The sequence below is a fragment of the Melanerpes formicivorus genome, unplaced genomic scaffold, assembly GCF_026170545.1.
Source record: "Melanerpes formicivorus ecotype bairdi unplaced genomic scaffold, bMelFor1.0.p_v2 SCAF_132, whole genome shotgun sequence".
Taxonomy (NCBI): Eukaryota; Metazoa; Chordata; class Aves; order Piciformes; family Picidae; genus Melanerpes; species Melanerpes formicivorus.
The window spans coordinates 985,554-1,100,942 of NW_027142484.1; the positions used below are offsets into that span (position 1 = coordinate 985,554).

The 115,389-nt window shown below is 48.6% G+C and overlaps 3 protein-coding genes across 6 annotated transcripts; 1 reads left to right on the plus strand and 2 right to left on the minus strand.

Annotated features, from left to right (window-relative positions):
• The first annotated feature begins 1,193 nt into the window (after nt 1-1,193).
• On the plus strand, nt 1,194-74,896 carry LIN7A (lin-7 homolog A, crumbs cell polarity complex component). Of its 4 annotated transcripts, none has more exons than XM_068168100.1 (7): nt 1,201-1,557; nt 31,123-31,241; nt 54,417-54,488; nt 59,052-59,261; nt 69,461-69,669; nt 72,384-72,407; nt 72,546-74,896. In XM_068168100.1, the coding sequence occupies exons 1-7, from the start codon at nt 1,278-1,280 to the stop codon at nt 72,586-72,588; spliced, it is 957 nt and encodes a 318-aa protein (XP_068024201.1). In that variant the 5' UTR covers nt 1,201-1,277; the 3' UTR covers nt 72,589-74,896. The 4 variants fall into 4 exon arrangements, with proteins under 4 accessions (XP_068024202.1, XP_068024201.1, XP_068024204.1 ...); XM_068168103.1 differs by having other exon boundaries at nt 1,203-1,557; nt 69,461-69,673; XM_068168101.1 differs by lacking the exon at nt 72,384-72,407 and having other exon boundaries at nt 1,194-1,557.
• Nucleotides 74,897-100,215: 25,319 nt separating this feature from the next.
• Nucleotides 100,216-102,033, minus strand: MYF5 (myogenic factor 5). Its single transcript, XM_068168120.1, has 3 exons — nt 101,415-102,033; nt 100,840-100,915; nt 100,216-100,686 (listed from the first exon to the last, which is right to left on the minus strand). The coding sequence occupies exons 1-3, from the start codon at nt 101,919-101,921 to the stop codon at nt 100,493-100,495; spliced, it is 777 nt and encodes a 258-aa protein (XP_068024221.1). The 5' UTR covers nt 101,922-102,033; the 3' UTR covers nt 100,216-100,492.
• A 5,922-nt stretch (nt 102,034-107,955) lies between these two features.
• On the minus strand, nt 107,956-109,844 carry MYF6 (myogenic factor 6). The gene is made up of 3 exons (XM_068168107.1): nt 109,239-109,844; nt 108,926-109,016; nt 107,956-108,708 (listed from the first exon to the last, which is right to left on the minus strand). The coding sequence occupies exons 1-3, from the start codon at nt 109,755-109,757 to the stop codon at nt 108,590-108,592; spliced, it is 729 nt and encodes a 242-aa protein (XP_068024208.1). The 5' UTR covers nt 109,758-109,844; the 3' UTR covers nt 107,956-108,589.
• Between the last annotated feature and the right edge of the window lie 5,545 nt (nt 109,845-115,389).

The following is a 115,389-nucleotide window of genomic DNA, read 5'->3' on the forward strand; positions in this document are numbered from 1 at the left end:
AACTGTTTGCCAGGAACTGATTCCTCAGCTTTGGTACTTCAGCCAATTGAAACATTTTCTTGTCAAGATATCCACACGGGCTAGTGTTTATTGCTTATTAATTAAAGGCATCTGTGCTGAATTCAGTTTGTCAGAAGAAGTGGGTTGTTCATCTCTCTTAGCTAAACTTCTCTATCATTTTAAAACAATTTTTAATCTGCTCTGAAAACGTCTAAAGGGGAAATTTCCACAGCTTTCCTAACGATCTATGCTGGTGCTTAAACACTGTTGCAGTTGAAAGCTTTTATTGACGTGCAGCCTTGGAGCTGCTGCACTTTTCAAGCCTGTGGTTTGCCGAATCCCAGTGGGTGAGAAGAGAGCTACCTTCCCCTCAGGAATGTTGCTCCTTCGGCAAACACAAGACTGCAGGTACAGCACATGGCAACAGTTAAAAGGGATGCTGCTCTTCACGGAATCTTTCCTCTGCACAGTGGTCCACCACAAGGAAGGCAGCATAAACTCATGCGGGACTCTGCCACACTGTCACCCTTTTCGCAGAGAGCAGCTTTTCCTCTGACTGCGTGTGAACGACAACCCGAGGGCTGCTGGCAAACCTCCCAGAGCCCCAGTGTGGAAGTACACCTCCACGGATGGGCTTCTGCGAAGTCCCCCAAGCTTGCGTAAGCTCCAGCTGATCTGCTACAGGCGGCCATCGCACCTCCGTGACCAACCTCTTGCTCTTCAGATACGAGTGCTCCCCGTGTGGAGACACGCTGGGTGTGCTTTAGAAGAAGACGTGGGGTTTGCTCAAGATGCTTGGGTTTCTTGCGGTGCTGGTCAGACGGACATCGAGGCCGAAAGTTCGGTATGTCCCGAAGGGTCGCTGTGGGGCCAAGTCCCAGCACCGGAACCAGGTATCTCCTCTCCTGGCTTCGGACGCGGGTTCCCATCTCCCGCGGCCAGTCTTCGGAGCACTGCCTCGCCCAGACGCACCGTCCCCTCCCGCCGCCGACCAGGCCCCCGGCTACACGACGAGAACGCGGGACCCGCCCCACCGCCCCCGGCCCCGGCGAGGCAGGGCTGCCAGATCCGACCTCCGCCCGTCTCGCCCGCTTCGCGGCGCTGCGGAGCTCCTCTCGTTCTCTGCGGCATCCCCGGGGCGGCGGAGCCGGCGGCGGTCCGCCCCCCACCCCCGCGCGCAGCTCGGCTGCACCGGCCCCGCAGGCCCCGGGAGTCCGTCTCGAGAGCGCGCAGTGAGGCCAAGGCCGTACGGCAGACCCTGCTCCGCCGCCGCAGCCATGCCGGCAGCCCGCGCCGGGCCGCGCCGGGCCGCCCTGCGCCCGCAACATCGCGGCGCCCCGTCTGTGCTGAGCCGCCCTGCGCTGGGCACCTTCTCCGCCCCGCTCGCCTCCTCCTCCCACGGAGCCACCCTCCTCCTCCGCCCCCTCTCCTTGCCAGCCTCCTCCCCGCCCTTCCCCGCACTCCACGCCGGTGCCGGAGCCGCGCGTCACTCGGGCTCTAGCCCCGCCGCAGACATGGCGACACTGACAGCGGTCCAGCCGCTCACGCTGGACAGAGGTAAGCGCCGCTTCCGCGGCTCCCCGCCGCCCCCGCTGCCCCGCACCCTGCCCGAGGGGCGGCCGCGGCGCAGAGCTGGGTCTTCCCCTGCAGGACCAGCGCGACAGACGGCGGGCACTGCCGCGCCGCCTCTCTCGGCCCCGCGGTGCGTGGGGCCGGCGGCGCCGGCTGTGGCGGAGAGCCGTGAGGAGGCGCTTCCCTGGCGGGGCTCAGGTGGGCGGCAGGAGAAAGGCCGAAACGGAGGGGATAAAACTTTGTCCCGGCAGGGAGGCGGGGGTAGGGCTGGCATCCCACCGGCGGTGCCGCAGGCGCGGGATGCGGCTCCGCGAGCAGCGCACCCCTCGGCGCCGTTCCACCGGGGACGCTCCGCCGCCTCCGCCCTTCGGAGCGCTCTCTCGGGCGCACGCCCCCGTGGCTCCGCTTCTAGGGCCCCGGCGCCGCCACCCCCGCAGGTGGCGCTTCGTGGAGGGGGCGCTCCGTGGAGGGGGCACTCCGCGGCAGGCAGCGGCTCCGGCCGGCCCCTCCTGGCAGCGAGTTGTGGGCTCTCACCTGCCGTGGAGGCGGTCGCTTGCTGGCAAAATGTGTCGGTTTAGGGGTCTGACAGAGCTGGGCGGTGTGCAGGAGAGGTATCGGTGACCGCAGTTCTCTGTTCGCGGGCGCTGATAGTGTTACCCTGCGAACCAGCGCGTCTGCGTATTCCTGTAGGCAGCTACGCGGCGGCCCGGGTAGGGAGGGCGGCTGGGGTTGGCTAGCTGTGAGACTGTGTCTGTGACCTTACCGAGGTAACGTAATAGGGTGCTGAAATGTTAAAGTTATGTTAAAATTCAACTTTTGCCTCCAGGTTGTAAAAGTGGCCTGCTCCTTCGCAGCGCATTTGTCCCAGTAATAATGCTCAGCAGAGACGCTATTAGATTCCTAGGGGTTACAGGGGAGAGTAACTTGCCATTCGGATTTGTTTTGCTTCTTTGGCTCCATCAGTTTGAGAGATCCAATGGCTCCCAATACAGCATCCAGCATTGTCGAGGTGTCTTTTTTCCTAACTTGCATCCAGAGGCTCTGTGAAGCTTCTGACACCTACACATGATTGAAAGCACGATTGAAGCTGGTGCCTTGGGTTTTTAAACGTTGGGGTTTCTTTTTTTTTTTTTTTCCTAGAGGGTTAAGATGGAGCCTTTGAAGCAAGATAGAGAGCTTCTTGCTGTAAACCCTGTGCAAAAGAAACCTGATGAACTTGGTTTCAAAATGAGAAACCAGAGGTAGGCAGCTTTTCTGGAGCCCAACAGAGAGCAAAACAGCCCATGAAGTACTCTGAATACAGTTTGCTGGATGGCTTAAATTCCAGCATTAGTAGGAAAGGAGAATCTAAAGTTATTTTTACTGAAATAACAAAGTGCCAGCGTGCACTTTAAATTAAACTGCTCAGAAATCCACTGTGTAATCTACAGTTTCACCCTAATACTGTTTTCAGTAAGCAGGGCAAATCTATTTCCTGGCAAAGAGTTGAACAGATGGCAATCCATTAGCAAACCTGGCTTTAGAAAGGCAAGTATTACTATTTCAGAATTACACATTCCTTTTCATTACTAAAACTGTGCTTAAAAAAAGAAAAAGGAAAATAAAAAAAAAAAATTCCACAATCCACAAAAATGCAAATTGGTCCCAATTTAAATGTAAGCATCTGTGGTCTGTGTCCTGGAGATGCCTAACCATTCGGCTGCGGTGCCCACGTTACAGTCTCCCTGGTTGTCAGCCAGGGCTGATAATAGTGCAAGCGAGAGAAAACATCGCAGAATGGTAGGATATGATGTGCAAAAAGGAAAAATACAGGCAAGAACTGGATTTGCATAAAGCACCTGGCCTGCAGAAGCCCGTTTCATCAGGCGAATACACTTTGTCACATACAACGTGTTGCTGCCGCATCAGCCGAAGAGGGTGGGCTGAAGCAACCCCAGGATCAGCTAAAGGAAGCACAATGCTTCCAGATATTTCCTCTCCAGTCTGCCTTTCGCAGCCACGGAAGAGGTGCTGCGTGGTGAAGTTTCTCAGATTTGTGTTGCCTTTATTAAAGCAGACGCAGCTATGTTTACTGTCACCGTGCTTTGCATGGCTCTGCTGTGATCTCAGCACAGCCCTGGAAAGTCTCATACACTCATTTCCACTTGGCCATGTCCCACAGAGAGCTCAGCACAGTAAGGAAACAGTGCTTCAGGAGAGATGACATTAATAATCTTGCATTGCTGGGGAAATTGCTGCTTGATCTCTGGTCAGGAAATGTTCTGTGTTTCCCCTTGCTAAGGGTTTGCTGAAACTATAAAGCATCAGTAATACATCAGAAATCTGAATTACACTCTGATGTGGTCTCCTTCTGGACAGAACATCTACTGGACAGAGCTGTATTCTAGTACAAAGATGAGAGCTTTCTTAAAGCCTGACATAAATGGGATTCAAAACTTGTGTGGTGAAATGAATTGCCATTTAAAGGTGAAGGGCATGTTGTGTGTGAATGATTGAAAGCCAATTACATTCTGGAAGATTACTTCAGTCCAAAGCACAGGAATTAATTTCCTTAATTCCTGTCATCATGTGCCTTTCTACCTGCACAAATGTGTGCAGGTTCCATTAGGGCTCTTTAATATGTGAAGCAAGTTCACAAAATAATGGAAATTTTAATCACTTACAGTTTAATCTCCAAGGCTTTTGTCTGACCTTTGTGTGGTGCTCTGCTGGGAGGAGGGGGAGGGATCAGCAATTCTTTGAGGGAAGAAATTCAAAGTAGTGGATACTACTTTGGAAAGGTGGTCCCAGCACCTGGGAGCATGGGGAAAGGGAAGAGCCTGTCTGCCAGGGGTCTTGTGATGGCCAAGTCAGTCTTCTGTGTAAAAAAGTGCACCCTTCTTAGCTTTGTTGCAAATGCGTTACATCAAAAATCAATACCACTCCATCAGTTATCTCCAGTGTCCATCAGAGCCAACCCTGGGATCTTTTGGGGCCAATTCAAAGCTTAAACCCTGAATGTATTTGGAACTGTACCTTTGTGCAGGTTGAGACAGAAAGTTACGATGTGGGCTTTCATAAAATGACAAGCAAAAAAAAGCTTGGTTGGTTGGTTGGTTTTTGTAATGAGGATTATATTTGTGTTATTTATTTTGGTTTGCTTTATGTTCAAGGCTAAGGATTTTTCAGTACATTGTCAGCTTAGTTCACCTCCATTAAAAAAACCCAAAGCAGTCACTCCAAACTGAAAGGGAAATGTTTAAAAACACCTCTACAATTTTTTTTGTTTCACTTGTTCCACAGATATGTCTTTGGTGACAGAGAGCTCTGGTTGCAGTTAGTTGGCGTTTTCCAACAGTATTTCTTTGTATTGGTGTGCCACTCATCATGTCTTACATCTTATCCTTTTCTGTATGGGATAGGCAGTTCTGCCTCAGCTTCCCCTATCATCCGCAGTTGCTGATTGTTAGGGCTGGAAGGGACCTCAAGGATCATCCAATTCCAACTCCCCTGTCATGGGCAGGGATACCTTGCACTAGACCAGGTTGCCCAGAGCCACATCCAGCCACAGAATCCAGCCAAAGACCTCTAAGATCATCCAGTCCAGCCATCAGCCTAACACCACCGTGGCCATTAAACCACATCCCAAAGTGCCATGTCCACATGTTTCTTGGACACCTTCAAGAACAGTGACTCCCCCACCTCCCTGGACAGCCTGTTCCAATGCCTGACCACTCTTTCCTTGAATACATTTTTCCTAATATCCAATCTGAGCCTTCCCTGGCACAGTTCCAGGCTTTCTCCTCTCATCCTAACCCCTAATACTGGAGAAAAGAAACAGCCCCTGCCTCACCTCAACCTCCTTTCAGGTACTTCAGAGAGCAGTGAGGTGTCTCCTCAGCATCCTCCTCTCCAGACTGAACAATCCCAGCTCCCTCAGACACTCCTCATGAGACTTGTTCTCTAGACCCTTCCCCAGCTTTGTTGCCCTTCTTTGGACATGCTCCAGCACCTCAATGTCTTTCTTGGAGTGGGAGGCCCAAAACTGAACACAGCATTCAACGTGTGCCCTCACCAGTGCCAAGTACAGGGGCACGATCACTTCCCTGCCTTGCTTTTCTCAAAGCCTTAGTGCAGTTAACCCCATCACTTTCTGCAATGCTAATTTTCACTGCTCAGCAGCCCAGTTTCTTCCTCTAATTCCCATGACTGTCAGCGCCTCACAAGCTCCATACTGTCTCACATGCTGCATACACCTCCAGCGGCAGTGTCCTCCTCCTTTCCACATGCAGAGCCATCTCCCACAGCCAGCTTAGCCTCCTCACGGTTCTCTGAGTATATCCTGTGGGCTGCTGTGTGCCACAGGTACACATGGCGAGCTGCTTGTGGCTGGGATCACTTAAAGGGTGTGTTAGCACAGTCTGATGGAAGCATTTTCTGCAAGTACCATTAAGCTTCCCAAAATACGTTGGGAGAGAGGCATTTCTGTGCTTCCCTTGGCACTCATTTTAGGAGGGGTCATATGGAGGGCTGCAAATGGAAGCAGGCATCTTTCTAGCTGTGCATAATAGATGTACTTCTCTGTCTGAACATTTTCTTATTTTGCTAAACCTCTGGCAGATTTTTCATAAAGCTTGCCTGACTTGGAATTTTCCTTCTGCTCATCCTTCCAAGGTGAAATCTGCTTTGAAAGAAAACCCATCAGGTGATTTACCTGGCTTGCTTCAAAATCTCAGTGCCATTTCCTTTCAGCACAGGACCCTTGAAAAGGGCTCCTCTCAAAAGTTTTTGGTTTGGAAGATGCTATGCAATTAGCCTGTGCAGAGTCTGTCTTGTGATTAAGAACAAGAGAATATCTCTTCAGGGGGAGGCTGGGGGGTGTTTCAACTGTCTTCTGTTAATAATCTATGTCCCATTATGTTTGTCCTGATATAGTTGCTATTCATGTCACTGATGGTTTCACATCTTCATGTGACTGAGGATAAAAGAAGAAATTTGAATAGACTGAATATACAGTGCTGATGTTTTAATCCCTGTGAAGCTTCATAACAAGGTCATAGCTATTGGCTATTGACAACCAAATTGCTCCTGCTTTCAAATATATCCTTGGAAACTGGAAAGACTTCTTACTGTTTGGCTGTAATGCACAACTGAGTTCTGTTATTTTTTTTTTCCTGTGACTTCAAGCAAATATTTTTCCAGTGTTGGGGGTGCCCCAAAACTTCCTGAAAACCCTTTATATGTTCAGTGACGATAAATAAGGAGATGAATGGGCTTGGAATTGCCTTCAGCTTTTAGATGTGGTAAACAAACTCAGTCAGATGTAGCACCACATGGTGCCTGACCATTGCCTCACATTGGTACTTGCTAGAGTATTCCTCCTTCCTTCCTCCTTTCCTCCTCTTGTCAGTTTTCTTCTCATTTTATCCTCTTAGCCTACATAAATGGGGATTTTTCCCCCCCTCCCCATCTCTGCTCGTATGTATGTGTATAATAGAAACTGTATCAAACAGAATTTGTGGTAGGCTGTGCATATATTGGTATAATGTATATTATATTTGGGAAAAAAATATATAAAATACACTCATTGGGAAGGAAAATAGGATTCATGAAGTGTGAAATACAGCCCTTGACAGAGGAGTAGCACAAGGCCAGATCTCTGTTGCAGAGGGTGAAGCCCTGTGGAGCAGTGCTAAGTGATGTGTTGCTCCCTGCCTGGCTCCTTGTCTGTCACAGGGATGTCTTCTCTTGCTCTTCAGAGGTTGTGGAGTCTCCTTCTCTGAAGACTTTCATGACCCATTCCTGTGTGACCAGCACTAGATTCTGTGGTCCTGCTCTGGCAGGGGGGTTGGAAAGTGTCCAGAGAAGGGCCACGAGGATAAGCAGAGGGCTGGAGCTGCTCTGCTATGGAGACAGATTGAGAGAGTTGGGGCTGTTCAGTCTGGAGAAGAGAAGGCTCCCAGGAGACCTAATTGTGGGGGCTACAAGAAAGCTGGGGAGGGACTTTTGAGAGCGTCAGGGAGTGATAGGACTGGGGGGAATGGAACAAAACTGGAAGTGGGGAGATTCAGATTGGATGTTAGGAAGAAGTTGTTCCCCATGAGGGTGGTGAGAGACTGGCACAGGTTTCCCAGGGAGGTGGTGGAAGCCTCCATCCCTGGAGATTGTGAAGACCAGGCTGGGTATGGTTCTGTGCAACCTGCTGTAGTGTGAGGTGTCCCTGCCCATGGCAGGGAGGTTGGAACTGGATGATCCTCGAGGTCCCTTCCACCCCTGACAACTCTGTGATTCTATGATTCTGTCTCTACACAAACATGTGGAAACAGCTTTTTCAAAGCTCCTTTGGCATCTATTAACATTAAGTCACCCTTGTGGAGTGCAGAAACATGTAACTGGTAATATAATAAGGAGGATCTCTGCAGGAGCTTGATGGGTGGCCAGGAAATGTTTGAGAGGCACCTTTGAACGAGCAGCCAGGCTCCTGTCTAACCAATGGCTATGCAGGGACCTTGTCAGCCTCGTCAGGCTGGAAACGTTCTTTAGAGGTGGCAGCAGTGAAGTAAGCATTTCAGCCTGTCTGAATTTATTCTGTGCAAAGTAAGCTAATCTTACTTGTATGTGTTCTACTTCTGATGTCTCAAAGGGGACCTGCATGTGCCAGCTGTGTGAAGTGGATGGAAGCTTTTGACCAGCCCCTGCACAGGGCTGGATTCTCTGTTTGCCACAAGTGGCAAGAGTGTCAATGATTAGAAAGCACAGGGGGGGCTGGTTTTCTGTGTAGTAGAGAGATGCTCTCTTATCTGCAGATGATGCTGAAGAAGAAGGATTTGTTTTATAAATAACATCTCTGTGCTGGATCCTACAAACTTTCACTTTCACACTGCTGTCCAAGAGACAGAAAAGATTTGACCTCTTACTGTAATTTTAAGTACAATCTGCTTAATTGCAGCCTGTCTCTTGGACCCCTCCAATGATGTTAGCAGGCAGAAGCCTTTTTTAAAAAAAAAAAAAAAACCACCCTTTTTTAAAAAAAGAAAAGAAAGATGACAAATGATTGAAGTCATCAGCTTTGCACAAAGAATGATTTGTCCTTGCAGTTGGCTGTTCCTGGACAGGCTACGTGCCCACCTCTCAGCATAGACGACACTCATGCAAATGCAAAGAAAGATTAATACAAGCTTTTGGCTGACCTTAGTTATTCAGATATAAAGTCCTGTTCCTGTAGGCAATGCAATGGAATTTGAAATATGAATGCTGTAAAACCTCTGGTTTTGGTTGCTCAGTAGAAGCACAAATAGTGAGCACAAGTTGAGGATTTAAGGCAAAAGAGCAGAGAATTTCACAGAACCACAGAATGCCAGGGGCTGGAAGGGACCTTGAAAGCTCATCCAGTCCAACCCCCCTGCCAGAGCAGGATCACCTATAGCAGATCACACAGGTACACATCCAGGTGAGTTTTGAAAATCTCTGGAGAGGGAGATTTCACAACCTCCCTGGGCAGCCTCTTCCAGGGCTTTGTCACCCTCACAGGGAAAAAAAATTCTTCATATTTACGTGAAACTACCTCAGTTTCCACCACTGCCCCTTGTGCTGTCATTGGCCATCACCAAGCAGAGCCTGGCTCCAGCCTCTGAGCACTCACCCTGCACATCTTTTATCAACATGAAGGAGGTCACCTCTCAGGCTCCTCTTATCTAAGCTACAGAGCCCTCAGCTCTTCTCCTAAGGAAGATGTTCCATTCCCTTAATCTTCCTCATGGCTCTGTGCTGGACTCTTTCAAGCAGCTCACTGAGGTCCTTCTTGAACTGAGGGGCCCAGAACTGGACACAATGCTCCAGATGCAGCCTCACCAGTGCAGAGTGGAGGGGTAGGAAAACCTCACACCCCTTTTGATCGACCCCAGAATGGCATTGGCCTTCCCGGCCACAAGAGCACATTGCTGGCTCATGGTCATCCTTCCATCCACCAGGACCCTCACGTCCTTTTCCCCTTCATTGCTCTCCATCAGGTCATTCCCCAGCCTCTACTGCTCCATGAGTTTGTTCTTTCCCAGGTGCCAGACTCTCCTCTCGCCCTTGTTGAATTTCATTCCATTTCTCCCTGCCCAGCTCTCAGCCTGTCTCAGTCTGGCTGAATGGCAGCACAACCCTCCTGTGTCCACTCCACCCAGTTTGTGTCCTCAGCAAACTTGCAGGTCCATCCCCAGCCTATACCGGTGCATGGAGTTGTTCCTTCCCAGGTTCAGGACTCTACTCTTGCCCTTGCTGAACTTCATCAAATTTCTCCCTGCCCAGCTCTCCAGCAGATAGTGTTTTGAGAAGTACATAACTGTAAAATTATAAGCCTGTCTTTCATCACATGCAGTTAATTTGTTTGAGATTTTAAAACCCCAAACTGTTGTGCAGTAAACTGCACATGTCTGGATAAATCCAGGCATTTCCAAAGTTAAGCTCAATCCTCTTAATCTTCTTGAGAGATATTTGCTGGAGAGTCAGTCTCTGAGAGAGAAACATTCAACTGTCAACTCTCTATGCAGATGAGAGGATTTGATTCAGAAGTACTCATTTATATACTAACAAAGTTTTCCTGGATATTTAAACCACAGACTTGGACCTTGGATACATGAAGTACTGAGGGAGATATAAGTACCTATTTGAGAAATTGTTTTACCAGAGTCCAACCTCCCACATTTCTCCAATGCCACTCATCTAAGTTACATAAAAATGCATGCAAGCTCTCATAAGGTGCTACCTTACTGATAAACATAAGAAAAGGAGAGCAAAATATCTTGCTTGGTTAGAGAATTGTCTCAAGAAGCAATCAGAAGAGGATTGTTCTTTATTACTTAAAAAAATGGAGCAGTGAAGTATCCATGAATACAGAGAGTATTCAATCCTTGATGTAAATTGTGTTTTAAAGAATCACAGAATAGTCTGGGCTGGAAGGGACCTCCAAAGCTTATCCAGTCTGACCTCCCTGCAGTCAGCAGGGACATCCCCAACTAGATCAGGCTGCCCAGGGCCTCGTCCAGCCTCATCCTGAATATCTTCAGGGAAGGAGACTCAAAACACCTCCCTGGGCAACCTGTTCCAGTGTTCCACCACCCTGATAGTAAAGAACTTGTTCCTAACATCCAATCTAAATCTGCTCTTAGAATCATAGAGTCAGTAAGGTTGGAAAGGACCTCATAGATCCAACCTATCTCATCCTGTCCCTGCAGGCCTTTACAAACAGTCTCTCTGCATCCTTCCTGTAGCCCCCTTCAGGTGCTGGCAGGCTGCTCTTAGGTCTCCCCAGAGCCTCCTCTTCTGCAGGCTGAACACCCCCAGCTCCCTCAGCCTTAGCTAATTTTGTAAGAGCATTGCCCCAAAATAGGCTCCCAATTTATTTCTACTGAAACAAAATTGCATTTTTACTGGTTCTTTTCAAGAAAAGCCTGTGGTCTAATCACTAATCCTTCACATCCAGTAACTCTTTAATTTTCTCTTTTCAAAAGAGTAAATCTCCTGGACGTCAAAGTGTCAACGCCTCTACAATCAGTTAGGCATTGGGGGATGATGTACATGAAGTAGATTAGGTGGATGGAGCATGGCCATCACAAGCAGTTTTTAGCCCACAGAGATTTATGTCTCTTCACTTTTCAATAGATTTGGCAGCAGTGTTTTTGTCAAGTGGTCAGGAGAGAAAGGATCAGAGAGCTGCTCTTTGTTATACAGAGCGAGGCCAGAGAAACTTGCAGGGGGAAGGATGAAGCAGTCTTTGAAAAAAGAGGTGGTTGTATGAGTTTCTCTGTGGCTTCATAGTGCTGTAACCCAATAGTAACAGCTCTGGAGAGTTTCTAATAATCTATACAGCACCTTTTGCATCCTAAACAGCTTAATCATGTCAAAGTATGCCAAGTGTGCCCTTCCTATCTTATCATAGAATCAATAAGGTTGGAAGAGACCTCAAACATCATCAAGTCCAACTTGTCACCCAGCACCTCATGACTACTAAACCATGGCACCGAGTGCCACGTCCAGTCCCCTCTTGAACACCTCCAGGGATGGTGACTCCACCACCTCCCTGGGCAGCACATTCCAATGGTTAATAACTCTCTCTGTGAACTTCCTCCTCACCTCGAGCCTAAACTTCCCCTTAGGTAGATACCTTGGGAAATCAGACTGCAACTGGTGTGAGGTGAGCCCAGTTCTGTTCCTGTCCACAACATCGTTCAACATAGGGCACCAAGCAGCAGCACTGCAAACATGTCACCTAGCTCTCTGTTTCTCATAGAGGTTTTCTGTTTCAAAAGTTTTGGTTCTTCACATGCAGCAGCGATTGAATGTAGTCATAGCTTTCTGCTGGGGTCATATCCTTGGCACATCAAAAGAAGTGTGGCCAGCAGGGTGAGGGAGGTGATTCTCCCCCTCTACTCCATCCTGCTGAGGCCCCACTGGGAGCACTGTGCCCAGTTCTGGAGCCCCTGTTATGAGAAGGATCTGGAGGTGCTGGAAGGTGTCCAGAGAAGGGCCACAAGGATGAGCAGAGGGCTGGAGCTGCTCTGCTACGGACACAGACTGAGAGAGTTGGGGCTGTCAGTCTGGAGAAGAGATGGCTCCCAGGAGACCTTCCAGTGTCTGAAGGGGGCTACAAGAAAACTGGGGAGGGACTTTTGAGGGTGTCAGGGAGTGATAGGACTGGGGGGAATAGAACAAAACTAGAAATGGGTAGGTTGAGTTTGGATATTAGGAAGAAGTTCTTCCCCATGGGGGTGGTGAGAGACTGGCACAGGTTGCCCAGGGAGGTGATAGAAGCTCCGTCCCTGGAGATTTTGAAGGCCAAGCTGGATGTGGCTCTGAGCAACCTGATTTAGTGTGCAGTGCCCCTGCCCATGGCAGGGTGGTTGGAACTGGATGCTCCTTGACTTCCTTTCCAGCTCTGAACAATTCTATGAGTCTGTATATGTTTCAAAGTTGAAAGGTGACAGTGGTCAGTCGTTACCATCTACCAGCAGCATATCTGTCCTGCCTAGTTTTGCAGAGATTTTATTTATATTGCTTTCTTCTTGCTGTTGTAGCTTTTCAGGCTCACCCTTTGGAAGAGCAGGGTCTTTTTCATTTCCTGAGAAATTACTCGTATGTAGCCAGCTACCAGGGGGATTCAATTTGGAAAGAGGTATCCTTAAATCCATTAAAATTGAAGAGAGAATATTATGTCTCCACTTACTCCTCTGAACCTACAGATTAAGTCCTGTACATAACTGCTATGCTGCATCCATTGTATTGCATAAATGCCATCTTTTCACTGGTGTCTCACCAGAGTCTCAAACCACCTAGGAAAACAGAAGATAAAAACATGATGCTAGACTTCAAGCGACAGTTTGTATTGTCACTGTGTACAATTGCCACTAGCCTGCAGCCATCTTTCTCATCTTTCTGGTAATAACAGAAAAAGATTTAAAATGAGGATTAGCTGTAGGGAAAAGAACTAAGGGGAGGCAGCAGGAGCTTCTAGTAATGACATGTGAGCAGAGGAAGAGAGTCACTGCCTTGGCTCCAACACGGTGCCTGTTGTGAAGGAGAATTAGCATCCCTACGTTAACCTTACCTCCCTTTGTGAGACACCTGTTGGGGCCTTTTTTACCCCCCTCCCCTTCTTCCTGTCTTCTTCCCTGCCAACGAAAATCTCTCTGATGCAAGGGTGAAAAAACATGCTGGAAGTATCAGAGTGGAAAAAAAAGGATGAGGTTGCCCATATGGCCAGTGCTGCTGTTTTGTAATGTGAACGTAGGACACATCGATACTTGCTTTTGCTTAGGCAGGGGAGCGAGAAAATAGATTGCAGCTAGGAGAAAAGTGTATTGTTCTTCACCCTGTTTTTCTTTGTTCAGGCAGGCTCAGTGCTTGTAATTATTTCTGGTGTGTGTTGCTTTTCTTTGCTTCTCCAGCTCAGTGGAGGTTTTTTCTTCCTCCACTTACTTTAGTGTTTGTATGCTTGTGGTTTAAAACGCAAAAGCGAGGACTCTGTTGACTGGGGTCCTTAGGGTACTTTAATGTGCCAGCCTATCTTTGTTTTAATCAAGGATCAGAACCTCCAAAGTGCTTTAGTTCACAGTTTCAGCCAAGTGTCCTGGGTGCTTTGAAAGCAGCTTCACTCCAGCATGGTGAGCAGTGTCAGCTGAGGAGAAGTGATCCTACAGGAGCAAGCGATGTGATTGGGGTACAGATGAGGCTGGTAGAGAGGTTAGCAAGGCTAATATAATATATATATATATAAATAAATACATATAAAAATACCTATGGCTACAGGAGGCAGTAGACATCTTCCTTGCTTTCACATAGTTAAGCTTGTGGGAAATTCACTAAGGCAGGAACTGTTCACGATACTGAATTTCACAGGGGGGTTACAGCTTTTCTTCAAAGGATATTCTTGCCGTGTTACAGTTTTAGGAAGTCAGGGAGTCCACTGTACTACATGCTCTGTGTAGGGAAATAACTGCTTTAAGCACCTGAGGTCTCAGTTCTTTAAATTGCTTATAGGAAGACAGAATATTACAGGATCAAAGGATCACAGTACATTAGAGGTTGGAAGGGACCTCCAGAGATCATCCAGTCCAACCCCCCTGCCAGAGCAGGGTCACCCAGGGTACTCCACACAGAAATGCACCCAGGTGGGTTTGGAATGTGTCCAGAGAAGGAGACTCCACAACCTCTCTGGGCAGCCTGCTCCAGGGCTCTGTCACCCTCACTCTAAAGAAGTTTCTTCTCATGTTGAGCTGAAGCCTTCTCTGTTCAATTTTGTCTCCATTGTTCCTTGGCTTATTGCTGTGCACCACCCAAAAGAGCTTGGCCCCCTCCCCTTGACACCCACCCCTCGGCTATTGATAGACATTGATCAGATCCCCTCTCATCCGTCTCTTCCCCAGACTAAACAAACTCTAGAACTACAGAATATTCTGCCTCCTGCTTCTCTCATCTGTTAGTCATTGAGTGGCTAGCTATAAATCATTGCTATGGTCACAAAGAGGAGGTGATGATTAAACAATATAAAGTCAAAACTATATACAGAGGGGTGGGGGGAAAGGGAATTTTGCATTCCCTTTTGTCTACAGCTAATGCAGGGGGGAAATGATGGCATTGTGGTTTAAGCGGTGTGTTAGAAAATACCATAGCTTTCAATGCTCTGCTAGTCTCTTTAAGCCTTATTTTTTAACCTTTTCTCTTAAAGGATCATTTGGTAACTTGTTTTCACACTGATACTATGTTTAATGCCTTGTGTGTAGGTGCTGTCAAAAGGTTGATGTATCTGTAATTCCTTGATTTCTCACAGATGGCAAAAATATTCTGCTGAAATGTGCGTGTTTATGAACCTACTCATCCTGAGTGGGTTAGAAATGGCAGCAAACCTAATAGTTGGGAAGCACAGAAATTGTGTCAGTGTTTAAAGATCATTAGGCTTTCAATGAAATTTTAAATGCCCACCATTGAAATTCTGAATTGCATTGTTACTCCTTGGGATTCAGCTTAGGCCTGATCTTATTGAAACAATCCTGAATTGCCTCTTAATTCAGTCTTTAGTGGTGTGTGATTTATTATTATTCATTTAAAGGCTAACAGTCAAAATGCAACAATGCCAAGCCACTTGCTCTTAAGTATCCAACAGGATGGCATTTAACAAGTCCAAGCTGGGTGCTATGCTTTGGCCACAACAACCCCATGCTGCGCTACAGGCTGGGTGCAGAGTGGCTGGAGAGCAGCCAGGCAAAAAGTGACCTGGGGGTACTGGTTGACAGCAGCTGAACATGAGCCAGCAGTGTGCCCAGGTGGCCAAGAAGGCCAGTAGCACCCTGGCCTGCATCAGGAATAGTGTGGCCAGCAGGAGCAGGGAAATTATTCTGCCCCTGGACTCAGCACTGGTTAGGCCACACCTTGAGTCCTGTGTCCAGTTCTGGGCTCCTCAGTTTAGGAAGGATGTTGAGATATTTGAACATGTCCAGAGAAGGGCAACAAAGCTGGAGAGGGGTCTGGAGCACAGCCCTGTGAGGAGAGGCTGAGGGAGCTGGGGTTGTTTATCCTGGAGAAGAGGAGGCTCAGGGGAGACCTTATTGCTGTCTACAGCTACCTTAAGGGGGGTTGTAGCCAGGAGGGAGTTGGTTTCTTCTCCCAGGCAACCAGCACCAGAACAAGAGGACACAATTTCAAGCTGCACCAGGGGAGGTTTAGACTGGAGGTGAGAAGAAAGTTCTTCCCAGGAAGAGTAATTGTCCATTGGAATGTGCTGCCCAGGGAGGTGGTGGAGCCCCCATATCTGGAGGCGTTCAAAAAAGGATTGGATGTGGCACTTGGAGCCATGGTTTAGTTGTCATGAGGTGTTGGGTGATAGGTAATAGGTTGGACTTGATGATCTCTGAGGTCTTTTCCAGCATGGATGATTCTATGATTCTATTTGATAGCTTTGAGAACTCTATAGATCAATCTCATCCACAAAGAGATAAGAGCAAACTAAATCTGCAAATTGCTGACCAAGAGTGTGACTTCCATCGGTGATGTGAAAGCTTCAAGGAAAATATTGGGGTCTGGCTCTGTCTATGTACAGTAATGAATATGCTAAGAAGATTGACAAAGAGATAATCCAGTTCTTGTAGTTGTCCCATCATAGTCAGTTAAGGCTATGAAAATTCCTAGCTGAGGAGAAGGAAAGAAGTCACTATTGATTAAAATTTAGGAGAGTGGGAAGAGGAGAGGGAATATTGCTCAAGACTTTGTAGACATGTGAGGTTCAGTGAACAGAGTGAAGTGTGTTTTTTCATTTAAGGGAACTTTTTGGACCTGAGCTGAAGAAGCTAAGCAGAGTATTCAGGTGCGCCTGAAATGGCAGTATTTCAGTATTTCAGGCAAAATGCCTGAAACAGGAGAAGTGTCTGATATTGCTGAAGGGAGTCCTGAAAGGCTTTTGTGGTGCTCAGGATGCTGTATGGAGGGGTCTCCGCACAGTTTGCTTATGGTGTTTGGATCCCAGGTAGCACTGCTTTCCCTGCAAATAAACATCTGTGTTCTTTCTGAAAGCTGCTTTGCAAAATGTCTCAGACCTTTGCTGTCATGTTCAAGTATTCCTGCCAAAGCTGCTGGTATACAGCTGTGGTGTGTAAGGCTGCCTTGGGGTGTGCCACGGCTTGGTCACAGCCTCCATGGCTGAGAAATGGAGCGAAGTGGAGACCTTGGATGCCTGTGGTGTGCCTGAAAAGCTGCACCCGGACAGAACCTGGTGCATCTCAAACATACAGAAACATACAGACCAAAACGTGGTTGGATGAGCAGCCAAAGAAAATGAACCTACCCCAGGCACTGGGGGAATGTATGTAGAAATCCATGGGGATATGCCATGAATGTCACCGGGGGCAGTGTAAAAAAAACCCACCTAGAATAGAAAAAACTAGAATAGTGATCTCCCATCAGGCAGAATGAGACAGAAAGAGATATGCTCAATCATGTTTCACAGTTGATTTCTCTCATCCATTAAGGAAAATAAAATAATCCATACTGTTATCAGTTAAAGCTCTTATAAAAAGCTTTAACTAAGAGCTGCCTTGCCCTGCCTGCTAATGATGCTGTTCTTGTCAGATGTAACTGTTCTGAAGTGTGGTGTCTCTTGGATCACATGAAGATCAGTTTGCATGAGTCATACACTGGAGATCTGGACAGTAAGAGTGGGTTTCATCACGCTGATGTAGATGTCTAATATGTAGGATGCAGGCATTTACATCTAAGCTAATTATTGAGTCTCTCTTCACAGTCAACAAAGGGAACAGGCACTCCCAGAGTATGATTCATCTCATGTAAAATAGGTCAGATGGATTTTAGCCTCAAAGTGTCTGTTATTCCTCAATGACTGCAGCAGCAGTCTTGGGTGAGTCTCTGAGCTGTTGATGTCTGTATCAGAAGTGTGACAGCTTGAAACCTTCACCATAAGATGAATCATGAGAGCTCTCTATGGTTGCCCTTTGTTGTATTTATTTGTGCATTCATAGTGACATTTAACTACAGGAGTGTAAAGTGACACTGCATCAAGTCTATAACTGCTGCCTGTCTCATCTAAACTAGATGGTAGTATTATTCTTGCTATAATTAATTCAAAGAGGCCTCACTGATAGAGAGTGTGAAGGGTTGAGTGATATTGCTAACAGCTTAACTCATTGCTCCCTGCACATCCAGCCTGATTTACCATGGTGCAGTACCCCTCTAGGCTTACTGATGAGCATGACATTCTGGGCAAGACAAACATACCAATTCAAATGAGCAAAAAATGGCTGCACTTTGCCTTTCTGTCCAGACTAAATCCATGTATTACATCAATGCATAGAGCTTTTGTATTCTCAGAGAGAGCTGTGCTGATAGGAAGGAGCCAAAGAGGAGAATGGAGGCATTTTGGCAGCAGGGTAAGAAATCTCTGTTGTACAAAGCAGTGACTGACAGCAGAACTCCAATAATACAGAATATTTTCAAACTACACACAATGAAAACTTGCCAAAGCTGCTGTTTTAACCAGGAAGTCACGTAAATAATTTGATACAAAGGCTACCAACTAGGAGATACGAATTAACTTTGCTCATCACAGTCTCAAGCTGTGCCAGGGGAAGTTTAGGCTGGAGGTGAGGAGAAAGTTCTTCCCAAAAAGAGTAATTGGCCATTGGAATGTGCTGCCCAGGGAGGTGGTGGAGTCCTCATCCCTGGAGGTGTTCAAAAAAGGCTTGGATGTGGCACTTGGAGCTATGGTTTAGTTGTCAGGAGGTGTTAGGTATTAGGTAATAGATGGGACTTGATGATCACAGTATCACTAGGGTTGGAAGAGACCTCAAAGATCATTGAGTCCAACCTGTCACCACAGACCTCATGACTAGACCATGGCACCAAGTGCCACATCCAGTCCCCTCTTGAACACCTCCAGGGATGGTGACTCCACCGCCTCCCTGGGCAGCACATTCCAATGACGAATGACTCTCTCGGTGGAGAACTTTCTTCTCCCCTTGAGCATAAACTTCCCCTGGTGCAGTTTGAGACTGTGTCCCCTCTGAGGTCTGAGGTCTTTTCCAACCTAGTTGATTCTGAGATTCTGCGATCAGCAGGGGACTCTGATTGGCCAACCATTGATTCCCTGCTGCTGTTCGATAGTGTGTGAAGGAGGCTGCTAAAGCTAATAAAGAATCCCACGAAGGCTTTGGGAGGTAGGATAAAAAGTTGGCAGAATAACATTACGAATTCTGAAATGCCTTCCTGAGCTTAAGGGAATAACTATGAGGACTTGTTATGTTATGCAAATTCTTCACCTTCAGCCTGATTAAAGGTCTTCAAGCATGACAGAACCAAACTTGAAAATCAGGAGGATTATTATTCTGTAATGCCATGGTGAAGCTAGAGAGTATTTTGGAGACTTACTGAGTATCCTTGCTGTCAATTTGTAGTGATGTTCCACCTCTTTGAGGTTCCAAAGGGTGGTGTTTATGCAGCAAATTTATTTTCCCTGGTAAGTAGCATACTAATGCAGTGAAGATATCCAGAATTCATAGAGTCCCTGAATCATGGAATGGTCTGGGCCAGAAGGGACCTCCAAAGCTCATCCAGTCTGACCTCCCTGCAGTCAGCAGGGACATCCCCAACTGGATCAGGCTGCCCAGGGCCACCTCCAGCCTCACCTTGAAGGAGCCTCAACCACCTCCCTGGGAAACCTGTGCCAGTGTTCCAACACCCTCATAGGAAAGAACTTGTTCTTAACATCCAATCCAAATCTGCTCTGTTCTAGTTTGAAGCCAGTGCCTCTTGTCCTGTCCCTGCAGGCCTTTGCAAACAGTCTCTCTGCAGCCTTCCTGTAGCCCCCTTCAGGTACTGGCAGGCTGCTCTTAGGTCTCCCCAGAGCCTCCTCTTCTCCAGGCTGAACACCCCCAGCTCCCTCAGCCTGTCCTTGTAGCAGAGCTGCTCCAACTCCCTAATCATTTGCATGGCCTTCCTCTGGACCCTCTCCATCAGCTCCATGTCCTTCCTGTGTTGAGGGCTCCAGACCTGCACACAGCACTCCAGGTGAGGTCTCAGCAGAGCAGAGCAAAGTGGCAGAATCACCTCTCTGGCTCTGCTGGCAGTGCTGCTTTGGATGCCGCCCAGGCTGTGATTTGCCTTCTGTGCTGCAAGCTCACACTGCCTGCTCCTGTCCAGCTAATCCTTCTCCTCAGGGCTGCTTTCTCTCCCCTCCTCCCCCAGTCTGTATTGACAGTGAGGATTGTTCCAGCCCAGGTACAGAACCCTGCCCTTGCTCTTGTTGACCCTCATGAGGTTCCCCTGGGCACCACCTCTCTCTCCAGCTTGTCCAGGTCCCTCTGGATGCCATCCTGTCCCTGTGGTGTATTGACAGCACCACTCAGCTTGGTGCCATCTGCACACTGCTGGTTGTGCCTTGATAGAATCAATAAGTTGAAGTAGAATCATAGAATCAATAAGGTTGGAAAAGACCTCAAGGATCATCAAGTCCAACCTGATCTCACTTTCTGTGTCATTGATAAAAATACTAAAGAACACAGGTCCCAGTACTGACCCCTGAGGGACATCACTGCCACTGAGATCAAGGGAATGAGGCATTAAAAGACGTCAAGAAGATGAAAGCCTCATTAATGATCATCATATTTTGGATTTGGGCATAGCTCAACAGCACAATTCTAGAGAAGTTTTCAGAGTAAAGGAATGCTACGTTTCCAAACTGGTGTTACACAGTGTCACTCTTGAAGGTCTCAGGGCAAAAACCCCACAGGACACAATTTGAATTACTCCCCTCCTTCTCTCCCCATAAGGGAGAAGATAGGCAGAGGTGGTAAGGGGTAAACAAAAGTGCTTGCACAAAATTGGAAGTTGAGAAAATAATCTTTAAAATAATCATAGCATCACAGAATTCTCAGGGTTGGAAAGGACCTCAGGGATCATCCAGTTCCAACCCCCCTGCCATGGGCAGGGACACTTTGCCCTACAGCAGGTTGCTCACAGCCACATCCAGCCTGGCCTGAAAAGCCTCCAGGGATGAGGCTTCCACCACCTCCCTGGGCAACCTGTGCCAGTCTCTCACCACCCTCATGGGGAGCAACTTCTTCGTAACATCCAATCTGAATCTACCTGTTTCAAGTTTTGTTCCATTCCCCCTAGTCCTATCACTCCCTGACACCCTCAAAAGTCCCTTCCCAGCTTTCTTGTAGCCCCCTTCACAATCAGGTCTCCTGGGAGCCTTCTCCTCTCCAGACTGCACAACCCCAACTTGCTCAGTCTGTCTCCATTGCAGAGCAGCTCCAGCCCTCTGCTCATCCTTGTGGCCCTTCTCTGGACACCTTCCAGCACCTCCAGGTCCTTTTTGTACTAGGGGCTCCAGAAAGAAATACAGAAAGAATACTTGAATTTAAGATGATGGTTTTTTTCCTCTTGTTCTGAGAGTCATGCTTTCCTGTGGATGAGTGCACTTGATAAAATGTGTGCCACCCACCCGCAGTCCCCTGCCTTTGCTGTGTGTCACTGATAACGTGACCCATCACACTGAAACAGCATTATTGCCTGAAAGGCTGTAGGCAAGAATGATGATGAGAAGACAAAAAGACAAGTGAATGTGGAACAGAATGGGAGAGAAGGGAATTGTGCATAGGCATGAGGAAACCAGAAAAAAGAAGACATGGTTACAGCTGGATGTAATAAGGGGGGAAATAAGTGCATATTGCTTTTAAAGTGTGTGTATCGTAGGATAACAGAGGAATAATTCTCCCCAGGTATGTAACATACTCAATATTCCCACCAGTTTCTGTGAGGTATGGATATGGAAGATGAGGGCATATTTCACTGGCTCCAGCAGGACTTTAATGTCAGTGTAATAGAGTTCCTATATTGCAACCAGCACCAGAACAAGAGGGCACAGTCTAAAGCTGTGCAGGGCAAGTTTAGGCTTGATCTTAGAAGGAAGTTCTTCCCAGAAAGAGAGACTGGCCATTTGAATGGGCTGCCCAGGGAGGTGGTAGGGTCAATGTCCCTGGAGGTGTTTAAGAGGAGTCTGGATGAGGCACTTAGAGCCATGGTCTAGTTGATTAGTTAGGGTTGGGTGATTGGTTGGACTCAATGATAGTGCCACGAGGAGGAGCAGAGGGCTGAAGACACTCTCCTACGAGGACAGAGTGAAGAAGTTGGGGCTGTTGAAGCTAGAGAAGAGAAGGCTCCCAGAAGACCTTCTTGTGGTCTTCCAGTATCTGAAGGAGACTACAGGAAAGCTGGGGAGGGAATTGTTAGAGTGTCAGGGAGTGATAGGACTGGGGGGGATGGAAAAAAAAATTGAAATGGGTAGATTGAGATTGGATGTTAGGAAGAAGTTCTTCCCCATTAGGGTGGTGAGAGACTGGAAGAGGTTGCCCAGGGAGGTGGTGAAAGCCTCATCCCTGGAGGCTTTTCAGGCCAGGCTGGATGTGGCTGTGAGCAACCTGCTGTAGTGTGAGGTGTCCCTGGCCATGGCAGGGGGGGTTGGAACTGGATGATGCTTGAGGTCCTTTCCAACCCTGACAATTCTGTGATTCTGTGATTTTGGAGGTCTCTTCCAACCTGGTTGATTCTGTGATTCAGAGTAGGCAAAACAATCTTTTCCAGAAGTTGTGTTTAAAAGTATCACAAATAAATGCAAGGATATTTTATTTGCAATGCAATCAACTGGTTTCAGCATAGTTCCACGAATTCTTGTAACATAGATCTATATAAATATACACACACAGAGAGTTCATCTGTTTGCACTTTCCTTGTCAGGAATGTAAGAAAGTGGAATTTAAGAACAGTTTCTTGGTGATAAAGTTTATAAGCAAAGCTACTTAGATTTGTAATTAAAGTAGGACTGGGGACAAGAAAATTATCTCACTAGAGGAATATCACAGAATCACAGAAGCATTCAGGTTGGAAGAGAGCCTCAGGATGACCAAGTCCAGCCCAGAACCCTACTCTACAAGAGTCACCCCTAAACCATAGCCCCAAGCACCACATCCAAACCACCTTGAAACACAGCCAGGCTTGGGGACTCAACCACCTCCCTGGGCAGCACATTCCAATCCCTGACCACTCTTGCCTTTCTTAATGTCCAGTCTAAAGCTACCCAGTGGCAGCTTGAGGCCATTCCCTCTTGTTCTATCACTAATGACCTGTGAGAAGAGACCAGCAGCAGCCTCTCCACAGGGTCCTTTCAGGTAGTTCTAGACTGCAATGAGGTCTCCACTCAGCCTCTTCTGTTTCATGCTAACCATCCCCAGCTCCTTCAGTCTCTCTGCATCAGATTTATTCTCCAGGCCCTTCACAGCTTCCTTGCTCTCCTCTGCCCTGGCTTCAGCACCTCCACATCTTTCTTGTATTGAGGTGCCCAAAACATGATGTTCCAGGTGTGGCCTCCCCAGAGGTGAGTCCCAGGGTACAATCCCCTCCCTGCTCCTGCTGGACACAGCATTTCTGATCCCAGCCAGGATGCCTTTGGCCTTCTTGGCCACCTGGGTACACTGCTGGCTTCCATTCAGCTGGTTGTCCATTAGCACCCCCAGCTCCCTTTCTGCCAGACAGCTTTCCAGCCACACTTCCCCAAGCCTGTAGCATTGCTTGGGGTTGTTGTGCCCCAAGTGCAGGACCTGACACTTGGCCATGTTGAAGCTTCTCCTGCTAATGTTTGTCATAGATCCAATCTACCCGAATCCCCCTGTAGAGCTTCCCTACCCTGGTGCAGATCAGCACTGACACCTGCCTTAGTGTCATCTGTGAGCTTACTGCTGACACGCTCTGTGTCTTCATGAGGGTCATCAATAAAGATGTTAAACAGAAGTGGTCCCAACACTGAGCCCTGAGGAGCACCACTTGTGCCTGGCTGCCAGCTGGATTTAACTCCATTGCCTGCCACTCCTTGGGCCCATCCAGCCAGCCAGTGCTTCTCTTCTCCAGTCTTTCTCTCCTGCTTAATTCAAAATTAAGACCCTGGGTGCCATATCTGCCAGTCTTTCTCAAACATATAACAATATGTTGTATTAAGTGGCTTCAACAGGATAGATTCCCTGTTACATAAGGTTTTTTTGAATACAACTGTAAAACCTTCCTCATTGCCAGCCATGTCATTTCCTTGAGCAAGTACTTCAGTTTTAGCTGGAATTCACCTTGAGTGATCTATCAGCAACAAGTCCATGCATCACTGAAGGTCTCATGCACTTATGAGTTTTGCTTTTTAGCCTGTCCCAAAGCAGTTGTTCATTCAGCACTCCTCCTCAGAGTTAGTAATGGAATGAAATACAGCCTTTCTCATGAGGTCATATTTTATGCACTTGTGTTCATACATCTTTAGTCTGCTCAAAATCTTCCATTTTGTGCCAGCTGCTGTATTTTCTACCTGACAAACCATCAGCTAATAACAAACAGCTTTGGCCCTGAACACATGGCTTATTTTCATTCTGTAATTTTATCCTATGAAACTCTTCATTATTCTATGTTGTCTGCCTTGAGCATTATCCCACCAGTCATTGCCAGACTGAGCAAGCTGTAGGCCTAACTATGAAAAGACAAAAGATATGGTAGGTGAATAATAAACCAGAGCAAGAAACTTTGCCAAGAGAGCCAATGGGATCCTGAGGTGCAGCAAGAGAAGTGTGGCCAGTAGGGCTAGGGAGGTTCTCCTCCCCTTCTGCTCTGCCCTGCTCAGACCACACCTGCAATCCTGTGTCCAGTTTGGGGCTCCCCAGTTGAAGAGAGACAGAGACCTGCTGGAGAGATTCCAAGGGAGGGCCACAAGGATACTCAGGGGACTTGAGCATCTCCCCTGTGAAGAGAGACTGAGAGCCCTGGGGCTGTTTAGTCTGGAGAAGAGAAGGCTGAGAAGGGATCTGATCAATGTCTATCAATAGCTGAGGGCTGGGTGTCAAGTGGAGGGGGCCAAGGTCTTTTGGGTGGTGCACAGCAATAAGCCAAGGAACAATGGATACAAAATTGAACAGAGAAGGTTTCAGCTCAACATGAGGAGAAACTTCTTTACAGTGAGTGTGACAGAACCCTGGAGCAGGCTGCCCAGAGAGGTTGTGGAGTCTACTCTGGACACATTCCAAACCCACCTGGATACATTCCTGTGTGGAGTACCCTGGGTGCTCCTGCTGTGGCAGAGGGGTTGGACCTGATATCTCTGGAGGTCTCTTCCAACCTGTAATGTACTGTGAGACTGTGAACTTAGGCAGCAGCATTCATATATTTTAGCATGGATGAATTTCAAAGTGTGGACCACCAGAATGCTTGTGTAATACTCTGCCTTTTTTGTTTGTTTGTTTTGTTTTGTTTATCCCCAACCACTTCATGATCACAAAGTTAAGTAATGGAGCACTGGCAAAAACTTAGTGCCTGATTTTGCCTACGAGACTACATACTAAACATCCATGCCAGGCTTTTCAGTCAGAACGTGATTTCATCATCTGTATTACAACACTCATCACTTTAGAAGTGATTCGTCACAGCATCACAGGATCACTGGGTGTTAGGGGTTTGAAGAGCCCTTCAAAGATCATTGAGTCCAGCCCCCCGCCAGAGCAGGACCACAGAATCCCCCACAGGTCACACAGGAATGCATCCAGATGGGGCTGGAAAGTCTCCAGAGAAGGAGACTCCACAACCTCTCTGGGCAGCCTGCTCCAGTGCTCTGGGACCCTCCCAGTGAAGAAGTTCCTCCTCATGTTGAGGTGGAACCTCCTGTGCTGGAGTTTCTATCCGTTGTTCCTTGTCCTATGCCAGGGTGTATCATTATCATCTAGAGTCTAGTCCATAACCTAGGGAAATGCTTAGACCTCTACCTAACTCTTTTGGATTGATTAATTTATTATATTTAAAGCTATTTCAGTTTCCTTGTGGATCTGAGCATATTTTCCTAGGCATCAGCCTAAAACTGCCACAATCCCAGAGACTTTATCTACTCTATTAGGGTAGGCTGTTGAAGCTTCTTAAGAAGTCATCTCTTTGCTGTGTGCTATGTGACGTCCTGGTTTGCCCCAGATTGTGCTAACTGGGGAGTGTGGGTTTAGTATTTAGCTAACTGAAGCGGTGGGCGACAGATACAGGCTTGAAAAGAAAAAAGCCAAGGTAAATGGATAGTTTTAATAGAAAATCATTGTGACATGATTATTACCAAGATCATGAACATTCCTATTTGTCCATGGCATCATCTCTTATTTATTGGGTTGCTGTTCTTTTGCACCCCATTGAGCATACTTACCTCTTCTGCATTGTCAAAACCATCCTCTTTGATGTCGTAGCTGCCGTCTGCCGTATTCTTCTTTCTAAAGTCTCTTCCCCCCCCGCTTTCCATGGCTGCCTTATTTCCCAGATACAGAGTACAGAATTAACCAGGTTGCAAAAGACCTTCAAGATCATCTAATCCAACCTATCACCCAACACACCACCTAATCAACTAAACCATGGCACCAAGTGCCTCAGCCAGACTCTTCTTAAACACTTCCAGGGATGGGGACTCCACCACCTCCCTGGGCAGCACATTCCAATTGCCTGTCTGAAGAATTTCTTCCTAACATCCAGCCTAAACATCCCCTGGCACAGCTTGAGGCTGTGTCCTCTTGTTCTGGTGCTGGTTGCCTGGGAGAAGAGACCAACCCCCACCTGGCTTCAACCTCCCTTCAGGTAGGTGTAGACAGCAATGAGGTCTCCCCTGAGCCTCCTCTTCTCCAGGCTAAGCAACCCCAGCTCCCTCTGCCTCTCCTCACAGGGCTGTGCCCCAGATCCCTCCCCAGCTTTGTTGCCCTTCTCTGGACACCTTCTAGCAAGATCATAGTATCATAGTATCAGTCAGGGTTGGAAGGGACCACAAGGATCATCTAGTTCCAACCCCCCTGCCATGGGCAGGGACACTCCACACTACAGCAGGCTGGCCACAGCCTCATCCAGCCTGGGCTTAAACACCTCCAGGGATGGGGTCTTAACCACCTCCCTGGACAACCCATTCCAGGGCTTCACCACTCTCATGGTGAAGAACTTCCTCCTCACGTCCAGCCTGAATCTCCCCCCCTCCAGCTTCATTCCATTCCCCCTAGTCCTATCACTCCCTGAGATCCTGAGAAGTCCCTCCCCAGCCTTCTTGTAGCCCCCTTCAGATACTGGAAGGCCACAATTAGGTCACCTCGGAGCCTTCTCTTCTCCAGACTGAACAGCCCCAACTCCTTCAGTCTGTCCTCATAGGAGAGGTGCTCCAGCCCTCTGATCATCCTCGTGGCCCTTCTCTGGACACGTTCCAGCACCTCCACATCCCTCTTGTAATAGGGGCTCCAGAACTGGACACAGTACTCCAGGTGGGGTCTCACCAGAGCTGAGTAGAGGGGGAGGATCACCTCCCTTGACCTGCTGGCCACACTTCTCCTGATGCAGCCCAGGATCTGATTGGCTTTCCGGGCTGCAAGTGCACACTGAGAGCTCATGTTGAGCTTCTTGTCCACCAGCACCCCCAAGTCTCTCTCCTCAGGGCTGCTTTCCAGCCAGTCCCTGCCCAGCCTGGATTTGTGCCTGGGATTGCCTCGACCCAGATGCAGGACCCTGCACTTGGTCCTGTTGAACCTCATGAGGTTGGCTTGTGCCCACCTCTGCAGCCTGTCCAGGTCCCTCTGGATGGCCTCCCTTCCCTCCAGCGTGTCTGCTGCACCACACAGCTTGGTGTCATCAGCAAACTTGCTGAGGGTGCACTCAATGCCACTGTCCATGGCACCCACAAAGATGTTGAACAAGACAGGTCCCAGGACTGATCTTCTCTTAGCTTTTTGATCACCATCTCAGTAAGTGCTTCAGAGGCTTCTGAGGTGCACCTCTGCATCAGCTCTTCTCTTTTTATTTGCAAATACAGCTTCAACTGCTGTCTCTTTATGTGCAGCTCACGAACCTGCTTCATTAATCCAGGCCTTCTCTCTCCTAGCACCCCAAGGTCTCTGTCTGTCAGATGATCCCTTTTGAATGATACTGCCTATCTCCACCAACAGATAATGTGGAGTGGAGAAATGGGCAGATCAGGAAAGCAAAATGATGCCTACATTGTGTGCATTGTGCAGGGAGGTAATTTCAGACTAGCAGTGATCAGAAACATGGACTGGATGCCCACTTGTAGTTAAAGCTTTTCTTGTTGCAAGAGCACAGGTGTGGTCCTTGAATATTAACTAATGGGGTTAGGATTAGCTTCATCTGAGCTCCAAGACTGGTCTGTGATAGAAACTGCAGCCTAGTAAGTGGAAACATCCCTCTGAAAGAAACACTGTGTGCTTTCTACCCTGCTTCCTCTCATATTTAGAGCTATTCTTTGGCACCTGTCTACAAAAAATAAAAAGCTTGATAATTACTTGTCTGTTACCCTCACTCTGATGATGTTTTTTTCTGTTTAACACTAGTTCACAGGATCACAGGATGTCAGGAAACACTGTGTGCTTTCTACCCTGCTTCCTCTCATATTTAGAGCTATTCTTTGGCACCTGTCTGCAAAAAAAAAAAGCTTGATAATTACTTGTCTGTTACCCTCACTCTCATGATGGTTTTTTTCTGTTTAACACTAGTTCACAGGTTCACAGGATGTCAGGGGTTGGAAGGCACCCAAAGAGATCATCGAGTTCACCCCCTCTGCCAGAGCAGGAGCAGAGATCACAGCACAGGTCACACAGGTACACATCCAGATGGGCCTTGAAAGCCTACAGAGAAGGAGACTCCACAACCTCTCTGGGCAGCCTGCTCCAGTGCTCTGGGACCCTCACAGTAAAGAAATTCCTCCTTATGTTGAGGTGGAAACTCCTGTGCTGCAGTTTACATCCATTGCCCCTTGTCCTATCCCAGGGTGCAAGTGAGCAGAGCCTGTGCCCTCCCTCTTGACCCCCAGCCCTCAGCTATTGATAGACATTGATCAGATCCCCTCTCAGTCCTCTCTTCTCCAGACTAAACAGCCCCAGGGCTCTCAGCCTCTCCTCACCAGGTAGTGCTCAGCCCCCTCAGCATCCTCATAGCCCTCCCTTGGACTCTCTTCAGCAGATCCCTGTCCCTCCTGAACTGGGGAGCCCAGAGCTGGATGCAATATTCCAGGTGAGGCCTCAGCAGGGCAGAGTAGAGGGGGAGGAGAACCTCCCTGGATCTGCTCTACACACTGGTCTTAATACATCCCATTGGCCTTCTTGGCCACCAGGGCACACTGATGTCCCATGCAGAACTTGTTATCCACCAGGACTCCCAGTAACTAATTTACACAGCTATTACCAAGATACATAACAAAACCAAACCCAAATCCATGACATGCACACTGGTCTCTAATGGCTGGGGACACAGGGGCACAAGAAATAGTGCCCAGGCTCATGACGTGCTGACCAGTTGCCTGACTCTTAAATTGTAAGTTTTTTGAGGTGTTGGGTTCTCTTTTCCTTACACTGATGCAGCTGGAGAACAATTCCTTTCTTGTAAATGATTTGATTTTATTCCTATTGCAGCTCACCTACTGTCATCCCTTCTAGTTCCAGACAGCTTCTCATGCCTTTGTTGCTTAACACGTCTGGTCAGCGTAGCTCAGCCACAAGCCAAGGATTGTAAGGACTACTTCAATTAGCCTGATCTCCCAGTCACAATCAGTACAAACTTTGTCACTGGAATGGAGGATTTTCTAAGTTTGCTTCAAGCCATTGTAGTCATTTTGCAGTTGTGTGCTTGGAGAGAGGGTGTTTGTTTCCTTTTTAGGGCAGTTAAAGCACGGAATTGAAATGCCTCAAGATACTGTTTTAACAGCCCAGTGCTCTGCATTCATTCCATCACTAGGATACAGACCTATTTTTAGTATAGTGGTGTAACTGGACAGCAGTGGCTCAGGAGTCTATGCAAAAGATGCTAGAAGATGTGAGAATGACCACACAGTCAAGATAATATCATTACCACGTTCAACTATGCCTGTAAATTTACAGGGAAAGCTATAAGGGAGCATTAAAAGACAAAGGAGGTGAAAACCCTCATCCTGAAGATTGCCCAGGATAGGTTTACAGGCAGAGTGATTGCCCATTGGAATGGGCTGCCTGGGGAGGTGGTGGAGTCACCATCATTGGAGGTGTTCAGGAGGAGACTTGTTAGGGTGCTTGGTTATATGATTTAGTTGATTAGGTGGTGTTGGATGATAGGTTGGACGTGATGATCTTGAGGGTCTCTTCCAACCTGGTCTGGTCGGTTCTGTTCTATTCTATTCTATTCTATTCTATTCTATTCTGTTCTGTTCTGTTCTGTTCTGTTCTGTTCTGTTCTGTTCACTCAGTTCATAGAATCATAGAATTGTCAGGGTTGGAAAGGACCTCAAGGATCATCCAGTTCCAACCCCCCTGCCATGGGCAGGGACACCTCACACTACAGCAGGTTGCTCACAGCCACATCCAGCTTGGCCTTCAAAACCACCAGGCATGAGGCTTCCACCACCTCCCTGGACAACCTGTGCCGTTGTCTCACCACCCTCATGGGGAAGAACTTCTTCCTAATATCCAATCTCAATCTCCCCATTTCTAGTTTTGTTCCATCCCCCCCAGTCCTATCACTCCCTGACACCCTCAAAAGTCCCTCCCCAGCTTTCTTGTAGTCCTCTTCAGATACTGTTCCCTCCGGTGTGCAAGTTGCTAGGTCCCTTGCTTGGGCGGGATTGCCTCCATGAGGCTAGCCACTATTTCTTGTGCCCCGTGTCCCCAGCCATTAAGGAGTGATGTGGATGTCATGGATTGGAGTTTGGTTCTGTTCTGTATCTTGGTAATAACTGTAGATTAGTAACTAGTGTTAAAGAGAAAAGACATCATCAGAGTGAGGGTATGGGCACTGTTCAACTGGACCTGATTCCCAGGCTCTTCAGAGACAGTCTGATCTTACCCTGGACACTCCCCAGGTGCTTCAGGAAAACAGGCCATCAAAAACATTAAACATTCCAGGTAATTCTGTGTATCATAGGAGTTTTTCTGTGGCAGACCAGATCTTTGAGGACTTAGACAAGAGCGTTGTACTTTACTCCTTTCTAGCAGGCTTCTCATTCTTCCCTAGCAGATTTTACTTGTGCCAGGAAGACTTTTCATTAGTAGCTGATATTTAGATTTGGTTTTATGAGAAGAAAAGATTAAATGTTTTCCTTAGATGTTGCCATCCTGAGGATGTTTACATAAGGACTCAGATTCTTCCTTTCAGATCCCCTGACAGGAGGCCCCATTCTGTCCCTGTGCTACTTTCTCCTCTGCAGAAAGTAAGAAATATTTTAGGTCTGCTGACATGGATGAGGTGCTCTGTTACAAAGAATGCTTGCAACTGACACTGAACCTCTGTATCTCTTGTATGTGTGCATCCCAGGGTTTGTCTGTGCTTTGGGATTTGGATCTGAGAACAGCAGTGGTGTTGCCTGGCTGAGGCTGGTGTAGCACGAGATTAATACAGCATGTGTGGGTAAAGCTGATTTTACATTTAAAATTAGCATCAGTGTGGCCCTTTTAGACACTTATTAGTCACTGTTTACACTGATCTGTATTCCCTTTTGTGTTTTTTTTTTCCTCCACTCAGATGTTGCAAGAGCAATTGAGTTACTGGAGAAACTGCAAGAATCTGGGCAAGTGCCAGTACACAAGCTCCAGTCCCTAAAGAAGGTGCTGCAGAGTGAGTTTTGCACAGCTATCAGAGAGGTATGAAGTTGAGCTTTTCAATTATTTCTCAGGGTAACATCACTCTTCTGGCAAAAAAAAAAAGTGCTTATTTGCTTATTTATAGTGCTGGAGAAGCAGGAGTACCTTGTGTAAAGGGTGATGGATGTGAGATGTGTCTGTAGCTGTCTGTTCCCATGCTGAATGCTGAAGTCACTGAAAAGCAGGCACAGAACAGTTAAGACCTCTGCAGGGCATCAAGCCTGAGGCAATTAGCCTTGCTAGGGAGAAAGGGTGATTGGTTAGTACTTTAGTATTCTGCTCATGCAGTTTCAGGGGCTGTGCTGGGACATGGGGATGTGCCAAGTTGGGTCAGTGCAAGCTTAAATACCTCTCCTTTGAGCTCAGGTGTGTGTGACAGGGACACGCTGGTAGAACCAGAGTGGTGTGGGAGACCAGCTGTGCATGTGCTGAAGTTAACTGAAGCTGACAGGAGTCCTGCTGTTGAAGTCAGTGGTCGAGTCCCAGTGGGCCCTGCTCCACATGCCAGAAATCCTTGTCAGATTGCTAAGAACTGTGATCATTACCCTGCCAGCCATGGGCAAGGCCTTCCTAAGCTCTGCTCAACGCTGGATAAATGATGACTGTTTTCTTTCAGTCGAGCTAGAAGAGAAGCATCTCACTTCCTACATGCACACAAACAGCAGCTTTAAAGCAGTCAAACAACAAATACTTAGAAGATTTCTAGGCAGAAACCCTGAGTTAATACAACATTGTGTCAGGCTTCTTAGTTACTAAACTGAGTGCTGTTCATCTGCCAAGACAGAAGGAGCTCTAAATGCCCCTTAAGAAAATCTGCAAGAATTTCTGTTTCAGTTTATCTGTCTGTTGCCTGGGACTAATCCTCCCTGATGAAATCAATGGGGAATCTAATGTTCTCTCAATAGCAGCAGAATTTAACTCCTGATAACTAGGCAACAGTAGTGTATTGATTGAGTGGCCTGCTGGGGTGGCTGGAAAGAAGAAAGGAAGGAACAGACGTGAGTTTAATAAGCAAAACGCAACACACTCTTTGTTTTAGGGAATATATTGTCCATGTGAGAAACAAGAGAGAGGCTTCCACTTCATGAGATGGCAGTTTTCAAGGCTTTTTAAAGGGAATAATGTTCCATGACAATAAATAATCATAGAATCATAGAATTAATAAGATTGGAAAAGACCTCAGAGATCAAGTCCAACCTATTGCCCAACACCTCATGATTAACTAAACCATGGCACCAGGTGCTACATCCAATCATTTTTTGAACACCTCCAGGGATGGTGACTCCACCACCTCCCTGGGCAGTACATTCCAATGGTCAATTACTCTTTCTAGGAAGAGCTTTCTCCTCACCTCCAGCCTAAACCTCCCCTGGCACAGCTTGAGACTGTGTCCTCTTGTTCTGGTGCTGTTTGCCTGGGAGAAGAGACCAACCCCCACCTGGCTACAACCTCCCTTCAGGGAGTTGTAGAGAGCAAGAAGGTCTCCCCTGAGCCTCCTCTTCTCCAGGCTAAACAACCCCAGCTCCCTCAGCCTCTCCTCACAGGGCTGTGCTCCAGACCTCTCCCCAGCCTTGTTGCCCTTCTCTGGACACGTTCAAGTGTCTCAATATCCTTCTTAAACTGAGGGGCCCAGAACTGCGTACAGGACTCAAGGTGTGGCCTAACCAGTGCTGAGTCCAGGGGCAGAATGATTTCCCTGCTCCTGCTGGCACTATGTACTGTGAGAAGCTGATGTTCAGATTGCTCCTTTCACTTAACTAATAAATGCTTCTTTAATTGACCACAGAACATTGAAAAGTTGTGGAGCTGGGTTTCTGGTGTGTGGGGCTTTTTTTTCAGATAGCAGAGCCTGCTGCTCTGATTGTTACAGGGAACTGTCAGTCTTTGGAGCATCATCAGTGAAATCTTACCAAATTTAGGTTAATCTCTGGAAAACAGTCTCAGCAGAAGGAAACATAAAGGTTGTTGAAACAGGTATGGAGCATAGGAAGCAGTAAAATGGCTTAGACAAACGCACTCTCAAGTAATTGAACTCAAAGTAGATTTTGACAGGCTCATCTCAGTGGCACAAAAGGTCTTCACGGTGTGTTGAGTGAAACCATCCCACACATGTGTCTTGGGTTGAGCAGACAGAAAACTATTTTACACCCCAAAAGGAGTAAAACAAAAATGCTCTCACAGAATTGGAGATCCAATGGAATACAAGTATATACAGAAAGAGAGCTGCCTGCAGGCAAACATCATGAAGTCCAATAAGGACGAGTGCAGGCTCCTGCATCTGGGCAGAAATCACAGCAGACACCAGGACAGGTTAGAGGCTGCCCTGCTGGAAAGCAGCTCCATGGAGAAAGGCCTTGGAGTGCTGGTGGACAGCAAGTTCTGCATGGGACAGCAATGTGCCCTTGTGGCCAAGAGAGCCAATGGGATCCTGGGGTGCAGCAAGAAAAGTGTGGCCAGTAGGGCTAGGGAGGTTCTCCTCCCCCTCTGCTCTGCCCTGCTCAGACCACAGCTGCAATCCTGTGTCCAGTTCTGGGCTCCCCAGTTCAAGAGAGACAGAGACCTGCTGGAGAGAGTCCAAGGGAGAGCCAGGAGGATGCTTAGGGGACTTGAGCATCTCCCCTGTGAAGAGAGACTGAGAGCCCTGGGGCTGTTTAGTCTGGAGAAGAGAAGGCTGAGAGGTTGTGGAGTCTACTTCTCTGGACACATTCCAAACCCACCTGGATTCACTCCTGTGTGGAGTACCCTGGGTGATGCTGCTCTGGCAGGGGAGGTTGGACTGGATGATCTCTGGAGGTCTCTTCCAGCTTGTCATGTGCTGTGAGACTGTGAAAATACATAAATCCATATTCAACCTCGGCCCAGTTCTCCACCTGTGCTTATCACAACCTCATTAGGCCCAACCCTTGCAAAACCTTCCTCCCAACCAGGCCAAATCCCAGACCTCAATGCCCCCACACTATGCCTACCTGCCTCACCCCTAACCTTGGCCCAAACAGCACAGCAAAAATTAGCCAGGCTGCTCGAGGGTGAAACCCTGCCCCACAGTACTGTGCAAGAGATAACTGTGCTCAGCCTGGGGTCAGGGAAAGGGAGGAGAAAGGGAAGAACTGGCCATGCAGCCAGATTATGGAGAAGATGCAATATTATGGGAGCCTCCTCTTCTCCAGGCTTAACAACCCCAGCTGCCTCAGCCTCTTCTCATAGGGGTTGTGCTCAAGACCTCTCCCCAGCTTTGTTGCCCTTCTCTGGACACATTCAAGTGTCTCAATGTCCTTCCTAAACTGAGGGGCCCAGAGCTGGACAGAAAGAAAGGGAGAATTGACATATATACATTGCTACTTACTTAAGGCTATTCAACATGCAGCTCCTCACTTTAGTTACTTAGATTAAACCTTTGGCAAACATTTAGGCTGAGACTTATCTTTTTTTTTCACTGATTGAAGAGTTGATGGAAAATTGCAGAAAATAATTCCTCCCAGTTAAAAGAAAAAAAGAAGAAGAAGAAAAGCATGGAATATTTTGGTCACATTACATTGCTAGATAGCTCCAAGTACTGCAGCTGGAGCTCGGGGGATGTTTTGGCTGGGTCTTGCCATGAGAATAGAATAGAATAGAATAGAATAGAATAGAATAGAATAGAATAGAATAGAATAGAATAAGTCAGGGATGCCCTTCTTGCATGCCCTCCATGTGAAGTGGAGTTTATGAAACACTGATAGTTCCTTTACTGAACAGAACAGGGGTTGTTTGGAGCTAGCTGGGGCTAGGCAGAAATAGGCCTTTAAATGTTTCCTCCCGTTGTTTATCTTCTCCTACCCCAAGTGCAGTATGCAAGAGTGTTTTTAATTCCTTTTATGAACACCTACATAGTCTGGAGGAGAAAAATTCTTGCCATTACAAGAGAAAGCACATCAGTCAGTAGGATCTAAAAGGGAAAGTGGGAGTTGTTTGGAATACAAGAAGCCTTCCTGGAGAAGCAGATCATATGTGAGCAGTAGGTGGGAGTAATTGAAAGGGGATAAGGAGCAGTGGCAGGCTTTGTATTAGCATGTAAATTTGGGGAGAAACTGCTTATTATATGTACACAGAGGTTCAGATCTGCACTGTGGTGTGTTCATTGTGTAATGCAAGATCTGAGCCTCACATTCTTCTATCAGAAAATCTAATATAGAAGGTTATGGCTGACTCTTGTAATTCTATAAGCTTTGTAACGAAGGAGTCTTGGAAAATGAACATTTTCTTTCCCAGTCTAAGAAGTTATGGACTATCCAGTGAGCTTGATTGTGAAAATACAGCCCTGAAGAAACTCAGTATTAGGCTAAGTGGGTGACCAGACATAACTTGGCCCCTCTACAAGTCCTTTAATGACAGAAGCAGGAGGCCACTTCGGTGACCAATTAGCTTTTAAAAGAATGAGATCTTTTATTAGATGACACACATTCTAATCTGATGTGTAGGAAGCTATATATGATTGGCCATTGGAATGTGCTGCCCAGGGAGGTGGTGAAACCATCACTGGAGGTGTTTAGATAGAGACTGGATGAGGCACTTGGTGCCATGGTTTAGTTGATTAGATGGTGTTGGGTGATAGGTTGGACTTGATGATCTCAAAAGTATTTTCCAACCTATTCTACTCTATTCTATTCTATTCTATTCTATTCTATTCTATTCTATTCTATTCTATTCTATTCTATTCTATTCTGTTCTGTTCTGTTCTGTTCTGTTCTATTCCTCAGTTGTTTTTATGGGAACTTATTTAGTCACCCTTTCTACCAGTTCAAAACCCCACACGAATATCCCAGAGAAAGAAATATCTTTTCCAAGTGGCTGAGTGAATGAAATTTAAATAGAAGTACTTTGGTGTTTTTCTAGGATGCTGTGTCAGGAAATAGTGATTAATGGTCCTCACTTAGCTAAATATAAGTACCACTAACTGAAATATTCTGTCTGGCACTAGGCAAGAGTACGTGTTGGCTCTGAAAATGATGGAAGTAAGCGACAGTATGTAATGGCCTCAATATTTCCCTTACACCTGAGGACCCCAAGATCAGAAAGCAAGTTAACCAAAGTCTGGTCACATTAAAATTGAGGGTGTTTTGGTTTTTTTAATAATAATTGTGTTTTCAAATTAGTTGTTTCTGAAGCTCCCTAGCTACATGAAGATTAATTAGCATTCTGCAGCTTTGTCACCTGGCAAAAGCTGCATGAATCTTGTCCAACATGCCATTCAGTGCTTTCCCTTTCTATGTGTTTTTGCTGTTTATTTGAAGCTGTTGCTGTGTCATAGTCACCTGGTTCCCTTGAGGTTACTGGAAAGGTCATAGAATCATGGAATCATAGAAGGGTTCAGGTTGGAAAGGCCCTTCGAGCTCATCTACTCCCCACTATGGGCAGGGACACCTCTCAAAGAGACTCAGCTGCTCAAGGCCTCATCCAACCTGGCCTTCAACACCCCCAGGCAGGAGGCAGACACAGCCTTCCTGGGCAGCCAGTTCCAGAGTCTCACAACTCTGGTACTGAAGAACTTCCTGACATCCATTCTAGACCTACTCTGCCTCAGCTCCAACCATTCCCCCCTGTCCTGTCTCTAGACACCCTCAGGAAAAGTCCCTCTGAAGGCTTCCTGGAGGATCCCTTCAGGTATTGGAAGGCAGCTCTAAGGTCCCCTCAGAGTCTTCTCCTCTCTAGGCAGCACAGCCCCAGCTCTCTCAGCCTATCCTCATAGCAGAGGTGTTCCAGCCCTTGGATCATCTTTGTGGCCACCTCTGGACTCACTCCAACAGCTCTGTATCCTTCTTATGATGAAGGGCAAGGCTGTGAACATAAATGCATAAATGAAGCACTGGGAAGGTATCTTCATGTGCAAGATAAAACCAGGCAACTTGAATTGATAAAATTACTTTAATTGTTGTTAGTCACTAAAAAGAAAGTGTCCCTTCCAACCCTGTGATTGATAACACAGAGTATAGAGACAGCCACTCTGAGCTAGAGTCACTTGGGTTAGGGACTTAGGTTAGGAACAGCTTGGGGGCTTTGGGCTGCTAGGGACTTCTGCTTCTGTCAGTTAGCTACTTCTGGCTAAGGCTTGGGTGCAGGGATGCTGCTAGGGATCTGCTCAGGACTTCTGTTAGCTGCTTTGTCTGTTAAGGGCTTCCAGAACTTGTGCTGTAAGTGGGACTCTGAGACTCTGTAATGTTTGGGATTCTACAGTGCAGTAATAAAGGCCTTGTGGGAGGACTTCTGAGATGCTCTGCTCTCTGCATTTCTGGACTCTCTTTGCTCCATGGCAACAGGGTTCCTGCCTTCATTCATCACCCAATGGCTCCTGAAGGGGGGGATTACAGCAAGCAGTACATTTATATTAGCATGATGGCCCATTAGATAGGCTGGGAAGCAAAGTTCTCCTTAGGTTGCCCAGGCAGGTGGTGGAGCCCCATCCCTGGAGGATTTTAAGGCTAGGCTGGATGTGGCTCTGAGCAATCTTATCTAGGCACAAGTCCTGTGAGGAGAGGCTGAGGGAGCTGGGGGTGTTTAGCCTGGAGAAGAGGAGGCTCAGGGGAGATCTTACCACTCTCTACAACTACCTGAAGGGAGGTTGTAGCCGGGTGGGGCTCGGTCTCTTCTACCAGGCAACCAGCACCAAAACAAGAGGACACAGTCTCAAGCTGTGCCAGGGGAAGTTCAGGCTCAAGGTGAGGAGAAACTTCTTCCCAGAAAGAGTAATTGGCCATTGGAGTGTGTGGTGGAGTCACCATCCCTGGAAGTGTTCAAAAAGGGATTAGATGTGGCACTTGGAGCCATGGTTTAGTTGTCATGAAGTGTTAGGCTTTAGGTAATAGGTTGGACTTGATGATCTCTGAGGTCTTTTCCAACCTGGTTGATTCTCTGATTCTAGTGTGGGGTGTCCCTGCCCATAGCAAGGGGTTGGACCTAGATGCTCCTTGTGAGGTCCCTTGCAACCCTGACAATTCTATGATTCTGTGATTCCATGACACCTTGTTATACCTTGTTATGGTATTCCAGACAGTCCAATCAGAATTGGTGCAGCATTAATTGAGCAGTAACACTCCTGCAGTATCAGGGACAGAATTGTGCAGATTGACCCAACTCCTTCAGTTGTTCACATACTTATGCAGGGATTGATTTGTACCATGCAGCATGTGCATGAATCTTTTGCTGTACTGTTCCATCCCTTGTCCATTACCAGTGTCCCAACAATGAAAAGCCAGATAGAGTAATGATAAAAAATACCCACTAAATGAGTACCTCACTCACTGTTGGGAAAAGGCATTACTTGGCTTCTCCCAAAGATGAAGCTATGGCAGAGTGGTAATGTTTTAGAATAGAATAGAATAGAATAGAATAGAATAGAATAGAATAGAATAGAATAGAATAGAATAGAATAGAATAGAATAGAATAGACCAGGTTGGAAAAGACCTTTGAGATCATCAAGCCAAATCTATCCCCCAACACCATCTAATCAACTAAACCATGGCACCAAGTGCCTCATCCAGGCTCTTCTTAAACATCCTAAACCTCCCCTGGCACAGCTTGAGACTGTGTCCTCTTGTTCTGGCGCTGGTTGCCTGGGAGAAGAAACCAACCCCCACCTGGCTACAGCCTCCCTTCAGGAAGTTGTAGAGAGCAACAAGGTCTCCCCTGAGCCTTCTTTTCTCCAGGCTAAACCACCCCAGCTCCCTCAGCCTCTCTTCACAGGGCTGTGTTCCAAACCCCTCCCCAGCTTTGTTGCCCTTCTCTGGACACCTTCCAGCACCTCAACATCTTTCCTAAACTGAGGGGCCCAGAACTGGACACAGGACTCAAGGTGTGGCCTAACCAGTGCTGAGCACAGGGCAGAATGACCTCCCTGCTCCTGCCTGCCACACTATTGCTGATGCAGGCCAGGATGCCATTGGCCTTCTTGGCCACCTGGGCACACTGCTGGCTTCTGTTCAGCCTACTATCAACCAATACCCCCAAGTCCCTTTCTGCCTGGCTGCTCTCGAGCCACTCTGTCCCCAGCCTGTAGCACTGCATGGGGTTTTCAGGCTTTGCAGAATTTTACTTTCCCTCTTCTGGTTACAAGTCTCTAAGAATGAGTTGAGGAAAGGATTTGTCATGTGTGTAAATGAGGGCAGAAAGGAAAAATATCACACTTCAGAAGACAGGCTGCCTGGTGAAGTTAGCAGTAAATCCAGAAACTATGTTTTTTAAATTAAATGCCTGTGCTAAAGTGAGTGCTGTTTTTTTAGGGTGGATGTAGCCAGAAATAATGCAAATTTCAGGAAATAAACCCCAAAGTTTCCATTGCTGCTTCACCTTAAGAGGTTGAAGCATTACTGTTGCTTGCAAGCCCTGGGTGGCATGAGTGAGAACTTTTGGGGTTACTACCTTGTCACTCAGCAGATGGCCTTCATTAATGGCAATTACATGAATTTACTAAGCTGTGCAAGCTTTGTCTGGGAGAATGCGTGATGAAGTCTCTGAACAACTACTAAGCCCCTATGACTTTCATGGCTTCACTGCAGGATATTTAAAACAGCTGCTGTTGTCACTTTCCTTTAAGCTGCCTAGAGCTAAATGCATTGATTTAACAGATGGAGTACCCCAGAATCTGGGGCCAGACTGTGTCACTGATCTTTAATCAGTGCTTTCTCCCATTAGTTTTGATTAAAGATCAATTCTCAGAGTTGGCTAATGTCTACGTGGCTCACATTTGTGCTCTGCTTGCAGAGTTGTGCCACTCACTGAAGAGAAATATTTCAGTGCTGCAAGAGTCCTGTAATGTATAGAACCAATGCAGTGACCTAGCTGCAGTTTATCTGAGTAGCCTTGCCATAGTCACTGAAACTCCCTCAAGAGTGGTACTCAGGTGATGGTGCTTAGTTCTGCACAGGGCTGTAGCTGCATGTGCTGCAGAAGGTGACTGTGGTGGATCATGGGTGCCAGATCTCAGCATCTCTTTTGTTTTCCTCACATTATTATTTCAGTTGGTTGCTGCAGTATTGTATTTGATCACATAAAACTCTGCAGAATAAACAGAATAGCCTCTGGTGCAGTTCACCTCAACCTGCTTCTTGCTGTCTACAACTACCTGAAGGGTGGTTGTAGCCAGGAGGGGGTTGGTCTCTTCTCTCAAGCAACCAGCACCAGAACAAGAGGACACAGTCTCAAGCTGTGCCAGGGGAAGTGTAGGCTCGAGGTGAGGAGAAAGTTCTTCACTGAGAGAGTCATTCACCATTGGAATGTGCTGCCCAGGGAGGTGGTGGAGTCCCTGGAGGTGTTCAAGAGGGGATTGGACGTGGCACTTGGTGCCATGGTTTAGTCATGAGGTCTGTGGTGACTAGTTGGACTTGATGATCTTTCAGGTCTCTTCCAACCATGGTGACTCTGTGATTCTGTGAAATCAGCATCAAGGGGAAGTACTGAGAAATATTTTTGCTGACAGGTTTTTTGGAAGCCACTGCACCATTGTGTCTGCCTTCATGGGAGCCTCTGTTTCCACTCAGCTGATGTCACTGATGAGACTCTTGAGCAATGACTCTCAATCTCTATTTTTCGATGGTGCCTTCAGAAAAGAAAACTTGTACACAACTGCTTTAATGCTCCATTGTTGCTATGTTTCTTCTTGGTGTTTAAAATCAAGAGACATCAACAATTTCCTTCCTTCTCCCTGCATTCTCAGCTTGATAGCAACATTGGAGATGAACTTCATAGAATCATAGAATGGTCTGGGCTGGAAGGGACCTCCAAAGCTCATCCAGTCCAACCTCCCCACAGTCAGCAGGGACATCCCCAACTAGATCAGGCTGCCCAGGGAAACCTGTTCCAGTCTTTCACGACCCTCATGGTAAAGAACTTGTTCCTCACATCCAGTCTAAATCTGTTCTTCTCTAGTGTGAAGCTATTGCTCCTTGTCCTGTCCCTGGAGGCTGTTGCAAACAGTCTCTCTGCATCCTTCCTGTAGTCCCCTTCAGGTACTGGCAGGCTGCTCTTAGGTCTCCCTGGGGCCTTCTCTTCTCCAGGCTGGACACCCCCAGCTCCCTCAGCCTGTCCTTGTTTCAGAGCTGTTCCAACTCCCTGATCATTTACGTGGCCCTGCTCTGGACCCTCTCCATCAGGTCCATATCCTTCCTGTGTTGAGGGCTCCAGACCTTAGAACTTGTTTGTAACATCCAATCTAAATCTGCTCTGCTCTAGTTTGAAGCCATTCCTCCTTGTCCTGTCCCTGCAGGCCTTTGCAAACAGTCTCTCTCCATCCTTCTTGTAGCCCCCTTCAGGTACTGGCAGGCTGCTCTTAGGTCTCCCTGGAGCCTTCTCTTCTCCAGGCTGATGGCAGAGGATGCAGTTTCTAAGACACCTGTAACATTGCCTTCAAAGATGCCAGATCAGAGTTGCTATTGACTTAGCACCAACTAAAGAACAGTGCATAAAGAACATGAAAATAAACTAAATGACTCAGAATTGTCAGGGCTGGAAGGGACCTCAAGGAGCATCGAGTTCCACCCCCCCTGCCATGGCCAGGGACACCTCACACTACAGCAGGTTGCTCACAGCCACATCCAGCCTGGCCTGAAAAACCCCCAGGGATGAGGCATCCACCACCTCCCTGGGCGACCTGTGCCAGTCTCTCACCACCCTCATGGGGAAGAATTTTCAATCATTGTCTTTTTTTTGTTGTTGTTGCTCCTGATGTAAGTCATTTTTATGTAATAAAATATGTTTATTAATTTAAGTCTATTCATTTAATAAAAGAAAAGTCTATTTTTCATGGTACTTGAAAGGGTGCCAAGCCACTTCCTGTTGACTTGCTAGGCTCAGAGTGGTGTTTCCAGGCAGTATCAACATTGGAGGGAAGAAAAGAAGGCACCTGGAGGTCTTGTGTGTCCTAACAGCAACACCAGGAGCATTTGAGCTGACTCACCCAATCTGTGCAGAGGATGTGACAGCAGGAATTTCCTGGTACATCTGCTGTGCTCTTCTGCTTGCACAGGAGGGAGGAGAGAGGTTCTGGCTGGAGCCTGTAACCCCTGTTGGGTTGTTTCTTGGACAGGCACAACCTCAGATGGCAAGAACCTAGGGACCAAAATGTGGTTCAGGTTTCAGACAGCAACACAGGCACAAAAAAAAGAGAGGAACTACTAGAGCAAGTAATAGTCTGGCATTTTAACTGGTGCCTCCATGAAATATTCCACCCTAAATGAAGATATTACAACCTTGCAGTGATTATACTTCATGAAGTTTTAGCAATGGTTCAGGCCTGTGCTGTTTGTGCTGGTTCCCCCCCCCTGCTCCCAGTGCCTAAGGACAGCTTAATAATTCATCAAGATTCAGATTTGGGATTTTTTCACTTTGTTAAAACTGACCTAGTTTCCTTCAGGACCCCCAGCCCCCACCAAACCCAGAAACTGTTAGGATTATAGAATCATAAAATGGTTTGGGTTGGAAGGGACCTCCAGAGGCCATCCAGTCCAACCCCCTCTGCACTCAGCAGGGACATCCTCCACTAGATCAGGCTGCCCAGAGTCTTGTCCAGCCTCACCTTGAATATCTCCAGGAATGGGGCCTCAACCACTTCCCTTGGCAGCCTTCTTGCAGTGTCCCAGGATCCTTGAGTCCAGCCTTTGACCTAACACCCTGCAGCACCCCCTGGATAAGGAGACCTCCAACCAAGCTCCTACCATCCAGGAACCCCCCCCAGTATGTCTTGGGATTTGGCTTTGGCACTTGAGGAGGCATCAGCAGTGCCTAGCAGAGGAGACACCCAGCTGGGTTCCTCAGCTCCCCAGCAAGCCCCTGGCCAGCAGCTGAAGGAGAGGCTGACGTGGGCTCTATTTTTAAACCTGCATCATCTGATCTGCTGCTGTTCCCTCCAGCTGCTTCTCCAGCTCTGTGATCACACCTCAGCCCTGGGGCTTGGGTGGCAGAAGTTCCATCTCCATTGCTAAGCTTGCCCAGGAGCCTCAACTCAATGAGAACCTGGCAGCTGGACAGCTGCTTCCCCCTGAGGTGGCCACCAAAGGTTTGCAGACAAGCCCTGAGACCTGACCCAGCACAAAGGCTTGGAGGCTGTTGGGTCCCATCAGGTGCTCACAAGAGATGAGGAACCTCCTGTGGCTGATCCCTTTGGCCAGGGGATGGCAGGGATGGATGAAGCCACCAGCAAAGCACAGGGACCCCTGCAGTGTCACCTCCTGGGGCTGCACTGCGCCCAGCAGGAGGAACAGAGCTGGCCCAGCAGCTCTTGAGGTCCCTGTGCATGAAGCCCCCAGGCAGATGACACCACTGCAACCCAACAACCAGGAACTGCTCCAGAGATGGACTCTTGCTTGGCTGTGATGATCCCAAAGGTCTCTCCCAAGCTCACCAGCTCCAGCATTCTTTGCTATCAACCCAGTTTGTCCCATGAGAGCTCTGCAGGTATCCCATGGCTGTATTTAAATAAAATATCCTTGTTGTGGTTCAAAGCAGGCCAAATTGCTCTCATGCCCCTGGGGCAAAAGCAAACCTCTCCACACACAGGATTGGAACACTGGAAAGTTGAAATGGAAAAAGCTTTTCACAAGCTACAATACTACAGTGTTACAAAGCATAGTGATGAGCACAGCAAAGCATAGGAAATACAAAGGAATGCAGGATCTGGGTTTCACAGAGCAGCTCATTAAGCCAAAAGCTTCACACCAAACCCTCCACCAAATCAGACCAAACCCCAGCACTCCTCTCCCAGGCTGGGGTTCAACACACACCCCAGGGCTCACTCTTCCCCCAATTCCTAGGCTGAGTTCAGGCTGGCCAGGTCTGAAACTACCTCTCCTTAGTCCCTGGGACTAGGGCCAAGCAGGCCAATATTGTGCAGCAAAAATTAGTCAGGCTTTGAAGGCCACATAAGACTGGAAACATCCTCCCCCCACACCAGATAAGGGAGCTCACTGCTACCAGGGATGTGCAGAGGAAGAAGGAGAGAGCAACTGACTTCTCAGCCAGCTTTATAATGATGTAGGATTTATGGGGGGAAATAGCTGATTTCCTGTACCCACCCACTTTGCTGGACACTGCACACTGCAGGTCTGTAACTCTGTGGTCTCCCTTAAAGCACCCATCTCAAACTGGGACAATCCTCTATGGCAATGCAAAAGCCAAGATACATAACATTTCTTCCACATATTCTGGAATGAGAGCACTCTCATCTCCTCAGGTTGTTAAACAAGCCTGAATTTCATTTACAGGCTGGAGCTTTTTTAGTCTGCTGCTGCATGTGGCAACATCCAGGCAGTGTTGCTTCCTGGAAGGGGATTGTGAGGACAATTTTGCAAATGATACAGATGTTTGGTTTTGAAAATAGACACCTGATGCAAAGCTGTGACTGCTCACAGTGGACTGAAAGCTTACCATGTAAAAATATTCAGAATGCCAGCAACCTTGAATGACCACATTCTGTCAGCTATAAATAGCTCATTGATACAGACTAGTTGTCACAAAGCAGCTATTTTTTTCTGGGTTCATAGAATCACAGAATTGTCAGGGTTGGAAGGGACCTCAAGGAGCATCCAGTTCCAACCCCCCTGCCATGGGCAGGGACCCCTCACACTACAGCAGGTTGCTCACAGCCACATCCAGCCCGGACTTCAAAACCTCCAGACATGAGTCTTCCACCACCTCCCTGGGCAACCTGTGCCAGTCTCTCACCACCCTCATGGGGAAGACCTTCTTCCTATCATCCAATCTGAATCTACCCATTTCTAGTTTTGCTCCATTCCCCCCAGTCCTATCACTCCCTGACACCCTAAAAAAGTCCCTCCCCAGCTTTCTTGTAAGCCCAAATGCAGTAGTTGCAGGAAATCAATTTATCTGGGCCTGCTTCTTCTCATATCTGAACTGCAGTGTGCTGTGTCTTGAGTTTTGTTTGTGGGCTTTTTGGGACACTTGTTCATTACTGTAAAATGAGTTCTGCCCTTGTGCCTTTTCCTTCCTGATGTTCAGACTAAGTTGTTCAAAAGTCAGTTGAGCATCATTATTGTAGGTACAGTTACACTTAGAATCACAGAATCACAGAAACATTCAGGGTGGAAGAGACCCTCAGGATGACCAAGTCCAACCCAGAACCCTACTCTACAAGGGTCACCCCTAAACCATAGCCCCATGCACCACATCCAAACCACCTTTAAAGACACCCAGGCGACTCCAGCACCTCCCTGGGCAGCACATTCCAATCCCTGACCACTCTTGCCCTGAACAAATGTTTTCTAATGTCCAGTCTAAAGCTACCCAGTGGCAGCTTGAGGCCATTCCCTCTTGTTCCATCACTAATGACCTGTGAGAAGAGACCAGCAGCAGCCTCTCCACAAGGTCCTTTCAGTTACTTCTAGACTGCAGTGAGGTCTCCCCTCAGCTTCCTATGGCAAAGAGGAGGCTCTGAGGAAACCTTCTTGTGGCCTTCCAGTATCTGAAGGGGGCTACAAGAAAGCTGGGGAGGGACTTTTGAGGGTGTCAGGGAGTGATAGGACTGGGGGCAATGGAACAAAACTAGAAATGGATAGATTGAGATTGGATGTTAGGAAGAAGTTGTTCCCCATGAGGGTGGTGAGAGACTGGCACAGGTTGCCCAGGGAGGTGGTGGAAGCCTCATGCCTGGAGGTTGTGAAGGCCAGGCTGGATGTGGCTGTGAGCAACCTGCTGTAGTGTGAGGTGTCCCTGCCCATGGCAGGGGGTTGGAACTGGATGCTCCTTGAGGTCCCTTCCAACCCTGACATTTCTATGATTCTATGCTGCTTAATAGCCAGGTTTATAAAATAGGCTGCAAAGTGCACTCTTACTGCTGGAGCTTCTTCTAAAGCTTCACATTGACTTAAGTAGGCCAGACCAGCATGTACTTTTTTGTTATGGGTCTGTATGGAGTAATTTTCATTAAGCTTGCTCCTAAAAGTACCTGTAAGGCAGTCCCATACTTCAGTAATGCTGAAGCAGCTGCTCTGCCTCCCAGCTGAATGCGTGGGGACAAGGACCATCGTCATAACAATTATACCTGCTGCATCTGACTCACTGCAGCTCCTGCTGGGAGGAGGCATAGAATGTGCATTTCTCTGTGCCACTAAGATTCACTTCCAAGTTCAGGTTTTCCAGGTGTAATTTTCCTCCCTCACTCTTTCCGTACCTTTTGATTGCTGAGGGAGAATCATTTCAGATGATGGGTGTCTGAGGAGACTACCTGCGGGAGCCAAGAAAGTTTGAGATCTATATTCACGTTTTCAGGAGTCTTCCTTGAGGGGAGTGCTGTATTTGCTGCACCACAGGAAAGAGAGAACAGTCAAGTACATTGAGCTCCACAGAACAAATGAGAGCTGTGTGAACAAGCCCCCTCTCTGCAGCACACTTTCACCCAATGAATGTTCAGCTCACAGATGCTGACAGCCTTGGCAGAAATCAACATGGGAGGAAGATGATATGAAACATTACTATTTGCCTTACAGCTGCAGCTTTGCACCTTGAAACACTGACATTTCACCTGGAATTCAATCCCTGCTATTAATGTATTGTGGAAACTCTTTTCCCTGGGCACTAGACCATCAGACTCTGTAGGGAGTCTGTCAGCAAATAATATTGCTAAACACCCATGTGGTCTTTAAGGCACCCTAAAAATAGCTGTACCTACCAAATGCTCTTTGGCAAAGAATAGCATACAGTAACCATCTAGGTAGTGTCCTGGGCAACCAGCTCTAGGTGGCCCTGCTTGGGCAAGGAGGCTGGATCAGATGACCTCCAGGCATCCTTTCCAACCTCGACCAGTCTGTGATTTGTAAGAAGTTAATCCACAGAATGCATCTGGTTGGAAGAGTCAAAGGTCATCCAGTCCAGCCCAGCACTGAAGGGTCAACACAAAATGTTTCTAAGAGCCAGGTCCCTGAAACACCTCCAGGAGTGGTGATCCCAGCACTGCCCTGGGCAGACTATTCCAGTGTTTGAGACCATTTTCAGTGAGGAAACATTTCCTAACATCCATCCTGAACCACCCCGGCACAGCTTGGAACCATTTCCTGTAGTCCTGGTTCTTGCCACCACAGAGAAGAGGCTGCCCCCTCCTTGCTTCAGCCTCCCTTCAGGTTGATGTAGACAGCAATGAGGTCTCCTCCTAGCCTCCTCTTCTCCACCCTGAACACCCCCAGCTGCCTCAGCCCCTCCTTGCAGCCCAGGTGCTCCAGGCCCTTCTTCAGCCTCATTGCACTTCCCCAGACATGCTCCAGCACCTCAATGTCCTCCCTGTAGTGAGGGGCCCAGAACTGAACACAACACTCAAGGTGTGGCCTCACCAGTGCTGAGCACAGGGGCATAGTCACCTCCCTGCTCCTGCTGCCCACAGTGTTTCTAACCCCAGCCAGGATGCCATTGGCCTTCTTGGCCACCTGGGCACACTGCTGGCTCATATTCAGTCAACTGTCAACCAATACCTTTAGGTCCCTCTCCCAGGTTGCAGATTTCCAACCACACATCCCCAAGTCTGTAGGTTACCATGGGGTCTTCGTGACCCAGGTGGAGGACCTGTCTTCAGCTCATTTGTATTGCACAATGATCTTTCAAAATTTTTCACCTGTCCTGGTCAACAAAGGTCATTGTTTTAGAAGACTTCTTTAGTAAATGTCCTAAAGGAGCTTTTCAAATGCTTGAAATTAAATTCTACACTTTTGTCTTCCTCTGTAATGAATGATATTTTGCCCAAGTAAGGAAATCACAGAATCACAGGATGTTAGGGGTTGGAAGGGACCTCCAGAGATTGTCAAGTCCAAACCCCCTGCCTGAGCAGGACCAGACAGTCCAGCACAGGTCACAGAGGAATGCATCCAGATGGGGCTCGAAAGGCTCCAGAGAAGGAGACTCCACAACCTCTCTGGGCAGCCTATTCCAGGGCTCTGTGACCCTCCTCATATTGAGGTGGAACCTCCTGTACTGCAGTTTACATCCATTGCACCTTGTCCTATCACTGAGAGCAAGTGAGCAGAGGCTGTCCCCTCCCTCTTGACCCCCAGCCCTCAGATATTGATAAACATTGATCAGATCCCCTCTCAGTCTTCTCCTCTCCAGGCTAAACAGCCCCAGGGCTCTCAGCCTCTCATCACCAGCAGTGCTCCAGTCCCTTCAGCATCCTCATAGCCCTCCCTTGGACTCCCTCCAGCAGATCCCTGTCCCTCCTGAACTGGGGAGCCCAGATCTGGGTGCAATATTCCAGGTGAGGTCTGAGCAAGGCAGAGTGGAGGGGGAGGAGAACCTCCCTGGATCTGCTGGACACAAATCACAGGTCTTATGAGGGCATTTTAAGGATGACCTTGTTAGATTCAGGAGAATTTCTATACATTAAAAGTATAATCAGCTGTACAGACAATAGTAGGCACTGGGAGAAAAGATTTTATAAAACCATTTCAATTACTTGTTGTATAAAAAGGATTGCACAAGAAGCTATATTCTGCTCTGGGAGGATTTAAGTGGTACCTTATTTAGTTTGAGAACAAAGATTTTCAGTTCATCTGTTCTGTGTACATAGAAGAGGCATCACCATGGATTTGTTGTGTGCAAATCGCAGCTAAGGTGATGCTAAGAAGAGCACAGATAAGAGCTTAGTGTGGCTACAGGCAAACAACAATTATTTTAGGCTGTTAGGGAGTGACAGGACTGGGGGGAATGGAGCAAAACCATAAGTGGGGAGATTTGGATTAAAAGTCAGGATAAAGTTCTTCCCCATGAGGGTGGTGAGAGACTGGCACAGGTTGCCCAGGGAGGTGGTGGAAGCCTCATGCCTGGAGGTTTTTGCAGCCAGGCTGGATGTGGCTGTGAGCAATCTGCTGTAGTGTGAGGTGTCCCTGCCCAAGGCAAGGGGGTTGGCACTGGATGCTCCTTGATGTCCCTTCAGATACTGGAGGGCTGCAATAAGGTCTCCTCGGAGCCTTCTGTTCTCCAGACTGAACAGCCCCAACTCTCAGTCTGTCTCCATAGGAGAGGAACCCCAGCCCTCTGATCACTCTCCTGGCCCTTCTCTGGACATGTTCTTTCTAGCACCTCCAGATCCTTCTTGTAACAGGGGTTGCAGGTGTGGTCTCAGCAGAGTGGAGCAGAGGGGGACAATCACTTCTCTTTCACCCTACTGGCCACACTTCTCTTGCTGCAGCCCAGGCTGTGCTCAGCTCTCTGTGCTGCCAGTGCACACTGCTGGCTCCTGTTGAGCTTCTCATCCACCAGCACCCCCAAGGCCTTTTCTTCAGAGCTGGGGGGTTCAGAGCCAGTTGCTGCCCAGCCTATATTGGTGCTTGGGATTGCCCTGACCCAGCTGCAGAACCTTGCACTTGGTCTTGTTGAACCTCATGAGGTTGTCTTGGGCCCAGCTCTGCAGCCTGTCCAGGCCCCTCTGCATGCTGAGGCTTTTAGAAGCTGTAGCCAGCCACAGCATTTACAGCTATGCAAGCAAAAGCAGTATGTATAGTCTGCACTCTTGCTTTAAGATGAAAGGGAGCCTGCAGTTACCAGGCAAACACAGCATTAGTAGTGCTTCAATGCCATATGGGGTTTGAAGTAACAACTACTCAGTGATTCATTATTGCAATTACACAGTACTATTCTTACATAATGTGCTGGTTGTTCTTATATAAGAATCACCTATGACTTCATGCAAGGAACACTGAGCTCCTCTGTGCAGGGTAACCCTGACTATGTATAATCAACCCATGTTTATGATCCATCATGAGCATCATCCAGTAGTACAAAGATAGAACAAAGCAGAGATGCTTTAGAGGCTCTAAGGGGTGGGAGTGGGGGTTTCCATATTTTTTAAAGCAGGGTGAAGTCCTGGACTCTGCTGTGGTCTATGTCAATGTTTTAACAGTGGGAGCAAGCTCTCATTTGAAATGCTCAAAGCAGGAGGCTTTTCAGTGTGCTCCCCTTGTCTCAGCTTTCTTTACTGACCCAAGCTTTTCTGAATTAAGTCCTGGAATGTCTTTAAGTGATGATACTGATCAAGACAAATAATATTTTTGCCGTGCTTTGAAAGTACACTGTTTTAGGTCTCTAGAATGGGTTTGCATTATTCTTTTGCCTTTCCCATGTGTATGATATCACACAGAATCCCAGAATGTCAGGGACTGGAAGGGACCTTCATAGCTCATCCAGTTCAACTCCCCTGCCAGAGCAGGAGCACCTAGAGCAGATGACACAGGAACACATCCAGGCAGGTCCTGAATATCTCCAGAGAGGGAGACTCCACAAACCCCCTGGGCAGCCTTTTCCAGTGTTCTGTCACCCTCACAGGGAAAAAATTCTTCCTCCTGTTTCCATGGAACTTCCTATGCCTCAACTTCCACCACTTCCCCTTGTGCTGGCATTGGGCATCCCCCAGCAGAGCCTGGCTCCAGCCTCTGGGCACTCACCCTGCACATCTTTATCAACACGAGTGAACTCACAGCAGTTTTGTGGCTCAGTCATTCCAAACATTTTACTACTCCATGGTGTTTGATTGCCTCTTTGTCTGACCACTGAGAGCAGAAAGGAGGTCTTTGTAGCTGTATGTTCATCAGTGAGCTCAGTTTGATAGTAACAGGCTCGGTGTGGAGAGAGATATCATTGTGATGCTGCAAAGCAAGTCATCAGGACAGAGAGTTGGGGAAGTTTTACCTGTCAGTGGAACAGGACATTTTTTATAGAATCATAGAATCATTTACATTGGAAAAGATATTTAAGGTCATCAAGTCCAGCCACAATCTGAACACTGCCAAGGCTGCCACTAAACCATGTCCCTAAGCACCACCTGTCAGCATAATTACAGAATAAACCAGGTTGGAAAAGACCTCCAAGATCATTCAGTCCAACCTGTCACCCAGCACCATCTAATCAACTAAACCATGGCACCAAGTGCCTCATCCAGTCTCTTTTTAAATAGTTCCAGGGATGGTGATTCCACCACATCCCTGGGCAGCATATCCCAATGGCTAATCTCTCTCTCTGGGAAGAATTTATTCCTAACATCCAGCCTAAACCTCCTCTGGTGCAGCTTGAGACTGTGTCCTCTTGTTCTGGTGCTGGTGCCTGGAAGAAGAGACTAAGCCCCACCTGGCTACAACCTCCCTTCAGGTAGTTGCAGACAGCAACAAGGTCTCCCCTGAGCCTCCTCTTCTCCAGGCTAAGCAACCCCAGCTCCCTCAGCCTCTCCTCACAGGGCTGTGCTCCAAACCCCTCACCAACTTCATTGCCCTTCTGTGGACACCTTCCAGCTTCTCAACATCTTGGACACAGGACTCAAGGTGTGGCTTAACCAGTGCTGAGTTCAGGGGTACAATGACTTCCCTGCTCTTGCTGGCCACACTGCCCCTGATCCAGGCCAGGATGCCATTGGCCCTCTTGGCACCTGGGCACCCTGCTGGCTCATGTTCAGATGCTATCAACCAGTAACCCCAGGTCCCTCTCTGCCTGGCTGCTCTCCAGCCACTCTGTCCCCAGCCTGTAGCACTGCATGGGGTGGTTATGGCCAATGTGTAGAGCCGTCTTTAAGTACCTGAAGGGCTAGGTCAGCAGAGCACAGGATCTGACACCTCCCTGGCAAAGCACCATTTACTTTTCCAATGAGGGAAGCTTTGGCACTCCTGCTAAAGAATCACCAAATCAGTGAAAGGTAAACATGTTTTGGAAAGTACTGTTGAATCTGCAGACCTTGAGGACCTGAAGGAAGAGATTGTTGTAAAACCTGACATGCTTTGCCAGCAAAGGTTCTCTCTGAGAAAGGAAGCTTGAGACATAAAGCACCTGAAAAGACAAAGTTCCTAATAAAGTAGGTCAAGAAAATGCATGGGATGTAGGAACACCAGATTTGGTGGGTTTATAAGAAAATTAAATAAAATGTTTTGACTGTTTGCATTCACCTGTGCCTTGCAAAAAAACACTTCCATAGGCTGCATATTTTTCAGTGTGCTTTCAACATAACTGGCTGCTATCAAGGCATTTGTTGAGATTTTTCATCTAAGAGTATGACTAATCCAGAGACTAAAGGCAGTGGAGGACGTTTTTCCTTTGTCCATACTGAAGATGTTTAAAAGGGAGAGAGAATCATAGAATCATAGAATCAGAATCAGAGAATAAGAGAATCAGAGAATCATAGAATGGTCTGGGCCGGAAGAGACCCCCAAAGCTTATCCAGTCCAACCTCCCTGCGGTCAGCAGGGACATCCCCAACAGGATCAGGCTGCCCAGGGCTTCCTCCAGCCTAACCTGGAATATCTCCAGGGAAGGAGCCTTTGCTAACACTCTCCATCCTTCCTGTTAGCCCCTTTCAAGTACTGGAAGGCTGCTCTTAGGTCTCTCCAGAGCCTCCTCTTCCCCAGGCTGAACACCCCCAGCTCCTTCAGCCTGTCCTCATAGCAGAGCTGCTCCATCCTCCTGATCATTCTCATGGCCCTCCTCTGGACCCTCTCCATCAGCTCCATGTCCTTCCTGTGTTGAGGGCTCCAGACCTGCACACAGCACTCCAGGTGAGGTCTCAGCAGAGCAGAGCAAAGTGGCAGAATCACCTCTCCACCTCTGGCAATGCTGCTTTGGATGCAGCCCAGGCTGTGATTTGCCTTCTGTGCTGCAAGCTCACACTGCCTGCTCATATCCAGCTTCTCATCCACCAGCACCCCCAAGTCCTTTTCCTCTGGGCTGCTTTCTCTCACCTCCTCCTCCAGTCTGTATTGACAGTGAGGATTGTTCCAGCCCATGTGCAGAACCCTGCCCTTGCTCTTGTTGACCCTCATGAAGTTCACCTGGGCACCACCTCTCTTTCCAGCCTGTCCAGGTCCCTCTGGATGCCATCCTGTATCAACAGCACCACTCAGCTTGGTGTCATCTGCATGCTCTCTATGTCATGAAATGTGTACCACAAGTCTATCCTAGCATAAAGCAGCAGGCAGAAAGTTGTACTTCTTGGCAATGTTGTTCTTTTGCCATTTGTGTGGATGTAGAATTCCTTCCTAAGGGATGATGATTTTCCATGTCTGACCTACCAGACTGCCAGTCCTTTTCACCATCCCTAGCTGTGGTTGATGGAAACAAGTACTGTGACCTTTCTCCAGAATTTAACTTTTGCTCCCATTTTCAGCATCTGTATGCTGAGCAACCTACAGATTTTTTTAACATCAGTCTCCTCCAAATCCTGAGTTCATAGGAAAGTTCAGAGAACAAAGAAGCTATTGTTGGAGGCTGAGACACCACTCAAATCAGTTTGCATCATTTGCATTCCAATCAGTTGCCCTAGAGACACCAGTTTTGATTAGGTATTACCTAACTGTCCTGGCTTTGGGGAATTATGTTCTAGCAATGGGAAGGGAATCATGCTGGAAGATGTACAGTTGAGTTTGCAAAGTGTCATCAGAAATACAGATTGAGGTCTAAGGAGGTCCTTCTCCCCCTCTGCTCTGCCCTTCTGAGACCACAGCTGCAATCCTGTGTCCAGTTCTGGGCTCCCCAGTTCAAGAGAGACAGAGACCTGCTGGAGAGAGTCCAAGGGAGAGCCAGGAGGATGCTTAGGGGACTTGAGCATCTCCCCTGTGAAGAGAGACTGAGAGCCCTGGGGCTGTTTAGTCTGGAGAAGAGAAGGCTGAGAGAGGATCTGATCAATGTCTATCAATAGCTGAGGGGTGGGTGTCAAGGGGAGGGGCCAAGCTCTTTTGGGTGGTGCACAGCAATAAGCCAAAGAACAATGGAGACAAACTTGACCAGAGAAGGTTTCAGCTCAACATGAGGAGAAACTTTTTTAGAGTGAGGGTGCCAGAGCCCTGGAGCAGGCTGCCCAGAGAGGTTGTGGAGTCTCCTTCTCTGGACACATTCCAAACCCACCTGGGTGCATTCCTGTGTGGAGTACCCTGGGTGATGCTGCTCTGACAGGGGGGTTGGACTGGATGATCTCTGAAGGTCCCTTCCAGCCTCTGCTCTCTGAGGTCTTTTCCAACCTGGCTGATTCTATGATTCCAGCATTGTATGATTCTGTGTTCTCTGTAGAGCTAAGCCTGGTGCACACTTAGCAGCCACTTGGCTATGTGATGGCCTAAAGAGAGCGTTAACGATGCGTGGTCTGTGTGAGGGGAAAGGGCCTCTCCTTTCTGGGTGGATGATGTAAAGTCCTTGTTTTGCCGCTATGATTAACTTTCATTTTATTTCCATGAACATTTTAGGTGTATCAATACATGCATGAAACCATAACTGTTAATGGCTGCCCCGAATTCCGAGCCAGGGCCACTGCAAAGGTAGGCCACCTGCAGCTGCTGCAGTGAACCTTGCCAAAGCGACCCAGTAATTGACTGTGCGCGTGTGTGTTGCAGGTATTCGTGTGTACACTGTAAGAAAATTTAGACATCAGTGGCAGCCCAGACTCTAGAACCAGTGCTACTTCCCAGGTAACAACCATAATGGAAAATTTCCACCTTTCTGCTGCTTCTGTAGCTTAAGAAAAGAGAATGATTTTTTTTTTTCTTTAACGGGGATTTGATGCATTCTGAAAGGTTGCTTGGCCCAAAGCAAATCCTACTGATTCATACTGCAGCCAGTATTTTAGTGGGGTGTTTGCCCAGGTGCAGCTCATCCAGAGAGGACGCAGTGGGTTGGCATTTGATAGACACAGTGGTCTGGGAGGTGATCTGCTGGAGAGCAGCCACCTGGAGAGGGACCTGGGAGTCCTGGTGGACAAGAGGTTATCCATAGGACAGGAATGTGCCCTGGTGGCCAAGAAGGACAATGGGATCCTGGAGGGCATTAAGACCAGTGTGTGCAGCAGATCCAGGGAGCTTCTCCTTCCCCTCTACTCTGCCCTGCTGAGACCTCACCTGGAATATTGCATCCAGTTCTGGGCTCCCCAGTTCAGGAGGGACAGGGATCTGCTGGAGAGGGTCCAGTGGAGGGCTACAAGGATGATTAGGGGACTGGAGCACTGCCTGGTGAGGAGAGGCTGAGGGACCTGGGGCTCTTTAGTCTGGAGAAGAGAAGACTGAGAGGGGATTTAATAAATGTTTATAAATATCTGAGGGCTGGGGATCAAGAAGGAGGGGACAGGCTCTGCTAACTTGCTCCCTGTGATAGGACAAGGAGCAATGGATGTAAGCTGCAGCACAGGAGGTTCCACCTCAACACAAGATGGAACTTCTTCACTGGGAGGTTCACAGAGCCCTGGAACAGGAAGCCCAGAGAGGTTGTGGAGTCTCCTTCTCTGGAGGCTTTCAAGGCCTGTGTGGATGTGTTCCTGTGTGACTTGAGCTAGATTGTATGGTCCTGCTCAGGCAGGGGTGTTTGGACTCAATGATCTCTTTGGGTCCCTTCCAACCCCTGATGTCCTGTGAGCTGTGAACCAGTTAAACAGAAAAAAGTCATCACCAGAGTGAGGGTAACCTCCAGGTAATTATGAAGCCTTTTTTTTGCAGACAGGTGCCAAAGAATAGCTCTAAATATGAGAGGAAGCAGGGTAGAAAGCACACAGTGTTTCTTGGCATCCTGTGATCCTGTGAATTGTGTTCATGCATTCCTCTGTGACCTGAGCTAGATTGTATGGTCCTGCTCTGGCAGGGGGGTTGGACTCAATTATCTCTTTGGGTCCCTTCCAACCCCTGACATCCTAAACAGACACTAAACAGTCAAAATTCCACTCAAAAATTCCTCCTCACAAATGGCTCAATCAAGAGACTCCACAGCCAATTGCAAGCCCATTTTTCCTAATGCATTTCCTGTTTTAATTACATCTGTTGTCTGTTTGTCCATGTGGACTTGCCTGAATCACAGAATCACAGAATGGTCTGGGTTGGAAGGGACCTCCGGAGGTCATCCAGTCCAGCCCCCTCTGCAGTCAGCAGGGACATCCCCAATTAGATCAGGTTGCCTGGAGCCCTGTCAAGCCTCACCTTGAATGTCTCCAGGGATGGGGCCTTAACCACCTCCCTGGGCAACCTGTTCCAGTGTTACACTACCACTGCTTTTTCATATCCTTAGACTGTTGTAGCTACATTACTGCTACTACCAAAATGTTAATTTTCTAAGGGTATTCACACAACCATGAAAGAACCCATCCTGTGTGCCAGTATGACATGTCCTCTGTATTTCCAGAGCATGCACAAAGGGAGGTGCTTCCAGACAAGGAGACGCACCGAGGCTTTCTTGTTTCCATTATCATTTTGTACTCAACACTACCTTCTGGGTGGTATAGCAGGTGCTATGCAAAACATGTAAACCTGCGAAAAAACCTGTTTCATAGATCACAGGATCACAGCTCACAGGATGTTAGGGGTTGGAAGGGACCTCCAGAGATCATCCAGTCTATCCCCCCTGCCAGAGCAGGACCACAGAATCCACCACAGGTTACACAGGAATGCATCCAGATGGGGCTGGAAAGGCTCACAAGAAGGAGACTCCACAACCTCTCTGGGCAGCCTGCTCCAGTGCTCTGTGACCCTCACAGTGAAGAAGTTCCTCCTCATGTTGAGGTGGAACCTCCTGTGCTGGAGTTTCTATCCATTACTCTTTGCCCTGTCCCAGGGTGCAAGTGAGCAGAGCCTGTGCCCTCCCTCTTGACCCCCAGCCCTCAGATATTGATAGACATTAATTAAATCCCCTCTCAGTCTTATGATACTTCTCTATGTTCCCACTGCTGTGAAGTTAGTGACAAAGCTCCCTGGAATCCTAATGGAACTAAGCTCTTCCCCTTAGATATTTCTGCTAAGGGATTTTTAAGTGAAAGTTGTGTCAGATGGTGAAGGTTGGGAGTGTGTTAGAGAATTATTTCTACAGTATTTTAGAGAAGCAAGCTGTGCAGTGGCCAGCAAATACCCTAAGAGACACCAAACTGTAGTATATTTTCCTCCCTAGTTAGAATGTTCCTTTCTGTAGGCTGTTCATGTGACTTTAACCTTTGTCTAACTGAAAGTAAATGGACAGTGTAAAATGGTGAGGTGCTGTGGTAAGAAATGTGTGTGTGTGCAATCCTGATTTGTCTGCACCTGCAGGTAAAAGATAGGAAAAGCTTGGCTGTGTTGTGGTAGTAAATGGGGAGAAAGCCAATTAGTGTTTGCCATTCTCATTTCTTATCCATATAGAACAGCAGGGTTAGAGAGCAACGTTTCAATCCTGCAATATTTCCTGGTTATTTCTGGGCTGTCTGCATTGCATTTTTCCTAGTGCCTTCATGTCTGACATAAAATGTATGCATGATGACAAGGTCTGCATGTGCAAAAAACCCCCACAACCCCATGTAACTGAGAATGAGCCATTGTGTCACGTCATCCACTAGCTTCTGTTCAGCATCAAGCATTAGTAGGGTGCTAAAAACGTGAGAGAAATGCAGAAGCCTTCAAGCAGTTTGGACTACCGATGCTGGAAAGGCTTCTGGATGTTTGTGTAATAATTTACTAAGATCTATAAGTAGGAAAATGCTTCTAGTGACAAATTAAGTAAGAGAGGTAATACTTTCCTGGATGCAAGCTTTGCAGTTTGTTACATCAGGGTTTTGCCTTTTTTTTGGTTGCTAGAGTAAGATGAACAATCTTCCTGATTGATTTGTAAATCTAATTGAGTCATAAATCCAGTTTCTTAAGATTGAATTCTCCATTTGGGTCCAATTCTATTACAAAACCTCATGTACCTCTTTTAGGGGTTACTTACTTTTCAAGATTTCATCAAGATGGTGAATTAATCTTTTTTAAGATAAGAATATCCCTTGAGGATTTTTTTTTTGTTTCTTTCTGTGCCCAAAGAAGAAAATAAAGAATTCTGTACCTCTGAAAGCAGAGCAGAGAGTTAACAATTCAGTTCATAGAATCATAGAATTGTCAGGGCTGGAAAGGACCTCAAAGAGCATCCAGTTCCAACACTTCTGCCATGGGCAGGGACACCTCACACTACAGCAGGTTGCTCACAGACACATCCAGCCTGGCCTTCACAACCTCCAGGCATGAGGCTTCCACCACCTCCCTGGGCAACCTGTGCCAGTGTCTCACCACCCTCATGGGGAAGAACTTCTTCCTAACATCCAATCTCAATCTACCCATTTCTAGTTTTGCTCCATTCCCCCAAGTCCTATCACTCCCTGACACCCTCAAAAGTCCCTCCCCAGCTTTCCTGTAGCCACCTTCAGACACTGGAAGGCCACAAGAAGGTCTCTTCAGAGCCTTTTCCTCTCCAGACTGAACAACCCTAACTCTCTCAGTCTGTCCTCATAGCAGAGCAGCTCCAGCCCTCTGCTCATCCTCATGGCCCTTCTCTGGACACCTTCCAGCATTTCCAGATCCTTCCTGTAATAGAAGCTCCAGAAATGGACACAGTACTTCAGGTGTGATCTCAGCAGAGTGGAGCAGAGGGGGAGAATCACCTCCCTGGCCCTGCTGACCACACTTCTCTTGCTGCTGCCTGGGATACAATTGGCTTTATTTCAACTGGGAGCACAGTAGAGGTCACTCTGTATCCCTCAGTAATAAATTCTCTCCCTGTGCAAAGCACAGAAGAGCTGCAGTAGTGATCTTAAACGTTTGCCACCACGCAGTCAGGCTTCCCACTGCCTACTTCTGGTTCTGCTGCTAATTTGCTGCGTTGTTTCCAACAAGCCACCTGAACTCTCTGTTCCTCTGCTTACCTCTTTATTTCAAAAGCATTGGCATGGAGCTTAAGATTTTTTTAATTATTTTTTCTTTTTTTAATGCTTTCAGGTAGTCAGGAAAGGTCAGGGTAAAACACTGAAGTGTTTCCACAGGAATGAGTTCTTCCCACAAATGCACAGCAGAGTGTTCGTCAGTGTTCTCCTACCTAGTCAAATGACTTTCTTTTTCCCCTTCCAGGCAACGGTTGCTGCTTTTGCTGCAAGTGAAGGCCATTCACACCCACGAGTGGTAGAGCTGCCAAAGACTGATGAAGGCCTGGGCTTCAATGTCATGGGAGGAAAGGAACAAAATTCCCCTATTTATATTTCTCGTATCATTCCTGGAGGAGTGGCTGAGAGGCACGGAGGGCTCAAACGGGGGGACCAGCTGCTTTCAGTTAACGGAGTGGTATGTGGAACTTGGACCAAGCTTTCCTTTTCAGCTGGGGTCTCACAACTGTTCCAACACTGTGGTTAAAGATGCAGCCATATGTCCAGAGAAGGGCAACAGAGCTGGGGAGAGGTCTCAAGCATAAGCCCTATGAGGAGAGGCTGAGGGAGCTGGGGGTATTTAGCCTGGAGAAGAGGAGGCTCAGGGGAGACCTTCTTGCTCTCTACAACTCCCTGAAGGGAGGTTGTAGCCAGGTGGGGGTTGGTCTGTTCTCCCAGGCAACCATCACCAGAACAAGAGGACACAGTCTCAAGCTGCACCAGGGGAAGTTTAGGCTGGAGGTGAGGAGAAAGTCCTTCGCAGAAAGAGTAATTGGCCACTGGAATGTGCTGCCCAGGGAGGTGGTGGAGTCACCATCCTTGGAGGTGTTCAAAAAAGGATCATACCTGGTACTTGAAGCCATGGTTTAGTTAGTCATGAGGTGTTGGGTGACAGGTTGGACTTGATGATGTCTGTCTTTTTCAACCTTATTGATTCTATGATTCTATGAAACAACAAGAATTAGCTCTGTGAGAGAAGCTGTGTATATTTGGGGGAGGGTTAGGTTGGACGTTAGGAAGCACCTCCTCACAGAAAGGCTGATGAGGTGCTGGGATGGACTGCCCAGGGAGGTGGTGGAGTCACCATCCCTGTAAGGTCTTTAAGAAAATATTGGATGTTTAGCTGATGTGGTGGTGCTAGGTCATAGGCTGGACTTGATGATCTCAGAGGTCTTTTCCAGCCTCAGTAATTCTGTGATGTGATTCAATATGGAGGTAATAAAAAAGGGGTTGTTGGAATAGAGGCAATCACAGAATTGTCATAGTTGGAAGGAACCTCAAGGATCATCCAGTTCCAACCCCCTTCCATGGGCAGGGACACCTCACACTAGATCAGGTTGCACAGAGCCACGTCCAGCCTGGCCTTAAAAGCCTCCGGGGATGGGGGAGAGAGGAAAAACAAGGCTCTGACTATATAATATGTAGTGAAATTCTGCCTTTCATTTTGCTTTTTGTTCCTTTTTACAAGGGAATGTACAGCACTGAAAAGGTAAGCGTGCTCATTCAGCCAGCCTTGCACCTCTCTTAATGAAAACAGAATCCTTTTTCATGCAAAACCTCCATCTAAACCTCAGATTTAAACTCATCAAAGGCATGTAGGAGCAATGGGCTGGTTCCAGACTTTCCATCTTTAATTTCTTCTTTGTTGCAAGCCTATAAAGAATGAGAAAAAAAAAAGCTGTTTCTCCACCCTTTCATGTCATCATCTGGTTCTCTCAGCAATAGGAATTCCCTTTCTCTTGAAACAAAATACCAGTGTAACACCTCAGACACTCCTATCAACCATCATGTTCTCAAAAGAGGAAATAATTGGTCTGGAAGCTTGTTTGCCCCAGTACACATTGAGGAAGAAAATACACAAACCCAAAAGGCACTGAATAAAGTAAACTGCCTGAACTTAGAATCACAGAGTTACCAGGGTTGGAAGGGACCTCAAGGACCATCCAGATCCAACCCCTCTGCCATGGGCAGGGACACCTCACACTACAGCAGGTTGCTCACAGACACATCCAGCTTGGCCTGAAAAACCTCTAGGGATGAGGCTTCCACCACCTCCCTGGGCAACCTGTGCCAGTCTCTCACCACCCTCATGGGGAAGAATTTCTGCACTGATTGGAAGTAAATGAAATAATTTTGTTGTTGTTCAACCACTCTTCAAAGAGGTGGATAAAAAGACAAATAAAAAGAAGAATTTATATTCACTAATTGGTTGATGGATCCTGAAAACTCCTTTTATTTCCTTCAGCCAAATACCAGGGAGGAAAGTAGTGACCCTTCAGGTGTCAAGATACATGGAATTTAACTCTGTTCTCACCTCTGTTTCATGATATTATATTCAAAATTCTTCATGAATGTGCTAAAATATCTTAAGCTAACATGAAAAAAAACCTCCAAACTAAACAAAACCCCACCATATGAAATTCCCAATTGCATGTAGCATAGCCAGCAGGTCAAGGGAGGTGATTCTCCCTCTATACTCTGCTCTGGTGAGACTCCACCTGGAGCACTGTGTCCAGTTCTGGAGCATCTATTACAGGAAGGATCTGGAGGTGCTGGAAGGTGTCCAGAGAAGGGCCACAAGGATGAGCAGAGGGCTGGAGCTGCTCTGCTATGAGGGCAGACTGAGGGAGTTGGGACTGTTCAGTCTGGAGAAGAGAAGGCTCCCAGAAGACCTTCTTGTGGCCTTCCAGTGTCTGAAGGGGGCTACAAGAAAGCTGGGGATGGACTTTTGAGGGTGTCAGGGAGTGATAGGACTTGGGGGTAATGAAGCAAAATTAGAAATGGGTAGATTGAGATTGGATGTTAGGAAGAAGTTGTTCCCCATGAAAGTGGTGAGAGACTGGCACAGGTTGCCCAGGGAGGTGGTGGAAGCCTCATGCCTGGAGGTTTTTCAGGGCAGGCTGGATGTGGCTGTGAGCAACCTGCTGTAGTGTGAGGTATCCCTGCCCATGGCAGGGGTGTTGGAACTGGATGCTCATTGAGGTCCTTTCCAGCCCTAACAGCCAGCCGTGTGCCCAGGTGGCCAAGAAGGCCAATGGCATCCTGGCCTGCATCAGGAATAATGTGGCCAGCGGGAGCAGGGAAGTCATTGTGCCCCTGTACTCTGCACTGGTTAGGCCACACCTTGAGTCCTGTGTCCAGTTCTGGGCCCCTCAGTTTGGGAAGGACATCAAGACACTTGAACATGTCTAGAGAAGGGCAACAAGGCTGGGGAGAGGCCTTGAGCACAGCTCTGTGTGGAGAGGCTGAGGGAGCTGGGGTTGCTTAGCCTGGAGAAGAGGAGACTCAGGGGAGACCTTCTTGCTGTCTACAACTACCTGAAGGGAGGTTGTAGACAGGCAGAGGTTGGTCTCTTCTCCCAGGCAACCAGCACCAGAACAAGAGGACACAGTCTCAAGCTGCACCTGGGGATGTTTAGGCTGGAGGTGAGGAGGAAGTTTTACACAGAGAGAGTGATTGCCCATTGGAATGTGCTGCCCAGGGAGGTGGTGGAGTCACCATCCCTGGAGGTGTTCCAGAGGGGATTGGATGTGGCACTTGGTGCCATGGTCTAGTCATGAGGTCTGTGGTGACAGATTGGACTCGATGATTTCTGAGGCCTCTCCCAACCTTAATGGTGCTTTGATACTGTGATAATTCTATGATTCTCACAATTTGGGCCCAGCCAAACCCACAGGATATAATTCATAAAAAAGGCAGAAATTATAGAAGTGGCAATTTGTTTGCAGACAGCTTGAGACAGGAGGAAAAAGGTCTAAAATTACCATTGTTCACTGGGACCTGTTCACCCTGTGCCTCTCTTAATTTAGCTAAAGAAAAGCAAATAACTGACAGTGTGTGCACGGCAACAGGAGGCTCAGCAGCAGAACACGAGGTGGAAATGAAATCTCTCTGGCTTGTTTGTGCTCAGAAGCTGGTGGTTATCCAACTTCAAAATTACCAACATAAAACCAGAGCTCTGTGTTCAGAACCCAGATTCATTATCCCAGTGTGCCTGGGATCACTTTTCCTTGAGTGCTTTTCACCAAGTCCTGGGAAGACAAAAAAAGTGTTTTCTTCCTGTGCTGGGGATTTGGTTACATTCTTTGGTCCCACACCCCCTAAAGGAAAGGAAATTGAAAGCAGTTAGCCCTGCAGATGGCTCAGCACAGACATTCCTTGGTGGCTGTTCATATCTGGCAAAGACTCTGCATGTGGTCAGACACCTGATGGGAGTCAGGTAGAAGAGGGGATGCAAAATTTGGCTAATTTTTCAGCCAAGCATTTGTTGACAACCCTGGTAGAAATATTCTCCTGTTTCTCCACTTGTGGGTTAAGAGTCAGATTCCCTTTTCGGTGTGCAGGAACAGTGGGATTGATTTTTTTTTTTTCCTTTTGTATTTATGATATCAGTGAACCTCATACAGTAGTGGTTGGTGTTTCCCCACACTGTTATCTGCAGGTTTTTTGTCTCTTCTTATCTCTACAGTGTTTTCATACATTCATAGAATTGTCAGGGTTGGAAGGGACCTCAAGGATCATCCAGTTCCAAGCCCCCTGCCATTCCCCCCAGTCCTATCCCTGACACTCTCAAAAGTCCCTCCCCAGCTTTCTTGTAGCCCCCTTCAGATACTGGAAGACCACAATTAGGTCTCCTAGGAGCAAACCACATGTCGTAGGTGAGAGCATTCAGTGGTCTTCCCTAAGGCACCCACCTGGCCCAGCAGCTGTCAGAATCATAGAATCGTCAGGGCTGGAAGGGACCCCAAGGATCATCTAGTTCCAACCCCCCTGCCATGGGCAGGGACACCTCACACTGCAGAAGGTTGCTCATAGCCACATCCAGCCTGGCCTTCAAAACCTCCAGGGATGAGGCTTCCACCACCTCCCTGGGCACCCTGTGCCAGTGTCTCACCACCCTCATGGGGAACAACTTCTTCCTAACATCCAATCTCAATCTACCCATTTCTAGTTTTGCTCCATTGCCCCCAGTCCTATCACTCCCTGTCACCCTAAAAATCCCCTCCCCAGCTTTCTTGGAGCCCCCTTCAGATCCTGGAAGGCCACAATTAGGTCTCCTGGAAGCCTTCTCCTCTCCAGCCTGAACAGCCCCAACTCTCTCAGTCTGTCCTCATAGCAGAGCAGCTCCAACCCCCTGATCATTTTCACGGTCCTCCCCTGGACCCTCTCCATCAGGTCCATGTCCTTCCTGTACTGAGGGCTCCAGACCTGCACACAGTACTCCAGGTGAGGTCTCAGCAGAGCAGAGCAAAGTGGCAGAATCACCTCTCTGGCTCTGCTGGCAATGCTGCTTTGGATGCAGCCCAGGCTGTGATTTGCCTTCTGTGCTGCAAGCTCACACTGCCTGCTCCTGGCCAGCTTCTCATCCACCAGCACCCCCAAGTCCTTTTCCTCAGGGCTGCTTTCTCTCACCTCCTCCCCCAGTCTGTCTTGACAGTGAGGATTGTTCCAGCCCAGATGCAGAACCCTGCCCTTGCTCTTGTTGAACCTCATGAGGTTCCCCTGGGCACCACCTCTCTCTGCAGCTTCTCCAGGTCCCTCTGGATGCCATCCTGTCCCTGTGGTGTATTGACAGCACCACTCAGCTTGGTGCCATCTGCACACTGCTGGTGTTGCACTCAACCTCACTGTCTGTGTCATCGGTAAAAATATTAAACAGCACAGGTCCTTGTACAGACCCCTGAGGGACGCCACTGTCACTGCAGAGGCAGAAGAATTAAAACAACAAACCAACTTCCTTTGCTGGGATAAACTCTTTCCCCTCCTAAGAGGGGCTCTGCTGTTTAAGTGGTGCAGCTATTGCTACACAGGTGAAGCATTTGTAATATGAGTGCAAGGACCAATGAAGATGTTAATACAGAAATCATATTAACAGCAGCTGAAAACTCTGGTTATTAAGACCTGAGTCAGGTGTATTTGGAGAGTAGGAGTCATTTGAGCAGCGCTGCCTTTGCTGTTTTCCCCCTCTGATTATGGTTCAGAGCTTTAGGCTTGATTCTGTGTCATTACTGTTCAGGTCAATGGGAGTTTTCCATTGACCTGGATAGCAACAAAGTCAAACCCTTAATTTGTATTTAGGGGGGGGTTGGGGTGTGGAAACAAACAATAACAAAAATAAAATGGAAGAACAAGGCCAGGGGCAAAAGGGAAAGAAAAAAGGCAATCATGAATTAAATGCAGTTTAGCAAGTGGTATGAAGTCTTGAAGTCCACCATCTCTTTATTCTGTACAGAACAGATACAATCACAATTGCTTGTTGGTGCTGGAGCCACTCAGCCAATTCTTGGAAGGCAAATGAATCTTTCAGCTGCTTTGGTGTGGCTTGGGAGACTACAATTTTTGCTCATAGCCTGTTCATACTGTTCCACAGCAAAGCTGATCATGAGAACCCTTCATGGCCTGTTGTTTCCTCTTGAATGTCCAGGCCACATCACACTGACCATGATCTGCCCCCCAAAATACAAGCATCAAATGTAAAACAGAGTCAAATGTTATACAGTTCCTCTCCAGGCAAGAACTGTGTCAGCAAAAGCCAGTATCAAAGCCAGGCACACAGCAATGAATTATGATGGTTCCAGCATGTGGTCGTTGTGATTGCTTCTTCTAACACTGAGCAGTTACAGAGTAGTGGTATGAATAAAAGTGGTGCAGATGGGGAATTAAAGAAAATATAAATTACTTATTAATTTCACAACCCTGCCACCCACAGAACTTACCTACAGGATCAGCAATATATTATTGACAGGCTGGTTGCTCTGTTGTACAACAACTCCCAGGATACAGGAAGGGGTACAAGGAGTTTAAAGATCAGCATCTGGAAAATGAATCCACCAGCAGTGTCATAGAATCATAGAATGGTCTGGGACAGAAGGGACCGCCAGAGCTCATCCAGTCCAACCTCCCCACAGTCAGCAGGGACATCCCCAACTAGATCAGGCTGCCCAGGGTGTCCTCCAGCCTCACCTTGAAGATCTCTAGGGAAGGAGACTCAACCACCTCCTTGGGAAACCTGTGCCAGTGTTCCAACACCCTCACAGGAAAGAACTTGTTCCTCACATCCAATCTAAATCTGCTCTGCTCTAGTTTGAAGCCATTGCCACTCGTCCTGTCCCTGTAGGCCTTTGCAAACAGTCTCTCTCCATCCTCCCTGTAGCCCCCTTCAGGTACTAGCAGGCTGCTATTAGGTCTCCCTGAAGCCTCCTCTTCCCTAGGCTGAACACCCCCAGCTACCTCAGCCTGTCCTCATAGCAGAGCTGCTCCAACCCCCTGATCATATTAGTGTTCCTCCTCTGGCCTCTCCCCATCAGGTCCAAGTCCTTCCTGTGTTGAGGGCTCCAGACCTGCACACAGCACTCCAGGTGAGGTCTCAGCAGAGCAGAGCAAAGTGGCAGAATCACCTCTCTGGCTCTGCTGGCAATGCTGCTTTGGATGCAGCCCAGGCTGTGATTTGCCTTCTGTGCTGCAAGCTCACACTGCCTGCTCCTGGCCAGCTTCTCATCCACCAGCACCCCCAAGTCCTTTTCCTCAGGGCTGCTTTCTCTCACCTCCTCCCCTAGTCTGTACTGATAGTGAGGATTGTTCCAGCCCAGGTGCAGAACCCTGCCCTTGCTCTTGTTGACCCTCATGAAGCTCACCTGGGCACCACCTCTCTCTCCAGCTTGACCAAGTCCCTCTGGATGCCATCCTGTCCCTCTGGTATATCGACAGCACCACTCAGCTTGGTGCCTTCTGGATGTGTATTGCATCTGCTTTTTGAAAGTTATAAATCATGATTCCTAGCTCATCATGGGCCACAGCAGAATCAATTCTTATTCACTCTTCTTGCACAGTGGAATGGGAGAGGTAAAAATAGAAAGAATTTTCCTCTGGCAGTTGCTATAACAATGCTTAAGTTATTCTCATAGCATGAATTTCACTTCAGATATTTTCCATGTTGCTCCTTCTCTTTGGAAGCCTGTGGTGTAGTTTCATTTTAAATAGCCCAGGATACATAAGTGTTTTAAAATATAGCACATAATACATTTTGCTTTATGTGGGGGGAAAAAATTACTCCTTTTTAAATGGTGAAGATCACAGTTGTGCTTTTTTTTTTTTCACTGTGCAAAGATACTTTTGTTTGTTGGAATATGTCCTACAATACACATGGGAAATCATAGAATCATAGTATTGTCAGGGCTGGAAGGGACCTCAAGGAGCATCCAGTTCCAACTCCCCTGCCATGGGCAGGGATGCCTCACACTACAGAAGGTTGCTCACAGACACATCCAGCCTGGCTGCAAAAACCTCCAGGCATGAGGCTTCCACCACCTCCCTGGGCAACCTGTGCCAGTCTCTCACCACCCTCATGAGGAAGAACTTCTTCCTATCATCCAATCTGAATCTACCCATTTCTAGTTTTGCTCCATTCCCCCCAGTCCTTTCACTCCCTGACACCCTAAAAATTCCCTCCCCAGCTTTCTTGTAGTGCCCTTCAGATACCGGAAGGCCACAATTAGGTCTCCTGGGAGCCTTCTCTTCTCCAGACTGAACACAGGTTGTGTAGTCTTCTCTGGAGACTTTCCAAACCCACCTGGGTTCATTCCTGTGCAGACTATCTTGGCTGGTCCTTCTTTGGCAGGGGGCTTGGACTCGATGATCTCTAGAGGTCCCTTGCAGCCTCTGTTGTTCTGTGATTCTGTGGTACTGTAAAACACTTTGCAGAAAGGAAGGGAAAATAAATATTCCTTCAGCAGGCACGTGCAGTGTTCCATTTCCTGCAACTAACCAGCTAAAGACCAGTTCGTTTCCAACAGAGAGCCCCTGTCCCAGCAATGTTACATGTGAGCAGGGCCATTAGCTCTCTGAAATGGAGCTTAACCCCAGGAGCAGCAGGCGTGTTCAGCCACTGCTTACCGGTAGACTGATGGAATGATTGAATGATTGAATCATAGAATGATGGAATGATTGAACCATAGAATGATAGAATGATGGAATAATGGAATGATGGAATGATGAATGATGGAATGATAGAATGATGGAATGGTGGAATAATGGAATGATGGAATAATGGAATGCTAGAATGATGGAAAGATGAATTATGAATGGTAGAATGATGGAATGGTGGAATGATGGAATGATAAAATCATACAATGGTCTGGGCTGGAAGGGACCTCCAAAGCTCATCCAGCCCAACCTCCCTGCAGTCAGCAGGGACATCCCCAACTAGATCAGGCTGCCCAGGGCCTCATCCAGCCTTACCTTGAATATCTCCAGGGAAGGAGCCTCAACCACCTCCCTGGGCAACCTGTTCCAGTTTTCCACCACCCTCATAGTGAAGAACTTGTTCCTCACATCCAATCTAAATCTGCTCTGCTGTAGTTTGAAGCCATTGCCCCTCGTCCTATCTCTGCAGGCCTTTGCAAACAGTCTCTCTCATCTTTCCTGGGCCAGGGCATAAATAAGGAATTTGTCATTTCAAACTTGGCAATTTCTTAATTTCTTAACAACATTTAAATAGGATTTTATTTTTGCTCCCTGCAAACAGTTTGGGTGTTTCCTGGGGATCTGGGTGGTTTGGGGCTTTTGCCCTAAAGCCTGTTGAGTATCTGCCCTTCCTTTCACGCAGATCAGGTCTGTAGTGCAACCCCAGCCAGATCTGGGTTATTTAAAACATGAACATGGATACATCCCCAGCACTGCATCAGTCTTGCTGAGCACAATGCTTCCCTTTAATGGGTCACATGTTTATAATGTTTATCAATACCTGAGGGCTGCAGGTGCAGACAAATCAGGATTGCACACACACACATTTCTTACCACAGCACCTCACCATTTTACACTGTCCGTTTACTTTCAGTTAGACAAAGGTTAAAGTCACATGAACAGCCTACAGAAAGGAACATTCTAACTAGGGAGGAAAATATACTACAGTTTGGTGTCTGTTAGGGTATTTGCTGGCCACTGCACAGCTTGCTTCGCTAAAATACTGTAGAAATAATTCTCTTAACACACTCCCAACCTTCACCATCTGACACAACTTTCACTTAAAAATCCCTTAGCAGAAATATCTAAGGGGAAGAGCTTAGTTCCATTAGGATTCCAGGGAGCTTTGTCACTAACTTCACAGCAGTGGGAACATAGAGAAGTATCAGAAGACTGAGAGGAGATTTAATTAATGTCTATCAATATCTGAGGGCTGGGGGTCAAGAGGGAGGGCACAGGCTCTGCTCACTTGCACCCTGGGATAGGACAAGGGGCAATGGATAGAAACTCCAGCACAGGAGGTTCCACCTCAACATGAGGAGGAACTTCTTCACTGGGAGGGTCACAGAGCACTGGAGCAGGCTGCTCAGAGAGGTTGTGGAGTCTCCTTCTCTGGAGCCTTTCCAGCCCCATCTGGATGGATTCCTGTGTGACCTGTGCTGGATTCTCTGCTCCTGCTGTGGCAGGGGGGTTGGACTTGATGAATTTTGAAGGTCCCTTCCAACCCCTAACACCCTGTGATCCTAAGATTCCTTGAAAAATGTGAGCTGTGGATACTTTCTAAAACACCAACAGCTTCTCTATATGGGGGGGGGAAGAGAGGACAAAGCTGTGTCCATTGTTGTTCTGATGAAACCTTCTTGTCCCTGCTCCCAGAGCGTGGAAGGAGAGCACCACGAGAAGGCGGTGGAGCTGCTGAAGGCGGCCAAGGACAGCGTGAAGCTGGTGGTGCGCTACACGCCCAAGGTGCTGGAGGAGATGGAGGCTCGCTTCGAGAAGCTGAGGACAGCCCGGCGCAGGCAGCAGCAGCAGCTGCTCCTCCAGCAGCAGCAGCAGCAGCAAACCACACAGCAAAACCACATGTCGTAGGTGAGAGCATTCAGTGGTCTTCCTTAAGGCACCCACCTGGCCCAGCAGCTGTCAGAAGCATAGAATCGTCAGGGTTGCAAGGGACCCCAAGGATCATCCAGTTCCAAATCCCTGCCATGGGCAGGGACACCTCACACTACAGCAGGTTGCTCACAGCCACATCCAGCCTGGCTGCAAAAACCTCCAGGCATGAGGCTTCCACCACATCCCTGGGCAACCTGTGCCAGTCTCTCACCACCCTCATGGAGAACAACTTCTTCCTAACATTCAATCTGAATCTACCCATTTCTAGTTTTGCTCCATTCCCCCCACTCCTATCACTCCCTGACACCCTCAAAAGTCCCTCCCCAGCTTTCCTGTAGCCCCCTTCAGACACTGGAAGGCCACAATTAGGTCTCCTAGGAGCCTTCTCTTCTCCAGACTGAACAGCCCCAACTCTCTCAGTCTGTCCCCATAGGAGAGGAGCTCCAGCCTTCTGCTCGTGGCCCTTCTCTGGACACCTTCCAGCACCTCCAGATCCTTCTTGTAATAGGGGCTCCAGAAGTCCCCAGTCTGTCAGGGAAGGGCCCAGCCCAGCCCCAGGCAGAAGCAGAGCAGCTGTGGGGGGCTCTGGGACAGCCCCAGGCCTGACCATCAGGGCACCTCCCTGGGGGCAGGGACAGGGCAGGATCTGGCCAGCAGGCTGGACTGGCTCTAGTGGGTTGACATTGAGTGAGGGTGAGGAGAGTTTATTCTCTACATTTCCACATGGTCTGCCCCAGTGAAAATGCATTTTGGAAACAGCTGGAAGGCCCTATGAAATTCTGGAGCCAATTTCCAGCTGATAACCCCAAGAGAATAGCCAGTCCAGCTTATCAGCAGGACCAGGGAAGTCATTCTGCTGCTGTATTCAGCTGTGGCTAGGCCACACCTTGAGGACTGTGTCCAGTTCTGGGCCCCTCAGTTTAGGAAAGATGTTGAGTTGCTGGAAGGCGTCCAGAGAAGGGCAACAAAGCTGGGGAGGGGTTTGGAGCACAGCCCTGTGAGAAGAGGCTGAGGGAGCTGGGGTTGTTTACCCTGGAGAAGAGTAGGCTCAGGGGAGACCTTCTTGCTCTCTACAACTCCCTGAAGGGAGGTTGTAGCCAGGAGGGGGTTCATCTCTTCTCCCAGGCACCCAGCACCAGAACAAGAGGACACAATCTCAAGCTGTGCCAGAGGAGGTTTAGGCTGGATGTTAGGAAGAAGTTCTTCCCAGCAAGAGAGATTGGCCATTGGAATGTGCTGCCCAGGGAGGTGGTGGAGTCACTATCATTGGAGGTGTTCAGGAAGAGACTGGATGGGGTGCTTGGTGCCATGGTTTAGTTGATTAGATGGTGTTGGGTGACAGGTTGGGCTCGATGATCCCAAAGGTCTTTTCCAACCAGGGTAATTCTGTTCTATTCTATTATCTGCCAGCAAGACTTCATAAATGGAGTTCTGATTAGCTGCTGGTATGTGAAAAGTCTTCCTAGTCCTTCACGGTTACCGGGTCTCTGGTTCCTACAGGTTCCTACAGATTCCTCTGCAGGAAACCTACAAATGCTTACTTCTCATCTCTGCTTTGGGAGGAAGCATTTAATTCACTGTTGAGTGACATTCAGTGTTTGAATAGCTTCCAGGAGGCTTGCAAGTTTTACAGTGTAGTCAAAGCACAGGGCATCTGAGATACAGAGGTTCTCCAAATGCACTGAGAGTTTGGGATGGGGTGGATACTTTTACAGATATGCTCCATTTGCCCAAATGAAATGAAGTAAGTGGGAGGCAATGACTTCACACCTCAGTCCTCCACATCTCACACCAGCCATTCCCAAATCAGGACGTTTGTACCAGTAAGAGTCTACAGGTGACTCAGAAAGACCCCAGATGGTCAGATCTGAAGCACCCGGTAATTGATTTCATCATTATTGATGTTGAAACTGACTTCTGCTGATATATAGGGGAAAATACTTACCTTGTAGACTCCCTGTGCTGTGCCCACCAGAGATTTTGGCTTTATTGATGCAAAGAAAGGTTCTAAGGGTGATCTGAGTGTGTCCAGAGAAGGGCCACGAGGATGAGCAGAGGGCTGGAGCTGCTCTGCTATAAAGACAGACTGAGAGAGTTGGGGCTGTTCAGTCTGGAGAAGAGAAGGCTCCCAGGAGACCTAATTGTGGCCTTCCAGTATCTGAAGGGCACTACAAGAAAGCTGGGGAGGGAATTTTTAGGGTGTCAGGGAGTGATAGGAGTGGGGGGAATGGAGCAAAACTAGAAATGGGTAGATTGAGATTGGATGTTAGGAAGAAGTTGTTCCCCATGAGGGTGGTGAGAGACTGGCACAGGTTGCCCAGGGAGGTGGTGGAAGCCTCATGCCTGGAGGTTTTTCAGGCCAGGCTGGATGTGGCTGTGAGCAACCTGCTGTACTGTGAGGTGTCCCTGCACATGTCAGGGAGGTTGGAACTGGATGCTCCTTGAGGTCTCTTCCAGCCCTGACAATTCTGTGATTCTATGAATCCCACCTCAGGGCCATGACTCAGTCAGGAGTTATAAGCAGTAGTATTTCATGAAGTAAGTTTTGGGTTCCTTTGTAAAGCTTTGAAGGAGATGAATACACGTGAATACATGCACATGTGATGAATACATGCACATGTGATGAATACATGCACATATGATGAATACATGCACAGTCTCACATGAAGGTTTTCCTTTGTTTCAGTTCCCTGAATCTTTGCATTAGCAGGTAAGATATTTTTACTGATTGTATTTGATTTTTGTTCCTTTAAACTGCTAAGGGAGAAATTGCAGGCATAGACAGAACAGCAGCTTAGCTCTTTAATGCCTTGTGCTTGCTCTGAGAAATGTGTTTCTTTACTTCTAGGTTATTCTCAAGAAAAAAAAAGCCTCAGTCAAGAGCTCAGTAATCAAGCAACCAGAGCTGTACTTCAGGATTCCAGCAAAAGGAAACAACTACAGGAAGAGAAAACAGAATTCATCTGGAGAATGTGCAGTACAAGAAGAGTGTAGTTAGGGCAGCCATAGGGAAGGTACCTTTCATGATAAGGCTTTTCAGCACCCAGCAGTCACAGGTTCATCGGACTTATGTGACTCTGCCTGAGGAGGAGATCACGCTGGGTAAACCCCCTGAACCCAGAGATGTCCAGGGCTTCCACACGGTTCTGGCTGATCTGATCTTGCACTCCTTACTCTGACAGCTTGGCCAGTTGGCTTTCTTTAGTCAGTGTAAAGTTTGGCTCAAGGAGATCAAGATTGGCTGCTTTTGGGAACAGGATCTTTCTCTGTAGTTATCTCCAGAAACCAACAACTCCATCAGTTCAAAGTTTCACCATGTCAAATGCATTCATCCTGCTTGATAGCCACTTTGTACTAAATATTGTAGAGCTGTTTTAACCTAACTTCCTGTTTATAATTTCCAGCTTTCCCCTCTGGAAATAGCAATTTACTATATTTATAAAGTATTCCATTTGTAGAAGCAATTGGCTTTTTACACTTGGTGTCCCCCATATATTTTATTATGCCTCAAAGACAGAGTGAGGAAGTTTTTTGGGTCCATTTTAATTTTGTTAGTAGTAAAGGTAGGGAATCCTAGAGCTGTATTTTTGAAAGTAGGTATTGCTTGTATCTATCCTAGCTACTATTCAGAATTCTATAACTGGGATATATTCTATATTTATGCCATAAAAAAAAAATATATATATATATATATCTTGTCTGAATGTACCTGTTAGAGAAATAGGGTCTTTGCTTAGCATGTGTTGCAAATGTAGTAAGCTGATGTTAGCAAAAGACCAAGCTTTGTTTGGCAGCTAGTACTGTGACAGCATAATCTCAGCTTTTCTCTATTCTTTAAGTTATTCTCCCCAGCCTAATGTTAATATATTTTAGAGAGGAGGGAAGGTTAAGTTTCAGGGCTGGAGCCTGTTATTAATATATTTTAGAGAGGAGGAAGGATAAGTTTCAGGGCTGGAGCACCTCTCCTGTGAGGACAGACTGAGGGAGTTGGAGCTGTTCAGTCTGGGGAAGAGAAGGCTCCCAGAAGACCTTCTTGAGCCCTGAAAGGGTCTACAAGAAAGATGGGGAGGGACTTTTGAGGGTGTCAGGGAGTGACAGGACTGGGGGGGGTGGAGCAAAACTAGAAATGGGTAGATCGAGATTGGATGTTAGGAAGAAGTTCTTCCCCATGAGGGTGTTGAGAGACTGGCACAGGTTGCCCAGGGAGGTGGTGGAAGCCTCATGCCTGGAGGTTTTTGCAGCCAGGCTGGCTGTGGCTGTGAGCAACCTGCTGTAGTGTGAGGTGTCCCTGCCCATGGCAGGGGGGTTGGAACTGGATGATCCTTGAGGTGCCTTCCAGCCCTAACAATTCTAGGAGTCTAAATTGTTTCTGTTAAGGCTCAACACATTATCATTTAAACCAAATTGAAGCTAGACTTGTATTTATGTTATTATTTTGTTTTAAAATCAAACCAAATTGGAACATGTAAACAAATTCTGTGACTTAAGTTCTTAAGTTTACATGTCTGCTTTTCCAAAGAAAACAGTCAAAGCTGGAAGGCTTGTAACTGTCAGCTTCTTGCAACCATTATAAGTCCCAAAATGGATCACTTTCAGCATGCCTTCTGTGCTCCATTAGAAGAGAGTGGGGGAGAAAAGCAATCTCGGGAAGAGCCCTTGCATGTTGAAGGCTCAAGCTGATGTCAGTGTAAGTTTAGCAACCTGAAGAATGTGGGCATAGTCTGAACCAGTGTTCTGGTTGTGAACTTGGAACAAAGAAGCAATTAATGTTTTGAAGGATCTGTTCTCAAATAGAGAGAGAGAGAGAGAGAGGCAAACCAAACCAGGGGCAAATGGCAGTATCAGAGCACATGTTAGAAACTAAATGCAAGCCCAGCCAACAGTCTTGACAGTGTTTGATTAGTGTAAGTAGCCATTGAGAGGAAACCATTGTATTTTTAAAACCAAACAGCATGAATTCATCCAGAGAAGCCTCATTTTATACAGAGAAGTAATTCTATCTAGTGGTCATTGATGACAGTGTTCATTGAGACAGTGGAGTCTGAGAACTACCAGAATTAAAGAGGAATTATATTGTATCTGCACGGTGTCTTTTTATACCTTAATAAAGTTGTACCTACCTATTTTCAAGCTGTATTCTCAGCCAGGCACTGCTGCTGGTGGTGGTCTATAAAATGTTGTTATTATGACTGCACATAACTCTTCTATGTCTCCTCAGTGTGATTTCAAGTGCACTGATAACTGCAGTTTTCAGAGCCCAATCATTCCAGATTCAGTCAGCCCACTGCACTGCATTTTTCCACGCTGCCTTGCCACCTCCTCCCCTCCTGTGCCTCCAAAAACATGGAGTGGAATGTGCTGATTAAAAAATGTCAGTGATAGAGTGTCATTCATACAGAGAAGCCTAGCAAATACATTTCCATATGTGATTATTCAATAAATTATTTATACACCCTAAAGATAACATTCCAGTCTTTGACAACAACATTTGACAATCAGATGAAAGAAAAATCTAAGTGAAGCACTAATGTTCATGAAGTGGTGGACTAAGAAGCGGGAGGAAACAGCTTTGTAAGGGTCACTTTTCATGTCCCTTACTGATCAATAAAACATACAGCCACTTCATCACAGAATCATCTGTGTCCCTAAATCACAGAATCATAGAATTGTCAGGGTTGGAAGGGACCTCAAGGAGCATCCAGTTCCAACCCTGCTGCCATGGTCAGGGACACCTCACACTACAGCAGGTTGCTCACAGCCACATCCAGCCTGGCTGCAAAAACCTCCAGGCATGAGGCTTCCTCCACCTCCCTGGGCAACCTGTGCCAGTCTCTCACCACCCTCATGAGGAAGAACTTCTCCCTAACATCCAATCTGAATCTCCCCATTTCTAGTTTTGCTCCATTCCCTCCACTCCTATCACTCCCTGACACCCTCAAAAGTCCCTCCCCAGCTTTCTTGTAGCCCCCTTCAGATCCTGGAAGGCCACAAGAAAGTCTCCTGGGAGCCTTCTCTTCTCCAGACTGAACAGCCCCAACTCCCTCAGTCTGTCTTTATAGCAGAGCAGCTCCAGCCCTCTGCTTATCCTTGTGGCCCTTCTCTGGATGCATTCCAGCACCTCCAGATCCTTCCTGTAATAGGGGCTCCAGAACTGGATGCAGTACTCCAGGTGTGGTCTCAGCAGAATGGAGCCCTGCTGGCCACACTTCTCTTGCTGCAGCCCAGGCTCTGGTTGGCTCTCTGGGCTGCAAGTGCTCACTGCTGGCTCCTGTTGAGCTTCTCACCCACCAGCACCCCCAAGGGCTTTGCTCCAGGGCTGCTCTCAGGCCATTCCCTGCCCAGCCTGCATGTAGTTGTAGGCAATCTTTCCATTTGTGGTTCTAATGCCCTTGGTGCTGATGCAGTAAGGCATTTCCACACTTGCATGGCCTGAATTATGACCTAAAAGACGTGCAGGGAGAACACTTCCCACATGCAGGTCTTGTGCATCATATTTTACCTGCCTGGTCTCCTGGCAGCTGCTGTTTCACTACACTGAATTGATATTCTTCCAGTCAGCTCAGTGAGTTTTATTGCTCACCTTTACCCTTAGGGCACACTCAGGTTTCTCTGTGATAGGAGCAAACTGAAGTAGGAGTTCCAAGAAGTCTCTGCCTCTTTATTACAATAACCATAGGAGCACAAAGTGATTTTTAGAAGCTGAAGTAGGAGGTCCAAGAAGTCTTCTCTGCCTCTTTATTACAATAACCAAAGGAGCACAGAGTGACTTTTACAAGCTCTTGTATCCTCTTCACTTTGGATAAAGACCCAGATGTAAGATCAAATAATAACAGAGCCTCAGGGTTAGTGTCATTTACTTGCTGAAGTTGATGGACCTGCTGTACCAGCAATAGCTCTTCTGCTTGTGACATCTGATCCAACCCACATTTCACTGAGAATGGAAGAATTTCATATCCCTCCTTAAAGCAAAAAGCTCACCAGGCTGCATCATCCTCTTCCTTTCTACAGTAACAAATCATAGAAGAAAGGTCAATGAATGCCTGTGAGTGGAAGAAAGTACATTAAAATCTACCTGCAGTTCCCTGGTGAATGGTGCTGCAGACCTCTTAGCTCTGTACATCTTACCTATGCTATGTATTTATCATAGCCAATCATTCAGTCTGGCTTGGGAGCCTTTGGAAACTATGGCAGCAGGTACAAACTATATGCTGTATTTGCAGGAGAAGAAAGTCTGCACTCACCTACTAACCTGGGCTGGAGAGGTGGCCCAGGGGAACCTCATGAGCTTCAACAAGAGCAAGGGCAGGGTTCTGCACCTGGGATGGAACAATCCTCACTATCAGTACAGACTGGGGAAGGAGGTGATAGAAAGCAACCGTGAGGAAAAGGACTTGGGGGTGCTGGTGGATGAGAAGCTGGCCAAGAGCAGGCAGTGTGAGCTTGCAGCACAGAAGGCAAATCCCAGCCTGGGCTGCATCCAAAGCAGCACTGCCAGCAGAGCCAGAGAGGTGATTCTGCCACTTTGCTCTGCTCTGCTGAGACCTCACCTGGAGTGCTGTGTGCAGGTCTGGAGCCCTCAGCACAGGAAGGACATGGACCTGATGGAGAGGGTCCAGAGGAGGGCCATGAGAATGATTAGGGAGTTGGAGCAGCTCTGCTATGAGGACAGGCTGAGGGAGCTGGGGGTGTTCAGCCTGGAGAAGAGGAGGCTCCAGGGAGACCTAATAGCAGCCTTTGAGTACCTGAAGGAGGCTACAGGAAGGATGCAGAGGGACTGCTTGCAAAGGCCTGCAGGGACAGGGCCAAGGGCAATGGCTTCAAACTAGAGCAGAGCAGATTTAGATTGGATGTTAGGAACAAGTTCTTTCCTATGAGGGTGTTGGAACACTGGCACAGGTTTCCCAGGGAGGTGGTTGAGGCTCCTTCCCTGGACATATTCCAGGTGAGGCTTGAGGAGGCCCTGGGCAGCCTGATCTAGTTGGGGGTGTCCCTGCTGTCTGCTGGGATGTTGGACTGGATGGGTTCTGGAGGTCCCTTCCGGCCCAGACCATTCTATGGTTCTATGATTCTAACTTCAGTGATTTTAGAGTTCTAAATTAAATTAAAATCTCATGAGCAAAGAAGGTTCCTAGAATAATAATTAAAGAGAAAGCTAAACCCCAAGGAGGATGGCTTTGCTGTGTTTGGGGTAATGCAGGATTTTAGGCATAATTTCAGTTTTAAAACTAGCTATGGTTGTGGAAGATTAGCTTTATTACAAGCTGAGAGACAGTTGCAAAACTTAATAATTCTCTCTGAATCTGCCTGAAAATAAGACTACAAAACTGACCAAACAGCCTCTAATGCAGAACTGTGTCTAGAAGACTTCTGGAGATGGGAGGCTGACCATGAGCCAGCAATGTGCTCTTGTGGCCAAGAAGGCCAATGGCATCCTGGGGTGGATTAGAAGGGCTGTGGTGAGTAGGTTGAGAGAGGTTCTCCTGCCCCTCTACGCTGCCCTGGTGAGGCCACAACTGGATGGACCTCAGGGAACTGCTTGATAGAGTCCAGCACAAAGCCACAAAGATGATGAGGGGAGTGGAAGAGCTTCCTTAGGAGAAGAGCCTGAGGGAGCTGAGGGCTCTGTAGCTGAGAGAGGAAGAGCCTGAGAGGTGTCCTCCTTCATGATGATAAAGATGTGCAGGGTGAGTGCTCAGAGGCTGGAGCCAGGCTCTGCTGGGTGATGCCCAATGCCAGCACAAGGGGCAGTGATGGAAGCTGAGGCAGAGGAAGTTCCATGGAAACAGGAGGAAAATTTTTTTTCCCTGTGAGGGTGACAGAGCCCTGGAAGAGGCTGCCCAGGGGGGTTGTGGAGTCTCCCTCTCTGGAGAGATTCAAGCCCTGCCTGGATGTGTTCCTGTGTGACCTGCTCTAGGTGACCCTGCTCTGGCAGGGGGTTGGACTGGATGAGCTTTCAAGGTCCCTTCTAGCCCCTGGCATTCTGTGATTCTGTATATAAGCATAGGATTATCATCTAGAAGTGTTACTGTCCCTGCATAAGCATAAGTGAGATCATTTCAAACAAGTCTCAAACACTGGGGGTGTTCTGGGAGAATCTGCAGGAATGTGCTGCCTGCTGCAGTACATTGATGGGAAATAACAGCCCATTATGCTTGTCCATGTGAAGGTCAGATTGAATTAGGGAATGTGTTCAAGCAGCCTTGCAAGCAGACCCAAGCTCACCCTGCTCGTCCATGAGGCAAATCCAATCTTGTAATTTGAACCTGCAAAAGGATTTAGATGTGTGTTTGATGGATTCATTGCCTCTACCTTCAGCTCTTTAAAAGAAAGCTGCAGAGTTTATGATGATTGTTTCCATGGTCAGCAGAGAGTTAGAGGCATCCTTTGAAGGTGATTCATAGAATCATAGAATCAATAAGGTTGGAAAAGACCTCAAAGATCATCAAGTCCAACCTGTCACCCAAGATCTCATGACTACTAAATCATGGCACCAAGTGCCACGTCCAATTCCCTCTTGAACACCTCCAGGGATGGTGACTCCACCACCTTCCTGGGCAGCACATTCCAATGGGCAACAACTCTCTCGGAAGAACTTTCTCCTCACCTCGAGCCTAAACCTCCCCTGGCACAGCTTGAGACTGTGTCCTCTTGTTCTGGTGCTGGTTGCCTGGGAGAAGAGACCAAGCCCCTCCTGGCTACAACCTCCCTTCAGCCTGCCAGTACCTGAAGGGGGCTACAGGAAGGATGGAGAGAGACTGCTTGCAAAGGCCTGCAGGGACAGGACCAGGGGCAATGGCTTCAAACTAGAGCAGAGCAGATTTAGATTGGATGTTAGGAACAAGTTCTTTCCTATGAGGGTGGTGGAAGACTGGCACAGGTTTCCCAGGGGAGGTGGTTGAGGCTCCTTCCCTGCAGATGTCCAAGGTGAGGCTGGAGGAGGCCCTGGGCAGCCTGATCTAGTTGGGGATGTCCCTGCTGACTGCAGGGAGGTTGGGCTGGATGAGCTTTGGAGGTCCCTTCTGACCAAATGGGTTCTACAAGGCTATTTGCTTGGTCCTACATTTGGGTCACAACAACCCCATACAATGCTGCAAACTTGAGGAAAAGTGAATGAGAAGTTGCCCACTGGCAAAGGACCAGGCAGTATTTGCTGGACAGCTGGCTATATATGAGCCAGCAGTGTGTCCAGAGGGACAAGAAAGGCCAACAGCATCCTGGCTTGCATCAGAAATAGTGTGGCCGGCAGGGGTAGGGAAGTGACCATGTTCCTGTGCTCAGCAGTGGTGAGGCCAGTGAGCATCGATCTGTTCTCCCAAGCAACAGATGATAGGACAAGAGGAAACAGTCTCGACTTGAGCCAGGGGAGGTTCAGATTGGATATTAGGGGAGGAAATGGATATTAGGAAATAATTTCTTCCCAGAAAGGGTTTTTAAGCACTGGAACGGGCTGCTCAGGGAAGTGGAGTCACCATCCCTGCAGGTATTTGAATACCAGAGCTAACAATGTGGTGCTTAGGGGCAAACCACCCCTTAGGATTCAAACCACTACTGGTGGTGACCTAGCAGCGGCTGTGTTAGCTGCTGGGCTCTATGATACTGAAAAGCCTCTTCAAGCCCAAAGGATTTTTTGATTCTATGATTTTACGACTCGGTTATTCCAACAATTTGCTTCAGAAGACGTTAGCTCTGTTTCCTCTGCCCGCACGGCAAGGCTTCAGCTCCACAGCTCATCCGGCGGCACTCGCCTGTGCTCGGCGGGGCTGAGCTGGCCAGCGGCTCCGGGATGAGCAGCGGCACCGAGCTGGGCAGCGGCACCGGCATGGGCGGCGGCACCGAGATTCGTACCGGCAACCGGATGGGCAGCGGCACCGAGATTCGTACCGGCAACCGGATGGGCAGCGGCACCGAGATTCGTACCGGCAACCGGATGGGCAGCGGCACCGAGCTGGGCAGCGGCGCCGGGATGGGCAGCGGCACCGCAGCTCTCCCTCCAACAAAAACGCTGAGGGGGACGCCTGGTGTAAAGCGATGCTCATAGCACCTCCGGCTGCTCCTTCCTGCACCGGCGCCGCTGCGGATCTCGCTCTTTGCTGGCCCCGAAGAGCAGGCGCGGGCAGGTGCGTGCAGCAGTCCTTCAGCACATCTCCACATGTCTTACAGTGAACGGACAGCTTTGGGCTCCCCAGTTCAGGAGGGACAGGGATCTCCTGGAAAGAGTCCAACAGAGGGCTACAAGGATGCTGAAAGGACTGGAGAACTGCCTGGTGAGGAGAGGCTGAGAGCCCTGGGGCTGTTTAGTCTGGAGAGGAGAAGGCTGAGAGGGGATTTAATAAATGTCTATCAATAGCTGAGGGCTGGGGGTCAAGAGGCAAGGCACAGGTTCTGCTCACTTGCACCCTGGGATAGGACAAGGGGCAATGGATAGAAACACCAGCACAGGAGGTTCCACCTCAACATGAGGAGGAATTTCTTCACTGGGAGGATCACAGAGCCCTGGAACAGGCTGCCCAGAGAGGTTGTGGAGTCTCCTTCTGTTTCCTACTGTCCAGTCTAAAGCTACCCAGTTTCAGCTTGAGGCCATTCCCTCTTGTTCTATCACTAATAACCTGTGAGAAGAGACCAGCAGCAGCCTCTCTACAAGGTCCTTCCAGGTAATTGTAGACAGCAATGAGATCTCCCCTCAGCCTCCTCTGTTTCACACTAACCATCCCCAGCTCCTTCAGTCTCTCTGCATCAGATTTATTCTCCAGGCCCTTCACAACTTCCTTGCCCTCCTCTGCCTTGGCTCCAGCACCTCCACATCTCTCTTATATTGAAGTGCCCAAAACTGGACATGATGCTCCAGGTATGGCCTCACCAGAGCTGAGTCCCAGGGGTCAATCCCCTCCCTGCTCCTGCTAGTCACAGCATTTCTGATCCCAGCCAGGATGCCACTGGCATTCTTGGCCACCTGGGCACTCTGCTGGCTCATATTCAGCTGCTAGTCCATTAGAAATCCTTAGAGATATCTAATCCAACCTACCTGCCACAGGCAGGGATGCCTCTCAACTAGCCCAGGTTACTCAAGGCCCCATCCATCCTGCCTCAAACATCTCCAGGGAAGGCGCGTCCACAACCTCTGGACAATCCCTACCAGAGTCTTGTCACCCTTGAAGTGAAGAATTTCTTTGTAATTTTTCCCTGTGAGGGTGACAGAGCCCCGGAACAAGCTGCCTAGGGGGGCTGCAGAGTCTCCCTCTCTGGAGATATTCGAGACCTACTCCAGGTGACCCTGCTCTGGTAGGGGGGGGTGGACTGGATGAACTTTTTGGACATGCTCCAGCACGTGTGCCTGAGCTAACTGCTGATGCCATTTCATCCTCAGCTCATCAGTCTGCTTCTCATGTGGGCCCCATTCAATCCAACAACAGAGATGACAAATTCCTGTAGGTGATAGGGATTTCTTGTTTTCTCTTCCTCATTCAGTGCCCTGAGTTGCTGCAGCAGCTATCATGTGTAACAAGCAAACCTGTTCATCTTCCTTTGCATGGCTTGTCAAAGTGTATGGTGACTGCTAGAAAGAGACCTCTTCCAGTGCTTGGCAAAGGCAGAGCATAAGTTGTTACACATTGCTATTCCAGCATTTGGTATTTGTCAGAAGCCTTGCTGCAATCATCCTAGAGCTCCAGCTGCCATCCAGAGGGTCTGGTTTGGCAAGGGAACCTTCTCTAGACAGCAAGAAGGGTCTGGAAATATCTACCTGAGTCACTAAGCAAAGAGCTGTGGTGCAGTCAGACCTCTCTGTTACTGCTGCTCATACTCACTCCAAGGACACAGCTGAGTCAACGGCCAGTCCTGACACAAGGGCTCCAGTTTGCAGACCAGTGTCTAGGCAAAAATTCACCTTCTGCAGCAGCCCAGTGGCTGCAAAGTTCTTGCTTCAGGACATCAGCACAGGCTGGTGAGGAGGCTTTTCTGGGCTGTGAGTCCCACACCTGCTCCATGCAATAGGATGTGTGCCGCCTTTGTGACACAAATACATCTGTTATCACACAAGGGACACAGGTGGAATCCTGGGTGAGCAGACTGCTGCCATTTTGAGAGGCTCAATAGGAGCTGTCAGTGTGCAATTACAGCCCAGAAAGCCAACCAGAGCCTGGGCTGCAGCAAGAGAAGCATAGCCAGCAGGGCGAGAGAGGTGATTGTCTCCCTCTGCTCTGCTCTGGTGTGACCCCACCTGGAGCTCTGTGTCCAGTTCTGGAGCCTCTATTGCCAGAAGGATCTGGAGGTTCTGGAAGGTGTCCAGAGAAGGGCCACGAGGATGAGCAGAGGGCTGGAGCTGCTCTGCTATGGAGACAGACTGAGAGAGTTGGGGCTGTTCAGTCTGGAGAAGAAAAGGCTTCCAGGAGACCTAATTGTGGCCTTCCAGTATCTGAAGGGGGCTCCAAGAAAGCTGGGGAGGGACTTTTGAGGGTGTCAGGGAGTGATAGGACTGGGGGAAATGGAGTAAAACTAGAAATGGGGAGATTGAGATTGGATGTTAGGAAGAAGTTGTTCCCCATGAGGGTGGTGAGAGACTGGCACAGGTTGCCCAGGGAGGTGGTGGAAGCCTCATGCCTGGAGGTTTTTTGCAGCCAGGCTGGATGTGGCTGTGAGCAACCTGCTGTAGTGTGAGGTGTCCCTGGCCATGGCAGGGGGGTTGGAACTGGATGATCCTTGAGGCCCTTTCCAGCCCTGATAATTCTGTGATTCTATACATGAGCATACACAAGTGGCCTTGTCACAGGGCTGGATGTGCTCCCATTGCACAGCACCAGCCCTTTAACTATTTACTAGTTGTGCTCCCAGCCACATTAAAGGCTTGAAAGACTTCAGAGAAGGAGACTCCACAACCTCTCTGGGCTACCTGCTCCAGTGCTCTGTGATCCTTACAGTGAAGAAGTTCCTCCTCAGGCTGAGGTGGAACCTTCTGTGCTGGAGTTTCTATCCATTGCCCCTTGTCCTATCCCAGGATGCAAGTGAACAGAGCCTGTGCCCTCCCTCTTGACACTCAGCTATTGATAGACATTTATTAAATCCCTTCTCAGTCTTCTCTTCTCCAGACAAACAGCCCCAGGGCTCTCATCCTCTCCTCACCAGGCAGTTCTCCAGTCCCTTCAGCATCCTCATAGCCCTCTGTTGGACTCTCTCCAGCAGATCCCTGTCCCTCCTGAACTGGGGAGCCCAGAGCCAGATGCAGTATTCCAGGTGAGGTCTCAGCAGGGCAGAGTAGAGGGGGAGGAGAACCTCCCTGGATCTGCTGGACACACTCCTCTGAATGCACCCCAGGACCCCATTGGCCTTCTTAGCCCCCAGGGCACATTGCTGTCCCATGCAGACCTTGTTGTCCACCAGTACTCCCAGGTCCTTCTCCACAGAACCTCTTCCAACCTGTCCTGATGAAGTTTATTCTTTCTGCCCAGGTGCACGAGGACACAGTCTCAAGCTGAGCCAGAGGAAGTTTAGGCTGGTGCCATGGTTTAGTTGATCAGATGGTGTTGGGTGATAGGTTGGACTCGATGATCTCGAAGGTCTTTTGCAACCTGGTTAATTTTTATCTTCTCTTCTCTTCTCTTCTCTTCTCTTCTCTTCTCTTCTCTTCTCTTCTCTTCTCTTCTCTTCTCTTCTCTTCTCTTCTCTTCTCTTCTCTTCTCTTCTCTTCTCTTCTCTTCTCTTCTCTTCTCTCTTCTCTTCTCTTCTCTTCTCTTCTCTTCTCTTCTCTTCTCTTCTCTTCTCTTCTCTTCTCTTCTCTTCTCTTCTCTTCTCTTTTCTCTTCTCTTCTCTTCTCTTCTCTTCTCTTCTCTTCTCGTTTCGTCTCGTCTCGTCTCGTCTCGTCTCTTCTCTTATTCTATTCTATTCTATTCTATTCTATTCTATTCTATTCTATTCTATTCTATTCTATTCTATTCTATTCTATTCTATTCTATGGGACTCCACTGGTTACAGATCTCCAACTGGACTTGGCAAGTGAAGACACCATGTGCCAATCCAGATTAAAAGATTTAAGTAAGACCTGTTCCCCATCAAGTTCTTCTTCTTCTTGGCAGAGCTTTTCCTAAGGCATGTTGTGAATGTCCCTTATTGGCAGCTTTCTGTAAAGCCAGACGCAACTCTTGGCCTTGGGGCGGGGGGATCCCTAACCCTCCCCTCCATAGCTCTGGAGTCTGATTCTCAATTCTATTTAAACACCTAATCCCACTGGAGAATCTGAGCCCTGGTCTCTCACAGGATTTTGAAAAGTGCTTAACTCCTATAGATTTCAGTGCTTTAAATAGCACAGCTGGCCTAGGGTTTAAAGACACAGCTTTGGAAGGCTGTCTCTTAGAGAAACAGAAATTTTCTTTAATTATTACTTTTTTTTCTTTAGTTTAGTTTAGTTTAGTTTAGTTTAGTTAGAAAATCCGCCCCACAAGTGCAGAACTTTGGAAGTAAAAAAAAACCCATAAAGAGGTTAAAAAATCAGACCTCAGCCTGCACTTCCTAATTTTGGGGAGTTTGTTTTTATTCATACTTGAAAGACTTTTGCCATGACCAGAGTGACTACCAGGCCTAAAGGAGATTTCCCTTTCCAAACACTCCCCAGTGACAGCTCTGTACCATAATGACGCTTTATCCCATGGCAGTGACAAAATAAATTGCTCTTTCCAGCACACAGAGAGCGCTTTAGCAAAAGAGCAATCCCACTGGAAAAAGGATTGTCCAGCTTTCAGAGGATCACAGGATGTTAGGGGTTGGAAGGGACCTCCAGAGATCATCAAGTCCAACCCCTCTGCCAGATCAGGACCAGATAATCCAGCACAGGTCACACAGGAATGCATCCAGATGGGGTTTGAAAGGCTCCAGAGAAGGAGACTCCACAACCTCTCTGGGCAGCCTGTTCCAGGGCTCTGTGACCCTCCCAGTGAAGAAGTTCCATCTTGTGTTGAGGTGGAACCTCCTGTGCTGGAGTTTCTATCCATTACTCCTTGCCCTATCCCAGGGTGCAAGTGAGCAGAGCCTGTGCCCTTCCTCTTGAGCCCCAGCCCCCAGATATTGATAGACATTTATTAAATCCCCTCTCAGTCTTCTCCTCTCCAGACTAAACAGCCCCAGGGCTCTCAGCCTCTCCTCACCAGGCAGTTCTCCAGTCCCTTCATCATGCTCATAGCCCTCCCTTGGACTCTCTTTCCTATACCAAATAAAGCTTCTACAGCAGACAGCAGCCTCCTCTGGAGAAGCCAGGGGGGAGTGAAACCTCATGCAAGTTTTGGAGCATAGGAAGTTCCATGGAAACAGGAGGAAAAATTTTATTCCCTGTGAGGGTGACAGAACTCTAGAAGAGGCTGCCCAGGGGGGGTTGTGGAGTCTCCCTCTCTGGAGATATTCAAGACCTGCCTGGATGTGTTCCTGTGTGATCTGCTCTAGGTGCTCCTGCTCTGGCAGGGGAGTTGGACTGGATGAGCTTTTGAGGTCCCTTCCAGCCCCTGGCATTCTGTGATTAAGTGTAGGGTGTCCCTGGAAGGTAGCAATTCTGTTACGTACAGTACTCTTACATCTGGGTACTGTTTAATTAATTTAGAAGTAATACTGCCTACGCCTAGGGAGATAATCTCCAAGTCAAAATATTTCATTTCCATCAGACTTTATGCCTTGAGGTTTTAGGCTTACTTGGTGCATTATACTTCCTGCTGAGTCACCATTTTGCTTATAACTTCCAGTTTTCAGTCTATAGCAATTTGGCTGGGATGTGTCAATACGGACTGGGGGAGGAGGTGAGAGAAAGCAGCCCTGAGGAAAAGGACTTGGGGGTGCTGGTGGATGAGAAGCTGGACAGGAGCAGGCAGTGTGAGCTTGCAGCACAGAAGGCAAATCACAGCCTGGGCTGCATCCAAAGCAGCATTGCCAGCAGAGCCAGAGAGGTGATTCTGCCACTTTGCTCTGCTTTGCTGAGACGTCACCTGGAGTGCTGTGTGCAGGTCTGGAGCCCTCAATACAGGAAGGACATGGAGCTGATGGAGAGGGTCCAGAGGAGGGCCATGAGAATGATCAGGAGGTTGGAGCAGCTCTGCTATGAGGACAGGCTGAGGGAGCTGGGGGTGTTCAGCCTGCAGAAGAGGAGGCTCCAGGGAGACCTAATAGCAGCCTTTGAGTACCTGAAGGGGGTTACAGGAAGGCTGCAGAGGGACTGTTTGCAAAGGCCTGCAGGGACAGGACCAGGGGCAATGGCTTCACACAAGAGCAGAGCAGATTTAGACTGGATGTTAGGAACAAGTTCTCTGGGTGTCCCTTCCAGCCTCTAATGTACTGTGAAACTGTGATTTGTCAAGAGCCTTTCTTCCTGGACTCAGAGCAGGAGTTGTAGATGTTATTCACAACTTCTGATCAATCAACCTTCAAGTTCAGAACCGAGCAAAGCTCTTCAGGTGGCTGAAAAATGCAGCCCCTCACTCTTGCATAGCTAAAGTCTGCTCTGAACCTCTAGATTCGCTAGCGAAGCTTTCCAAAACAACTGCCTGCAGCAAATGCAGAACAAAGCTCTTGTGAAAAGGCTTTGTCAGAGGCACTGTGGACATCTACATCTGACACACCAGGATTACACATAATAAAAATTAATTGGGGGGTTGAAGCAAAGGAAAAATTGGGGGGATTAAGCAAAGGATGACCAGTCTCCAAACAAAGCAGTCCTGTGTCATCTTACATACACAATCTGGCAATACTGGCACACAGTTTTCCTTCCTTCCCCTACATCATGAAGCAGGACCTCCTTGCCTTTGTTTTTAAGACCTTGAACTTGCTCAGATTTGGGCATAAAAAGTGTGCCTGTGCATAGTAAGCATCTCCTCTGGTTCAGGTGGATGCAAACCAAAACCTGGCTGCACTTTACTGTAAGATCTTACTCACACTTACTTCTCTTCAATGAGTATTGACTTTGAAAAGTGTATGCCTTCAGCATATGTTCAGCAACGTTTCCTCACTGACTGTATTCTGCTTTTAACTACACAGGTGGGAATTTTTTAAAGTTATTATTTTCTATAATATCAGAGTCTGGAGCAAGAGCTCTTCATATGCTTCATTTGCAGCATTTGCTACCTAGCTTGGCACTCAGTAAGAGCTGACTGCCATTCAAGACCATCCCCCAAAAAGAGTCACTGTGCTGCATCCTGGCCTGGATCAGGAATAGTGTGGCCATCAGGAGCAGGGAGGTCATTCTGCCCTGGACTCAGCACTGGTTAGGCCAAAACTTGAGTCCTGTGTCCAGTTCTGGGCCCCTCAATTTAAGAAGGACATTGAGACTCTTGAATGTGTCCAGAGAAGGGCAACAAGGCTGGGGAGGGGTCTGGAGCACAGCCCTGTGAGGAGAGGCTGAGGGAGCTGGGGTGGCTTAGTCTGAAGAAGAGGAGGCTCAGGGGAGACCTTATTGCTGTCTACAGCTACCTGAATGGAGGTTGTAGCCAGGAGGGGGTTGGTCTCTTCTCTCACGTACTCAGCACCAGAATGAGAAGACACAGTCTCAAGCTGTGCCAGGGGAAGTTTAGGCTGGAGGTGAGGAGAAAGTTCTTCCCAGAAAGAGTAATTTGCCATTGGAATGTGCTGCCCAGGGAGGTGGTGGAGTCACCATCACTGGAGGTGTTCAAAAAAGGACTGGATGTGGCACTTGGAGCCATGGTTTAGTTGTCAGGAGGTATTAGGTAATAGATTGGACTTGATGATGTCTGATGTCTTTTCCAACCTTATTGATTCTATGATTCTAACCAAAGGTTGAGACAGCTGCATCCTCCCAGTGCCTGAAATGCACATTTTTCATTTTTCATAGGGTGAAAATTTCTCCCATGTTTATCTCCTGGTTGAATTACAACAATGACAGATCTTTGGGATATGCAGCTTGTTATTTCTAAACTCCCCCAGATGTAAGGCAGTGAAAGCTTCTTTCAGAAAGCTTCTCCTGAAATTGGACTTCTCAAGCAGTCCAATTGGACAGTCTGGAGAAGAGAAAGCTTCGAGGTGACCTAATTGTGGCCTTCCAGTGTCTGAAGGGGGCCTACAAGAAGGCTGGGGAGGGACTTCTCAGGAGATCAGGTAGTGATAGGACTAGGGGGAATGGAATGAAACTGGAGGTGGGGAGATTCAGGCTGGATGTGAGGAGGAAGTTCTTCGGCATGAGAGTGGTGAAGCCCTGGAATGGGTTGTCCAGGGAGGTGGTTGAGGCCCCATCCCTGGAGGTGTTTAAGCCCAGGCTGGATCAGGCTGTGGCCAGCCTGATCTAGTGTGGGGTGTCCCTGGCCATGGCAGGGTGGTTGGAACTAGATGATCCTTGTGGTCTCTTCCAACCCTGACTGATACTATGATGATACTATGATACTAAGTGATCTGCTCTGAGGGGTGTCCTAGCCATATTTACATGCTGCAACCCATGTCCCAGACTCCCTCTTTTTGTGGGAGATCAAGACTATGAAGGGGAAAAAAGAAGTAAATTACATCTTTTGGTGCACAGGCTTGCTCTAACACCTGCTTCTGGAAATCACAGCCAAATAAAGCACAAACACATCACTGTAGTTGATATTCTATAGTGAGCAGAGCATGGTCCCTGGCTCTCAAGAACCCTGCAAGCTGTGTGAGCCACAGTATGCATTAGAATTGAAATAAAAGCCAATTTGCCACAGGACTTCCCATTGAAACAGGCAAACAAACAAACAAAACCACACACATACACAAAAAGTCCCAAACAACCAAAAAACCCAAACACAACTCATCACAATTGTTTATTTCTTTTTCATGTGTGTGTGTGTGCAGCAAATCTCCCAAGGATTGCTGAACCTGAAAGGATCAATCTGGGAGCAGTCTGCCACATGAGCTGGAAAGCAGAGCAGGCTGTGAGAGCTCTGGGCAAGGCTTCAGGGCTGGTATTGCAAGCTCATAGCATCACAGAATATTAGAGGTTGGAAGGGACTTCTGGAGATCATCCAGTCCACCTCCCCCTGCCAGAGCAGGAGCACCCAGGGTACTCCACACAGGAATGTATCCAGGTGGGTTTGGAATGTGTCCAGAGAAGGAGACTCCACAACCTCTCTGGGCAGCCTGCTCCAAGGCTCTGTCATCATCACTCTAAAGAAGTTTCTCCTCATGCTGAGCTGAAACCTTCTCTGGTCAAGTTTGTCTCCATTGTTCCTTGGCTTATTGCTGTGCACCACCCAAAAGAGCTTGGCCCCCTCCACTTGACCCCCAGCCCTCAGCTATTGATAGACATTGATCAGATCCTCTCTCAGCCTTCTCTTCTCCAGACTAAACAGCCCCAGGGCTCTCAGTCTCTCTTCATAGGGGAGATGCTCAAGTCCCCTAAGCATCCTCCTGGCTCTCCCCTGGACTCTCTCCAGCAGGTCTCTGTCTCTCTTGAACTGGGGAGCGCAGAACTGGACACAGGATTGCAACTGTGGTCTCAGCAGGGCAGAGCAGAGGGGGAGAAGAACCTCCCTAGACCTCAATCTGTATTTCTGATATCACTTTGCAAACTTAACTGTACATCTTCCAGCATGATTCCCTTCCCATTTCTAGAACATAATTTCCCAAAGCCAGGACAGTTAGGTCTCTGTCTCATTTGAACTGGGGAGCCCAGAACTGGACACAGGATTGCAGCTGTGGTCTCAGCAGGGCAGAGCGGAGCAGGAGCAGAGGCTCCCCAGCCCTGCTGGCTACACTTTTCTTGCTTCACTCCAGGGCCCCATTGGCTCTTGGCCACAAGGGCACATTGCTGTCCCATGCAGAACTTGCTGCCCACCAGCACTCCAAGGTCTTTCTCTGTGGAGCTGCTCTCCAGCAGGGCAGCCTCTAACCTGTCCTGGAACCTGCTGTTATTCTTCCCCAGATGCAGGAGCCTGCACTTGTCCTTACTGAGCTCCATGAGGTTTGCCTGCAGCCAGCTCTCAGCCTGTCCAGATCTGGTTGGATGGCAGCACAGCCTGGCAGGTTTCAGCCATCCCCCAATTTTGTATCATCAGCAGCTTGCTGAGGGTACTCTCAATACCCTCAGCCACGCTATTGATAAAGTTATTGAACATAACTGGACTCAGTACTGATCCCTGGGGAACACCACTGACCACAGACCTACAAGTTGACTCTGCCACTTCTCTCTGCAGTTAAGCCTCAGTAACAGCTAGGGTAGTGAGAACTAGAGCTGTGCCCCTGCCCTTGTTTACCCTCAGCAGCAGTGGGCCCCTCCTTTTGAAAGTAAAAGAAGGGTTTCAGATACCAGAGGATTTGGAGCAGAGGTTCTGGATATTTTAATGCTGTTCAGGCTTCACTCACCATGAATATCACTTTACAGCTTGGCACACAAGCAGTCCATTTCTAGGGCATGAGAAAACGAAATGTATTATAACTGTATTCAAGGCCTTCTGGCCCAAATCTGTTTCTGGTGCAACTCCAGGGGTTTTCCAGTGGTGTTGCAGCAAGAATAAACTCGTGGTCTTGCTGTACTTTGCAATACACTATTTCTGATTAAAAGATGAAGATAAACCTTCATTTCCATACCTGTGAGATCCAAAACCTTATTCATGTGCATGAAGGAGTAGGAAAAGAGAAAAACAAAAAAGGAGTACACAAGGGAAGTGATCTGATCCAAGTGCCTGGGAAGGGAAACTTGGAGAAGAAAAAGCAGTAATAAAAATAAGGCTATCAAATTTATAAATTGGAATGTGAGGAAACTATGTGAATCATAGAATCACAGAGCTGTCAGGGCTGGAAGGGACCTCAAGGATCAACCAGTTCCAAGCCCCCTGCCAGGGGCAGGGACACCTCACATCACATCAGGTTGCTCACAGCCACATCCAGCCTGCCCTGAAAAACCTCCAGGCATGAGGCTTCCACCACTTCCCTGGGTAACCTGTGCCAGTCTCTCACCACCCTCATGGGGAACAACTTCTTCCTAACATCCAATCTGAATCTACCCATTTCTAGTTTTGCTCCATTCCCCCCACTCCTATCACTCCCTGACACCCTCAAAAGTCCCTCCCCAGCTTTCTTGGAGCCCCCTTCAGATACTGGAAGGCCACAATTAGGTCTCCTGGAAGCCTACTCTTCTCCAGACTGAACAGCCCCAACTCTCTCAGTCTGTCTCCATAGCAGAGCAGCTCCAGCCCTCTGATCATCCTCATGGCCCTTCTCTGGACACTTTCCAGAACCTCCAGATCCTTCTGGCAATAGAGGCTCCAGAACTGGACACAGAGCTCCAGGTGGGGTCACACCAGAGCAGAGCAGAGGGAGACAATCACCTCTCTCGCCCTGCTGGCTATGCTTCTCTTGCTGCAGCCCAGGCTCTGGTTGGCTTTCTGGGCTGCAAGTGCACACTGACAGCTCCTATTGAGCCTCTCAAAATGGCAGCAGTCTGCTCACCCAGGATTCCACCTGTGTCTCTTGTGTGATAACAGTTGTATTTGTGTCACAAAGGAGGCACACATCCTATTGCATGGAGCAGGTGTGGGACTCCCAGCCCAGAAAAGCCTCCTCACCAGCCTGTGCTGATGTCCTGAAGCAAGAACTTTGCAGCCACTGGGCTGCTGCAGAAGGTGAATTTTTGCCTAGACACTGGTCTGCAAACTGGAGCCTTTGTGTCAGGACTGGCCATTGACCCTGAGACCCTAAGAAGTCCCTTCCCAGCTTTCTTGTAAACCCTTCAGATACTGGAAAGACACAATAAGGTCCTTGTGGATGCTTATAATCTAATCCATTACTAATAGCATTAACCCTATAAACTAGTCAATGTAATTGACAATTATGTCTCCAATAGTGCTTGCTATGCTCTGCATAAAGGCTAATTGCTCTTCTTTTCTTGTCCACAATGCAGTTGCTAAAACAAGGTGTTAGAGCAAGCCTATGCACCAAAAGATGTAATTTACTACTTCTTCCCTTCATGGTCTTGATCTCCCACAAAAAGAGAGAGCTGGGGACATGGGTTGCAGTGTGTAGATACGGTCAGCACTGGTTAGGCCACACCTTGAGTCCTGTGCCCAGTTCTGGGCCCCCCAGCACAGGAAAGATGTTGAGATGCTGGAAGGTGTCCAGAGAAGGACAACGAGGCTGGAGCACAGCCCTGTGAGGAGAGGCTAAAGGAGCTGGGGTTGCTTAGCCTGGAGAAGAGGAGGCTCAGGGGAAACCTTCATGTTCTCTACAACTACCTGAAGGGAGGTTGTAGCCAGGTGGGGGTTGGTCTCTTCTCCCAGGCAACCAGCACCAGAACAAGAGGACACAGTCTCAAGCTGTGCCAGAGGAGGTTTAGCCTGGATGTTAGGGAGTTCTTCCCAGTAAGAGAGACTGGCCATTGGAATGTGCTGCACTGTCCCTGGAGGTGTTTAAAGAGAGACGGAATGAGGTGCTTGGTGCCATGGTTTAGTTGATTAGATGGTGTTGGGTGATAGGTTGGACTCGATGATCTTGAAGGTCCTTTCCAGCCCCTAATATTCTGTGATTCTGGGATTCTATACACCTGAGAAAAAAGAGGCCTGAAGGACGCCTAGCTGCAAATTTGAGAACCAGCTTTAATGAAATTTAGGAGTCATAGGACCAGAATGGCAGACTTTGACATGTGCACACTCAGGAGAGAAGGGAGTTCAGTCCTCTGCTCCTAGTAACAGTTTAATACTACCCAACAAAGAGAGAAGACTACCAGAGCACAGGCATCCATCTCCCAGACACCTGACTGTCTCTACTCCAGGGGTTTTAATGTTTTTAATCTAGCTTTTCAAGTCACTGAGATAATTCAGTTCAATCTAAGAAACAATAGTTTTAGTTTATCTTTCTTTTGGTAAAGGCGTTTGCCACAGATCTACACAAGACTGAAATTCGAGGGAAGGGATTTCAGATACATGCTATGGATGCACTTTTAGCACAGCCAGCAGAGATATTTGCTCCTCTGTTTTTCAAAGCATTCAGGCAGCAAGATGCAGAATTGCACCCATGGGTACATGCTCCAAAAGAGCAGTTGTGGAAACAAATACTTCTCAAAACAGAAACCCCATTTGTCGTTCTACTTCTGCTCTGCTGAGACCTCACCTGGAGTGCTGTGTGCAGGTCTGGAGCCCTCAACACAGGAAGGACATGGACCTGAAGGAGAGGGTCCAGAGCAGGACCATGAAAATCGTCAGGGGGTTGGAGCAGCTCTGCTATGAGGACAGGATGAGGGAGCTGGGGGTGTTCAGCCTGGAGAAGAGGAGGCTCTGGGGAGACCTAATAGCAGCCTGCCAGTACCTGAAAGGGGCTATAGGAAGGATGCAGAGAGACTGTTTGCAAAGGCCTGCAGGGACAGGACCAGGGACAATGGCTTCAAACTAGAGCAGAGCAGATTTAGATTGGATGTCGGAAACAAGCTCTTCATTATGAGGGTGGTGGAAGACTGAAACAGGTTTCCCAAGGAGGTGGTTGAGGCTCCTTCCCTGGAGATCTTCAGGGTGAGTCTGGAGGAGGCCCTGGGCAGCCTGATCTAGTTGGGGCTGTCCCTGCTGACTGCAGGGAGGTTGGACTGGATGAGTTTTGGAGGTCCCTTCCCTTCCAGCCCAGCCCATTCTATGATTCTATGATTATTGAGAGCATCACAGAATGGACAGGAAGGGAAACCAAACTACTGTTTTTTCTTGTTGGTCAAACAAAGAAGCTCAGAGCACCCTCCATGTACAGCTTCTTCAAATATGGAAATGAGAGGAGCAGAATGAGATTTCATCAAGTTCAAATGCTTCAAACAATTTTGAAAATGACCTTTTTTACTGGAGTAATGATGCCTTTGCTGACAAGCTCTTTGCACTGAGATACACACAGGTGTGGCTGAAGTTAGAGTCATTGTTTGCTTGTCATTAATTAAGTAGCTCTTCATTAATTTAATAAATTGTCTCGAATCAAACCACCAAAAGGAGTGGAAACTTGGATTCAAATCTGATTTAATCCACAGTGTGGCTTCCTGTAATGTAGTATAAGCCTTGAGTTTTATATTGCAGCCAGAACTTCATTGGGTTCCTGAGTCCCTGCTATGTGACTGAATCCCACTGCAAGCAGTAGGATTTGACACTTAAAAATACAAACCAAACCAAAACAAATCAAGACAAACCAAACCAAAACAAATCAAGACAAACCAAAGCAAACCAAAACTAAACAAACCAAAACTAAACTAAACCAGACCAAACCAAACCAAACTAAACCAAACTAAACCAAACCAAAACTAAACTAAACCAAACCAAACCTAAACAAACCAAAACTAAATGAAACTAAACCAACCACAACTAAACTAACCCAAACTAAACCAAACCAAACCTAAACTAAACAAACCAAACCTAAACTAAACCAAACCAAAACTAAATGAAACTAAACTAAACCAAACCTAAACTAAACAAACCAAACCAAACCAAAACCAAACTGAAACCAAACCAAACCCAGAAGTAAATCTTTCAGGTCTTCTTTATAGGATTTAATTTGTGCTTAGGACACATGTTATAAAGATTTTTAAAGCAGAATATAAAATCAGAAGCATACATTCTTAGAAACAAAGAGAAAACCCACACATTTATTCCTCTACTGCTACTCCCAGTTTGAAGGCCACTCAGAGAGCATGAGATTCAGATGCACTTGATTAAAAGCAAACACTTGGCCACCATTCTGATTTCTCAGGGAGTTTGCTGACCCCCATACTTCATAGAACCATAGAATTCTCTAGGCTGGAAGACACCATGCCCACCAGCACCTTATTCAAGCTGAGCAATGCCTTTGGCACCACAGCTACCAATATATTCCATCAGATTGCAAGGCAGTTCCTCAATGTTACCAGTACTGAAAATTACACCAGGTTCCAGGACTGGATGGTGCTCATCAGCTGGTCTGGTGAGCAGAAAGCAGAAGACCTTTGAAAAAGTACCTGTATTTTTTTGATGCACCTGGGGTGCAGCAAGAAAAGTGTGGCCAGCAGGGCTAGGGAGGTTCTTCTCCCCCTCTGCTCTGCCCTGCTCAGACCACACCTGCAAATCTGTGTTCAGCTCTGCGCTCTCCAGTTCAAGAGAGACAGAGACCTGCTGCAGAGTCCAAGAGAGACTATGAGGATGCTTAGGGGACTTGAGCATCTCCCCTGGGAAGAGAGACTGAGAGCCCTAGAGCTGTTTAGTCTGGAGAAGAGAAGGCTGAGAGGGGATGTGATCAATGTCAATCAATATCTGAGGGGTGGGGGTCAAGGAGAGGGGGCCAAGCTCTTTTGGGTGGTGCACAGGAATAAGCCAAGGAACACTGGAGACAAACTTGAACATAGAAGGTTTCACCTCAGCATGAGGAGAAACCTCTTTCCATTGAGGGTGACAGAGCCCTTCTCTGGACACATTCAAAACCCACCTGCCCTGGGTGCTCCTGCTCTGGCAGGGGGGTTAGACTGGATGATCTCAGGAGGTCCCTTCCAACCTCTGATGTGCTGTGATACTGAAGTCCCTGAGCATCCAGGATGCATAATCTTCTGGAGGAAGAAAAGTGGGGCACTTGCTGAATGAAGAGGAAATGTATCATGCTGTGTTTGAGACTCCCTTGGTCCAGCCCTTGTCTGGTGGATGGGTGCATCTCTTGAGCTGAATGGAGCAATCTGTATGATGTAGTGAGGGCAAAGAAGGCCACCAGCAAAGCCTAAGCTAATACTCAACAGGAAACTCAAATACAGCACAAGAAAAACATCTCTGCTACCTCTTTTTTTCACTTACTCTACTAAGCCAGTTGGCTACAGGAGGACCCTGGCCCTGAGCTCCCAGGGCAGCATGTGGACAGATGCACCACTCACCCCTTCTGTATTTGGGGGTGAATTCTTCTGTCCCTTGAACAGGGTCAAATTATCTAGCAGGATCCCAGCCTAGTCTCCAGCTGACCAAGCTCATTAGGTATTTAGCTGCCAGGAAGGCAGTTGTGGCCAGCTGCAAGGTTGATACACAAGTCAGTACCTGCCAAAGGTCAGCAGTCATCAGCTGGCCAGCTGTGGGTTCTCCTATGGGACCCCAAGAACTAGCTGAGAGGAGTAAGGAGAAGTGATGAGCGAGTCAAGGGCTCCACAGAGGAAGATGAGGGGAGGGAAGGGGTCTAGAGTGGGAAAAATCAGTTGTCTGCTGTGGTTAAGTCTGGCTGGTCCTGACAAGCAGGCTGAGCTGGGAAGGCAAAGATACTGAAATTCCCCCCCAGATGCAGCCATGAATTTGGCGTGTGCCTGGGCATATTTTGATGAGCAGTGTCAGTTCAGACTCCTTCATTCTCCAAAAATTAATGACTAAAGGCTTATCAGTTTTAATTAAGCTTTAGCACAGGAGAAGACCGAGGTTGACCTTTTTCCTACAGGGAAAACAAGTGGTTTTCCACACCGGCAGCTTAGAAATACAAACACAGAGCAAGCAGATGCTGTATTTAAGAGACATATGCCAGGTTCTTTGGTTAGTTTTGTAGTGTGCAGTGGGCCCTTTGATCTGAGATGAAAATATGCATTTCACTGAAGATCTCTGCTTGGTTTCTCAACAAAAGAAAAGAGATAGAGGAAGTTCTTCACAAGCACACACACACACACAAAGCACAGCTACCTCCCTCAGTCAGAATCTAAGCCAACAAAACTTAATTTGGGGGAAAGGAGAGGGGAGGAAGGGAGGGAGTTAATTGCACAGAATTATGCCTTTCATTGCAGTGAGTAACAGAAAACTTGCAGCTTCTGTGTTTAATTGTGACACCATGAGGTATCCCTCCACCTGCCTGCCTGCCCACAAGATCCCTGCATGACATTACAAGAGCCTACAGCGCTCAGCCACAGGTAGTAGGAGTTGAGAGAGGTGGAGCTCAGGTTTTCTAGACCATCATCTCACGTATCTGTGGGCACGGCCTTCCTTAAATGGATGTGATTTGCATCCTGTGTCTTTTCAGTCACACTTCTTACTGAATATGCAAAATCTGACCCTAACGGTGTGCCTCCCAAAACAACAGCCGGTTGCATCTTATTCTTCCCAACCCATGAGCTAAAAGTGCTAACTTCCACTTCTTCTGAGGACTGCAGCACATTTCAGCTCCCAGGAGCTTTGCTTACAGATGCCCTCTAATTAACTTTAGTTTACTTCCTCGGCATGCACAGAAAAACACTTAGACTGTAATATGGTCTAGTAGGACCGAGGTGGCTGCAGACAAACATGCCACAGATGGGACGCTTCTTCCCACTCTCTGAAAAGCCACTTCTCAGAGGTATTGACCTTTTTGCAACTCTTAAAATGTCTGCCAGCCAAAGAGAGGTGTACATTACCAACATGTGATTTGCTGGTGTTGCTCTGCATACTTTGCAGGCGATCCCTTGCCAAGGTCAGCACAGAGCGGCAGAGCGAAATGCTGGAAGTTCTCCTGCTTAGCTCATTTTAAACCACCATGTGAAAACATCAGCACTCTGTTAGAGCCTGGCCATAAGCAGCATCCCTGGGAAGATAGGGTTTTTTTCACTGGAGAGGAGTGAGTGCTGCAGCAAGGTGTGAGAAATCATGAATTAAAAAAAGTGATATTGAGTAGATTCAGACTGGATGTTACGAAGAAGTTTTTCACCATGAGGATGGTGAGACACTGACACAGGTTACCCAAGGAGATGGTAGAAGCCCCATCCCTGGGGGTTTTTAAGGCCAGACTTGGATATGGCTCTGAGCAACCTGATCTAGCATGAGGGGTCCCTGTCCCGTGACAGGGGGGTTGGAACTGGATGATCCTTGAGGTCCCTTCCAACCCTAAATATTCTATGATTCTATATTCCACAATCTTGCATGGGGATTTTTATGAACAGAAAGGCTCAGGAAGTGGTTACCTGCTGCCAAGGAAGTGTGTCTGTGAGTTAAGACACCTGCATACTCCTGAAGCAAGAGTATGGCAAGAGTATGACCAGAGTAGGCAAATACCTAATTTGTACCTCTGTATATCCAGGGTTTTCAAGCCACCTGAACTCCTCAGTGATTACTTGGGACCTACCTATACATACAGACTATCCAGGAAACTCCTTGTCAGGAATTATACTGTGGGAAAGAAAAAAACTTGCCTCAGAGTTACACAGCAAGGGCAGAAAGGCATTTTGAGGGAAGTGGCTGCACAGGAATGGGCCAGCTGCCTCCTGCCCAGACAGAGGAGCAGCTAGGGAAGGTAGGTGCCACCTCAATATCCCTGCAGCCCTTCATGGGGCATGTGGCCCCTCAGGGTGCTACGAGGATAGGGCCATGCCTAGAGTAGGTTTCCTTCATCCACAATTCATAGATGCTGCCAAAGAGCAATCAGGTGGTAACTTTTGGTGACATGATGAAGCTAGGCTGGGTTCAAGCGAACATTTTATCAGAGGTGAAATACCACTTCCAGGTCCCTTGGCCACCCAGTGCTAACAACATAAACACAAGTGACAGATACATCCTTATTCCATGCCAGTGAGGTGCATATCCCTGTCCAGTCAGAGTGCTTAACATAGGGCACATTTCTGGATACACTGGAGGACCCTATCTCTGTCTTTTTTATTTAGGGGAGGAGGAGGATGGAAAAGTTTTGGATTACAACTAAAGCAGTGCAAAGACCTGGAGACTTATCATGGTGGAAAGACTTCGATTTAGCACCTGGAAAACAAACCTTGTTACCTCTGAAACTCCCAAAGGCTTGACCCAGCTATTTCTAGACCCATGCCAATAAGAGTAATGAATTTTCACCCTGGCTGGTGGGACCAAAGTCCTTAGGAGCAAATAGATGTACATTGCTTAATGAATATTGTGAAAGGCTCCTCCTGGATTGTGAAAGAGAGACTTGTGGCTTGTTCTTACTAACTTTACTTAGTTTGTTTTGCCAGAGCATTGAGAGTGACAGAGTAAAATTCCCCAGCAGGATATCAGAACTAGATCATGCAGTTTGTTGTGGGGTTTTTGCTTGGGTTTTTGCTTTTATTTTTTCTTTATGCTTTTTTTGGTCGTTGTTTGTTTAGGGTTTGAGGTGGGGTTTTTGTTTGTTTGTTTGGGGTTTTGTTTGTTTGTCTGTCTTGTCTGTTTTGTTTTGTTTTGTTAATGTGGGTGGGTTAAACCATCACACTACAACAGTTTTGTTTTGGTTTTTACAGAGGAGTCACCATGCAAATTTAGGACCAAATCCTAGAATACATCTTCTGTCTTCATCCTCAGGGAAAATAAACAAGGGCTTTCCTGGGGTGAAAGGCAGGGATGGGCAAGAAAGATTACAACAAAATATTTCACTCTTGCAGAAAATAAAGTAAACCATTCCCAAAGCAGGAGAGGAATGGACCCTCCACGTCTTTGCTCCTTCATGAGTCCTGGTGATGGGAGAAAAAAGCTCCCAGACCCCAGCCCAGCAAGACGCTCCCAAGACGGCCGTGAGGAGGCAGGTCCCCACGCAGGCAGGAGTCAGCAGTGCCCTCGCCTGGGCTGCGGCTGAGCACGGCCTCTGGCGGACAGCCGGCAGCAGGGCCGCGCTGCCCTCCACAATACCAGGGAATGCCCTTAAAGAAGCAGCAGGCCAGACAGCTCTCTCAAGGCACGCTTTATTTGCAGCGGGGTGTCAGGGGAGCGCTCGTCCCGAGCCCCAGGGTCTGTCTGCCCTGGGCCGGGGCGGCGGGGCCCGGGCCGAGGCCAGATGGGGCGCTTTGACCCCAGCCCCGGGGGGAAGTGGCGGGACAAGAGGCGCCGGGGCCGCCCCTCTCGCCCCGAGGAGCGTTTACAGGGTGCGGCTGAGCGAGGAAGGCGGCCCCGGCGGGAGCGGAGCGGCCGCGGAGGCGGTGGCAGGCGTGAGGCGCTGGCCCCTTCTGGCACTTCATAGCGCCTGGTAGGTCCGTCGGGGAGGCGGCGTCCCGGGCGTACCCGGCCCCGAGTCGATGCTGGCGCTAGGCGAGAGGGAGTCGGCGTCGCGCCGGGACAAACCCGGCTCCTCCGCTGGAGAGAGGCGGTCCACGATGCTCGAGAGGCAGTCCAGGCTGGACAGGGCGCTGCTCTGCTCGGTGGCATACCCTGCGGCCGAGGAGGGGACGGACCGGGGCGAGGACGGCACCGCGTTACAGCGGGGCCCAGCGCTGCATCCCCCGAGTGCCCAGGAGAGCAGGGCGGCCCCCTCGGACCCCGCCTCCATCCCCCCGCCCTGGGCTGCTGGTGGACCGGGCTTACCGTGGGCTATGTCGGAGCAGTAAACGGCGTCGAAGCTGCTGCCTCTCGCCGACCAGACGGGGCTGCCGCAGTCGGCCTGCAAGACAGCGAGGGTCGAGTGTGTAGGCACGGCCATTCCCATCTCGGGCCCGGTGGAACTTTCTCCCCAGAGGGAAAGGGCCTTAAAACCCATCAAGGAGGGAGCTGCAACGCTGCGGGCAGACTGCTCTGCCGGGCTGGCGCTGCGCAGCACCTTCGCCATCTCCCCTTCTCTCCCCTTCTCTCTCCTGCTCCATACCTAACGCCTCCGCTGCACCGCACTAAGCTGAGGGGAGTGGGAAGGTGAGTCCCCGGGGGCCGGGGTGCTTGCTGGGTACCCTCTGGCAGCGTTACCGCTCCCCCATGCGTTCCCGGAAAGCCCATGTATTAGATCTGGGAAGGGGCCTGGTTTGAAGCAAACCGGTCACCTTTCCCTGATGTCCGGTTGTTTCCGGCCCGTCCCACACCCATGGCACCGGTCCCACGACGTCGGGATGGACCTTCCCGCGGGCCTTCCTGGAGTCCCCACAACCCCATTGCTCCTGCCCCTCTCTTACCATCCCATCCGAGCAGCTAGAAGTGGGGCTGGTCGGTTCGGAACAGCTCTGTCCTGGCAGGTGATAGTAGTTTTCTACCTGTTCCCTCAAGAGTTCCTGGAGGCTCTCGATGTATCTGATGGCGTTTCTCAGGATCTCTACTTTGGGAAGTCTTTGGTTGGGGTTGGCAGTGGTGCATCTCTTCAGGGTCTCAAAAGCCTGGTTCACTTTCTTCAGCCTCCTCCTCTCCCTCATGGTGGCCGCCTTTCGCCGGTCCATTGTGGTAGATTTTCTCTTGCAGGCTTTGCAAGCCCACATGAGGCAGTGGCCGGCCTGGTGGTGGCCTGTGGGAGCTCGGACATGCTCCTCTTCCTCGGAGCAGGCGGGCTCGGGGGGCTCGGGGGCCCCGAAAGGAGTCAGATCCCTGGGCTCAAAATCCTCCGGGAACTCGCCCTCCGGGGAGGAGAGGCAGGAGCTGTCATAGAAGAGCTCGGACGGAGAGAACTGGCAGCTGTCCATCAGCTCCATCTCTGTAGCGGAGGCGTCAGTGCAGCCACCGGCTCTCGGCGAGGCGCTCCGCAGCTCTCTGGGGCAATTTCCCCAGTAATTAGCGATCTGAGATGAAGTGTCCTTTGGCTGATGCAGGGGGCCCTTATATACACATGTAAAGGGAGGCTGGTCCGCAGCGGCCAGTCTTTATTAGCATATCCCACCACATCCCCTGCCGGGGGCTGTCTGGGCAAACCCCTTCCAGTCCCCAGGAGACAATTTGCTCCGCACCGCTCCTTCAGAGAGCCTTGAGTCGGGCAATTCTCTTATGAACGACCTCCCCAGAACTGACTGTGGTATCTCCTAAGTTTAAAGCAAATCTGGGAATTTGCAATTTTGGTAGGAAAAGAGAAGGAGAGGCAGCGAATACGCATGGCCCGCTGACATTCCCTACGGAGTCGTTCCTTGTCCCTCTCTCCCCATCTCCCATCACAGGCTGCAGCGGGAAGGACGCCAGCTCTCCCTATGGGAGAGTTACCCTAAGGGTTCCCCCACAGCATCCACAGCGTCTGCTTGGGTAGCTTTATTCCCCGTGGCCCATGGTCCAGGTCTAGTTTCAAACGATTTATTCCTGTTTGCAGACCTAATATTTGTTAATTTATCTTGAGTCCTGCAACTAAAGCTATCTCACTAACCTTTTAAATTTACAAACCGGGGGCCAAAACAGCACAGCTATGTGTGGCAAGGAGTGCGGAGACCCAGATTTTAGTGCTGTTGGATCACGTCGATGGGAAAGGCAGCCACAAAAGAAAAATGTGTCTGTGTTGCTCCCACACAAATCCCCTTCCCACTCTTTGTCCTGTTCGTGTGACCCGGTCTTGCTAGAGACACAACAGTCGAGCACTGCTTTGGGCTTGCTAATTTTCTGCTTTCAGGCAAACTTGTACCGTTACAGATGCGTCCCAGCTGCCAGTGCAACAAACCCCTCCTGGAAGTGTAAAATTTCTAACCCCACAATCCCTAAGTAACTTTACACAAGCCGGGGACAAAAGCTTTGCAGAGCTCCAGCCGCAGCAGTAGCTGAGTGGAGCGGTGCAAGGGTCATTAGAGTGGTAATGAAGCCATTTAACAGGCATTTGATAAGGCGCAGGAATCCTTTTGTTTCATCCAGGTGGCTTTTGTAGTTGAAGAAAACATTACGACAAGGCGAAGGAAACTTTCCCTACCTGGGAATAAAATTATGTGACCTGGGTTAATTCGGGCGGAGAGCAAGTGACCTATCCGCCGCTCAAATGCAATGGAGCCGGTCTGTGTGCCCAGGAAAAAAGCTTCTTCACTTCAGGAAGAGGTAACGCGGAGGGCACGGCTATTCGGTTGTCTCAAGGAGCCGCTCTTCAAGTGAACAAGGCGGCTTCACAACCTCAAAAAGGGGATTTCCACTCTCAGGCTAAAACTTTTCTTGAGGAAAAAAACAAAAAAACAACCCTCCGTGCACACACTCTTCGTCCTACGAGCGGGGGCATAATTGTCTAAAAGGCTGGAGAAGGCTACATCTGCACTGCTTCGGTTTATTTGGGGCTATAAACGGGGGGAGCCCTCTTTGAAATGAATACTGTAGAAAAGCAGAGAGTTGATAAAGGAGTAAAGTTACAGAAAGGGGAAAGCTCAGAATTTCAAGCTTTCTGCCGCTCCGAGGTGCAGGTTGCTGTTTAGTTGGGCCACATCTGAAAGAGGGCAATCCTCTATTGTTTTCCCAAGAAACCGTCAGTCAGAAAGGGTTCTGCCTGGCGGTAACTTGAACTCTTCACTGACTTGTGGCATGCGCACACACACACACACACACACTTACTTTTATTTAACACGTTCGCATTGGCTAAAATAGACCTGTTTACAGATTTATGCTTTGTGCACAAATAAACTTGATCTTTAAAGTGCAGCTCCGATCACCTTTCAGGAATTTCTCTCCAAGCAAATGTGGATCTCCCGGTGCAGAATGCCAAGCCCTTTGGTCCCTCTCTCCTGGCGTGCTGAGCTTTAGCTCCCAGCTTTAACTCTTAATCCATCAGGGCTGGGGTTGTTAAGAAACGTGCCTTTCCCCCGAAGTCTTTGAGGAGCTAGGGAAATTTGTTTCCTTTTTCTTTGAATATTTTGGGGGAAGGAGAAGAAAGAATGGAAGAGCCTGTCACTCAGGAAGTTAAAACAAAAAAAATCTGTAATTAGTATCCCTTAGAAGCTCTCGGCCCCTCTAGCAAAGTGATCTCTAACCAAATTTGCAAAAGTGCAGTAAGCGAGTGGAACTAAAGAAAGGGAGTGGAAAGCGCAAACTCCAAGGCTGGATAATGAGGCTGCTGGGGGACGGGACGGCGGGGCCAGACGAGGACTTAAGGTGGGGGCGGGTAGATAGGGCTATATTTCAGGAGGCTGAAGTTCGGAAAGCGGGAACAGCCTGAGCATCAGGCACTGCTCCTATGGACGGGCAGAAAGGGAACGCTGAATGTGTCGGGACCAATTTTAAACGCTGTTTTTCACCCCAACTCTTCCCGTTCCGCAGCACTCGCCGTGCCGCACCTATTTCAGGAGGGATTCAATCCCACATGAGAGCTTTTTCCTAGGTCCATACCTCTCTATTTAAGCAAAGAAAATCCCACCGAAACCATAAATCACGGGGCAGGGACCTGAGAGGTGTTCGGGGCCCACCCGAGCGCTCCCCGCAGTGCCCGGCCCCGACGTTCACTCCGGCGAGGCCGGTGATACCAGGCAGTGCTCCGGGGAGCTCTGGGGACAGCAACGGGCAACGAGAGTGTCATGCAGGGATGCATTTTACTTAACGGTGCGTGCGGGACCGGCGACGGCCGGCACAAACCGAGCCGTCCAGCCGCCCCGTGCTGCCCCCGCCTCTCCCCTCCCACCGTCGGTGGGTGCCCGCGGCGAGGGCTCCTCCGCGCCGCCCCGACAGCAAAACTGTTTCCCAGTTGGCTTGGTGGGGCCGTGCGCGTCCAGCCGTGTGAGAAACGTTTGGTTCCCCCCAGCGCTGGGAACCGGGCGCACCTAAGTAAACACATTAGTACCTGCCAGAGGGATTTGTATAGAAGGCAGCTGAAGAAGGCATTGGCCTCTGCTGGCACCCTGGGACTCCCAAGAGAGATCAAAGGCACACGAGGGGTTTTTTAGCAGCCTTGAGACTGGGAAAAGTCGCTAGTTCCTGCTATCGGAGGAACGTCTCAGCGAGCACATGGCTCAATTATTCAACCTCCTCCCGCCCCTGTCCCCCTCTTCCATTCCGCAATTCGTTGTCCACAGAAAGGTAGAAGCTCTCGGGAAAAATAATTTTTAAAATGTATGAGTTCCCCTAGGCAGCAGTGATCCAAACAGGAATTTTCCTCTTGGAAATAGCTGCTGGGTCGACGCCTGCCCTTCTCTCCTTCGACCCCAGAAAACAAGGCAAGCCCGCTGCCGGGTGCCGCCTCTCTCTCTAAGTTGTGGGCTGTTTTATGGAGGAAAATAATAACACCAATTATAACGACATTAATAATACTAATACACTACTACTAATACTAATCATTTAAACACTTCGGAGGAGAGCGGTGAGGACGTAGGTGAGCTGCAGACATCCCGTCTGCCCCCATCAATCGCTCTCCGGACCCGCAGGCAGCTGGGGCGGGAGGCGGTGCGCTCCGGGGCGCACTGGGCTGGGCAGGGCATCCCATGCGGGCCCCCGGCGCTCCCGTACCTCTCCGCTTCTTGGGGAGCGGAGCAGGCGGCACAGGCCAGCGCTCAGCTTTCCGGGAGCAGCGCTCCGGGCGGCTCTCTTGTAGACAAAACTGTGGCGGGGAGGGAGCAGGAGGGAGCATTTGCATTCGTGTGAACACTTCCACGACTTCGTGCGTGGCCCCTCCGGAAAAGGACTCGATTAAATCACAGGCCTCTTGTCCTTACCCAGTATTAAGCTTTGATTTTGTGATTACAGGCACTGTTTGCTTTGGCTGGGGACTTAAGTAAAGATTATCGTTATTAATATCAAACACAAACATTTTAATTGCAAACACACCTTTCCCGAGGAGCCCGAGATGTCAGCCGCGGCCGCGAGGTCACATCACAGAGAGCCTCTTCGGGAGGTATTTTCTTTATTTAATCAAATCAAAACATAACAAAACAACCGCTTCCCCCCCCCCCCCAATATATCCCAAAACAACCAAACAACCCCCCTCCCCCCAAAACCCCAATAAACCGGATAAACAAACAAACAAAAAACCCAGAAAAAAGAAACCACAACCAAAACCCTGCCACCAAAATACCTAACCACAACCTCCTTAGACAATCTTACTCCAAACAACCACTCAAGTTACCCTGCTGCTGGAGGAGACCTGCAGTGGGGGTCCTACCGGGCGGACGGACCAGTACGCTAGGCTGAGGGCAAACGTGACAACAGAGTGGCCGACGTGACACGGTGGTTTCGGGGGCGCTTCAGCTCCTCTCCTGCCCCACTGCGGGAAGCGGGTCCTGCGGGGCTCGGTTCGGACGGTGCTGCCTCAGACATGTCAGCTTTGTGCGGCCCTTCTCTCTCACCCGGCGGGGATCGAACAAATTGTTAGGGAAGGCGACTTGCTGCTAACCCGGTCTGACACACACTGTTGCTGATCCAGACCCTTCGCTACAGAAGTGAACCGTAACGTCTTCGCTCCTTCGCCCGCAAGACCCCGCGCTCGCTTTCTGAAGGGCCCGAGACTTCCCCGAGGCAAAGAGGTGTTTGAAACGAGAAAACGGGGGGACCCGCAACTGCTCCTTACTCATTAGAGAGCTATTACAGCAAGTAATTAACCCGTTTAAAAAAAGCCAGACTGGCCGCGGTGGCAGGTGGACGAAAGAGGCCACGGCGGCGGGAGGGTGAGCAGTCGTGGAGCAGTCTCTTCTTCAGGCGGACCCACCCATGCCCAGACCGGCTGAGAAGGGTAACACCTTCCAGAAAGGTGGCTGTGACGTTTCAAAAAACACACACGCACACACACACATACACACACAAAACCCAACCAAAAATCAAAATCAAATCACGGGTTAAAGCTGAGGAGCAGAGCGCCCGCGGGCAGTGAAGGCAGCATCCCTTTGCTTTTGCCAGCTGTCCAGCGAGCCGTGTGTGTGTGTGTGTGTGCAGGGCAGTTCCCCGGTGGTCGCTCCTTCCCGGGGGGATAAACAATCCGTTACAGACCGTAACGCTCTGACTGCGAGCAGCTCCGCTCCACCGTCCTTGGAGAGGCTCTGTTGGTTGGTATTTTTTTTTTTTTTTTAAACATCACTGAGTGAAAAACTTCGTATGTTGTTAACCCCCTCTCCCCCTCCCCGACTTCTTTTAGTCCGCTTAACTCTCTCCTCCCTGAGGGGCCTCGCTCTCTTCTCCCTCAGGCTGAAGGAAGTCAAAGGGGAGTTACCTTTCCTGGGAAGAAATCACAGCCCCCTGGGGAGAGGACTCCCGTCACAGCCTTTTGCCGCCCCGGGAGGCTAGCAGGCTCATCAGTTTGGCAGTAGGCAGGGCCTGGGGTTCACGTCCTCCCGTGCCCAGAGGAAAAGGTGAGATGCGCTGAGCCTCCTTCTTCCTAAGGGCTAGGGTGAGGGGCTCTTCGCGCTTTCCCTTTCGAAGCCCACCCAGCCTGTGCAGGACAAGGCCAAAGGAGCGTCCCTGCCTGGCTAACTAGGCAAGCGGCACTGCCGGGCGTGTGAGGGGGGAGCAGTACCGCAGTACCGCTTTCTCGGGGGGCAAACATTCCACAAGCACGGCGAGGAAACCGGCCACGGATCGCTGCAGGCCATGCCGACGCAGCCACTCGTGCCTGCCTGGTTTGCTCTGGGAGCGGGAGGGCAGGAGGGTAATTAACGCCGCCGCTGTGGACCTAGATAATGGACAGACGCTCCTTCCTTCCAGGAGAGAACGAGGGGGGAAAAAAAAATCTACCCTGGGTGCTGCCTCCAGTCACACGAGTCGTGTCTTGGCTACACATGTCTGGTCCCTCTAAGTTGGTGATGGGTTTTAACTCCGGGTTATTATTTAATTACGAAGCGGGGTAAAAACACTGTAACACAAAGAGCTTTATTTTACAATCCGAGAAATCCGCCTGTTCTTATATACAATATCACATCCCACCATTTAAATATATATATTTGTTATGTTTACAAAAGAAAAAAAAAAAAAAGAAAAAGAAAAGAAGACAGTACTGAAATTATTTACAGGAAGGAAAAAACGAGGGGTGGGAACCCTTTAAATACGACTAACATGAAACGCAACCAAACATCTTCACTCAGACAGGAATGAACTTTCCGGTGAGTCTCAGCGAGAGTGGATCACCAGCGTACAGGTAAGTGTTTTAAATTAAAAGGAAACGAAACGAATCGAAACCACATCAAAACAAAAAAAAAAAAAAGAAAAAGAAAAAAAAAGAGAGAGAGGAGGGGTGGTCTATGCAACACAATTTAAAGGAAACAAAACTCGGCGGGGAGAGGGGAAATGAGGAAAGAAAAAGGGGGAAAGTCTGTTTGACTCGAGTCAGTGAGAGCCATTTTCTTGGGGGGGGGGGGGGACGGTTAGGAGTACCTTGATGCGACCTTACCAAGGTCCCTGCCTGGGCTTTCCACTGTGTTAATTTGCTGCATTACTTCGTTTAGAGGGAAGGGATGGGGACTCCATCTCCCTTAGATATATACTACCAGAGCAGCCCGATTTATTTCTCCACCACTTCCTCCACGCTGGTCAGTTTAGGCTCGTCGGAAGAAATACTGTCGACTATGGAAGAGAGACAGCGAAGGCTGCTGGAGGCTGACGACTCGACGATGGAGCCTCCTGCTCGAAGAGAGAAAAGGGATTAAAGAGCAAACGGTTCCTCCCTGCCGGGCCTGCGGAGCAGGACTGGCGGCAGGCGAAGAGCCCGGACGCCGGAGGGGGTGAGACACCGAGAGGGACTGCGACCGCTGGGGCAGGAGAAAGGCACCGGGGAGCACGGCCCCGCGGCGGCCGTTCCGCCACGCACACGGAGGACGGCGGCCGCAGTTCGAGTTACCTTCCTTGGGGCTGATCCCCAGGGCTCGGGAATGGTCAGAAACACTTTGCCAGTCGGAGCTGCAGGTGCTCAGGAAGTCTGAACTGGGGATCTGCGACACACACACGCGGGGGCGGGAGACACAGGGAGAGCATGGGTATTAAATAAGGCGGACCGCATCTCCCCGGAGTGGGCCAGGAGCCCGCACGCTCTCCTCCGCGCCCGTCAGCCTGCACGGCCGCCAGGGCCGCCGCACAGGCCGTACCGAGGAGGACGGATGGGCACGGGCAGCTGCAAGCCAGGGCGGCGTGATGAATCAAGCAGCAGTGCTTACATTTCCCTGCTTGGGGCTGAAGCTGAAAGGGTCCCCCCCGATTTCCTGCATTTTCTCCTGCTGATCCAGCCTGTGTAAGAGGTCCTGCAGTCTCTCGATGTAGCTGATGGCGCTCCTCAGGATCTCCACCTTGGGCAGCCTCTGATTTGGGTTCGCCACAGTCCGCCTTTTCAGAGCCTCGAAGGCTTCGTTGATCTTCTTCAGTCTCCTCCTCTCTCGCAGGGTGGCTGCTTTCCGTCTGTCCGTGGGGGCCGACTTTCTTTTGCAAGTTTTACAAGCCCAGATCAAACACTGGCCGGGGCAGTGGGGGGGTTGTAGTCCAGGGGGTGCCAGCACATGCTCCTCTCCGCTGCTGTCACTACCAGCCTCTGGTGGCATTTGGTCCTGACAGGGCGACAAGGTGCCGTCACTGCCTGGGTACAGTGGGGATCCCTCGGCCATCTCCAGCTGCTGTAGGGCTCCATTCTCCCCGTCCAAATAGAAGAAATAGGAGCCAGTTTCAAAAAGGTCCATCATCATGCTGTCCCCTGGCCTCTCTGCCTGCTTGAGTTGGGTGGCAGGCTCAAAAACACCCCGAGGAACAACCCAGATGGAATTTAATTAGTGCAGTGACATAAGTCCTCCCTGCTTTATATAGGAACTGCTGAAACCCTATCCAACTTTTAGCTGTCGCGGTGCATCACCCTCCAAAACTGATTCCAGCCAGTCTCCTGGGCGCTGTCCTGAGAACATCTCCTATTTAGAAAGTAAGGGGGGGGGGGGGGGGGGGGAGGAGGAAGGGGGGGGGGGGGAGTGGGATACGTTTGGGGGGAAGGGACCAGTGGAAGAGGGCAGATTAAAAAAAAAAATCAAGAAAAAGAAAGGTACAAGATACAACCTAACTTCTCCCCTCCTTGAAATCCCGTGAGTTCGGGATGCAGCAAATGGACAAGAGGTGGGGGCACAGAAGCCGTGCCCGGGCGCGGCGGGTGGCCCCGTCCCCTCTGCTGAGCCCGCGGGGGCACGGCTGGAGGACAAAGGTGTGGGACTTCACAGGGAGCCCTCCTCTAGCACACCCCTCACACTCCCCCCCCCCCCCGCCCCAGCACACACTCCTTGCTCCAGTGCTAAGTATAGATCTATAGGGAGAGATTTCAAAGGCAGCCACCACTCTCCAAATAGACGGGTTAATAGTTTCAGAAAAAGCCCCTGCTCTTCCCCTCTCCCTCCCCCAAAGCATGCTATTCCTGTCACCCAAGCCACCCGGGCCAGCCCAAGGTTAGAAGCCAAGCTCACTGTTCCTTCACATACAGGGGGAAGGCTGCCAGGGCAGAAGCTTGCTGCCGTGCTGAAGGACCCAAGGTTATTGCACCTTGGCTCAGTCTTTTAATCCGAATTTCCCCGTGTTGCCAATGAGGTGACAGGAATGATCCCAGGTGAGTAGGCTGCAACATGGCAGGGCTCTCCAGACAGTCCCTGTCCTTGGCAGTGTTCAGGACAAGTAAAGCCCAAGCATGTGGTGAAACTGCAGTTCAATCCTTTGGGCCTGGCAAGGGATGTAGAGCTTCCCAGCCCCTGAGACAGAAACAGAGCTGGTCTCCACTCTCTGATAGTGTGTACCATAACATCACATCATACAAGGCTTCCCTCACACCAGGGAAGAGTAGATACAGGAAAATGCCCTGTTTGCCTCTTTTCCTGGGTACCTTGTGTTTCTTAAATCCTACCTAATTTCTCTCTATGTATGTAAGTATTTGTGTGTATATAGATCTGTGTGTGTTCCATATGTATAGCCACACACATATCTCTATTCATGGGGACAAATCAGTACATTTCTGTGAGTGTGTGTACTCTTTTCCACAGAAACTCACGAAAACATATGGAGAGTGGCTGAAACATAGAATCACAGAATTGTTAGGGTTGGAAGGGACTGCAAGGAGCATCCAGTTCCAAACCCCATGCCATGGGCAGGGACATCTCACATTACTTCAGGTTGCTCACAGCCATATCCAACCTGGCTGCAAAAACCTCCAGGCATGAGGCTTCCACCACCTCCCTGGGCAACCTGTGCCAGTCTCTCACCACCCTCATAGGGAAGAACTTCTTCCTAACATCCAATCTCAATCTACCCATTTCTAGTTTTCTCCATCCTCCCACTCCTATCACTCCCTGACACCCTCAAAAGTCCCTCCCCAGCTTTCCTGTAGCTCCCTTCAGATCCTGGAAGGCCACAAGAAGATCTCCTCAGAGCCTTCTCCTCTCCAGACTGAACAACCCCAACTCAGCAGAGCAGCTCAAGCCCTCTGCTCATCCTCGTGAGCCTTCTCTGGACATGTTCCAGCACCTCCAAATTCTTCTTGTAATAGGAGCTCCAGAACTGGATGAAGTACTCCAGGTAGGGTATGAATAAGTCTTGAGTGGTAAAATCAATCAGTGGTCAGCATTATCAAAATCAAATAAAGACATGCTCCATTTTAAGGCACGACTGATCTCCAGAACTTTGATCCCTCCAAATTCACTTTTCCACATAAATATTTCTGGATAATTGTGGTTGAATAATGAACCTGGAACTGCCTGAACCTGGAACCTGAACCTGGAACTCACACCTTATGGTTTAAGCATAAATTCAGTCCAGCACTACAAAGAAATACTTTGTCAGACATCCCTCCCCCCCTCCCAAGTACCTAATTTTTTCTCCTTCATTTTCCTCAAGATTCTTCCAGCCACAGGCCTTGGATGTTTTTAGTCTTTGATGTCTACAACACTTATTTGTAGTGTGGATGAGGCATTTCCACTCCTATGTGGCACTCAGAAAGGGCGCCTGGGCAAAGACAAAATTTTCCTTCTGTCTTTGTTATAGCCCTATTCTACTTCACAGTCTCACAGTACATTAGAGGTTGGAAGGGACCTCCAGAGATCATCCAGTCCACACACCCCCCACCCCCCCCACCCCCCCCCCAATCTGCCAGAGCAGCATCACCCAGGGTACTCCACAGAGGAACGCATCCAGGTGGGTTTGGAATGCGTCCAGAGAAGGAGTCTCCACAACCTCTCTGGGCAGCCTGCTCCAGGGCTCTGTCATCATCACTCTAAAGAAGTTTCTCCTCATGCTGAGCTGAAACTTTCTCTGGTCAAGTTTGTCTCCATTGTTCCTTGGCTTATTGCTGTGCACCACCCAAAAGACCTTGGCCCCCTCCACTTGACACCCAGCCCTCAGCTACTGATAGACATTGATCAGATCCCCTCTCAGCCTTCTCTTCTCCAGACTAAACAGCCCCAGGGCTCTCAGTCTCTCTTCACAGGGGAGATGCTCAAGTCCCCTAAGCATCCTTGTGGCTCTCCCTTGGACTCTGCCAGCAGGTCTCTGTCTCTCTTGAACTGGGGAGCCTGGAAGTGGACACAGGATTGCAGCTGTGGTCTCAGCAGGGCAGAACAGAGGGGGAGCAGAACCTCCCTAGCCCTACTGGCCACACTTTTCCTGCTGCACCCCAGGATCCCATTGGCTCTCTTGGTCACAAGGGCACATTGCTGTCCCATGCAGAACTTGCTGCCCACCAGCACTCCAAGGTCTTTCTCTGTGGAGCTGCTTTCCAGCAGGGCAGCTCCTAACCTGTCCTGGAACCTGCTGTTATTCCTCCCCAGGTGCAGGACCCTGCACTTGTCCACATTCATGTTTTCACTGGATCAGAGGATGTTAGGGGTTGGAAGGGATCACCAGAGATCATCGAGCCCAACCCCCCTGCCACAGCAGGACCAGAGAATCCAGCACAGATCACAGAGGAATGCATCCAGATGGCTCTGGAAAGTCTCCAGAGAAGAAGACTCCACAACTTCTCTGGGCAGCCTGTTTCAATGTGCTGTGCCTCTTGACCCCCAGCCCTCAGATATTGATAGACATTTATTAAATCCCCTCTTAGTCGTCTCCTCTCCAGACTAAACAGCCCCAGGGCTCTCAGCCTCTCCTCACCAGGAAGTGTTCCAGTCCCTTCATCATCCTCATAACCTTCCCTTGGACTCTCTCCAGTAGATCCCTGTCCCTTCTGAACTGGGGAGCAAGAACTGGATACAATATTCCAGGTGAGGTCTCACTAGAACAGAGGGGAAGGAGAACCTCCCTCGATCTGTTTTGTTGTCACTTGTAACCTCTGTGTTCCTTAAGACGCCAGCAGAAGCTATTGGAGGGCTAATTGCCTGCCATTCCTCCTGATGTGCCAAGAGGTGCACTTGAATGCTCTGGATGTGTTTACATTCTCACTTTAATTAGTCGGGTGTGCCCTTGTAGAGCAAATCTCTGAACAGCCCTCACTTCCTCTGCTTTTGATACTCACTACAGAGTGCTCTCAGAGCATGGCAACCGAGTTCTGTTCAGGAGAAACTAAGCAGAAGGCAGCCTGAACTGTGAAGTGGATGCTGGGTCTCTAGAACTGCCAGTTTCTGCAGATCCCTTATATCACAGTATCATCACAGTATCATAGTATCAGTCAGGGTTGGAAAGGAACCACAAGGATCATCTAGTTCCAACCCCCCTGCCATGGCCGCCAGGGACACCCCACACTAGATCAGGCTGGCCAGAGCCTCATCCAGCCTGGGCTTAAACACCTCCAGGGATGGGGCCTCAACCACCTCCCTGGACAACCCATTCCAGGGCTTCACCACTCTCATGGTGAAGAACTTCCTCCTCACATCCAGCCTGAATCTCCCCACCTCCAGCTTCATTCCATTCCCCCTAGTCCTATCACTACCTGATCTCCTGAGAAGTCCCTCCCCAGCCTTCCTGTAGGCCCCCTTCAAATACTGGAAGGCCACAATTAGGTCACCTGGGAGCCTTCTCTTCTCCAGACTGAAGAGCCCAAACTCCTTCAGTCTGTCCTCATAGGAGAGGTGGTGCTCCAGCCCTCTGAAGCACCTCTCCTATGAGAGAGATCATCTGCCAGTGTCTTCATAGTGATACACCATTGGGAAGGACTAGAAAAAGCCTCAAGGTGATGCTGCACTGCAAGATTTGCTGCTGAAATCGTGTATTACTGTGGTGGGTTAATGGCCATTCTGAAAACAGGGTGGAGGGCTTGCAAGTGCTTTGCCCTCCCAGCAGGGCATTTCCCCCCTGGGAAACTGAGTCTGTTCCACTTCCCCCTCCCTGCCCAGCTAGAGTATAAAAGGGAGGGCATTGCAGTCATTAGGTCTCCTTTTTGGCTCCTTCCTCTCCTGGATGAGAGCTACTGCAGCTGCCTTCCTGCTCTTCCACTATGTGGTTGGGCCTGATCCTTCTCCCTGCTGCCTCTGTGCCTCTTCAGAGAGAGAGACTGGTTTTGTATTCTTGGTTTTTTTTTTTTCCCTCCTCCCATCCATCTTTGTTCCTTGCCCTTGTGAACCTTACCTGTTATTGTTACATATATATATATTGTTTAAAGAAAACTCTTTACCTCTCTACTTCCAGACTGACTCCAAATTGTTGCTTGGTGGATTTGCTCCTTCCCTTTCCTTTTTTTTCCCCTCTCTGTTGGGAGGGAGGAGGGGGGAGCAGGGGAGAGATTCTCAGCCTTGCCCCCATCTGAGCTCTTGACTCCCAGTTAAGGCTCAAACCACTGCAGTTATGCCAAGCTAAGGTGGATGAGAGAGTTCCTTTCTCTCTTCAGAAAACGATTTAAGCAGATGGGAAGGGTTGAGATAACTTTACTTTTTTAAAAGATGTTTGAAATGGCTGAGAGATTTGGTAACAGGAAGGGGAAAGCTGGTGCACAGAAGGTAGCTAGGCTGGTGAGGGAGTTTTAGGCTATGCCTTTAAATTTTTTTCGCAGACCTTGAGCAGAAAAAGTAATAAAATGTAAATAAATTACTATTGGATATGAAAAGGAAAATAGAGATGATTCTAAATAATTTCATTGGAGAGATATATACCAGAAGATTGGTTGTACCAAAACAATTCTTGTGCCTCTAGTCTATTCTCTCTTTGTGGCTCTGGAAGTTCTTCACAGACAGAGAGATTGGCCATTGGAATGTGCTGCCCAGGGAGGTGATGGAGTCACCATCTCTGGAGGTGTTTAAGAGGAGACTGGATGAGGCATTTGTTGCCATGGTTTTGTTGATTAGATGGTGCTGGGTGATAGGTTGGACTTGATGATCTGGAAGTTCTTTTCCAACCTGGCTAATTCTCTCCTCTCCTTTCCTCTCC

Coding starts and splice junctions, on each gene's coding strand:
- MYF5 (XM_068168120.1), bottom strand. CDS start 101,921: ATGGAGCTGATGGACAGCTGCCAGTTCTCTCCGTCCGAGCTCTTCTAT. Junction 100,916..101,414: donor CTAGCTGCTCGGATGGGATG/GTAAGAGAGGGG, acceptor GCTGTCTTGCAG/GCCGACTGCGGCAGCCCCGT. Junction 100,687..100,839: donor CTGCTCCGACATAGCCCACG/GTAAGCCCGGTC, acceptor CCTCGGCCGCAG/GGTATGCCACCGAGCAGAGC.
- MYF6 (XM_068168107.1), bottom strand. CDS start 109,757: ATGATGATGGACCTTTTTGAAACTGGCTCCTATTTCTTCTATTTGGAC. Junction 109,017..109,238: donor TCAGCCCCAAGCAGGGAAAT/GTAAGCACTGCT, acceptor TGTGTGTCGCAG/ATCCCCAGTTCAGACTTCCT. Junction 108,709..108,925: donor GGGGATCAGCCCCAAGGAAG/GTAACTCGAACT, acceptor CTCTTCGAGCAG/GAGGCTCCATCGTCGAGTCG.
- LIN7A (XM_068168100.1), top strand. CDS start 1,278: ATGCCGGCAGCCCGCGCCGGGCCGCGCCGGGCCGCCCTGCGCCCGCAA. Junction 31,242..54,416: donor TTTGCACAGCTATCAGAGAG/GTATGAAGTTGA, acceptor TGAACATTTTAG/GTGTATCAATACATGCATGA. Junction 72,408..72,545: donor CTGAATCTTTGCATTAGCAG/GTAAGATATTTT, acceptor CTTTACTTCTAG/GTTATTCTCAAGAAAAAAAA.